The following is a 144,179-nucleotide window of genomic DNA, read 5'->3' as shown; positions in this document are numbered from 1 at the left end:
GCATATTACACTGTCCATATATCATTTATGTATGCATATAAAAAGATCCTAAGGAATTATACACTATATATCCTAAATTAAAGCTTATTATAATAATAAAATCTCTATGTTGCCTAATGTATCAATTAACTATGCCAAAATTATGCTAATTAAATTAATATAAGGCATATTATTTCTAAATATTAATGATGTAAGTGCCTATTTTGATCAAATAAATGTTCATACTTTATACAAATTTAATTTTGCAAACTAATATCCTAAATGCACTAACCAAACATAATAGCTAAGTAATAATATAGCTACTAATGTAGTAGCAGGTAAAATCACCTGCTGTTAATATTTTCAGTGTCATTTTGTAAATCCAAATTTTCACTTTTGGAGTGAATGCATGTAAACATACAACTACATAGCTATAATCATACTGTGAAATCATCGTAAAAATGAACTAAATCCTTAGATATGGTGGATTGAGTCAAAATTTTGTGCCTGCCACATTAAAAAGTTTTCTTTAGTATTAATATTATTACTTCACCCATTTGACAAATTGTAAATCCACGTAAAGAGGAGTAATGTGATTTGCCTATTACCTAAGGAAATATTTGGATTCAACCATCACTAGTAGTGCTGAAGACTCCAATTGCTGGGATTAATTTCAATTCTGATAAGTGAAATAAGAATGCTAATTTCTGACCTCACATTTACATAAAAAGTGAACAATGTAGAAGGTGAATAAAAGAGACATTGTAACAGACATGTACATATATGAGTCAAGATTTCTGATACAAGTATGTCCTGAAGCACCTACAGAGTCAATCAAAATAATTTACTCAAGGGTATTGGCCATTCTGATTCTGTGGATAAGAATGGACTGCTTACACAGTAGGCACCAATCACCTCTTTGAACCAAACAAGGATGTAAGTCATCAAGCAAAGGAAAGTTTTCAAAGTATTCCAAACAGAACTTCAGCACCCAACAAAGCTGTAACAAGCAAAAACATTACATGGATCAGCCTGCTGTTTCGCAAACAGAGGAGGTAGCTTTGTTCAACGCAGGCTCTGAGCTGACCTGGGGCTTAATAGGCAGTCACAGCACCAAGCCCTGCAAGCCGCAACACCGGCCACAACACAGGCTCCTCCAGCATCCGTGTCTTTTCACAGAGCTGAACTCACAGGCTATTAAAAAAGACGGTGTCTTACAGGTAAGAATGACACATCATCTAGACATATGTGCATGTAAATATTTATGTAATTTTCCAAAAAATGATAATATACATATTCATATTAAATAATTTTCAATTTATATACTGTGTTTTTTGTTATTTGAACTTTTTAAAATAAATATGAATTTTATTAAAAAGAACAGTTTTATTAAAAAGAACCTGGACTATTTCTCAAGACAATAGCATCCCATTTTTAAAATTCAAAAGCAATATTTCAAAGTAATTGAGACTGACATAATGGCATTACATGTATACATAGAACATGGATTTGAAGTCAGTTTACTAACTTAATCACCATCTACATTGATTTTGGAGGCCAATGAGGTAAAATCTGTCAGCATTACCAATTTTTCCCCTTCTATTGGCCATGAAGAGATGGGACTGGATGCCATGATCTTAGATTTTTGAATATTCAACTTTAAGCCAGCTTTTTTTTATTTTTTACTATCCTCTTCTACCCTCAACAAGAGCTTCTTTAGTTACAATTCACTCTCTGCCATTAGAGTGGTATCATCTGCCTATATAAGGTTATTGACATCTCTCCTGGCAATCTTGATTCCAGCTTGTGTTTCATCCAGCCTGGCATTTCACATGATGTACTCTGCATATAAAGTAAACAAAGAGGCTGACAATACAGTCTTGTCGTACTCCTTTTCCAATTTGTAACCAGTCAGTTATTCCATGACCAGTTCTAATTGTTGCTTCTTGACCTGCATACAGGTTTCTCAGGAGACAGATAAGGTGGTTTGTTATTCCCATCTCTTTACGAATTTTCCAGTTTGTTGTCATTCATACAACCAAAAGCTTTTGCATAGTCAATGAAGCAGACGTAGATTTTTTTTTTTTTTCTGGAATTCCCTTGCTTTATCTATGATCCAACGAATGTTGGAAATTTCATCTCTGGTTCCTCTGTCTTTTCTAAATCCAGCTTGTATATCTGGAATTTCTTGGTTCACGTACTGTTGAAGCCTAGCATGAAGGATTTTGAGCATTATCTTACTAGCATGTGAAATGAGTGCAACTGTGTGGTAGTTTGAACATTCTTTAGCATTGCCTTTCTTCGGGATTGGGATGAAAACTAACATTTTCAAGTCCTGTGGCCACTGTTGAGTTTTCCAAATTTGCTGGCAAATTGAGTGCAACACTTTAACAGCATCATCTTTTAGGATTTTAAATAGCTCAGCTGGAATTCTATCACTTCTACTAGCTTTGTTTCTAGTAATGCTTCCTAAGGGCTACTTGACTTCATACTTCAGAATGCCTGGCTTTAGGTGAATGATGACACCATAGTAGTTATCTGGATCACTAATACGTTTCTTGTATAGTTCTTCTGTACATTCTTGCCACCTCTTCTTAATCTCTTCTGACTCATTCCCTTGATGTCTCCAGTTTTTTTGAAGAGATCTCTAGCTTTCCCATTCTATCGTTTTTGTCTATTTCTTTCATTTTTCACTTAAGAAGGCCTTCTTATCTCTCCTTGCTATTCTCTGGAACTCTGCATTCAGTTGGGTATATCTTTGCCTTTCTCCCTTTCTCTTCACTTGTCTTTTTCCTCAGCTATTAGTAAAGTCTCCTCAGACAATTTTGACTTTGCGTTTCTTTTTCTTGTGGATGGTTTTGGTCACTGCCTCCTGCACAATGGTATGAACCTCCATTCATAGTTCTTCAGGCATTCTGTCTACCAGATCTAATCCTTTGAATCTATTCATTACCTCCACTGTATAATCACAAAGGATTTGATTTAGGTCATACCTGAATGATCTAGTGATTTTTTTCTGCTTTTTCAATTTAAGCCTGAATTTCATCATAAGGAGCAAATGATAAGCAAAAGTCATCTCCATGTCTTGTTTTTGCTGACTGTATGTAATGTCTCCATCTTTGGCGGCAGAGAATATAATCACATTTCAGTTTTGACCACTTGGTGATTTCCATGTGTAGAGTCATCTATTGTATTGTTGGATTAGGGTGTTTGCTATGACCAGTGTGTTTTCTTGACAAAACTCTGTTAGACTTTGCCCTGTTGCAATTTGTACGCCAAGGTCACACTTGCCTGTTACTCCAAGTATCTGTTGTCTTCCTCCTTTTGCATTCCAATTCACTTTGATGAAAAGGTCATTGTTTTTTGGGGGTGTTAATTCTAGAAGGTCTTGCAGTTCTTCATGTGTACACATGCTCAGTCGCCTTAGTCATGTCTGACTCTTTGGGCCCCTATGGACTATAACTTGCCAGCCTCCTTAGTCCATTGAATTCTCCAGGCAAGAATACTGGAGTGGGTTGCCATACCCTCCTCCAGGAGATCTTCCCAACCCAGGGTTCAAACCTGCTTATCCTGTGTCAAGGCTTCCCTGGTAGCTCAGCTGGTAAAGAATCTGCCTGCAATGTGGGAGGCCTGGGTTCTATCCTGTGTCTCCTGTAGGTCTTCATAGGACTTGTCAACTTCAGCTTCTTTGCCATCAGTGGTTGGGGCACAGACTTGGATTACTGTGATGTTGAATCATTTGCCTTGGTAACGAACCAAGATCAGTCTGTTGTTTTTGAGATTGCACCCAAGTACTTCATTTTTATTTATTTATTTATTTTTGCTATGTGTGCTCCTCCACTTCTTCTAAAGGATTCTTGCCCACAATTGTAGATATAATGTTCATCTGATTTAACTTCTCTTATTTCCATCCATTTTAGTTCACTGATTCCTATGATGTCAATTTTCACTCTTGCCATCTCCTGCTTGACCATGTCCAGTTTACCTTAATTCATGGACTTAATCTTCCAGGTTCCTATGCAGTATTGTTCTCCACAGCATTGCATTTTACATTCACCACAAGACTCATGCACAACTGAGCACCATTTATGCTTTGGCCAAGTTGCTTCATTCTTTCTGTAGCTATTAGTAATCGCAGCATAATGGACACCTCCTAACCTGGAGGACTCATCTGCTGGTATCATATCTTTTTACCTTTTTATGCAGTTCATGGGATTCTCAGGGCAACTTTACTGGAGCAGTTTGCCAATCCCTTTTCCAGGGGACCACTGGAGTTTTGTCAGAACTCCCCACCATGACCCAGTCATCTCGGGTGGCTCTGCATAGCATGGCTCACGGCTGCACTGAGTTACACAGTCCCTTTACTACAAACAAGGCTGTGACCCATGAAAGGGAGTATATGTAAACATGTATTAACAAGACTGAAGATACAGGTAAAAGGAGGAGGAGTCAATTTGAGTTCTTACTAAAGTTTGTGACAAAGTTTCTGGTTTTGAAACTAAAGGCAATCATAGGAAAGAGAAATTCACATATCAGAATTTGATTTTACAACAATATAAGATGGTATTAACATTGAATCACAAGAATGGAAATCTATTTTCCTTATGTTTTACAAGCCACATTTCTACTTTATTAGAAAAATTTCTGCCTCACCAGTATTTAAATTGATATTGTTTTTGATTATAGTCTTCCTGCTGAAACCGTCAATTAAACTGCCAGATAAAAACTTATTCTAGTTTGGCATATTTACAATTTTGATTACTAAAGTAACATTATACTACATTTATCCTGAAGGGTCACTGCATCAAAATAAATAAATAATAGACTATAATGCAGATGTAGTATTGTTAAAAGTTTCTAAATATAAAAAAAAATATTAATGATTTATTAAATTGTGAATACAGGTTGAGATGGTAGACCAAAAAACTAATTATTTTAATTTTTGAAGATATTATTTGGAACTTTAATGTATGAAAGATAATCCTCACTCAGAGTGATGACTAGGATGTTTGTGAGATAATGTTAGATGAACTGGCTTCAAATTTGCTCTCTCTATATTCATGCAATGCTATTATGTGAATCACGATTACTTTGAAATAGTTCTTCCAAGTTCTAAAAGTGAGTTATTGTTGCCTTGAGAAATATTCAGTCTCCAACATTCTTTTTCAAAAATTCACATTTATTTCAAGTGTTTAAAATAGCAATGTATCAAATTATATGTTTGTAATTGTTTAAATGAATTGATTGCTGTAAAAGTTGGAACGATGCCATAATCAAAGTGTTCTGTCTGGTAGATAAAATCAGAATTCCAGTCCTAGCAATAGCTATCTGTGACCTTTTTAAAGACATTATTTACTCTCTCTGTGACTCAGAATACGAAATAATCACATTCTACTCAGCAATATCTAAAATATCTAAAATTTGCCTGTGCCATTGTTTAAAATGTATTTACTAGAAGCAAAAAATTTTCACCCACTGGAACTGATTATATTAAACAATAAAAACCTGTACTAAAGAGCTACATGGGTTGATTTATCTCACAATAAGAATACAGAGGTCATTTTTTTCAAGTAAAATTGGCAGTTGGCCTTTTGAAAACCTCTAGAGAATAGGAAATACCGGCTCATTTATGAGAAAAGATTTTCTTTACTTACCCAAATGTAGCAGAGAAAGTATCTTTAAATGGCTTTGTTTATGCATTTTACTGAGTGCTGAAATACTATTTTGTGATACTCAGAAACAGTATTACCTAAAGGTATGACATTTTTTAGTATATACCAAGAGATTGTGACTTTAGTTTCATGAAAAAAGGATATCATGTGCTTAATTCTCATTACTGCTGATAGTAGAAAAGACAACTCCTTTTAAATAAAACTGTATTTAAATATTTCTTCTCACTTTGTGAATAAAACATTTCTTTGTGTGAAATTTAATGATAGAATTGATGAAAAATGGGAAATATTTACGATATAGAGAAAAATTAGTACCCACGTGAAAGTCAGCTATTTGATTTGACTATCTGTGCCAGAAAAACTAATTCAAAAGTAGATTAAAAATTTATATGAGGAAAGCATAATGCTAAGCAATTTATAAAAGCAGATTGGAATATCTTCAGGAAGTCATGTTAGCATGCTATTTCTTAGCAAGACAAAAAACATAAAGCACAAAGTTGCTGTTCAGTTGCTAAGTTACATCTGATTCTTTACAACCCCATGAACTGCAGGACTTTCCCTGCCCTTCACTATCTCTCACACTTTGCTCTAACTCATGTCTATTGAGTCGGTGATGCCATCCAACCGTCTCATCTTCTGTCATCCCCTTCTCCTGCTCTCAGTCTTTCCCAGCATCAGGGTCATTTCCAATGAGTCAATTCTTCACATCTGGTGGCCAAAGTATTGGGGCTTCAGCTTCAGCATCAGGCATTCTAATGAATATTCAGGACTGATTTCTTTTAGAATTGACTGTCTTGATCTCCTTGCTGTCCAAAGGACTCTCCAGAGTCTTCCCCAAAACCACAATTGTAAAAGCATCAATTCTTCAGTGCTCAGGTTTCTTTACAGTCCAACTCTCACATCCATAGATGACTACTGAAAACACCGTAGCTTTGACTATATGAACTTTGATTATACAGACCTTTCAGAAAAACCTCTATTTCTGCTTTATTGACTACAGTAAAGTCTTTGTGTGGATCACAACAAACTGTGGAAAATTCTAAAGGGATGGGAATATCAGACCACCTTACCTGCCTCCTGAGAAACCTGTATACAGTTAGAATGGGACATGGAACAACTGACTGGTTCAAAATTGGGAAAGGTATACATCATGGCTGTAAATTGTAATCCTGTTTATTTAATTTATATGCAGAGTACATCATGTGAAATGCCAGTCTAAATGAATCACAAGCTGGAACCAAGGTTGCCAGGAGAAATATCAGCAACCTTAGATATGTAGATGATACCATTCTAACAGCAAAAAGTAAAGAGGAACTAAGAAGCCTGTTGATGAGGGTGAAAGAAAGTGAAAAGTTTGGCTTAAAACTCAGCATTCAAAATACTAACATTATGGCATCTGATCCCATCACTTCATAACAAATTATTTCAGTCGCTCAGTTGTGTCCAACTCTTTGCAAGCTCGTGGACTGCAGCACACCAGCCCTCCCTGTCCATCACCAATTCCCAGAGTTTACTCAAACTCATGTCCATTGAGTTGGTAATGCCATTCAACCGTCTCATTCTCTGTCGTCCCCTTCTCCTCCCACCTTCTTTCCCAGCATCAGGGTCTTTTCAAATGAGTCAGTTCTTCACATCAGGTGGCCAAAGTATTGGAGTTTCAGCTTCAGCATCAGTCTCTCCAATGAATATTCAGGACAGATTTCCTTTAGGAAATATTTATGGAAAATAGATGGGGAAAAATGTAAAAAGTGACAGATTTTATTTTCTTGGGGTCTCAAATCACTGTGGATGACGACTGCAGCCATGAAATTAAAAGAGATTTGCTCTTTGAAAGGAAAGCTATGACAAACATAGACAGCATATTAAAAAGCAGAGATATCACTTTGCTGAGAAAGGTTCTTATAGTGAAAGCTGTGTTTTTTTTCCAGTTTGATCACACTAAAATAAATAATTTTATAAGAGTTTAAACAAAGTTTAAAGACAAGTCACACTGTGGGGGGAAAAAAGGCATTTATAACCCATATAACTGACAAAAATATATGGAACTCTTAAAGTTTGTAAGTAACTCTTAAATATTACAAGCCATAAAAAAGATGCAGAACTTCTCTAATCAGGAAAATGTGAATTAAAAATAATTTGATGAAATTGCTCACCTAATATTTTTGCAAACATTTAAAATTTGAAAATATTTTCAATCTTACTGGTTTTTTAAAAACATATTTTTTTAAAAACTCCAGTAAGATCTGAAAGAGATGCGTGCACCCCAATGTTCATCGCAGCACTATTTATAATAGCCAGGACATGGAAGCAACTTAGATGCCCATCAGCAGACAAATGGATAAGGAAGCTGTGGTACATATACACAATGGAATATTACTCAGCCATTAAAAAGAATTCATTTGAATCAGTTCTAATGAGATGGATGAAACTGGAGCCCATTATACAGAGTGAAGTAAGCCAGAAAGATAAAGACCAATACAGTATACTAACGCATATATATGGAATTTAGAAAGATGGTAACAATAATCCTATATGCAAAACAGAAAAAGAGACACAGATGTACAGAACAGAATTTTGGACTCTGTGGGAGAAGGCGAGGGTGGGATGTTTCAAGAGAACAGCATCGAAACATGTTTATTATCTAGGGTGAAACAGATCACCAGCCCAGGCTGGATGCATGAGACAAGTGCTCGGGCCTGGAGCACTGGGAAGACCCAGAGGAATCGGGTAGAGAGGGAGGTGGGGGGGGATCAGGATGGGGAATACATGTAAATCCATGGCTGATTCATGTCAATGTATGACAAAATCCACTACAATATTGTAAAGTAATTAGCCTCCAACTAATAAAAATAAATTGAAAAAAAATAAAGAAAAATAAAAACATATTTTGCAAGGCAATGATATAATTTTGCTTATACCTAACTGCATAACCATTTGTACAGATGGCATTTATTTATAATCATTATTTTGATTTTATATAGTAATCATACTTATATCATATCCCTTGCTCTCACTCACTCATACACACATGCATGCACACATGCACAGACATGCACTTACACACAAATATCTTTTTAGATTTTCTAATCCATTGGTACTTTGTTGCTATTCTCTCAGCTTTATCATGTGTCCATTTTGCATTATTTTGGTGAAATTTTTTATTTCTCCCAGGGCCAGCTTCATAACCTTCAAAATTTTTCAAAATTTTACACTTGCAAAAGAGTACTATAACCAAATTGCTGAGATTAGTGAATGGATGATCCTATGGGAATTGTGATGAAAACTGCATGGACATTGTTTCAGCATTTTCCTCATTGTCTACAGCCTCATTAAGCTATAACTTATCTACCTCATAAATAAATAAAAGCACATCAATATCAGAGTTCCTTTAGCAGTTAAGCTAATTCTATTTCTTTACAAGAAAATCTTTGAAAGAGAAGTCCATAAATATTTTTTGTATTTTGTTCTTTTTCTCTCTGAAATCACTCTAATAAGTTATTTGTACAAAGAAGTCCATTAAATGAGATCTTATCAAAGGTAACAATCACTTGGAAATTATTACAACTCATAGTTAACTCTTGCCCCCTGTATAATTTCACCTATGAGTAGTATCTTATGAAGTATTTAATCATTCTTTCCTTTCTGAACTATATGTTTTTTCCTAGTTTCCAGGACATTATGTGTATTTTTCTACCCCATTGGTTACTTCTGTTTCCTTCACTAGGTTCTCCTTGTATTGATAACCTCACGATATTAAAGTATCTTTGAGCACAGTTCCAGGATGTCTCCTTTTTCTATCTTATCCAATCTCAAGGCTTTAAACACCATTCATAAATTTACCAATTCTTCACTTTATATTTTCACTAAATTTTTCCTTTGAACAAAAGACTCATTTATCAAAGTGCTGACTAGAATCTGCATTTGGATATCTACTAAGCATCTCAGCTTAAATCCCTTTAAATTCTGATACAATGCTAGCCTGTGCCAAACAGCTTCTCCTTCAATTTTATTCAACTCATTAATGGCAAATTAATATTTCTAGCTGCACACATCTAGTTTATTTCTCTTCACCTCAACTGCAGAGAGTAACATTGAAAAGTTCATTTTTATGGTCACTTGGTTTGTATCAGATAGTAGAAGATACCAATATCTGAAGTAGTGGAAGTCAGGAAATCTGATTATCTTTATATATGTTGTTTTTTGTTGAAGATTCTCATATCTCCAAGCATCTGGAACAGTAGAGAATTATTTTATATTTTTACCAATTATTTAAAATAACCAGCACTTTTTATCTTATACTTTGCATTCAGTTTTGTTGATCTTTTCCACCTGATGTTCTAAATTAAAATTTTTAAAAATCTGCTTATAAGAGGAAAGTACTTAGCCCTATTTATAGCTTTCTTTTGTATCTATGGAAACAATTTTTAAACATAAGGAGTTTATTGGACATGGACATTTACCATTTGTGTGCACTATGGAAATATAAAGTATAAACCAATACTGATATTGGAGTAATCACAAAGAACTCTAATTGCTTTTTACAATGATTGTATGGTAGGCATAAATGCTGACATGTGGATGCAGGTAGGATGGGAAGTGATGGTTTCTGGCTTGCCTGTAGCTTTGCTGTTCAGTGGCTCAGTTGTGTCCAACTTTTTACAACCCTATGGGCTATATCCCACCACGCTCCTCTGTGCATGGGATTCTCCTGGCAAGAATCCTGGGGTGGGTTGCCATTTCCTGTTCCAGGGGATCTTCTGGACCCAGGGATTGAGAGAGTCAGTTCCTAGGCAGGTTGATAAGAAGTCTAGGGGTCCCCAAGGAGAGAGAGATATGGAATATTCAAGGAGGAAGAAAGGACAAACATTTTTACTTTTTTTCCTCTATATTCCTTAGGATTATATAACAATAATGTATCCTGCCTGAGGACAGTCTCTGGCTAATTCTGTTATCTTAAAAGATAAATTATGGGAGTAGGTCTGGTCTTTACAAGGATGTATCCTGCCTGAGGACAATCTTTGGATTAAACCTTCTAGCCAACTCTGTTATCTTAAAATGTAAATATGGGAGTGGGTCTGGTGAGGTCTTTGCAACCTCCAGACATTCTTTGGATTCATTGGAGAGTATATAACTCCATTGCTAACACTAGCAAAAGGGGGTACTCTTTTGCCCCCTTCTGATGCCTATGTCAGAAGCTTTCTCTATCTTCTTTATACTTTAATAAAACATTACACAAAAGCTCTGAGCGATCCAGCCTCGTCTCTGGCCCCGGATTGAATTCGTCTCCTCCGGAGGCCAAGAATCCCGCGTCTAATCGTTCAGCAACAACCTTTCAGGATCAAACTCACAACTCCTGAGTCTCTTGCACTGGCAGCTGAAGTCTTTACAACTGACTCACCGGAGAAGACCTATCTGTAGCTTTATGCCTCCATAAGATCCTGACATGAGTTCTGAGAAGTGAAGTTTTTCCTTGCTCTTCAGAAAATATCAGGGAATTTTCATAAAATGTACACAAAGGAGAGCAAATCTATAGTGAAGAAGATCTTCATATGTTGACCACAGGTGATAATAAATGTTAAAGTCAATCCTAATGCAACCCACAATAACTCTGAACTCTGTTTAGAGTTTAGAGTAAATAACTGTTTTCCCATGTATTGAGAAGACATCACATAATGAAGTAGGGAAAACTCATTTATAAGCTATTATAAGATTGCTTTGGTTGTTTGAAAGTTTAGTATTTTCTCTATTGTCTGAATACAAAATATTTGCAAATAAACACTTTAGTTATATTTTTGCTAATTTCTTGAGGGGGAAAAAAGTGATTTATATAATAAAGTCTCTGAAATTTAAAAGATCTATTTGCTTACAAAGAACTCAAATAAATCTAAATAAGGGAATTCAAAAGTTCCCTACAATAAATAAAGTTAGCTGTACAATAAATAAAGTTAGCTATAAACAAGTTATTACTTTAAAAAGTTTTAGACATCTGAGCTGTAACCCTGAAAACATATTTTTAAAATTTTAGCAATGAGATAAAAATCACTATAATTTATAAAATAAAAAACAAAGAAAGTCAGATAGAAAGCTGGCAAGGAGTTGAGAAAATATAAAATGATTCTAGTATGTTTATGTTATTTTTGAAGATTTTTAAATCATACTAATTTGCACATAAATACAAATAAACCATGCATTAAGTTCAAGAAATATTTCTAATCAAGGCACGTCTTTGAGTAACGTTAATTTTTAATAATTTTTGTTTAAAAACAATTTTCTCTCTGGTATCATCTCAATATAAAAATTAAAGGATTGCATAAGCCTGGGTCTACTGCTTCACTCTATTATAATGATCCATTTCTTTTTATTCTTATGCAAGTACTTCCTTGTCTTGATTATCATAACTTTATAATCAGGTACTGATGATGCAACTTTGTTCTTTATCGAGTTGCATTGAATAATCTAGATCTTTTTCATTTCTTTATAAAGTTTATAATTTCTTTATCAATTTCCACAACAAAGCCAACAAATAAAATTATAATACATTTCAGCTCAATCTATAGAACAAACTTGGAGAGCTGTCATCTTAAGAGTTTACTCATTCATATTTAATTTCTTTTTTTATTTAAATCTTTTAAAATTTTGCTTAGCAAAATTCTATAGATTTCAGTATACCATTATACATATATATATATATATATATATATACATATATATCTCCTGTTGTATTTATTCTTATTACATTTTGACATTGTGGATGAACATAATTAAGTGATGCCCGGAAAACAACTTTTGGCTGAACTGTTAAGTATCTGTCAGGCTAATAACAGCCAATATATGCTCCGCTGCACTCCCGGAGCAGGGCCCAGCACAGCCCTTACACTATATATACTTTTCCTGCTGGCCTCAAGCTGGCCTCATCACCTCCCTCTGAGGCTGTAAGAGCCTTTTCGCTCACGAATCACACCTCTTTCTCAGGAATGACCTTGCTTTGCTTACGCCTGAGTGAAAAGTAAGCATGTACCTTTTTTTGTTGTTTTAATAAATGCTGCTGTGATGTGGTGTGTCTTGACATCTGGCCTTATAAAGGGGAGGAGGTGGCACTCTAAGCCACAGTCCCAGCAAAGGGCTGGGTGATACTGTAACAGACATTGCTGCAAATAAAATTTTTCTTTTAAATTTAATTTCTATGTATTTATCAAATGTATATAAAAATTGGAATTAGCTTTTGTGTGGAACCCCTTAAATTTACTAAATTCATATAATGTTCTAGTTGTTTTGTAGACCCCTTAGGATTTTCTCTGTAAATAGTCATGTCTCTTGGGAATAAATACAGCTTTATTCTCTCCTTTTCAAATGGCTTCCCTGGTGGCTCAGATGGTAAAGAATCTGCCTGCAATGCAAGCGACTTGGGTTCTATCCCTGGGTCAGGAAGATCCCTTGGAGAAGGGAATGGTACTCACTCTAGTATTCTTGCCTGGAGAATTTCAAGGACAGAGGAACCGGATGGGTTAAGTCCATGGAGTCAAAATGGATCTGACATGACTGAGTGATTAACATATTCATTCACTTTTCACTTTCACTTTCAAATGTTTATATATATATATATATATATATATATATATATAGAGAGAGAGAGAGAGAGAGAGAGAGAGAATGTATTTCCTTCTTAAATCTGCATTTTTTGTTTGTTTGGTTTTTGTTTTTTGCCATGTCGCATGGCAAGTGAGATCTTAGTCCCCCAACCAGAGATCTAACCAGAGCCCCCTGTATTGGAAGGTATCTAATACTGTGTAGAAATGGTAACAGCAGAAATCCGGGTGTTATTCTTAATTCTAAGGGTAAATCTTTCAATATTTTTACTACTAATTAAGTATGTTATTAGCTGTAGACTTTTATTTTCTGTTTTCTTCTCTTCCTCCCTCTTTTTTTTTTTTTTTCATACATTTCTGTTAGAGGAAACTGTTTTCTATTGCAAAATTTGCTGAGAGTTTTTGTCATAATATTGAATGCTGAGCTTTTTCATTTTTCTTTGCATCCATGAAAATAATTATTTGGTTGGGAAAAGAGTTCATTTTGTTTTTTCCGTAACATCTTATGAAAACCCCAACAAACTTTTTGGCCAATCACACACATTTTTTCTCTTTCATTCTATGAATTATGTAGATAAATTTTTCAAGTGTTAAATCACCCTTGAATTTTTGGAATAGAACCATATTGGTCATTATTTTATGTATTAATTTTATGTCATCACTGATATTCATTTAGTTTATTGCTATATTATATTTACTAATATTTTGTTAAGTTTTGTTCTTATATATTATTTCATAATTTTGCTTAGGTTTTTAACAGCAATTTTATAAAGTAATCTTTATAACTCACTGAATTTATAAATTTTTAAATTCTGAACTCATGAAGGAGCTTAGGAATATTTTCCTCTTCTATGTTGTAAAAGTAAGATTGTTATTATTTCTTCTTTAACTGAGTGATTGACATTAGAATTTACCAATAAAATCGTTAGTATCTTGAATTCCCTTGTGGGAAGATTTTGAGAATAAATTCAGTGTATTTTACAGATATAAGCCTCTTTAGATTTGTATTAATCATGTATTAGTTTTGGTCAGTTTTAATTTTCAAGAAATTTATCCATGATCATATAAACTAACTTACTGTCACAACGCTATTCAGAATATTCTTGTGATATTTTCTTTCTCTATCTGAAGAATCTATAGAAAATCTTTTTTCCTTCCATGCCTGGTTTTGATATGCATATTCTCTCTGTTTCCTTGATTACTCTAAAACTTTTCATTGTTTGGAACATTCCGAAAGCCAGCATTTGGATTACTAAATTTTCTCTACCATTTGTTTCCTAGAACTGATGTTTCGATATTTTATTTTTTCCTTCTTTTTATTTGCTTTGATTTATTTTGCTATTTCCCCCTATCTTTCTAATTTAAAACTTACATCTTTGATTTCAGATTTTTCTTTCTAACAAAAGCATTTTTTAAAGTTGCAAATTTTCCACTGAGTGCCTTTTGATCTATGTTCAACAGATTTTGATGTCTTATTTTCCTCATATATCTGCTCAGAATATTTTTTAACATTCCTTAAAATTTTCTCTGTGATCTACCATTTATTTAGAAGTATGTTGCTAATTTACAGTGGTTATTATTTTTAGTATGTCTGACAATTTTGGTGATATCTAGTTTTCCCAGTTTAGAAATGGGATTAATTTTTGCTTTTTCTGCTCAGGACTTGCACTTCTTCAATTTGCCTTTCATCAATTTGAAAAAGTCTCAAAAGTAATTTTTATGATTTTTTTAATTCTCTCTTTTAGAATTTCTGTTAAATTTTGGAAAATGTGCTATAAACTTGTGTTAGTTTTCTGGGGCTGCCATATCAAATTACCACAAACTCAGTGGCTTAAGAAACAGAAATTCCTGAATAAATTTATTCTTTCACAGTTTTGGAGTCCAGAAGTCTGATCAAGGTGTGGGCAGGACTATACTCTCAGGAAAAGAATTATAATATAAAATCCTAAATCACTGGAGTCTGAGAAGAATGAAAATGTCTAGAAAACACATCTAGTCTACCTGTTTTGGGATTGTCTGTCCTAGATTCTGTAGGGGAGAATCTACTTCATGCGGTAAACACCACCTTGGCCTTAGACCTTATACTTTACACTCCAAGCCTTTACATAAGACAGAATATAATAGTTTAGTCACTAAACAAAGAGAAGGGGATTTTTAGTTATTCCTCAAGGTCCATAAGTAATATACTGAGCCATGTCCTGTAAGCTATTTTACCGATACTGAAGTCCCCAGCAGGTAGAAGAATATGATTACATGATGATCAAATTGAAGCCATGACATAAGCTGCTCCACTTCACACAATTCCAAGAACTGGCCTCCAAGAAACTGGAGCAAACTCTGGAACTCAAGATTAAGTGTATTTAAAAGTGCCAAGATGACGCTGGTCAGACCACCACGTTACTGATTTTGAAATGACGGTCAGAGCTGACTGTGCCATCTTGCTCCCTCCGTCTGCCTATACAACTCTGAAACTCCCCTTTAAAAGTTTCTCCCCGCTGAGTAGCAATTGGGAGTTGATTCTCAGACAGAAGTCCACCTTCTCCTCCAGTTTCCTACCTCTGAAGTAAAGCAATCTTTCCTTTACTATCAACACTGGTCTCTCACAAATTGCCTTTCAAGCAGTGAGCATCTGGACTTGGGTTTGGTAGCAAAGCATATAGGCTTCCCTGGTGGTTCACTGGTAAAGAATCCACCAGTGCTTGCCAATGCAGGAGATGCAGGTTCAATATCTGGGTTGGGAAGATCCCCTGGAGAAGAAAATGGCAAGCCACCCCAGTATTCCTGCCTGGAGAGTCCCATGGACAGAGGAGCCTGCTGGGCCACTGTCCCTAGGGTCACAAAACGCAGGACACTCTTAGCAAAGAAACAACGGCATTGCATACAGCTTCTGGTGATAACTGACCTTCTTTAACTTAAGGCCACATCACTCCAATTTTGCTTTCATCTTTACATCAATGTCTTTTCTTTTATCTGTCAAGGCTCTCCCTGTCTTATTCTTATAGACTTGTCACTGGGTTGGGCCCTCTTAGTAATCTAGGATGACTTCAGTTAGAGGCTTTACATAATTAAATTGGAAAAAAAAAACTTCTGAAACCTTTTTCCCAAATAATATAATGGTGACAGGTTCTGTGAGTTGGAATGTGGACATAACTTCTGGAGATAACATTCAACCCACTATAATCCTTTTCCATGTCCCAGTTCATGGGGTCACAAAGAGCTGGACATGACTTAGTGACTGAACAACAATAATCCTTTTCATTGCTTAAAATTATAACAAGTACATGATATTTGTATTATTCGGGGTTCTCTAAAGATATAGGAGTAGAAAAATTGATATAGGAGAAGATACAGGCAGAGAGAAAGTTGATTATACAATTATAGGAACTGGCAAGAGTGCAATCTGCAGGGCAGGAACACACAGAGAAGAACTTACACTGTGCTATTCAAGTTCAAAGACAGTCTGGAGGCATCATTCAGGAGATCTCAAGATTTTCTTCAAAGGCCTTCAATCAGCATTACTCAAAGTCTACTAATTTAAACATTAATCTAAAATATACATTCACAGGCAATCTAGATGGTTGATTGACCAAATATCTGGTTACTGTGGTCTAGCCAAGTTGACACATATATTAACCATCAAAATTTATTTCCATTATTTTGCTTTTGTTCTTGCTTAAAAATCTTTCTACTCTCTTTGCTTAGTCCTTACATCTGTTACTTCCTTCTCTTTATAATATTTTATAGATTTTCTGGATTCTCAGTGCTCAAAAATTCTGTGTAGCTTTTTAAATTTTATCATCTAGGACTACCTAATTTACATTATTTCCTTATAGTTTTTTTCTTTTAATTGTGCTCTTGACATTAGCCATAAATGCTTCCTTTCTGTGAGAATTTCACTTGCTTGCCGACAACTTTACCTAGTGGTTTTACACTTTGCTGAGATTCTTGTACCATAGAAGGTACTATAAATCTGAGCTTCATATCCTCTAGCATAGATTTCCCATTTTTTTTTTCTTTTTTAATAGGAGGTAGGAGCAGTCCTTGCTCAAGGACAGTCAGTCCTTTATTAGAATTTTTGATAATCTGAAATGGAAAGTTCTTGCTCATCAGACACCTTGCTTCTTAAAACCAGTCTTCCATTAGAGAAGTAACTTGCTCCTTCTCATTCATCTTTCTGAACCAATCTCTTCTACTCAATTTTTAAGGAAAAATTATTATCCTGCTTGACATTTTTGGAAAATCCATATAAAGGGCTTACCTTTGTAGTTTTCTTTAAATCTTTGTGTGTGTGTGTGTGTGTTTGTTTCATTCAGACTGGAAAGAGAAAAATAATCCTTTGGCATACATCCTAGGAAAGATAGGAATGGAAGTATATTGAAAACAATCAAATTAGCATTTCATGATATATCCCTGCTTACACAGACATGCAAAGATTTGCAACCTTTAACTTAGAGCAGGGATAGAAAAATAACCCAATGGCCAAATTAATTTTATAGCCTATTTTTTAAGGTTTGGGAATGAATGCTCATTTGTCTATGTATTTATTTCAAGCTACCAATGTGAAGTAGTGAAAGCAAAGACAAGTTAAAATATTTACAATCTGGCCTTTAACAATGACAAAAATAAAATGGCCAGCCCTACTTAAAAGGCCTACTGCAGAAGGGATTGAGGTGTCATTGAAGGGAGAAGAGGAAACGATCTTATTTTTTCAGCCTAGGAATTGATCTCTAAAAATGGCTTTCCTTGCTCACCACTGTTCTCACATAGAGTGTCCCAGGAGCTGCTAGTGACTGAGGTGGTGCTACGTTCTAAGACTTTCTTTCTTCCAGGCTACCATCCCTAGACAGAATCTTGACACAACTTATGTCTTATTTATTTACATTTTTATTTAGCTAAGTGGGATAAAATTCAAATGCATCAAAGTCTGAGGAGAATGTATATGTCTGGTATGTCATATCTAGTCTAGTTATCTTGTCAGAATAAATTCTACAAATCAGTGTCTCTTGGCCAAAATATTTGAGCATCCCTACATAGATATTTCATCTCGTAGTCTTTGGCACAGTATTCCAGGTGACTCTTTAATTTCCCTTGTTTCTATTGGCAAACAGTTAATACTAGCATTTCTAAAGCATGTTAGATTTCAGTCCCACAGAAAAACTCTAATTCCTCAGAGGAGAGGGCCCTTTGGTAGACTACTGTAAAACATGGAATAATTTCAATTTCAAATATCCAGAAAGACCTCAAATTTCTTAATATAGGAGATGTTTACGGAAGTTGGCCTAAAAGTAAATTTACAGATTACAAGTTCATTCTCATTTGTGTTCTACTTTATGACTTTAGTAGACTTTCCTGGAAATATCAAAATTTCATTCTCATTGCAGCATATCCATCACACATATCAGATTCTCTCCAAAATCACAATTGTGCTTTACTACTTTCCCATAATTTTAGTGCATAAGTCTGATCAATAACAGCCTTGTAAGCAAGATATTTACTAATTGTAGCGCAGTCAGATAGGGAGAGGATTTCAAGTTAGGGTAACACTAACTCGAAGTTAGGTTAGTTTGTTCCAAAGTGCACCTGGCAATGTATTGTACTTCAAGCAAAAATACCAAAAAGCCTCAAAATGCATTCTATAAAAATTGGACTTCCCTAGAACAGTATTACAGTAAGAAAAAAGTCACATCTGGTGCTAAATATTCTTTTCAATCAGAAAGTTTTGCGTTTATGGTTGAATGAACAAATCTGTAAGATTCCTCTCAAAATATTTCATTTTGCCCCTTTCACGCAATGCTGCTGATAAAAAACATCTCATCTGTTGCCTAGTTTTCCATCTTCCTCCACTGTTACCTTTTTCTCTTTCTCTCCCTCCTACTTCCTCATTCTGCCCTTCCTCCATTCATCATTATTAGAGGTATTTTCCAAACACTAACACTCATCACTGTTGCACATTCTTACTACAAACAGCCCCTTGGGAATTACCATTTTTCTCTTTTCTAACTTTTCTTTTTTTGTTCAAGGTGGCTCCTACTGGAATTTTAGTAATTACGTCATTCATTATCTTTCATAAATAAATACCACAATCCTTGTTTTTGATTCTTTTTTTTTTTTTTGCCAATAGTATGGCTTCATGCATGCTGCATAAAGTTTTTCGTTCCATAAGCCATCATTAGAAGTCTCCTCGCTATTTAAGAAAATGTCGTGCATCAAGCAAGTTTCCAAGGAATAGTAGCAGGTGATTTATAAATATGTAAGCATGATAAAAGTTACAGGGGGTCTACAGTGCTTGCATGCTTCATAGTGACTTTTTTTCCATTTATTTTTATTTGTTGGAGGCTAATTACTTTACAATATTGTAGTGGTTTTTGCCATACATTGATATGAATCAGCCATGGATTTACATGTGTTCCCCAACTTGATCCCCCCTCCCACCTCCCTCCCCATCCCATCTCTCTGGGTCTTCCCAGTGCACCAGCCCCGAGCACTTGTCTCATGCATCCAACCTGGGCTGGTGATCTGTTACATCCTTGATAGTATACTTGTTTCAATGCTGTTCTCTCAAAACATCCCATCCTTGGCTTCTCCCACAGAGTCCCAAAGTCTGTTGTGTACACCTGTGTCTCTTTTTCTGTTTTGCATATAGGGTTATCGTTACCATCTTTTTAAATTCCACATATATGCGTTAGTATACTGTATTGATCTTTATCTTTCTGGCTTACTTCACTCTGTATAATGGGCTCCAGTTTCATCCATCTCATTAGAACTGATTCAAATGAATTTTTAATGGCTGAGTAATATTCCATTGTGTATATGTACCATAGCTTCCTTATGCATTCATCTGCTGATGGGCATCTAGGTTGCTTCCATGATTTTAACTGGTGAATGGGAATACAACATTGTTTGCTCAAGATGCTACATTCATTCTGTGATTTATAGCAATGATTTTATAGATTTTTTAATTTGCTTTAAAATTTTTAGAGTATTTTTAAGTTTACAGCAAAATTGAGGAGCAGGTATGGAGATTTCCCTTATAATTCTTACCCCACACATGCATAGCTTCCTCTCTTATCAGTATCCATCACTACAGTGGTATTGATGTATTTGCTATAATCAGTGAACCTACATAAACACAACATAAGCATCCAAAGGCCATAACTTTAATTAGGGTTCACTCTTGGTGTTGTATATTCTATTGATTTGGACAAATGTATTCACCATTATGGGCTTTCCTGGTGGCTCAGTGGTAAACAATCCACTTGCCAATGCAGGAGACGCAGATTCAATCTCTGGGTTGGGAAGACTCCCTGGAGAAGGAAATGACAATCCACTCCAGCATTCTTGCCTGGGAAATCCAATGGACAGAAGAGCCTGGTGGGCTACAGTCCATGGGATCATAAAGGAGTCAGACACAGCTGAACAACTAAACATAACACCATTATGGTATCATATACAGTATTGTTATTGCCATAAACATTCTACATACACTAGCTATTTATCTCCCACACTTCATTCAATTCTTTGCAACTCTTGATGTTTATACTGTCTCCATTTTCCTTTTTCAGAATAAGCAGGCTTCTCAGATTGGCTTCCATCAATTAGTAATAAGCATTTAAATTTGTGTATGTCTTTTCATTGCTTGATATCTCCCTTTCTTGCAGTCCTGAATAATATTCTATTGTCTGGATGTATCATACTTTATTCAGTTTATTTATCCATTCAATAACTGAAGGACATGTGGTAGAATTTTTGTATTCATATATATTTTTAAACACAGTCACTACTTAAAATGTTTCCAGCTTACAGATCTGTGTTTACAACTGAAGGACATTTCCAAAATGTATAAATCTTTTATTTTTAGAGAAATTGGACCATTAAAGATGTTATGAAACCTAATGACACTATGGTTTTATTTATAATATTTACTATTCTTTTCAATGTAAAATGTCAAAAGTAATGTTTTGAAATAATTTTCTTTTTAGAATAGTCAAATTTTAACTGTGCAATTAAACAACTATATAATGTCATGATATATATTTGTATTCTATCATTGACAGTTAATTTTTTCACATTTGTTGTCTTCCTACAGACTCTTTTATGATTATTCCAAATATGAGTTACATTAGAATCTTCTGAAAACTTACTTCAAAAAATATACTAAAAAGTTACGCCACTGTGTTCCCTTACATTTTAGATCTGCTGAGGGAAGAACACTTAAGCTTTAGAAACAGCACTTTTTTTCACAAATGAGTATTACTGTGTTTTGATTTATCTCTAGTAAGAGTAAAAACTATAGACAAACATTTCACATATAGCTTGCTTACATAATATTATTATTACTAACATCAAAATTGTCTACAAAGACACTATTCTGAGAAGTATACACAATGAAAAGTTTAGATTTCCTCACTAAAACTTTGTTGCAGCTACATAAAAAATACTGTGCCAAGTTCACAGTTAACATTTTATTGTAGTTATTTTGCACCTTGTTGATCTGGAAACTGATATTTCAGCATTCTAGAGCAGTGTTACTGTACAGTTAATAACACAATCTAATACTTATCACATTATATAACTACATCATTTCTTTTTCTACAAAAACAGTGTTTATTACTGAATAGTAAAGCTTTTCAAGTGTAGAGAATATCATGAGATTTGCTGGATAAATTAACTGCCTTGCAAATGGTGTAAGAAATGTCACATTTTATGAATCAGAGATAACAAGATCTAAAAAATGGTATGCCACAATTTTCACAGTGCGTTACTAGAATATTCTATCTGAATATATTGCAGACATTTATGATTAAATTTCAAAGCATCAGCAAAGAATCTTTCCCTAGCAAGTTTTAGAAGTAATTTCAACAAGATTACTGTAAATATTATAAATATGCAATAGATTTCTATATAATATACACAAGGGCATACTGAGAAAATATAGAGGTATGCATTTTGTCTGGAGTTTACCAATTTCTTAATTTTTAAAACTTTGTTATCTTTCATTTCCCAATGAGGTATTTATTGTACATTGCTATTTATTCTAAAAGGCAGTGACAATTGCCTGGCATGTTTCAAATATACTTCTGTATATGGAAAATTTTATGCATTTTCAATATTCCTTCCATAAACATGAGGCAAATAAAACCTATTAGGATTCGGCTTATACAAATTAACTTTTTAAAGAATGTTTTTACATTGTTTTTGATTATCTTATTTTTGAAAGACCATGTTGGAATGTAAAAAGGTATCACTCAGTCTCAACACAAAATCATTTTTCTTTAATTTTAATTTATTCAATTAAAGGAAATTAATAGGGACAGAATGTGAATTGTATGCAGTTATTCCCTACATGATAAAAGTTAGTTTATATTAGAACTTAAGTAACAGTTATATAAAAATATGGACCAAAACCCATAAATGATAATATTTTTTACAAAACTATCAATATTTTTAGAAGAGAAGGTAATAGAAGAAAGCAGCTAATAATATAAATTAATCTCAAGGAGCTTAAGGAAAGTATAGTTTATGAAGCTAATACTTACCTTAGCTAATTAATTTGCTTTTTTCTGTCTCTGTAACTACTATAGTTACTTTATAATGTATCCTAGATTACTGAGATCATCATACTCCATTTTTGCTAAAGACAGAACAAGTTAATCAAATCTATGCTTGGTAGCTAATAATTTGTCACAATGATAAAAGTGCTACACTGATAAAAATAATAAAAGGAAATAATTATGATGATTATAACATCCCATACACATGCAAAAAACTATATTTCTCTTTACATTTTAAAATTATGACCTGCTTCATTATAATTTATTAAAAATCTCCTTAGAAATGGAAATGCATTGTCTCATTATTGAAGCTAAACATAACTCATCTGTAATAGGTTAGCAAGTTGTAATTCAGTCCATGGGGTCACAAAAAGTCAGTCATGACTGGGTAACTAATACTTTTACTTTTTAAAGTTGTAATAAATCTTTATTCAAAATGGAAATCATTAAAGATTATTGCTCTGATTTTACATGCTACCAGATAATGGTTATACATATTCACTAAGAAATCATATACACTGGTTAAATAATCCAAACTACTAGATGCCTATTCACAGTTCCCTACATGCATAATTTAGGAAGCATTGTGAATACTGCTTTTAACAGCAACAAAAAGCATTCCTATCTGTGTTATTTGTTTTAAGATCTCTCTTAATGTTTGCAATTTAGCTTCACCCACGCCTCTTCCTAGTACAGGGTGGAGAGTATAAACATTAATACAATTGCCAAAATTTTCTAGATCTTATAGGACAGATGACAGAACAATCACGACTCTACAAAATCTTACTGAGTAAGGTCTGGGGTCTTTTGTGGAGTGTCTCATGTTCTGTGATCCACATCTCTTTCTTTAGCTGAACTCATCTCTGCCGTGTGCCATGTCACTGTTTACAAATATGTCACCAAGACTGGTGAACACCTTGATACGGATGTTGATAACTAAACGGTATTGTTGCTTCAAAACTTAGAATTGCATATTGTGACTTAGTGAGATGAAAGCCCATATTTCCCATCACTAAACACCCTCTACCATGATAAAAGTAGATTTCTGGCTTATGCTGTAGAATAAATTAGAGTATCAGGAAATACCCTAATAATTAGCAGCTCTCATTATTTCCTTTTCTCAACTTTCCTCTCTCCTGTCTTTCTCTCCTTCTCTCCCTTTCCCTTTTTTTCCTTCCATCCTTTCTTCCTTTCTTTATTTTTATTTTTATATATTGCTGGTTCTCTATATGCTGGGATCAGAAAGTCATGCTCCCCCTGGCTTCAACCCTTCTCAATTTTCGATCCTAAACTGAACAGATTTTCCCCAAAAGGCATATTTTGAATTACATAGTTTATGATGTCACATTTTAGTAACACCAAAGGATAGAATGTTGTCATGAAAACCATATCCATTTATGTTAAGCTGTGCTTACTCGCTCAGTCATGTCCAGCTCTTTGCAACCCTATAGACTGTAGCCTGCCAGGCTCCCCTGTCCATGGGGATTCTCCAGGCAAGAATACTGGAGCGGGTTGCCATGCCTCCTCCTAGGGACCGTTCCAACCCAGGAATTGAACTGGGGTCTCCTGAATTGCAGGTGGATTTTTTTACCAGCTGAGCTGAGAATACAAGTCAAATTAGGAAAAAAAAAAAAAAATCGCTGAAAAAAAAATTGGTAATCTAGTGTTCAGGTAAAATGAAGGCTAAGAATTGACTTTTGAGTTTAGCCATGTTCAGATTATTATCAACACTCTGTGTGTGTGTGTGTGTGTGTGTGTGTGTGTGAGAGAGAGAGAGAGAGAGAGAGAGTTTTAACATAAAAGAAATAACTTCAGAAGGGGAGAAAGAGAAAGACTGATTTTGCAATTGAATTCCCAGAGTGATATGAGCAGACAAAGAATATGGGTTACGTCAATATGATAGAATGACATTAGTAAAAAGAGAGATGATTTATCTTTAATTATAAGAAAGAGAAAGTGATTAATGATGCTGACAGATTAGTGGGTTATTTTTTCTAAATAAAAAAGAGAATGTTAGTCAGTAAAAGATAAAATGTGAGCACCTAAAGCAGTAAAGAATGTGGGAGGCATTTAACTAACTTGGGGAGAGAAGAGATGGTATACATTTTCTAGAAGAATCGAGTAATAAATAGACTATGAGACAGCAATATATTCTCAGGGAAGCATTTAGGGCCTACTTGATATGAGTGGGATGGATCTGAAGAGAGACCAGTTAATCATTTTATATCTTCTATACTTATTCACAGACATCCTGTAAAGTAAATTATTTGTAGTAAATGTAAAGGGCACTGGAGAATAACAACTAGGTTTTTCTGTGCAGAACAGAAGAGACAGGAAGACTACACATTACCTTTGAGGATGTGTGTCTAAAACTCATATAATTTCTCTAGTTGACACATTTAAGAAAGAAGACACAAAAGAAAAACTATAAAAATAGCCATCCTTAGGTTCTTTTTGTGCTTATAGAGGTCAAACCAGTCTTCTTGCCTATGGAGTTAAAGAATATTTCAGGTGTCCTTGAGCTCATAGACAGTCAGTGTATGTAATGATTATCTAGATTTTTGCCTCCATGAAATGAGAAAATATGTTCTGTGATAGTTGTTTTTTTGGTGATTTTTTTTTTTTTTTGTGAAAGTTCTACCTTACTAGCAACATTTTTATATGTGTACGATATAGGTGGCTCAAAAAACCCAAGGCTTAAAATGTACATACTTTTATTTAACTATAAACTATTCTATTTTTTATATTCTCCTGTTTCACATTTGAGACTGTCATCTTTTCTGCCCTCTGCTGATGGGATTTGCTTACATAAGTTTCAAAGCCTGCTCTATTTTGGGAACCAGTTAAGTTAGGAAATGATTTTAGTTTACATTAAAGCTAAATCATGTGACTTTTTCATTTATCCCTAATTAGTTTTTAATATAAAATTGAGATTAGAGAATCACAATTATAAGGAAAACCATAATTGGGTTAAGTATATTTTCTGATTTTCTCTTATATATCAAAATCACTATGAATGAGTTTACACTGATGTTTCCAAACTATTTTCATCATTTTGTTATCAGACATATGATTTAAAATCAGGATACAATAATAAACAGAAAAAAATAGATTAAAGGGACAGTGTGGTTCTTGTCATGTGGCTGAATAAATTATAACCTATTTGTCTTTTACATTCCTAACCTTGCACTGAGTAAAGAAGCAAAGTGAAAAACGAAGAATGACGTATGCATTCTGTTTTTCCAAAGAACAGACACCTTCAGTGATTTGTACAACAGGAGGTGTTTTATGTACTTTATGTTTGCTCTTTTGTTTTCAGTTATTTTTCAGTTCTATATCTTATTTAGTTCTCTCTTTTTTTTTTTTAGGAAACTTACTAGAATATTATTTTTTTTCTATAAAAAAGTAAAAAAAAAAAACACTTTCACTCTGTAAAAATAAATCAGTTTTCTACCAAGATAATGCCTCTGGAAATAAAATAAGTATATTTTGAAACTAAAAAATTGTAATGCTGAGAAGTCTTTGTTTCACTATGCTCAAATGTTTTAAGTGACATAAATTTTTTTCTAAAGCTGAAAATAAACTAAATGTATACTAAATTCTTATCAAGGTACAGTATTGTCCTTTAACTAACAGATATGGTTTTAAATCCCAGTTCTACAAGTATATAAGTCTTTATTCTTTAGCAAGTTATTTTTCTTTTCAGTCCCTCAATGTTCTCGATGATAAAACAGAGGTGATATTGTCTACCCCAGCAAGTTAACATAAAGATTAAACTAAATAATATAGGTAAATTATGTGATAGATTTTGATGCATAATGAGTATTTCAGATATGCAGATGATACTACCCTTATAAGAAGAACTAAAGAGACTTGATGAAAGTGAAAGAGGGAGTGAAAAAGTTGGCTTAAAACTCAACATTCAGAAAACAAAGATCATGGCATCTGGTCCCTTTCACTTCATGACAAACTGATGAGGAGACAGTGGAAACAGTCACAGACTATATTTTGGGGGGCTCCAAAATCACTGCAGATGGTGACTGCAGCCAAGAAATTAAAAGACGCTTACTCCTTGGAAGAAAACTTATGACCGACCTAGACAGCATATTAAAAAGCAGAGACATTACTTTGCCAACAAAGGTCCATCTAGTCAAGACTATGGTTTTTCCAGTAATCATGTATGGATGTGAGAGTTGGACTATAAAGAGAGCTGAGCGCTGAAGAATTGATGCTTTTACATTGTGGTGTTGGAGAAGACTCTTGAGAGTCCCTTGGACTGCAAGGAGATAAAACCAGTCAATCCTAAAGGAAATCAGTCCTTAATATTCATTGGAAGGACTGATGCTGAAGATGAAACTCCAATACTTTGGCCACCTGATGTGAAGAACTGACTCAATTGAAAAGACTCTGATACTGAAAAGATTGAAGGTAGGAGGAGAAGGGGATGACAGAGGATGAGATGGTTGGATGGCATCAATGCCCTAACTCAATGGACATGAGTTTGAGTAAACTCTGGGAGTTGGTGATAGACAGGGAGGACTGGCGTGCTGCAATCCTTGAGGCCACAAAGAGTCAGACACAACTGAGAGACTGAACTGAACTGAGTATTTTAAAAATATATTCACTGTAATAACAAAAAATAAATGCTAAACTAGATAATCTTAAAAAAGCAACACATAATTATACATACAACATATGGCTGAAAATTTATACACATATTGTAGTTGCTGTTCATTTGCCCAATTGTGTCTGAGTCTTTGTGACCCTGTGGACTACAGCACGCCAGGCCTTCCTGTTCTTCATCATCTCCCAAAGTTTGCCCGGTTCATCTCCATTGCATCAGTGATGCCATCCAACCATCTCATCTACTGTCATCCTCTTCTCCTCCTGCCTTCAATCTTTCCCATTAAAAGGGCCTTTTCTAATAAGTCAGCTCTTCGCATTAGGTGGCCAAAGTATTGGAGCTTCAGCTTCAGCATCAGTCCTCAAAATGCAGGGTTTATTTCCATTAAGATTGACTGGTTTGATCTCCTTGCTGTCCACGAGACTCTCAGAAGTCTTCTCTAGCACCACAGTTGGAAGGCATGAATTCTTTGGTGTTCTGCTTTCTTTACAGTCCAGCTCTCACAATCATTCGTAACCACTGGGAAGACCACAGCCTTGACTATATGGACCTTTGTCGGCAGAGTAATGTCTCTGCTTTTCAACACACTATCTAGGTTTGTCATAGTTTTCCTGCCAAGAAGCAAATGTCTTCTGATTTCATGGCTGCAGTCACAATCTGCAGTGATTTTAGAGCCCAAGGAGAGGAAATTTGTCACTACTTCCACATTTCCCACCTCTATTTGCCATGAAGTAATGGGACCAGATGCAATGATCTTTTATTTTTCCTTTTAATATTTAGTTTTAAGCCAGATCTTTCACTCTCCTTCTTCACCTTCATCAAGAGGCTCTTTAGTTCCTCTTTGCTTTCTGTGGTTACAGTGGTATCATCCACATATCTGAGGTTGTTGAAGTTTCTTCTGCCTACCTTGATTCCAGCTTGTAACTCATCCAGCCCTGCCTTTCTAATGATGTGTGCAGCATATAGATTAAACAAGCAGGGTGATAGCAGATATCCCTGCCTTACCCCCGTCTCAATCTTGAACCAATCAGTTGTTCCAAACAGGGTTCTAACAGTTGCTCCTTGACCTGCATACAGGTTTCTCAGGAGACAGGTAAGATTGTCTGGTATTCCCATCACTTTAAGTGCTTTCAACAGCTATTTTGATCCACACAATCAATGGATTTGGCATAGTCAATGAAACAGAGGTAGATGTTTTTTCTGGAATTCCCTAGCTTTTTCTATGATCCAGTGAATGTTGGCATTTATCTCTGGTTCCTCTTCCTTCTCTAAACCCCAGCTTGGACATCTGGAAGTTTTTGGTTCACATAATGCTCAACCCTAGCATGCACGGTTTTAAGCATGACCTTACTAGCATGGGAAATGAGTGCAATTGTCCGATGATTAGCACATTCTTCGGTACTACCCTTCTTGGGAATTGGGATGAGGATTGACCTTTTCCAGTCCTCTGGCCACTGCTGGGTCTTCCAGATTTGCTGACATATTCAATGCAACATCTTGATAGCATCATCCTTTAAAGAAAGAAAGTGAAGTCACTCAGTCGTGTCCGGCTCTTTGCGACCCCAAGGACAATAGCCTGCACCAGGCTCCTCTGTCCATGGGATTTTCTAGGCAAGAGTACTGGAGTGGCTTGCCATTTCCTTCTCCAGGGGATCTTCCTGACCCAGGGATCGAACCCAGGTCTCCCACATTGTAGACAGACGCTTTACCATCTGAGCCACCTGGGAAGTCCATCATCCTTTAGGGTTTGAATAGTTCTGCTGGAATTCCATCTCATCTACTAGCTTTATTAACAGCAGTGCTTCCTAAGACACACTTGACTTAGCTTTCCAGAATGTCTGGCTCTGGATGGCTTACCACATCTTCATAGTAATCAGATCATTTAGATCTTTTTTATACAGTTCTTCCATGTATTCTTTCCATATCTTCTTGATCTCTCCAGTCTACTAGGTCTCTACAGTTTCCATCCTTTATTGTGCCTATCTTTGGGCAAAATGTTCCCTTGATATCTCCAGTTTTCCTGAAGATATCTCTAATCTTTTCCCTTAAACATAAGGGGAAACATGTTGTTTTCTTCTAGTTTTATGCACTGTTCATTGAAGAAGGCCTTCTTGTCTCTCTATTGTGTTCTTTGGAAATCTGAGTTTAATTGGATATACCTTTCTCTTTCTCCCTTGCTTCATACACATATATCCTTACTGCCAATTCAGTTATTCTGAATGGATTTATATCTTGAATTAATGTTTAGGAGGCTATAACAAAAATTATATCACACAGAATATTATCTTAACAAAATATTCAGCAAGTTCAGGATTAACCATTCCTTGAGCAGAAAGGTTGACTTTACAGGCCATCTAACTGAGAGAGATTATTTTATAATGACATAGAAAATACAAAACACCACAAATTTGTTTACTTAACAGATAATTCAAAAACTTTGTGTTAAGCATGATGTTATACAGTTGATATATACCAGTCAATAAAACAGAGATAGGCTGTCCACTTATAAGTTTACTTTGATAGAACTCAAGATGGAAAGACAAATAAAAATAGATAAGTCAACAGAATGAAAGTTATTAAAGCTGCTATAATTGCTTTGATTAAAAATGACAAATTCTGAAATAGAGATTAATAAGATGAGCGAGAGTAAGGCTTATTAATGTAGTTAAACTAGACACAGATCAAGGAAAAACAGTATACTAAAATGGGAATCAAATAATGAGGCAAAGCCAGATCTGTATAGAAAAATAGGAATAGTAAAAGCAAAAAGTCTAAAATGGATGAGGTGCCTTGGGAATTGACTGTAAACCAATTTTCTGAAGCATATAAAAAGAGTAATTTGAAGTGATGTTGGAAAAAATGAGAGGAAATCAAGATGGGTGTTACAGATAATGTTAAGGAATCTGTATTTTATTTTCAGGGTTATGGAAAGTCATTGATTAGTTTGAATCAACAATTAATAAAATCAGATTTATAATTAACAAGGATCACTTTGTTATATGGAGCACTTTTAAGTTTTGTAATATGCTTTGAAAATGCTTTGATATTGACAAACTGGTTTGTGAGTGAGTGTGTGTGTGTATGTGCATATGTGTGTGTGTGAGAGAGAGAGAGAGAGAGCTAACACTGTATTACAAACATGGGAACGGTATGTTTAAAGCCTATAGTGCCTAAATCCAAGATTTCCACTCCTAGGGGGCAAATTAAGAATCCAGGGATAAAAAGAAGCCATAAAGATATCAAGTTAAACATTGTGACCTTTAAACTGATTGGCTAGAAACGACATATATGTTAAAAGTAAGAACCAATCATAAGTGTACAGTCAATACTAATAAGGCTATAAGCTGCTCTAAGTCCCACGTTTTCAGGCACTTAACCCCCCTCAGTGTCTATGCCAAGAGCTTTGTACTTTATTTCTCTCTGAAATAAATCCTGTGAGCTTGCTACCATGAATGTTTGTGTGTTTGCGAAGTTCATTCTTCGCAAGAACGAAGAACTTCGCATTCTTCTGAGAACAAGAACTCGGATTCCTGTTTCAACACCCTACTAGACATAATGCTTTGCATTAAGTTGCACCAGCCTTACCCAACTCTTTGTGATCCTATGGACTGTAGCCCTCCAGGCTCCTCTGTCCATAGGATTCTTCAGGCAAGAATACTAGAGTGAGTTGTCATGCCCTCCTCCAGGGGATCTTCCTGACCCAGGCATCAAGCTTGTATCTCTTATGCCTCCTCCATTGGCAGGTATGTTCTTCACAACTAGAACCACCGGGAAGCCCAATTAGAATTAATAGCCCCACTTATTCCCTTTCTTCATTTGTTGACTACAAACTGGCACTTGCCAAGAGCTTTTGCCAGTGACTGATCAACAACAAAGGCATTTGCCTTCTGTCTCTGTGGAGACTGAGCCTTATGCTGCTGCAGCTACTGACCTTCCAAACACCACCTAAGAGGAAATCAGGGTGGAGAGTGAGGCACTCTGCCCCAGGAAAACTGGTGAACAGGTCTTTAGATAGTCAGGTATTTTCAAGAAATGATTTCATGACCCCAGTCTTTGCATCTCTTCATATCTAGAGAACCACTAAAACTATTAGGGGAAGCACAATGACTGAAACTGCCCACCCTAGTCAGGCACTGTAGTAACCACTTGTGTGAGTTATTTTACAACAGGAAGTCCTAGTAAGGAACATGGAACTTATAAGCCACCGCCAACCAGAAAAGTTTGGGAAAGGTTCAAAGGAGACATCACATGTCAGACCACTTCCCAGAATCTTCTCACTGGTACCCATCTTGGCTGAGCAATGGGTGTGCCACCAAGAAGGACTCTGAGTCAGAATGATTGGCTAAAGGCAATCCAGAAACTAATCCTATCACCATAAAATCCGAGACTTCAAGCCACATGACAAGGCAGTTCTCCTGGGTTCCCTTACCTTCTATTCTCCACCCAGGTGCCCCTTCCCAGTAAAATCTCTTGCTTTGTCAGTATCTGTGTCTCCTTGTCAATTCATTTTTGAGTGTTAGACAAAAGCCCACTTTTTGGCCCTGGAAAGGGTCCCCCTTCCTGCAACAAATTCCTTCATGGTGACTAGGAGAAAACCTTTGTAAAGCATGCTTGATTGCACTGAACTCCTCCTTAACCAAAATCTTATATATTGACCTTCCTCCAGTGCATCTTTGGAGCAGTCTCTTAGAGCTATTAGTGGTGCTGAATCCCAGGCTGCAGTCCACATTTTGCCCCAAATAAAACTTAACTCACACCTCTCACATTATGCATCCTTTTAGTCGACAAAACAGTGGCAGACTTTATTTTCTTGGGTTCCAAGATCACTGCAGACAGTGACTGCAGCCATGAAATTAAAACATGTTTGCTCCTTGGTAGAAAAGCTATGACAAACCTAGAGGGCATATTAACAAGCAAAGACATCACTTTGCTGACAAAGCTCCATATAGTCAAAGCTATGGCTTTTTTAGTAGTCATGTACAGAGTGAGAATTGGACCATAAAGAAGGCTGAGTGCCAAAGAGTTGATACTTTTGAACTATGGTACTGGAGAAGACTCTTGAGAGTCCCTTGGACTACAGGGAGATCAAACCAGTCAGTTCTAAAGGGAATCAACTCTGAATATTCATTGGAAGGACTGGTGTTGAAGATGAAGCTCCAATACTTTGACCACCTGATGCAAAGACTCAACTCACTGGAAAAGACCATGATGCTGGAAAGTTTAAGGGTAGGAGGAGAAAGGGGTGACAGAGAATGAGATGGTAGTATGGCATCATAGACTCAATGGACATGAGTTTGAGCAAACTCAGGGAGATAGTGAAGCCAGGGAAGTATGACATGCCACAGTCCATGAGGCTGCAAAGACTCAGACATGACTGAGAGACTTAACAACAACCACAATGGTTCATTAGGCATTGTACTAGGCACTGAGAGAAGAGCACTAAACACAATTCTCAGAGAAATTAAGTTCCAGTGAGTAAAGAGAAAATGATAAAACGCACAACCTAAATACAGAATGAAATGCCAGCTTTCGAAAGAGTTATAAACCAAGTTAAGAACTATTCTGACGTTGTGGTTTGTCTTAGAGAGTGCTGTTTTGACTTTCAGGACTTTCAGATAAGACATTTGAAAAGAGATCCAAATGAAACAAAGTCATAAATGAAAGGCATGAGATCCTAAATAAAGCATTTTAAGCAGTGGGACTAGATTTCTCTGAAATGGGAACATGTTTAAAACACTGGCGCAAAAGTTGGGAGTTCAGAGTAGTTCAGTATTGGTTGGAAGTGAAGAATAATGATAAGGTGTCAGATCAGCCAGGCTGCTTGTGGGCAAAGTATATGTTATTGGTGTAGGATGAGATCTTATTTTCCACTCCCAATGTCTTCTCTTAAAAAAGACCCTCGTTCCCTACTGCCTTCTCTCTTCCATGTCTCCTGAGCCATAGAGGACTTAGAAAGAGTGTTCTTATTTGTTTAGAAGATGAGTCTGAGTTATATTCTCTCTCTGTCCTTTTCTTTCTTGGAAAAGAGTCTGTCTTCAGTCAGCCTGATTTTTCCATTTCTTTGTTCCACGAAGAAAGAAAGGGCGGTGGGGGAGGTTTCTGCTCAAGTAGATTTTGAATGTCTGAGAGAGTGAGCTCAAATATCAGTGATAAGATTCTGATTACCTTTTAATCATATATATGATGAGAAATAAATGCAGGTTTCAGTTTTAAATAATCAGCTAAACCAAAATTATTGGAAGTCTAAAAAAAACAAAAGAAATCCAAGAAAGGAAATCAGTGTGCTGGGGTGAAAAGCTCCAAATGTGAAAAGATGGCTATTCTTTGATTTGGCTACCACACAATATCTTGTCAAAGGATTAGAAAGGTACTTTTTTGAGATGAGGCTATTACTACCTTTCTACCAATGGGTTGGAGTGTTTCACAGTAACTCGGCTAAAGCAAATGTAAGTAGTGACTTTCTCTTTTTTAGAGCTATAGAGCAAGAGATCTCTTTAGAGAAAGATATAAAAAATTCAGAGGCATAAAATACCCTCTTCAGGCTATATAAGAGCCTATCTCTTTGAGTTACTTAAAAGAAAAGATATTGAACACAGATCCAAACTGTGAAGGAGTTTATTATCACATGAACTTGACTCTGTGTAGTTTCACCACTTATCCATTTCAGTCAACATTCTAAGCAAGGGGAAGAGCTGTCTCTTGTCTATTATGTTTTCAACAATGAGTCCGGAACCTAGTACAATGTCTGGAATATTTAACACACTGTCACTAGATGAATCAATATTATTGTGTGTTTGTGTGAACAGAAAATCTGGTCTAGCATCTGCTTCATTGTCCTAGTCTGTACACGTATAATGATCTGCATATGGAAATGAGTGGCTATTGTGCTTTGCTTCCTGAGTTTTATGTCTAAATTGTAAATTTATATATAATATTAATATTTTTATATATTTTAGAGGGATCTATGGGCATATTAATTTTAGACAAACAGCAATCTCCAAACATATTTAGAACATAAATTTCAGAAGAATGGCTCCCTTAGTGCTGCCTGAAAACATCTCACTTGTTGGCAATAAAAAGCTATTTCCCAAAGCACCTTTAACCCAGACCCCCAATCTAAAAACACAAAAGCACAGTAATTCACAAAAAGTCAATTAAGCTGTTTCAGAAGAACAAGGAAATGAAATGCCTTAGCAATAAAAAAAAATATGTAAATCAGGTTTGAAAGCAACAGACCATGTTGCAAATTGTAGTCTATTTCAGTCTATTTCAGACTTTTTGTAGTAGCAAATTCAACACACTAACATTATCCAATACTTTCAACTTTAGTTTCTACATGTTATCCTTAGTTTATCAACACATAAAGCCTCCTTTTCAAGACCTAGAAGAAATGTAACTTCTTTCCTGCTGTTTTCCTGCTTCCCCATTTCTTCATATCATTTTTATGCTCCTTGCTTCTATATATTTGTTCATGCTTTGATTATTACATACTTTAAAAATTTAACCCACAATATAATGAATCATTTTTCTCCTTAAACTCTCCCATTTCCATATCATACTCTAAGCTTGCACAATAATTGTCAGTCCTACTCACATTGCTATTCTATTTATCTTTCATAAGCCCAGAATTTTACAGAAGTCAAAAGAAGCTGACTGTATTTAATGATCTGTGAAAAAGAGAAAGCAAGAAAAAATTAGACAATGCCAATACTGATGTTAATAAAAATAACAACTAAACACTTACATGACTATTAAGAGTTGCAATCAGATTTGTAACTTGAATCAGCTTCCCTGCTGGCTTGTGTAAAGAATCTGCCTGCAGTTCAGAGGACCTGGGTTTGATCCCTGCATCGGGAAGATCCCGTGGGGGAGGGAACAGCAACCAGCTCCAGTCTTCTCGCAGGGAGAATTTCATGGACAGAGGAACCTGGAGGACTACAGTCCATGAGGTCACAGAGACTGGACTGACCCACTAACACCCTCATTTTTTTGTAATGTTAACAAATTCAAAATAATTAAATTTTTATGTGTTAGCCATAATACTGCACATTTACATAATTATTTTAGATCCAGATACTCAGTATAAATCTACCAGGGATTTAGTCACATCACAATGTTTATACTGGCTAGGCAAAAGACCACTTTCAATGCACTTTACTGCCATGATTTTGGTTCAGGTTCTGACACTATTATACAATTCTCTTTGTCTTGTTTTCTTTTTCTATTGCCTCCTTTCATGTATTCTCTTTGCTTTTTCCTCTTTCCAAACCCTATCACTGAAAAAAATCTCAGGAAGTCAAATTACTGACTCTTAATTTCATAGTAAAATAAGAAGCCTACATTTTAATGCTTAAAGCATATGTTAAGGTGTAAAACTGACTAATAAATATAATCTGTGACCAAAACTTGTTAATGATGACTGATCAGACAAAAAATTGAAATCCATTACATTTGTTTTTTCTAATAGAAGAGTTCATAATATATGACTTAATCACTGAATACCTCAAAATATTCACAAAATTATATTTTGAGAATATTAAAACCATAAGAATTATTTAATCCTGACATTTTGTTAAAGAAGAAAGAGATACTAGAGATATCTTTGGGTTTTCAATTTATAGATTTTCAGAATTTTAAACATTATTTAGCATTTCAATATAGTCCTTTTACTCCATAGAGAAGGAAACTGGATTCTGGATGCATTAAACACTTCATGCATTTTTTGCAAGTAATGAATGTGCTGTCTTAGAATCTTCAGTCTGTTCTTCTGGCTTCTGGCTCCTGGCTCTTCTTATTACAATGGAATTGTTTTGAGAACAATTCTTTTATTGTATTTTTTAAAAAGACAAATACATGTTATAATTTTTTTTTCAAAATCAGAAAATAAGTATGTAGAATTTTTGAAAACTTTCTATTCATATATTAGTCTATGCTTAAGGTTCTTTCCAGCGGTATTTTGTTTTGATAAGATAAACTACACTTTTCTGTCACTTGGGAAAGACAACTTTTTGAAACTTGCATCAGATTGGGTCCATGAAGTACAAGAATCTTTCTATATCGACTTATTTGAATGTAGAATTCACATCTTGCTCTGTTTTACCCTGAATTTATGTTGCCACATCTGTCCATTCTCAGGCTGGCAGTAATGAAGATTTTCAGGATGTAGAGTATTTGAAAATGGTTGGTACGAAGCCATTAATTTAACTAGGAAAAGAGCACTATTTGTGTTATTATTAGGTTGATACAAAAGTAATTGCCATTTTGTATTGTTGAAATTTGCCATTTGATATTGGAATGCTACTTGAACAAACATGGTTATTTCACACATCATTTTAATGCACATTTCTTGCTTTTGTTTTGTTTGCTAATAACTTGTTGCTTGCTGTGTATATTTATGCTATTCTAGGGAAATAATGTTAGAAAAAAAGCAAATTCAGAGGATTTTATCATTCGAGTTCAAAATGGGTCATAAAGCAGAGGAGACAACTCATATCAGCAACACATTTGGCCCAAGAACTGGTAACAAACATACAGCGCAGTGGTGGTTCAAGAAGTATTGTAAATGAGATGAGAGCCTTGAAGATGAGGAGTGCAGTGGCTGGCCATTGGAAGTTGACTATGATCTGTTAAGAGGATCATTGAAGCTTATCCTCTTACAGGTATAGTAGAAGTTGCTGAAATACTCAACATCAACCATTCTACAATCATTCATATTTGAAGCAAATTGGAAAGTTGAAAAAGCTTGATAAGTGGGTGCCTCATGAGCTCATTGCAGATCAAAAAAAAAAAAAAATCATCATCTTAAAGTGTTGTCTTCTCTTATTCTATGCAACAGCAATGAACTATTTCTTGATCGGATTGTGACATGACAAAAAGTGGATTTTACATGACAACTGGAGATGACCAGCTCAGTGGTTGTATTCAGAAGCTCCAAATTCTTCCCAAAGCCAAACTTACACCCAAAAAATGTCATGATCACTGTTTGGTGGTCTGCTACTGCTCTGATCCACTACTGCTTTCTGAATCCCAGTGAAACCATCACAGATGTATGCTCAGCAAATCTATGAAATTCACTACAAACTGCAAGTCCTACAGCTAGCACTGATCAACAGAAAGGGTCCAGTTCTTCTCCATGACAACACCCAACCACACGTTGCACAACCAATGATTCAAAAGTTGAACAAACTGGGCTGTGAGTTGGCTTCATGTGCGCTATTCTCTTGACCTCTTGTCAATGAACTACCATTTCTTCAAGCATCTTGACAAATTTTTGCAGGGAAAATGTTTCCATAACCAGCAGGAGGAAGAAAATGCTTTCCAAGAGTTTATTGAATTCTGAAGCATGGATTTTTATCTTACAGGAATAAACAAACTTATTTCTCCTTGGCAAAAATGTGCTGATTGTAATGGTTCCTATTTGATTAATGAAGATGTGTTTGAGCCCAGTTATAATGATTTAAAATTCATGGTCCCAAACCGCAATTACATTTGCACCAACCTAATGTAAGGAAATAAAATATAACACTTTATTTTATGAGAGGTTGATGTAAGTAGTTCCAAAACAAATGATTTTTTTTTTAAACAACCTAGCTAACATCAGTAAAAGTAGTATGTGTGCTAAGGTGGTAGTTTTCAAAAAGTATTTATGTGTACTTATTTTGGGAATATTAAAAACTTTAAAAAACTTCAAGAAAGAATAAGGATCAGACATAAAGGCAAACATTCAAAAGGCTGCTCATATTTATAGCAATACTGACATATGATCAATGTTATACCGCACAAACATGATGACATAAATTATTTGGAGGTAATGACATAAGCATAGTAAATCATGCTATAAATCACCAATTTCCACATTGCATTTGAAACGTTGTTACTGTGGAGGAAAATTCATGATGTATCTTATCTCATGATTGATATCTAATGAATAAAGGAATGATTTAAAATGCTTAATCTTAAGAGTCTCTAAAATCAACACTTAATTTACTCATAAAAAGTTAAATCTTGTATCATCAACTAAAAACTTCAAAAGTTCCTGAAGTGTTTACTTAGTTAAAATGAATGAATCTCTAATCCCCCATCTGAGAATATGGTATGCTATGCTATGATTTTTTGGATAATCCCACACACTCTTAACAAGTAAATCTAATTTAAGGGAGATTGACTCACTTAAATTTTTGGAACACCCACCTCAACAAGAAATTACTCTATGGCCAAAATAGTACTGGAGAACATCATAGGCTGTCTTTCCTGCCTTCTTTGGACTTTACAACAGAGAAGGTTGTCTCAGTAATATCTTAAACACTACCAACCTAGACCTTCCCCAAAATGCTTCTTTTAATTAAATCTTCTATCTTTCTATAGTGTGATTATCTAAGCAGTTGAACTTGACATATTCCTACTATTAAATTTATTAACATCTTTGTGACATTTATTATTGTTCTTTGCATATCTCTAGGGAAATTTCTAAAATTCTGGTAGGCAGAGAGTCAATAAATTCCAAAATTTTTTACACAAGGTGATTTATAATAAAGGGGAGTTTTTAGTCCTTTGCAATAACAAAATAGAATACTGTTGCCACTTCTGGAAATGAAGAAGCCAAACAACTACTAGGGTTTCTGTAGCATAGGGAAAAGAAAGGAATAGCAGAAGGATCACATTAAACCAAGGTGACATATAGCCTCTTACATATGGGGCCCAGAAGACCTGTTTCTATAAGATAAAGGGAAAGACTTTATGGACCCAGATAGTATCAATATTTAAATCCAGATACAGAGATGAACATTTGTAATTGTCAAAAAGTTAGGAAAAATATCAATTTTTTTAGCCTAGTTAAAGAAATATCAATGCAATAAACTAACATATATCAGTATGGTCTATAATTCTAAGGTATTTGTGTGTTAGACACTTAGTTGAGTCTGACTCTTTGTGACCCCATAGTCTGTAGCACACCAGGCTCCTCGCTCTATCCATGGGATTCTTCAGACAAGAATACCAGAGTGGGTTGCCATTTCCTTCTCCAAGGAAATAATGCTAAGATTTATGGCATTAATAGAGTTGAAAGATACTAATGTGGATAGTTGAGATTTGATGGGAAAATGTTTTAGATACAAGAAAAGCTGGCAATAACAAAGCATATCTTCGGGGTTTTTTTTATTTTTTATTTTTTCTTAATAAAAGGAAAACCTTTAACCCATAATCTCAAGTCACTTCAAGGGACCATAGGTAATGTCGGCCATCATGACCAAAGGCCTCTGCATTCACTCTGTACCAGTTTGCTGCGAAGTTACTAAAATAAATAGATCCATGAGAAAGGAAACAAGTTTGCATTTATTAACACAAATAGTTATTTTTATGCTACTGGAGAGGACATTAGGGTCATTTTTTTTTAAGTATTCTGAAAGAAATTGCTTATTAAAATGTTTAAATAAAAAGTTAAAGAAGCTTTCCTTCTTTTTCTTTCTCATTGTTTTTATTTTCTTCTGGGAAGAGGATCCCAGAGCCCATTGAAGGAAACTCAGAGAAAAGACCAGACAGCACTGTTTCTCATATTCACACATATCAACAAGATAATTTTCTTATTAGATTACAAAGTAAATACTAGGTAACATATATAGTATTTTGGGAAAATATTCTATGGCTTGAAATACACAAAACAGAGCCACAAAATTTGAAACTGCTATAGCATAATAATCAAAATTAATGATTATAGAATAAATACTGCTTCAATCTGATTCAGTTAGGAAATATAAAGGAATAGGTTAGCATTTTGTTAATGGGTAATTTTAATCATAGGATAGGATAATTAACTTGGTGAATTTTAATCATATACTTTTTGTTATTTCAATTTTTAGTAATTAACCATAATAGCAATGGATATATTGTATAATTTAGATTTTTCTTCCTTCTAAAATGATAGAAATTTATGACACAAAGATCTTATGGTCAAGTTTCCCAATGGAACTATCAGACAAAATAAAGGACACTCAGTTAAATTTGAAATTCGGATAAACAACAGTGACATTTTTTAGTACAAGTGTGTCCTAAATATCACATGGAATACTTAAATAAAAAATCTGTTTGACATTCATTTCAAAATTAAATTTAATTGTGCACCCTGTGTTTTCATTGACTATGCCCTGGCATCCTAATCTCATAAATTCTATGACCTTATTTTATATTTCAAATGAATGTTTTTCTATTTACTGCAAGCTGAAATAAATAAACAGGTTCAGAACTTATAAAAATGCCTTCATAGCTGAATTTTTCACTATCCCTAAATGCCAAATTAGAAATAAGAGAAGAAGGAAATGGAGATTTTATCCTTAACATGCAAAAGTGGGTGAAACTGTGCCCAAGATGTACTGGGAAGAGTGGCAGCATAAACAATATAGTGAAGCATCATCAGATAAAGAAATAAATGATGCGGTATTGCTTTATACATAGACCCTATGACATCTTTTCTGCAATCTTAATCAACATAAAAATATTTCCTACACCCAGTCATTTTCTCTTAAATAATCACAAATTCTTTACAACGAAATCACATTGGCCCCAAGTTCTAAAGCAGGAAAATGAAAATGCCATCAATGTGGCTATTAAGTAAAGGATTTTCCCCTCAGTGGAATTCATTTTGTTTTGTTTGTTTGTTTGTTTATGAATGAACAAATAGGCCTTTGTGAACTGAATTGGCACAGAGATTACCGCTAAACCTTTTTTTGTGTGTTTGCAGTATGTCCATTGTGAAGACTGGAAGCTACAATTTGTTTGCATGTCTTTTTCAGTTTGACTTTTTCCCCCTCTTTTCAGGTTACTTTACCACTAACAAGAACAATAATGCCAGAGGAAAAGATAGCTTGAATGAGACTGTATGATTGCTTTTCCAACTAAAATGAGTAGAAAATGAAAACACTTTAAATGAAGTGTCTCAAATAAACATTTAATTTAGGATAAGACAGCAACCACATACATACCACCATATCAAATATTGAAAGAGCATTTATTGAAGAGTTGAAAGACTCATTTGTGGGAAAATAAATGTAGCTCTAAAAGTGAGCTGCTGAGAGTAAATATGTAAAACCACATTTAAGCAGCATGCAATTAACGTGAATATACTAAAAAAAAAATGAAGACCATGATGAGATTTTGGGGAATTACATATTTGAACAAGAAACTGTTTTCTTTTTCATCAAGCATGAGTCTCGCTGTGCACTGGATGCTCTTTAACAAGCTGTAGATTTCAAATAAACTAGAAGGTTTTCCATTCAAACATTAGGAAAAGTGGATGCACTGTTTTCTCAGATACCTCTTTCTTTAAATGTCTTTTCCTTATCTCCTCTACATGTTTAAATATCAGTGTCTCCAACCCTCATGAATTTATCCTTCTTAATTCTCTTTTCTTAATAATTTTGGCTTTTGATTCTTTCTTCCCCCTAAGTCCTCATGTTTTCTGGCATTAATATTTGCTCTGTTCCTTGTTCTTTATAACAGTCTCACCTCGCTCCATCCCTTTCTTTATTTCTAGCCACATAAGTTACCTTTACATATATCTAGGCATTATAAATATTTGTGTAGTTACTAAAACTATAATCCTAACAGGGAGATAGAAAATTACATGTTTTTAATACATACAGAATTGGTATTGTTATTAGAGTACTTTGTAAACCATAAAGTACTTAATAAAATTATAATAGTTGCTTTTATTACAAGTATTATTGGAAATGTTGAGTTCATATCACACATGACTAGAATAATCATCTAATGGTTATACTATATAATGAACTATATTTATAAAACCATATATAACTGTATGTAAAATTATTTTAATCATACAAGCATAGGTCAATCAAATTAAAATATATTCCAGTTCAAAACAGAGTAAGTAGCAAATGCACTGATAAATGATTAGAATGTCAGAACATTAGGCAAGTTCTTCTCTTAATATTACCACTTTTGTCAAATAGGGAGGTAGGGATTGTCAATGAATATACTTTTAGAATAAAAGTAGATGCTGTTCTGATTGCTTTTACAGCCAAAGACATTAACAAAGTAGAATTTCCAAAAGGTTTGCATCCACCATCAAATGTTTTCCTGGCCAAATCAGTTATATTATTTTCTGCTAGTTCAGCATTCAAAACATCAATTAAATTTAAAGAAATGGAATTAAAAATGATAAAGTGGTTTTAGTTTTCTTATCCAATGTTAAAAAGAGAGACTTTAGCTACTTTATGCCTAGTTTAATCCTCAGTCAGGATATGGTTTATTTCATTCTTGCATTTTCATACACTAATTTTAAATATTTTACACCTATATATGATCACAGTTTTTAAATCTTTTATATTGTCTTTAGACTTATGGTCTTTTTTTCTAAGGGTTTTCAGTGGAATGCAAATTTCTCATTCAAATTTTTTTATTCCTAATGATAAAATACAAATAAAACTCTAATTATAAAGCCTAGATGAAATGACAATTCTGTCACTTAACTCCCTGATTTTGTTTTCATTCTTCCTGAACTTTAATCAGCTCTATGTCAAAAAATAAAAGTATAAACAAGTCTGATGGCCTGGAAGATATAATGGTAATGGTAAGAATTATCAAAATACCATATTGCACTTTAAACTGCACCTCATTTCAAACCATTATGTGATCTTTCAGCTCTATTTACACAATTTTTACATGATAAATTTTGTTATTGAATTGGAACAAATTTTATTTCATTTAAATTCATTAAAAAAAAACTGATTCATATAAAACTCCTGTTAGTGGACAGAACATCATTTTCCTCATTACAAATGTTTGGAAGCTGTGTTGGGTTCCTTATATATTTCCTTGTATTCTGTTTGGACTTGTTTTAACATGCATGCACAGTTGCTGAGTTGTGTCCAACTCTCCATGACCCCATGGACAGTAGCCTGCTGGCTCCTCTGTCCATGGGATTTTCCTGGTGAGAATACTGGAGTGGGTTATCATTTCTTCCTCCAGGATATCTTTCCAACCCAGGGATTGAACCCACATCTCCTGCTTTGCAGGCAGATGCTTTACCACTGAGCTACTGAAGAAGAACCTTGTTTTCCCTTAAAATTGAAGCAGTCAGATGTTAGACAGTGCTTGTTTTAACAGCACATTTAAATATATAACCACATTAGTTTAAACAAAAAGATTTTCTTTGAAAGGTAATTTTACACATTCAAGTTGTGCCCCCTGACTACATTATTAACAAACCAATGTGATCTTCAACAAATAATGTTTAGTTGCCATGAAGGGGAAAATGCATACTCTATATTAGGAATATTATGCCACTGACTTCTAAAGTTGAAGTAAATCTATGTCAGAGATACTTATAGTCATTTGTTATTTGATTTGAAGATATTAGTATGGAGAGATGAAGACTCGAAGATATTCTTCAGATCAGTCCTTAGTCTATTCAGATCTTCCATCTTTATCTAACAGCATCAATAATCATATTTTAGGATTGTGATTATTCTGGCCTGAATGTTTGTGACCCCCCAAAATTCCTATGTTGAAATTCTAACTCCCAAAGATGATGGCATTAGGAAGCAAGGTCTTTGGGGAGTGATTAGGTCATGAGGACAGAGCCCTCATGAATAAGATTAGTCTTCTTAAATGGTACAAAAGAACCTATTTACAAAACCGAAGTTGAGTCACAGATGTAGAAGACAAACCTACGGTTACCGGGAAGAAAGAAGATTGGGATTGGGAGATTGCAACTGACAACACACATTACTATATATATATATAGAATAGATAACTAATAGGATCCTATGCTGTATAGCACAGGAAACTGTATTCAGTACTCTACAGTGACCTATATGGGAATAGAATCTAAAAAAACAGTGGATATATGTGCATGTATAACTGAATTTTTCTGTACAGCAGAAACTAACACAATACTGTAAATCAATTCTACTCCAAGAACAATTCATTAAAAATGTATCAGTCTTCTTATAAAAGAGACTCAGAGATCGTTCACCACTTCCACCTTGTGAGGCACAGTGAGAAGACCCTGGTTATGACCTAGCAAGAAGCCTCTTACCAGAATGTGACCATGCTGGCACCTTGATTTTGGACTTCAAGCCTCCAGAACTTTGAGAAATAAATAACTGGGTTTGTAAGCTACTCAGTCTGGTATATTGTCACAGCAGCCAAATGGACAAAAAATGATCAAGTCACAGTCTTCATTTTGAAAATTACTGCTCTGAAATAGAAAATTTGAACACGCTCAGTTCTCAGGGTGTGTATATACACTCCATTGCTTTATCCTTCCTTGTTCTTTATGCATTTCCTAATACAGATACAGAAGATAAAATATCTGACCTCATCACTGATATAAATTGAAAAATAGCACTTTACAACATAAAATGGCAGATATGCATCTAGCCTTGTGTCTTATTTTTCCAACCAGTATCATCTACGCCAGGGTCTCTGGCCAGTTGGGAGACCTGCCCCCTATGTACACATCCTCCCTGCTCCACTCCTGTGATCAGTGATCAGTCTATATGTCTCTATCAGTCTCTATCTAAGCCTTTTGATACTTCCTGTGGTATTGGTCCTCTCAATAGCACTTTCATTACCCATGACACTGACAGCAGATCTGATCTAAATCAAGCTTTTCTGCTTGAAGGCAGGTAAGAGCTCAGGTGAAGTCTTGGAACATAGTAATCTATAAATTGAAGCAGAGGAATTTTAGAGTCACATTCTAAGTTCTGTCCTCGGAGCTGTCTTGTTAAAAGATATTCCTAAGCCTGTGTTTCCGTTATGGATCAAGTTTACAGAAATAAACAGCTGGGACCCAAGGCCACTGCATGGCAGGACAAAGCTTTTGTCTTTCTCACAGCAGAGAGTTTCCAGACCCCAGTCAGGCTGGCACAGTTCTATAGACCAGAGAAGAGACTTTCCTTATTCATTTACTCACAGAAATCATGCTTTGATATTTTATATATATCTTCATACAAAAAAACCCCACAAAATTACCCCTACATTTTTATACCTGAAAACAAAATATGCAGTAGATTTTATTTTAGGATACAAGTATTATACTGCATTTGTCATAGATAATAACTAGAAACAAGATCTAAAACCTCATATGCTGGTAAATATGGGCCAACAGAATTAGCCTGCATCACTTTAGGGTGGTGTATTATACCTTCAATGAAAACCAAATATCAGAACTAGAGGTTGAACTTCCAAAAGCTTCTAGAAGGTAAAATCTGTATTTCTCAGTGACCTCATAGCTCTTAGGCTGTTAATGTCTAACCTGGGAAGTATACAGACATTCCTTGAACATAATGGCAAATTTCACCAAAGTCAACCTCAAAATATAAGCATAGAAATCGATTAGAAACCAAGAGCATATAAAAGTAGACTCTAGTGAGTAGACTCTTACGGTTGCTGTAGTACCATCCTCAAACATGATTTTGGCCAAAAGTGAGACTCTATCCAGGATTAACATTCTCCAGGTATGCCTTCAGAGGGACTCTTGAGCCCAAATAACCAATGGACCTTGATAGCTCTCATTTTAAGGCACTTTGCCAACACAACTATATAATTGTAAGGGATTCCATTTAGGTCATACATGATTGGTCTAGTGGTTTCCCTACTTTATTCAAATTAAGTCTGAATTTGGCAATAAGGAGTTCATGGTCTAAGCCACAGTCAGCTCCCAATCTTGTTTTTGATGACTGTACAGAGCTTCTCCATCTTTGGCTGCAAAGAATATAATCAATCTGATTTCAGTGTCCACTATCTGGTGAGGTCCATGTGTAGAGTCTTATATTGTGTTGTTGGAAGAGAGTGTTTGCTATGACCAGTGTGTTCTCTTGGCAAAACTGTAATAGCCTTTGCCCTGCTTCATTCTGTACTCCAAGGCCATATTTACCTGTTACTCCAGGTATTTCTTGACTTTCTATTTTTGCATTCCAGTCACATATAATAAAAATGACATCTTTTTGGGGTGTTAGTTCTAGGAGGTTTGTAGGTCTTCATAGCACCATTCAACTTCAGCTTCTTCAGCATTATTGGTCAGGGCATAGACTTAGATTACTGTGACAAATAGATTCAAGGGATTAGGCCTGATAGATAGAATGCCTGAAGAACTATGGATGGATGTTCATGACATTGTACAGTAGGCAGGGATCAAGACCATCCCCAAGGAAAAGAAATACAAAAAGACCAAAGGATTGTCTGAGGAGGACTTACAAATAGCAGTGAATAGAAAAGAAGTGAAAGACAAAGGAGAAAAGGAAAGACATACCCATTTGAATGTAGGGTTCCAGAGAACAGCAAGGAGAGATAAGGAAGCCTTCCTCAGTGATCAATGAAAACCATGGAATGGGAACAGATAGAGATCTCTTCAAGAAAATTTGGGATACCAAAGGAACACTTCATGCGAACAAGGGCACAATAAAGGACAGAATGGTATGGATCTAAAGAAGCAGAAGATATTAAGAAGAGGTGGCAAGAACACACTGAAGAACTATACAAAAAAGATCTTCACGACCCAGACAATCACAATGGTGTGATCACTCACCTAGAGCCAGACATCCTGGAATGTAAAGTCAAGTGGGCCTTAGGAAGCATCACTATGAACAAAGGTAGTGGAGGTGATAGAATTCCAGTTGAGCTACTTCAAATCCTGAAAGATGATGCTGTGAAAGTGCTACACTCAATATGCCAGCAAATTTGGAAAACTCAGCAGTGGCCACAGGACTGGAAACAGTCAATTTTCATTCCAATCTCGAAGAAATGCAATGCAAAGAATGCTTAAACTACTGCACAATTGCACTCATCTCACATGCTAGTAAAGCAATGCTCAAAATTCTCCAAGCCAGGCTTCAACAGTACATGAGCCATGAACTTCCAGATGTTCAAACTGGATTTAGAAAAGGCAGATGAACCAGAGATCAAATTGCCAACATCCTTTGGATCATCAAAAAAGCAGAGTTCCCAAAAACATCTACTTCTGCTTTGCTGACTATGTCAAAGCCTTTGACTGTGTGGACCACAACAAACTCTGGAAAATTCTTAAAGAGATGGGAGTACCAGACCACCTGACCTGCCTCTTGAGAAATCTGTATTCAGGTCAGGAAGCAACAGTTAGAACTGGACATGGAACAACAGACTGGTTCCAAATAGGAAAAGGTGCACATCAAGGCTGTATATTGTCACCCTGCTTATTTAACTTATATGCAGAGTACATCATGAGAAACGCTGGGCTGGAGGAAACACAAGCTGTAATCAAGATTGTCGGGGAGAATATCAATAACCTCAGATATGCAGATGACACCACCCTTATGGCAGAAAGTGAAGAAGAACTAAAGAGCCTCTTTTTGAAAGTGAAAGAGGAGAGTGAAAAAGTTGGCTTAAACCTCAACATTCAGAAAACGAAGATCATGGCATCTGGTCCCATCACTTCATGGAAAATAGATGGGGAAACTGTGGAAACAGTGAAAGCTTAAAATTTTATTTTTGGGGGCTCCAAAATCACTGCAGATGGTGACTGCAACCACGATATTAAAATATGCTTTCCCCTTGGAAGAAAATTTATGACCAACCTAGACAGCATATTAAAAATCAGAGACATTACTTTGCCAACAAAGGCATATCTAGTCAAAGCTATGGTTTTTCCAAGAGTCATGTATAGATGTGAGAGTTGGACTATAAAGAAAGCTGAGTGCCGAAGAATTGATGGTTTTGAACTGTGGTGTTGCAGAAGACTCTTGAGAGTCCCTTGGACTGCAAGGAGATCAAACCAGTCAATCCTAAAGGAAATCAGTCCTGAATATTCATTGGAAGGACTGATGCTGAAGCTAAACCTCCAATACTTTGGCCACCTGATGTGAAGAACTGACTTATTTTATTTTATTTTAGAACTGACTTATTTTAAAAGACCCTGATGCTGGGAAAGATTGAAGGCAGGAGGAGAAGGGGATGACAGAGGATGAGATGGTTGGATGGCATTACCAACTCAATGGACATGAGTTTGAGTAAACTTCAGAAGTTGATGAACAGGGAGGCCTGATGTGCTGCAGTTCATAAAGTTGTGAAGAGTTGGACACAGTTGAGCGACTGAACTAAACTGAACTGCCAAAAGAACACATCATGCTACTGTCTACAGACGACTGAATGTATTTCAAAACTAAGCTGTCAGTTCATCTTAGGAAGTATAGAGCTAAATATATAAACTACCTACAAGACGAATAACCAGGCATCTGGCCTACTTTAAAGTTATATTTCCACTAGAGCACCAAGGGAGTCTAACACATGAGATACAGTGAGCTAGTCTATGCTGGATTTACCCCAGTTTACTTCATAGAAACATTTTTATTTTCCAGAATATTTGGCTTTATAACTAGGTTTGTGACCTGCTGAAAGTTCTATTGCTTTTTGCAGCAGGAGATAGTGATCATAATATAATAAACTTAAATCAACTGTGTGTTTGAGTGCTAAATTACCTGCACACAAACCATCAGCAATTCTTTTTGAACACTACCTTCAAAATATGTTCAGGATCCCAGTATTTACTACAACTTCTAGTGCTGCCAGCCTCATCAGAAACACAATTGCCTCTTGCCTATATGACTCTAAGAGCCACTCAGCGGGTTTCTGGTTCCACTTTTGCCATCCTTCCTCTTTAGTTCTCAACACAGCAACAGCATTAATTCTTGTAAATCTTAAACCAGATTTCAAATGCTCCAATGATTCTCATTTTCACTCACAGTTTAAACCAAGAAGTTTACAACTAATTGCCTATGCAATTTTATGCAAGTTAGGTTGGACTCATTTCCACTTCTTTCAATCTTTATTTTTTCTGCTTTAGCCACACTGTCTTCTTACTGTTTTAAATATTCTCTCCTTCAACAAGTTGATCTCACAGTTCCTTTGCCTGGAATCTTCTTCTCTCAGATAGTTGTATGATTAATTGCCTAATATCCTTTGAATTTTCCCCCAATACTACTTTTTCTATGAGACATGCTGATCCTCCATTGTTATCCCTATTAAATTTCTCTATTCTTTCCACAGAAGACTTCAATTTCTAACACGTTGTATAATTCCCTTTTCATTTTGTTTGTTTATTATTTATTGTCAATATTCACCTATTATTATGTAAGCTACAACCAGGCAGAAATTTTCACATCTTCTCTGATTAATTTTAAGAACTTGAAACAATGTTTCATATGTACTAGGCTTTTAAATAACTATTTGCCAAAATAATGAATAAATGTATGGCATCAGGTTGTATATTATTTAAAGACAAAAGAATAAATGCCACAAGAAACTTTTTGATCTACAACTTCAATAATAGAGAAATTTCTCTCCAATGTGTGTGGCTTCATCTGTGTGTGAGATATACATTGCTAGGTCTGAATTGCATACTGCTCCATCCCCCACTGCCATCCATATGTTGAAACCCTAACCCCCAATGTGTTTGCATCTGGAGATACAGCTTTTAGGAGGCAATTAAAATTAAATAAGGGACAAGAGTAGGCCCTAATCTGATAGGATTGGTGACCATATAAGAAGAGGAAGATAAAAAGATACCTCTCCACCTTGTGAGATCGCAGAAAGATGGCAGCCATCTGCAAGCTATGATGAGAGCTCTCACTAGAAACTGAACTCTGTTAGATCTTGACCTTACATTTTCCAGCTTTCAGCACTGGGATAAAATAATTTTCTATTTTTTAAACCATGCAATATGTGTTATTTTGCTATGGCAGTCTGAATCATTTACACATATATGCATATTATGTGTCTGTGTGTGTTTGCCAATTTTGAGATACTATTATCACCTTATCTTAATTTGGTAGCATTTTTGGTCTAGTATTTAATGTTTCCTAAGAGCATTGCTTGAGGACTTCTATTTGAGGTAGTGGAGTGTACCAAATTTAGTCTATCACAAATTAATATTACATCATCATTTTAATTAGACTGTTCTCAGTCTGAAAACATCCATTATACTATTCAATGCAAACTCAAAAACTCTCCAAAGAAACTCATACAAATGAAAATAACACATTATGGAGAATAGAATAGCTGCCTTGAGGAAAGAAGAGATGGAAAATATGATACTAAAAGGAAACAGATACATAAAATAAGAAATGCATCTGCACATACCAATAACAGTAATATGCCATGAAAACTTGCTTTGAATATGTCAGTCTTCTTCACCTGAGGTTAAACAATATATTTACAGTCAGCATGTTATTAAATTTAAAGGGTTTGAATCAATTTAAAAAAATTTTAAAATGACTTATGGGTGTTACCATAAGCAGTCATCTTGAGCAATACTGTGAGAATGGCTTAATTCATATGCATTTCTTTACTTAAGGGACCAATACTATGTATTTCTCCCTCCTTACTTACTGAGGCTGACTGTCGTAGAAATATCCTTTAATTGACTCTTCTTGGGACTCACTCACACCTGCCACTTTAATTCTGGTAGGTAACTGTGGAATCAAAAATAGAAGAAGGAAGACATAAAGAGAAAACTCATGTTATTACTAGTTTTCATTGCATGCCTCATCCACCCTCCCCTCCTACTCCAGCCTCTCATGCTAAACATTGAAAACATATGCAAAAATGAAAAGAAGAGAGAGTTCTGTTTTTATTTCTCTTTTCTTAATGCTTTACACCTATCTTGTTCTCTGTTGTGATCCTATCAAGCTTTTCTGAGCACCAGTTTTTAAAGAGGGCAGAATGTAGAAAAACTGTGAAATGTAAGAAGAGCAAAGAGCAGAGCAGAGTAGGTTTTCTCCAGTCCCGCCCATCAGTCAACTCAAATCACATTCTCCTTGACCCCTATATTGGCTTGAGCAATGTAGGACTGGCAATAAATGACTCAAAAATCTCAGTGGCTTAATCCAATAAAAGTTTATTTCTCACCCATACAAAGTTTATTTCAAATGTTTTTCATTGGGGAACTTGTGGCTTTACTCCAAAGAGTGACTCAGGAATCCAGACTCCTTCCAACTTGTGATATCACCCTCTTTGACATGTGAACTCCAGTGACACGAAGGGAAGGAAGAGACTGCAAGGGAGGTATACTGTGACCCACATCATAAACAAACTGGTCTCACTCAGATGTAAAAACACACTGTCTATCGACACTCCACGGGCAAGTCCACAAGTCTTAGGTGTCCCACAAATTATCTATTTCTGCCACACACCTCATCAGTGATGAGGATTTCACTTTATTTCAAGTGCCTATTTGTCCACTGTGTTCCCAGTGTCTTTCATCAACCTAGAATTTATGCATAAGCTAATAGCTCCATGTAAAGCAGTCCGTGATCTTGAATGTTTGAATAGCATTGAAGAGATATATTAGTAGGGTTCTATGTTAGGCTCTGGACACACTTCTTCAAAGAATTATTGGTGAGTAAAATGGTTTGCTTTTATGTTTTTATGAGGACAATAAAATACATCAGGGACATTATGGGCCAAATAGGATTTTGTGGAATGGAATTAGAACTAAATCTCTCATGTAACAATTATTATGGTATTATGAAAATTTATATTTAATATTAAATTAAGTATATAAATTGATGCCTGCACATAATAATATTTTGGAGGAGGATCTAAATGGAAATATGTAGGGACATGATGATTTTTTATTACAGAAGCAGAGTGATGTCTGTGAGAGCACAGAACTGCTGCATATACATATATTCTTTCATAGGGTAATTTTTAAAGATAACTTTGTTTATTAATTTCCTTTGGGAAGACAGCATTAGATTTTTTTCCCCTACAGATAAGAGACTATTTTATCTTGATGATCTCAGGTGATAGCACAGTGTTTAGCTTATCTGTGTAGTCCAAACACTTGCTAATTTGAATGTAACTCTTGGAAAGGATTTTATTTGGGTTCCTATGTGACACTGGGGGTAAAGAACACACATGCCAATGGCAGAGATTTAAGAGACCTGGGTTCGATCCCTGGGTCAGGAAGATCACCTGGAGGAGGGCATGGCAACCCATTCCAGTATTCTTGCCTGGCAAATCCCATGAAAAGAGGAGACTGGTGGGCTACAGTCCATGAGGTCACAGAGTCAGACAGGACTGAAGCAACTTAACACACACTTACGTGGAGAACAACTAAGAGCTACTGAAGAAAGCTCATTGATTTTCATAGGTATAACACAGGAAGACATTCTGAAGCCATTTCTCTGATAATGCAAACAACACATGAAACTAACTCTGCATCCAGTAAAACAACAACAAAGATTATTTTAAAGACATTCTCTAAGGAAGCAAAGATAAATATGATGGAGTCATTTGTTTAAGGGGCAAAGAGTCGGATATGACTGAGCAACTGAACGACAACAACAAATCTATGAACTCTATGGCTTCTCTGGTAGCTCAGACGGTAAAGAATCTGCCTTCAATGCAGAAGACACTGAGAGCTTGGGTTCGACCCCTGGGTTGGGAAGATTCCCAAGAAGAGGCAAAGGCAACCCAGTCTAGTACTCTGCCAGGAGAATCCCATGGACAGAAGAGCCTGGCAGGCTCCATGGGGTCACAAAGAGTCAGACACGACTGAGTGACTAAGCACAATCACATGCTGTTTTTCATTTTTTAAAATATATTATGGCTCTGGTATTTTTATGCTTTTTTAAATGTTTTCTGATTATTCAATGATAATTGTATTCTGTTTGCTCTTTTTAAGGAGTATGTTGGATTTCATGGTAATCCATACTTTGAAAGAATTCACTGTATTCATTATTATTCTCGACTTGCTTCTGTTATACTGCTAATTTTTTACAGCTTGTTCTGTGCCAAGCATTGTAGGCTGAAATGAAAATGTACATGATTCCCTGGCCTCCAGAATGTAGGAATCCATGACAAGAGAAGAACAACAAAATTCACTATGATAAGGGCTTGATTATACATACAATAGTAGAATGCATGTTATACTCAATATGACAAAGATAGTTAATGCTTGAAAGTGGGAGTGGAAGATGTTATAAATGGTGAAAAACACTTGAAAAGAGACTACATCACAATGTAGCTAACTGTGTCACATGGTACCTTTTTATCATTGGTTTATTTTTTATGTTTAGACAACTGAATTAATTAGGGGGTCAAAAGTGGGACTTACCCATTTACAAAACCCTAGTGCAACAGTGTCTGACTTTGACTCATATTAGTTGATCTAAAGGATTATGTTTCTGTTGAACTGGCAAAAAGAAATTACCTGATCTATTATGATGTACCCCGTGATCTTCTGATGGAAGTTTTCAGGGCTATTGTGCATCGTGGTGATAACAAATATTATAGAGATGTCATATTTCTCTTTTTGAATTTATAGTTGGTGAGGGCTTAATCATGAACCTAGTTTAATGCTTTTATAATCTTATTTAAATTTATAGCCTGTGCATTGAGGCAGATGCTATTGCTACCTAATTTTCATAGATGAAACACTGAAACTTAAAGAAATTAAATGACTGACTTAAGGTGATGCACATTGAATTGAGGCATAAAAAAGATATCAGGCACTCTATCCTGATCTCTTAACTACAACATTTCTACCCTTTACTTTTTTCCCATTCTAAAATCAGTTTTAATAGTGGTAGCATTTTGTTAAGGTTTTACTGTACCAGACTTAATTGTTCTCTCAATTTGTTCCAATAATTACTTCTCTGTTAGTAAGCATTGCACATCTAATGACTCAAACTTATTATATGACCTCAAAAGTTTCTTCAATTGTTGCACAAACTAAAGTACATCTTAAAAGGTGTTTTTTACAAATATATCCTTTGTATTATGCCCGAGACATGTATATATTCATTAATAGTATATCTATTAAGGAAATGGTAGAAAGCTAGTTGTGACCTGTGTAATGGTAAAGTCAGAAAATAATGTAAAGTAGTTTTAGAAAAAAATTAAAGGTATCACTTACGGTGATATTTACTTTATAATGGGACCCATGATATTAAAAGATGCTTGCTCTTTGGAAAAAAGCAATGACCAACCTAGACAGCATATTAAGCAGAGACATTACTTTGCCAACAAAGGTCTATCTAGTCAAGGCTATGGTTTTTCCAGTAGTCATGTATGGATGTAAGTGTTGGACTATAAAGGAAGCTGAGTGCCAAAGAATTGATACTTTTGAACTGTGGTGTTGGAGAAGACTCTTGTGAGTCCCTTGGACTGCAAGGGGATCCAAACCAGTCCATCCTAAAGGAGATCAGTCCTGGGTATTCATTGGAAGGACTGATGTTGAAGCTGAAACTCCAATATTTGGCCACCTGATGTGAAGTGCTAACTCATTTGAAAGACCCTGATGCTGGGAAAGACTGAGGGCAGGAGGATGAGGGGACAACAGAGGATGAGATGGTTGGATGGCATCACCAACTCAATGGACATGGGTTTGGGTGGACTCCGGGAGTTGGTGATGGACAGGGAGGCCTGGTGTGCTGCAGTCCATGGGGTCACAAAGAATCAGACATGACTGAGCGACTGAACTGAACTGAATGAGTGTGAATACAGTAAGGAATGTGAAAGAGATTAAGAATGAGAATTACAGAACTGGGTGGACAAAAATACGGATATATCTACTGCTACATTCCTATCTATATACACACTTTTCATGAAAGTTTGGGGGGGATTTTCCTAAATCTTCTCTCCAATAGACTAGTTTTTTCTTCTTTTATATTCTTTCATGGGAAAAATTCACCATTTATGTATTTAAGAGTTTATACCACTTACAGAGCTTAATTTGCTTTCTGGTAATCCCATTTCAAACTCTCAAATTTGATATCCTCCTGATTAGGTCATATGTAATTTCCAAGAACTTTCAGTCATCCAGTCATTATGGAATAAAGGTCATGCAATGCAAATATTGCTGCTTAGGAAACAGCAATAGGAAACAGCTTAGGAAATCTATGTGACTGGATCCTATTGTGGTTTAGTCATTACTGTGAAACCACATGGACTATATACTGCCTATATACTATAGGCTCTTCTGCCTATACGCTATGCCAGGCAAGAATATTGGAATGGGGTTGCCATTTCCTTCCCAACCCAGGGATTGAACCCAAGTCTCCTGTGGCTCCTGCATAGGCAGGTGGGTTCTTCACCACTGAGCCACTAGGGAAGCAGCTCTCAGGAAAACAGAACCTACTCATAAGATAGGTTTTCATGATATTACATCCCTTGAATTCTGGGTGAACACAACTTTTTTTATCTAAATATGCATCTCCACTGATAAAACATTTTATTAAGATATAATTATCTTCAGTAAAATCTCAAGAGCACCTCCACTTTAACAAGGCATCTCAAAATCTAACCATTCTATTGCATTCACAAACTATGACAAGAAGTCACTCTTCTCTAGGCCCATGACACCTAGGTGACTTCCATATTTCTATTAGTGTACTCTCATTTTTATACAAGTATTATGTTTTTTTTCTGCAGAATATGGATATTTCCAATACTCCTAACATAATCATTAACATTATTAAAGTGTAAGTTCCATTTAGAATCAAAAACTTGCAAAGAAATAAATTTCATATTGTAAATTGGCCAATGGTCTAAAATATTAATATGTCCTGTTTTAGATGGAAAACAGTGTGAATGATAACCTCAAGTATCAAGACCATCTATCAAACTTCCCTGGATGTCATTCTGGCTGCCATAATCTATTTCCGTGGCCCAGGGGTTTTGAGGACCACCTGTGAGGAAAAAATTGGGGGTGTGTATGTGTATGTGCGTGTGTGTGTAGGGTGTATTGAGTCTGATACAATTGTTGTATTTTCCTTTGAATCTGCAAATCATGTGTCTGAATGCTTTGATTTTTTTTTGCTTTGACAGTGATTTGTTTTCATTACCTTTTTTGTTTGTTCAGTTGCTTTTCCCCATTCTTGGCTAACTAAAATTGTGTTTAACTACAGGGCCAGTTTTATGTAGATGAAGGGAGTAAATTGTTAGAAGCCAATAAAATTTGTACAAATAAAGACTACCATTAATGCACTCAAATTTGAAGATGCTAGAGAACAGACTCTGACTGGCTTAACTCTGGTCAGATGCCCATCATTTTTCTTTTCTATCAGCTATTGTCAGGAAGACAGGTTAGGCATCAAGCTTGTGATTGCTAAGGACCTACCCTATGAACAAGCTGGATACTTACCATTGACGTATGGATGGGAAGAAATTCAATATGTAAATTCACTCAAAATTCCAATACTCTATCCACTAAGACTGTATAACTATTGATTAAATATGCAAGTAAAAGAGGCCGCCCTGTGAATTTCCAATGAAGAAATTAGCAGAAAACCTCCTCATTTGATGTTACCATTTACCACTTTTTCTTGACAATAACAATAATTGCTGGGAAGTTATTGGGCAATCTTAGATATTACTGATAGTCTGATAGGAACTTTCAATATTCTTTGTGGAACTGAAGTACTAATGGAGGAACCAAACTGATGGAGATGCTAACACTAGGACTGAATTAGAAAGAAATCATGGCTGTTTTGAGGTACCACAGGAGAAAACGCATGGTAGAAGATTCTGAGAAAACTATCAAAAATAACAATGTGATGTATTCTGTGTCCTTAGGACTTTTAAAGTTCAATCCTTGAAGTAAGCAAAACAATTTATCTTCTTTCTCACTATTTTATCTATTATCTTCTTTCCTCTATATTTTTTCTCTTGTCAAAAAAGAAGTATTTTTCTTTATTGATGGTATAGAATTTAAACTACCTGGACCCAAAGTGTCCATTGTGGAAAGCTTTATACCTGACAGCTATATTTTAGCCAATGAAAGAACAATAAAATACTGGCTTCACTCCTCCTTTGTTCCTACTTTCAAGGCAGTGCACACTACAGTTTGAACAGTAACCCAGCACACTTGCTATCAGTCTGAGCTGTTACTTTGAGCCGTCTTTCACTATCCTTTGGCTATCTTTCCATTTATATATTGGGAAAATAATGTTAATTATATGTAATCCCTACCTAGTAAATTATAGTGGAATGATATAATGGAATGGTATAGGATTAGTAAAAATAATGAGAGAGTTCTAGAGACACTAACAAAAAAAAATATTCAGGTTATAATGTCCATTGTGGAAAAAAGGTGCTATAATTTTTATATACATACATTTATAGCAAACTGTGCAAATTAATCAACAGTTAGAACTGGACATGGAACAATAGACTGGTTCCAAATACGAAAAGGAGTACGTCAAGGCTGTATATTGTCACCCGGCTTATTTAACTTATATGCAGAGTACATCACGAGAAACGCTGGGCTGGAAGAAGCACAAGTTGGAATCAAGATTGCCGGGAGAAATATCAATAACCTCAGATATGCAGATAACACAACCCTTATGGCAGAAAATGAAGAGGAACTAAAAAGCCCTTTGATGAAAGTGAAGGAGGAGAGTGAAAAAGTTGGCTTAAAGCTCAACATTCAGAAAACTAAGATCATGGCATCCGGTCCCATCACTTTATGGCAAATAGATGGGGAAACAGTGGAAACAGTGTCAGACTTTATTTTTTGGGGCTCCAAAATCACCCCAGATGGTGCCTGCTGCCATGAAATTAAAAGATGTTTACTCCTTGGAAGGAAAGTTATGACCAACCTAGATAGCATATTTAAAAGCAGAGACATTGCTTTGCCAATAACGGTCAGTCTAGTAAAGGCTGCAGTTTTTCCAGTAGTCATGTATGGATGTGAGAGTTGGACGGTGAAGAAAGTTGAGCGCCAAAGAATTGGTACTTTTGAAGTGTGGTGTTGGAGAAGACTCTTGAGAGTCCCTTGGACTGCAATGAGATCCAACCAGTTCATCCTAAAGGAGATCAGTCCTGGGTGTTCATTGGGAGGACTGATGTTGAAGCTGAAACTCTAATACTTTGGCCACCTGATAGGAATAGCTGACTCATTGGAAAAGACCCTAATGCTGGGAAGGATTGGGGGCAGGAGGAGAAGGGGACGACAGAGGATGAGATGGCTGGATGGCATCACTGATTCGATGGACATGGGTTTTGGTAGACTCAGGGAGTTGGTGATGGACAGGGAGGCCTGGCGTGCTGCAATTCATGGGGTCGCAAAGAGTTGGACACAACTGAGCGACTGAACTGAACTGTGCATATTAATATGCAAAAGCATAGATCATATTTAAACACTATGTCTCTGGGTGATAAGTTGTCATGACACTTTCATAGATCTGTGCTATAAGTGATCCTCTCTGTGTACCTATATGTAAATGAAGGCTTATAGTGTAGTCATTTTACTATGAGTGGGTTATACTTTTTGAATCCATAAAGTCATTTTTAACAACCTAATTGGCTATAGCTTTTGTAACAGTTGTTCAACCTTTTCTACAAAATACATTGATAGCAATACAGAGTGATGTTCTTATGTACGGACAAGGAAAAAATATAAATAAATGCAGATTTATTTTTTACTGATTTGAAATTTTTATTATATTTTTATTCTCAAAGTTTAATATTATAGAATCACATATAACTGAGTTTGAATGAAATTCTTAAGAACATAGATACACAATTAATTTACCACCATATGCTGAATTGCAACATAAAATGTTTTAAAGATATTATGATAAAACACAACTGTGTGAAATAATCATAAAAGCCTTCTCTATGTGAATTGTGCTGCACTAATATTCTGATTCACCTTTCCAGAATAATAAACACTTTAGGCTGTCTATTTAGCTATTTCTCATTTTTCTTATTGACAACTCTATAACTTTACCTATTACCTTGCGACTTGGGAATATAGGCTGTGTCATTTGGAATAACACTGGTGATTTATCTAGTCTGGCATTCTCTGTTCTAAAAATAAATTTTGAAGATCATTCTCCCCTCTGTGCTTAAGAAGACAACATGGTTTAGAATTTACAAAAAAAGAGTAGAGATTAATCTTAGGCAAGAGTATGCCAATTGCATGTGACATTTATCCTTCCAGCCAGATGGCAGTGGGATGGAATTTGGGTCTTTCTTTTTCCTTTATGTATTATTCACAAGCTAATTCAATGTTCAAATGATAAAACCAACAGCAAGCCTGAGTAATTTCATTGTGTAATCAGCCAGATCTTCCACTGAAAAGAAGGAAAGTTTCTAGTCCATATATTATTAGTAAAGTACATTTTGTTTAATAGTTTTAATAGCATTAATAACCAGAATAATATATATATATATATATATATATATATATATACATATATATATATATAATGTTCACTAGCAAACATTCCATGAGCTGTTATATAAAATTAATGTTGTTTGCTAAGGAACTTTGAATCTGCTGGTCAGTTCTGCTACCTTCTTCCCTATCTAAAAGAAAAAATAACCTTTGTTTTCTAAATGTTTAGAAGTGTTCCAATAATGATGGAACTAATAGTAGAGGCTGTCTGACCTGGTAGTAATATCACTGAGAATGGAGAAACACAGATACAGTAAAGAAGGTGGCATCTTTATAAGTGAATTTGGCCCAGAATATATTAAAACAAGTGTGAGATAAGTTGTCAGTACAACTTTCCTGAGAAATGTATATTTTTGCTGTAATTATTTAGACAACTCAAAAGATTAGTAGCTGCAAAATATGTACTCAGGAAAACAAAAATGAAAAACATTTCAAATTCTTCTTTTAAAAAATGGACATTTAGTAAAAATATAACACTTAAGAATAATGATAAATATGTGTGGAGTTGTTAATATTGAAAGGAATATATTAAATGTTTCAATCTTCAGTAACGTCATGAAATAAATGCTGGATTTATCTTCCCATTTTAAAGGAGAGTTTAAAAAGCTTCTTCAGAGACGCATAAGTAGTTATCTGAAGAGTCAGGTTTAAATCAAACATTCTTGGTCTAGGGCCTGTGCTCTCACCAGTTTTCTTATCTAGCTTTTCAATGAAGACTGAGTATTCTTTTAAAGGAAAATAACATTTCCAGAGGTGAAGGCATTATCATTAATCCATTGGACTTTTGAGGGAATAAGAGGACACGTGAGGGCTAAATGGATTCTTGGATGCTAACGAAAAAGCATTCTGTTGTTTATACTAAATCAAGTTCTGAGGATGCTGACAGGTAGCATTGAGTCTGTTTATACTAAATCAAGTTCTGAGGATGCTGATAGGTAGCATCGAGTCTATTGTGATATCTGGAATGAGGGAGCCACTTCATGACAAGTACATTCTAGAAAATTAGACAGATATGTTGGGGAAAGAGGAACAGAGATAAATGAAGGTGAACATGATCTAATTTACTGTATTAGGAGGGTCTCGGCTAAATTAGAGAATCTTCTACTGGTGATTCTCTGCCTATAGATAGCTCAGCATTTTATATTGGATATTTTGAAGAGGTCTTATTCCTTTGAGGAAGTAAGTAAACTGTTGGTATACCATGGAAAAAGAAATTCCACTCAGACTCCTTGCAAGTAGCAGTTAAGGCTTTGAATAGTGTGCTCTTTTCACGTGACTGAATACATTTTGCCAAGATAGGCTGTGGCCAGGTCAGACACAGCCCCAGAGAAACCAGGTGTACACCTGTACTGGTCTTCCCAGGTAGCGCTAGTGGTAAAGAACCTTCCTGCCAATGCAAGAGATGTCAGAGAGGTGGGATCAATGCCTGGGTTGAGAAGATCCCCTGGAGAAGGGCGTGGCAACCCACTCCAGTATTCTTGCCAGGAGAATCCCATGGAGACAGGAGCCTGGTGGGCTACAGTCCATGGGGTTGCACAGGGTGGGACTGGACTGAAGCGATTTAGCATGCTTGCCTATACGAAACTCATCATTTCATGTTACGGGAAGTATACTTTTCCCTCCCTCATTCTTCACCCTACATAAAATCTGCTCCCAATCCTTCTAATTGTTTCCCTTAATTTCATTTTCCCAACAGCATCAGCCTCCTAGATTGAGCAACTGTGTGTGTGCTTAACCGCCTAGTCGTGTCCGAGTCTTCGCAACTCCCTGGACCATAGCTAGCCAGGCTCCTCCATCCATGGGATTTCCCAAACAAGAATTTTGGAGTGGGTTGCCATTTCCAACTCCAGGGAATCTTCCCTACAAATCTCTTGCATCTTCTGCGCCACAGGTGGATTCTTTACCCCTGGGGCAACTAGGAAGTCCAAGAGCAACCTGAGTTTGTCTCAATTCTAAAATAGCTTCCTCCATGCCTTGGCACCCATTCCTAAAGATTGAGGAAACTATTAATAAGAAAAACCTCTTCAGTTTCATTAGTTAGTTGTTACATTATGTTATGTCAGCCTTTCCCACATAATTTGTTTGTATACCTTTGAAGGGGCTTCCCAGGTGATTCAGATATAAGGAAACTGCCTGCCAAGCAGGAGATGTGGGTTCGATCCCTGGGTCAGGAAAATCCTCCAGAGAAGAAATGGCAAACTCTCCAGTATTCTTGGCTGGAGAATTCCATGGACAGAGGAACCTGGCCGGCTATAGTCCACGGAATGGCAAAGAGTCAGGCAGTATTTAGAGACTAAAAAACAACAACAATCCCTTGGAAGTCCTAAAAGCTCCTAGGTTAATGACACACTATATTGATGTCTTGTTTAAAGGTAATGAAAAAATCCAGGGAATATAGTAGGATAAACATTAAAGAATGTCTTTAATTTTAAATGTATCAAGATTGTGTTGCTTATGATACATCTGTGTAGAGGGTGTCTTATAAGTACTTAGAGAAATGCAGTTAGAGCCCAGAAGAGACAATGGCAAGAAAAATATAAATCAGAATCATCAGCCTAAAGATTCTGACTCAAATTAGAGGATGCACATGATTATCTAAAGCTCACATTTGTATCTCTTCTTTTTTTTTGAGTCCAGTAAATAGCACTCATTGTCTCTATTCAAGTTACAGATAAATTGAGAAATAGACAGCAGATGCAGCAATAGACAAAGACCAAGAGAAATCATTTTTATGATTTATAAAGCTAGATTGGAAGACACACACTTGATTTAAGTATTAGTAGACTTGAGATCTCCCTAATTATACCAGAAACTACTCAGAATATCCCATTCAAGCAGAAATCAGGGTCTGCAAATTATATCTCTATTTTTTTCTGCTGATTTAGTTTGACTAAGAAGAAAGGAATGGACTGAATTTTCTGTGTCTAGGTATGTTCCTAAATTAATGGTGGTTAACTCCTTTACATTAATATTAGCTGGGAAAATGAATGGAGTAATGAAGAAAGGAGGGATACAGACACTTGAGATAGACTGTATATATTTTATAACCAGGAATCTCTCTAATGTATCAGAGGTGTGACCTAATTAATGAAATCTACTCAAAAATTCACACATTACTCAAGATTGAACATTTCTCAAATTATCTGCAAAACTACCCCATGTCCAAGGTTGGGGTGGCAGCCGAGAGGAGCTGTCCCATGTCCAAGGAAAGGGGCAGTGACTGCACTTTGCTGGAGTAGCCGTAAAGAGATACCCCAGGTCCAAGGTAAGAGAAACCCAGTAAGAATGTAGGCACTGAGAAGGCATCAGAGGGCAGACAGATGGAAACCACAACCACAGACAACTAGCCAATCTGCTCACATGGACCACATCCTTGTTTAACTCAATGAAACTAAGCCATGCCATGAGGGGCCACCTAAGACAGACGGGGCATGGTGGAGAGGGCTGACAGAAGGTGGTCCACTGGAGAAGGGAATGGCAAACCACTTCAGTATTCTTGCCTTGAGAACACCATGAACAGCATGAAAAGGCAAAAATACAGGGCACTGAAAGATAACTCTCCAGGTTGGTAGGTGCCCAATATGCTACTGGTGATTAGTGGAGAAATAACTCCAGAAAGAATGAAGGGATGGAGCCAAAGCAAAAACAACACCCAGTTGTGGATGGGACTGGTGATAGAAGCAAGGTCCGATGCTGTAAAGAGCAATATTGCATAGGAACCTGGAATGTTAGGTCCATGAATCAAGACAAATTGGAAGTGGTCAAACAGGAGATGGCAAGAGTGAACACTGACATTCTAGGAATCAGCGAACTAAGATGGACTGGAATGAGTGAATTAACTCAGACGACCATTATATCTTCTACTGTAAGTAGAAGTTCCTTAGAAGAAATGGAGTAGCCATTATGGTCAACTAGAGAGTTCAAAATGCAGTACTTGGATGCAGTCTCTAAAACGACAAAATGATCTGGTTCCAAGGCAAACCATTCAATATCACAGTATCCAAGTCTATGCCCTGACCAGTAATGCTGAAGAAGCTGTAACAGTTCTATAAAGACCTACAAGACCTTCTAGAACTAACACCCAAAATAGATTTCATTATAGCATACTGGAATGCAAAAGTAGGCAGTCAAGAAACACCTGGAGTAACAGGCAAATTTGGCCTTGGAGTACAGAATGAAGCAGGGCAAAGGCTAACAGAGTTTTGCCAACAGAATGCACTGGTCATAGCAAACGCCGTCTTCCAACAACACAAGGGAAGAGTCTATCCATGGACATCACCAGATGGTCAACAACAAAATCAGGCTGACTATATTCTTTGCAGCCAAAGATGGAGAAGCTCTATACAGTCAGCGAAAACAAGACCGGGAGCTGACTGTAGCTCAGATCATGAACTCCTTATTGCCAAATTCAGACTGAAATTGAAGAAAGTGGAGAAAACCACTAGACCATTCAGGTATGACCTAAATCAAATCCCTTATAACTATACAGTAGAAGTGAGAAATAGATTTCAGGGACAAGATCTGACAGACAGAGTGCCTGATTAACTATGGATGGGGGTTCATGACATTGTACAGGAGACAGGAATCAAGACCATCTCCAAGGAAAATAAATGCAAAAAAGCAAAATGGCTGCCTGAGGAGGCCTTATAAATACCTGTGAAAAGAAGGGAAGTGAAAAGCAAAGGAGAAAAGGAAAGATATACCCATTTGAAAGCAGAGTTCCAAAGAATAGCAAGGAGAGTTAAGAAAGCCTTCCTCAGTGATCAATGCAAAGAAATAGAGGAAAACAACAGAATGGGAAAGACTAGAGATCTCTTCAAGAAAATTAGAGACACCAAGGGAACATTTCATGCAAAGATGGGCTTAATAAAGGACAGAAATGGTATGGAACTAACAGAAGCAGATATATTAAGAAGAGGGGGCAAGAACACACAGAACTGTACAAGAAAGATCTTCATGACCCAGAATATCATGATGCTGTGATCACTCACCTAGAGCAAGACATCCTGGAATATGACGTCAGGTTGGCCTTAGGAAGCATCACTACGAACAAACCTAGTGGAGGTGATGGAATTCCTGTTGAGTTATTTCAAATCCTGGAACACGATGCTGTGAAAGTGCTGCATTCAATATGCCAGCAAATTTGGAAAACTCACCAGTGGCCACAGGACTGGAAAATGTTCAGTTTTCATTCCAATCCCAAAGAAAGGCAATGCCAAAGAATGTTCAAACTACCTCACAATTGCACTCATCTCACACGCTTGTAAAGCAATACTCAAAATTCTCCATGCCAGGCTTCAGAAATACATGAACCGTTAACTTCCAGATGTTCAAGCTGGTTTTAGAAAAGGCAGAGGAACCAGAGATCAAATTGCCAACATCTACTGGATCATCGAAAAAGCAAGAGAGTTCCAGAAAAACATCTATTTTTGCTTTATCGACTATGCCAAAGCCTTTGACTGTGTGGATCACAATAAACTGTGGAAAATTCTTCAAGAGATGGGAATACCAGACCACCTGACCTGCCTCTTGAGAATCTGTATGCAGGTCAGGAAGCAACAGTTAGAACTGGACATGGAACACAGACTGGTTCCAAATAGGAAAAGGGGTACGTCAAGGCTGTATACTGTCACCTGGCTTATTTAACTTATTGCAGAGTACGTCATGAAAAACGCTGGATTGGAGGAAGCACAAGCTGAACTCAAGTTTGCCAGGAGAATTATCAATAACCTCAGATATGCAGATGACACCACCCTTATGGCAGAAAGTGAAGAACTAAAAATCCTCTTGATGAAAGTGAAAGAGGAGAGTGAAAAAGTTGGCTTAAAGCTCAACATTCAGAAAACTAAGATCATGGCATCTGGTCCCATCACTTCATGGCAAATAGATGTGGAAACAGTGGAAACAGTGTCAGACTTTATTTTTGGGGGCTCCAAAATCACCCCAGATGGTGACTGCCGCCATGAAATTAAAAGATGCTTACTCCTTGGAAGGAAAGTTATGACCAACCTAGATAGCATATTTAAAAGCAGAGACATTGCTTTGCCAATAACGGTCCGTGTAGTCAAGGCTATAGTTTTTCCAGTAGTCATGTATGGATGTGAGAGTTGGACGGTGAAGAAAGTTGAGTACCAAAGAATTGATGCTTTTGAACTGTGGTGTTGGAGAAGAGTCTTGAGAGTCCCTTGGACTGCAAGAAGATCCAACCAGTTCATCCTAAAGGAGATCAGTCCTGGGTGTTCACTGGAAGGACTGATGCTGAGGCTGCAACTCCAATACTTTGGCCACCTGATGGCAAGAGCTGACTCATCTGAAAAGACCCCGATGTTGGGAAAGATTGAAGGCAGGAGGAGAAAGGGACAACAGAGGATATGATGGTTGGATGGCATCACCGACTCAATGGACATGGGTTTGGGTGGACTCCATGAGTTGGTGATGGACAGGGAGGCCTGGCTTGCTGCAGTTCATGGGGTCGCAAAGAGTCGGACACGACTGAGTGACTGAACTGAACTGAACTGTCCAATATGGCCTATTATAAAGTCTTCAATGAAATCAAATGTCATTATGAGAAGTAGTGAACTAAAAAAAAAAAAAATGTCTTTTTCATAGTCATGCTATATATTAAGAAATTTCCTGGAGTAAAAGTAAATATCCAAAACCAAAACTGTTTTGTAGGTTAAAGCTCAAAAATACTAAATGACAAGTATTTAAACCTGACCTAAACCTATGTTGCATTTTCTGTCAAAAATCCAGAAATTTGAAATCATCCCAATTCCTTATACAGATTAGTTTTAGTTGAAAGGATTTTCAGATTTAGGCAGAGTAGGAGAATCATTTAATAGCTTTAGCCTTCGTGTTTTTCAGAGATCAAAGTGTTTATAGAACATACAAGATTTTGTCCAGTGCTAGCTACTCTAAATGATTTAAATCAACCCCTAAATCATTTGCATTCTTACTAAGTCACTTCAGTCATGTCAGACTCTTTGTGACCCTATGGACTGTAGCCCACCACGATCCTCTGTGGAATTTTCCAGGCAATAATACTGGTGTGGGTTGCCAGTTCCTCCTCCAGGGGATCTTCCCAACCCTGGGATCAAAGCCATATCTCTTATGTCTCCTGCATTGGCAAGTGGGTTCTTTACCACCAGTGCCACCTAGGAAGCCCAAGTCATTTTCTCCAGGCAAAATTACATCCTCTGAACATGGTGTTAGAAAAGACCTATTTCATTTTGTTTCTAACTGTAAACTGACCAGTTCTTGCCTGAGTCCATCTGTGTAACTGGTGAAAAACAGTCAACACACAACATTAGGTTTCAGTTTTCTAACCACTTCCCCCAGAGCTTCTGGTCAAGCAGATAGGTAATACACATTTTCAGTTACTACGAGTGACAGTTTTACCAAAAATTTTGCCTCCTACTGCCAACTCCTCTTATTTTAGGCTTTTGTTATGACTGAAACCTGCTTTCAGTTGTTATCCCTATTAATTTCCCTGCAAGTTTGTTATTTCTATACCTTCCTGCTCAATTGAAAGTTTTAAAAGGGAAATAGTGACTATCTCCAGTAATATCATTTTAAAGATTATTTTATTTATTATTAAATTACCTGTATCAATTTCCCTTTGGTTTGTATCAGTATTTTCATCATATAACTATTTTCTTTGTTCTTTTACTGGTCAGCTCTATGTGTTCTTATAATGTAAATAGCTTTGCTATAGAAAAAATATAACTTTGGTTTTGAATTCAACTGATATCATCTTTCAAGAATTGACTACATTTATATTGATTTACAACTCTGTGATTTTATTTTGTGTTTTCTATTTGTCCATATTGTTCTATGTGTCTTTTCTCATGGTAGACCCAAATAACAAGCTTTAAGGGGAGTTAATCTTATTCTTAAACTGAAACTAAAAAGGGCAGGCACTGAGAAAAAAAGGCATCAGCATCTGCCTGTTTTCAAGAGAGAAATGAGAAGCTAAAATGTTCTCTTCTTCAACATAATCAATTTCAGAGAACAATGACCTTCTATAAAGTCACTGTGATTACGATGGCATAAGACAAAAGACGACTTTATAATAATGTCTGAGCACACACAGAACTGAAAAGAATTCCTAACAGCAAGGTTTTTGTTTCTTCATGACTTAGAAAATACTTGGCAAAATCTCTTCTCTATGTCTTTAAAGATGTAGTTTTTTAGATTCCACATGTAAGTGGTACAAGGGACAGGGAGGTGGAGGGACATGTTGGTTGCTGTTCAAGGGAACAAAATTGCAAAAAGTAGTAAAACAAGTTACAGACCTCATGCACAGAATAGCAAGTACAGATAACAGCACTGTATTACAATAATCAAATTTTCTAAGAGGATAGAACTTTATTCCAACAATGAAAATAACTAATAATCATTTTACATGCTAGAGATCCTAATTATTGCTATGAAAATTATATTAAATATACAAACATATCAAATTAATATGTTGTACAGCTTAAATTTGGCAAAAAGGACTATGCCAAGGCTGTATATTGTCACCCTGCTTATTTAACTCATATGCAGAGAACATCATGAGAAATGCTGAGCTAGAAGAACAAGCTGGAATCAAGATTGCTGGGAGAAATATCAATAACCTCAGATATGCAGATGATACCACCCTTATGGCAGAAAGTGAAGAAGAACTAAAGAGCCTCTTGATGAAAGTGAAGGAGGAGAGTGAAAAAGTTGGCTTAAAACTCAACATTCAGAAAACTAAGATCATGGAATCTCGTCCATTCACTTCATGGGAAATAGAGGGGGAGACAGTGGAAACAGTGTCAGACTTTAGTTTTTTGGGCTCCAAAATCACTGCAGATCGTGATTGCAGCCATGAAATTAAAAGATGCTTACTCCTTGGAAGGAAGGTTATGACCAACCTAGACAGCATATTAAAAAGCAGAGACATTTTTTTTTTAAATTTTTATTAGTTGGAGGCTAATTACTTTACATCATTACAGTAGTTTTTGTTATACATTGATAAAAAAATAAAAAAAAAAAAAAAAAAAAAAGCAGAGACATTACTTTGCCAACAAAGGTCTGTCTGGTCAAGGCTATGGTTTTTCCAGTGGTCATGTATGGATGTGAGAGTTGGACTGTGAAGAAAGCTGAGTGCTGAAAAATTGATGCTTTTGAAGATCAGTCCTGGGTGTTCATTGGAAGGACTGATGCTGAAGCTGAAACTCCAGTACTTTGGACACCTCATGTGAAGTGCTGATTCATTGAAAAAGACCCTGATGCTGGGAGGGATTGGGGGGAGTTGAAGAAGGGGATGACAGAGGATGAGATGGCTGGATGGCATCACCAACGAGATAGACATGAGTTTGAATAAACTCCGGGAATTGGTGATGGACAGGGAGGCCTGGTGTTCTGCGGTTCATGGGGTCGCAGAGTCGGACACGACTGAACTGAACTGAACTGACAGCTTAAATTTACACACAAAAAAAATCTCTGTTGTTCAATGAATCACTGGCTTTAGATGGAAGCCTCTTGGCTACTTTGTTAGCTCACTTTTGACATTACTTCTTTTTCTTTTCCTGTCATCTTTTGATTAATTTGGAATTTATGTTTCTACCCTGTTAACAACTCTGCCAGAAATTTGGATACATTTGTGTTTAAAAGTCTAATTTGATGCATTATTTTCTTACAATTAGCATTTTATTAAAAATGTACTTCATAAACAGTGTTCAGCATATTAGGGCTAATTCATTTTAATCTTATTTGTACATTTGCTGTAACAGCTTATGTATTCAATAGATATACATATTAGGGCAATTTTCTTTGTGTATTTATTACATCACAGAACTTCATTTGAAATTATATTCCTTCTCTGTGGATCATAACTTTATGCTTTAATACGTAGCTTTAGATAGCAAAGTCAGGTTTTATTAATTTCAAAATATCTTACTTTTACCAGTATTAAGCTGTAGGTGAAAGTGATTTTATCAGCACAGATTTGTATGAAATGTCTTCTAGCTTCCTCTTTTTTTAAAAAATATTTTTACCTTTTAATTTAATTGATATTTCCTTCTTGGTAATCTGTTCTTTCTTTCTGAGGGTTTATATGATCTCCTAATCATATAGGTGTTAGGTGTTCAACAGGTTTACATAAATATGTCTAGGAGTTGATTTATTTTTATGGATTCTGCCTGTTATTTTTTGTTCTTTATGAATATGAAGATGGGTCTTGTTTACCATTTGAGGAAAATTCTCAGATACTATCTCTTTATATTATATCCTCTCTCTCATCCATTTTCTATATTAGTTTATTCTGGAATGCCAGCTAAACACACATTGAAATTTTCACTTTACCCACCTTGGCCCTTACTCTGCTAATTAAATATCTTTGCTTTTTTAATTTAATGATCTATCTTCTACTTAATATTCTCCTCAGCAGTGTCTATTTTGCTTTTAATAATTCGCTATGCTGTTCATTTATAGTATCAATACTTTTCAGTTCTTTATTAGTCAATTTTGGTAATCTCTTATTATTTTGTCAAAATTTCAAACTCCATTGACAGGGCTGATAAACCTTTTTGCTTGCCATTAATTTCGGACTGGCTTGACTAGCTGACACCAGAACCTCATATAAACTTCCTGCACTGTTAGCCCTGTCGATCCATCTCATGCCCAGTCCTCAGTCCTACCGACCAGTCACACCCTTTCCTGTCACTGCAATATCTGATGCAGTTTGTTGCTTAATGAATCTCCCTGTGGCTTTCACTGTCCCCCTACCATCCTCTCCCAATTCTATCAACCAATACTTTCCCAAGGTCTCATCTAATAAAATCTTTGCTTACAAGACACAGGCATGATTAATGATGGATATTTTTTTCCTTAAGTATTTAGTAACTTTTAACAGAGAATATTATTTTCCTTACAGGGCTTCCCAGGGAAAGAAAAGTGGTAAAGAAAAGTGAAAGTGAAGTCGCTCAGTCGTGTCCGACTCTTTGCGACCGCATGGACTGTAGCCTACTAGGCTCCTCCGTCCAATGGATTTTCCAGGCAAGAGTACTGGAGTGGGTTGCCATTTCCTTCTCCAGAGGATCTTCCTGACCCAGGGATCAAACCCGGGTGTCCTACATTGTAGGCAGATGCTTTACTGTCTGAGTCACCAGCGAAATCAGTGGTAAAGAACCCGCCTGCAAATGCATGAGATATATGAGAGGCGGGTTCCATCCCTGGGTTGGGAGGATCCCCTGGAGAAGGGCATGGCAACCCACTCCAGTATTCTTGCTTGGAGAATCCCATGGAGAGAGGAGCCTGGCAGCCTATAGTCCATGGGGTCGCACAGTCTGACAAGACTGAAGTGATTTAGCACATTATTTTCCTTGTAACATTCTTTTAAGAATAATTTGATATATGTTGTATGAAAGTGAATTATGTTAGAAGGTTTTGGTTCTAGGTTACTTATGCCTGGGCTCTGTGTGATCCAGACTTTTTTTTAATTGAAATTTCTCATGCAACACATTTTCTCAGAAAATGTGAATTTTGGGTTCTATCCTTTCAATAAATGATGACTTCTGGTTATTTTCCAGAACATTAGCACACGTTCTCATAAGTTCTGCCCCATACAGAGTACAAATTTAAACATACCAGTCTCTTTTTCTGCAATTCTGCAGGACTTTTAAAAATTCCCTCCCTTTGAGAATATGGCCAAATGGAGACCCAGATTTTCGGTCTGAGTGACCACACAACTCTTCCCATTGCCCCTGTCACTCAAGTGAATTATGTTACCTAGCTTCCAAGTCTTCAAAGATTGACCATTACCATGTTGTAGGGTGTGGCTATTCTGCAACCTGTCTTACTCCATTAAAAGAGCAAGCATGTTGTAAAATAATGTTTTAAAATCTCTCTATCAGCATTTTTAGAGAAAGATTGCTAAAGAAGTTTTCTCTGTTTTCACACAGAAGCACAAGTCTAGTGTTGACTGAAATGAGGAAGCTATTTTCCATATGTCTGATGCTGTCATCCTTTTACATCTATTACTAATTTCATATACTTAATTAGATGCTAGAATTTTCAGTGACTAATGGCTTTAGTTAGATATTTTTCAGAGAAGGAAAATTTATCAAAATATCTCTTTTAATAATAAAATTTCTAAAAATACCTCTCTTACTTTGCATTTCAGTATGCTGAGATACACTAAGATTAAAATTATTTTAAAGATATCTTCTGTATGGAATGTTTTTTAAAAATCACAAGGTATAAAAACTGATAAGCAAAATTTTAGTTATCTGCTATAGTACAGGTTTATCTTTTTGAACTTAAATTAGTGGAGCTACAATATAAGATATATAATAATCTAGTTTAGATATGTTGGATTTTCTGCACTGAATTATTTTTATAATATTATATATTCTTTTCATGACTTTCCAGGTGGCACCAGTGGTAAAGATTCTGCCTGCCAATGCAGGTGATGCAAGAGATATGGGTTCAATCCCTGGGAGGGGAAGATCCCCTGGAGTAGGAAATGGTAACCAACTCCAATTTTCTCACTAGGGAAATTCCATGGACAGAGGAATCTGGCAGGCTACAGTCCATGGGGTTGCAGAGAGTCAGACATGACTGAGCATGTATATACATCTTTCTCTTCATGAGAGGCTTTCAAATTGCAATACCCTCTATTACACTAAAGTTCTGCTAATTTATCAAGTTAAATAGAATTGTTTAATCACTTCCAAACTCATGATCATGTATGTGAGACGACATATGTGTGCAAATGTGCTAATTCGCTTCAGTTGTATCTGACTCCTTGTGACCCCATGGACTGTAGCCTGCCAGAATACTCTGTCCATGGATTTTTTCCAGGCAAGAATACTAGAGTGGGTTTCCATACTCACCTCCAGGAGATCTTACTGACCCAGGGATTGAACCCTCCTTCCTTATGTCTCCTGCATTGGCAGATGGGTTCTTCTTTATCACTAACACCACCTGGGAAGCCCAAGACTATATATATATATATCACAAATGCATGTATATGAACACATAAAGGCAATGCTTTTATGCCATTACACTACTTATATTTTACCAAGATCCTAATGCCTTTAAGCTGGTCAGAATGCTCATAGATAATTCATAAATGCAGATTATATTGCATAGAGCATTTCCTATTTCATTTTAACTTCAAGTCTCTAAATAATTAATTGAGGAAAATGTGTTCAGTAGATATTTTAAATTAAGTGTTATCGCTTCTATTAATAAAGATTTCATACTAATTGACAAAATAAATACTAATTGTATCATTTCTGAGAAAAACAAAAAAAATCACATATCAAGTAAGTATAAGAGCAATGTTAATATTAATGTGAACAAAAAAGAGGCAAAATATGAAATGTGAAAAAAATTGAGAATATTCACCTATCAAATTTTGGTCATTTTTAATGAAAAACTTCAGGGATAACCAGGAAAACACTGTCTTATATTTCAGAAAAAGATATAAATTGCTGCAACATTTAAAAAGTAAGTTAGGTAATTTCTATTCAGAACTATTAAAGACTGTGTTACCAAATCAGGTTTCCTTGCCTACAATTAGCAAGCCAAACGCAGACACGCTGAGTTTTGTAGCACAGGAAAGGTTTATTCACAAGGCAACCAACAGAGGACAGCAAGAATAAGTCACAATCTTATCTTCTTGAAGGTGAGGTACTCTGAATGCTTACAAGTAAAGAATATAGCATGGCTGGAGCTGCAGTGGAAGGTAAAATGCCTCTTCATGGATACATGTCTAGAAAATGGTGGCCTAAGTATGATCTGAGGGTAAAGTTTTGGCCTCAAATGACAAAAGGTCATCTTTCAGGCAAGCAAGTCTATTCTGCACAGACTCCAGTAAACCACATCATTGTTGTTTGGTTGCTAAGGAGTGTCTGACTCTTTAGGACCCCATGGACTGCAGTAGGCCAGGCTTCCCATCTCCCCGAGTTTGCTCAAGTTCATGTCCATTGACTTGGTGATTACTATCTAACCACCTCATCCTCTGCTGCCCTCTTCTTTTGCCTTCTATCTTTCCCAGCATCAGCGTCTTTTTAAATGAATCAGCTTTTCACATCAGTTGGCCAAATTATTGGAGCTTCGGCTTCAGTATCAGTCCTTCCAGTGAACATTCAGGCTTGATTTCCTTTAGGATTGACTGGCTTGATCTCCTTGCAGCCCAAGAGACTCTTGAGAGTCTTCTCCAGCACCACAGTTCGAAAGCATCAATTCTTTGGCCCTCAGCTTTTTATATGGTCCAACTCTCTTTAAAAATTAAACCACATTAGTTCCACCCAGTTTCAACCATTTTGCTGTACTACAAGGGAGTGTTTTTAACTAGCTCTTCTCTTATCTGTTATTCCATACGACAAGCTCCAGAATTTCTGTTAATCATCGGTTTCTCTTAACATTATGAAGTGTCATTTCAGGATTTTTTTTTAACCTTATGGGGTATGGTTTCAATGTCATATATGCTGACATAACTGAAGGTTTATATAATATTTTTTACAATGGTTATTTTAAATTAAAAAAAATTTTAAACCATTTACATATCCAATAACATAGTAAAACTTAAATAAACCCATATATACACCTTTATTGAGATATTATTGTTCTATGTCCTCAGTCACACATGATTACTGAGTAGCAGTACTACCTTTAAAAATTCACGGGAGATAGTATTAAATGAATAAGTTGGAATAAAAATATATATGTTACATGAGTTAATTATATAATTATTACACGCATACCCATACAATAGGTAAGGCTAGGAGAAAATACAGTATTATATTCCATTATAGCTCAGTTGGTAAAGATTCCGCCTGCAATGCAGGAGACCCTGATTTGATTCCTGGGTTGGAAAGATTCCATGGAGAAGGAAATGGCTACCCACTCCAGTATTCTGGCTGGATAATTCCATGGACTGTATATCCCATGGGGTGGCAAAGAGTCAGACAGAACGGAGTGACTTTCACTTCACTATGGCTATTTTTAGGTGAAGTGTTGAAAGGTGCTCTTTTATTTGCTTTTGTAATTTTCTTTTTTTTTTTTTCCACTCTTTTTTTTTTCCATTTATTTTTATTAGTTGGAGGCTAATTACTTTATATCATTACAGTAGTTTTTGTCATACATTGAAATGAATTAGCCATGGATTTACATGTATTCCCCATCCCAGTCCCCCCTCCCACCTCCCTCTCCACCCGATCCCTCTGGGTCTTCCCAGTGCACCAGGTCCGAGCACTTGTCTCATGTACCCTATCTAGAATGTGCTGAAACATGGAATGAAGTAAATAAAACACTTCTTGTCTTGTCATGTACAATGATGCTAGAATATTACCTTTTTTCCTACCATTCTGATAAAGTCCTTAAATTGTTAGGAAACACATTTAATTCATGGACTAAGATAGGTATTGATTACAAAATAACTATGGAATCTTAAAAATGAATGCCTTTGTATGTAATATAATATGATATCAACAAACTCAAACTAAGGCATAGTAAAAGAAAAATAACTTATTTTAGTAAGATAAATATTTATATATATCTCATTTAATATGACACTGAATTGGGGCTATCAAGAATACAAAGTCGTAGTCATTCCAGATATAACTGAGATTGCTCAAGCACAGAAATAAGCATCCCACATGAATTAATAGCTTGTATTCATAAAAGGGCAAAGGTTAATATAGGCATTCGAGTGAGAGATGCTATGTTGCAGTGGCAAAATATAGATGGGACACATTAATAATCACTTTAAACAATTTTCAAACAATTTATTACTTCCTGTAATATTTTAAAACAAGTAGAGAAAAATTAAAAGTTGTCCAAATATGACTAATGAATGCTCCTACTGGTAGAGTTATGATTGAACATTGATAGTAGGATTTTTTACTTCTAAAATCACTGCATATAACTTTATATCATTAAATAGCTGTTTTTAAATCAACTTATGCCTAGTTAGGTCTTCCCCAGTGGCTTGGCGGTAAAGAATTTGCATGCAGTAGAGAAGACACAGAGGATGTGTGTTCAGTCCATGGTGGGGAAGACATCCTGGAGGAGGGAATGGCAACCCACTCCAGTATTCTTGCCTGAAGAATCCAATGGACAGAAAAACATGGGGGCTACAGTCCATAGATTTGCAAAGAATTGGACATGACTGAAGTGACCAACCATGAATGCATGCCTAGTTTACCAACTAATTTAAAATTTTCTCTTCTGCTCTGCTTCTACTTCTTATTCTGCTGTTCAGAGGTACTTTTAATTCATTCCTCTCTTTTATCTAGTCTTCAATTTTTTTTACATTTTATTTATATGTCTCCTGTTACAACTATTCATTGATATCTGTTACAATTCACATCACATTTTTTGACTAACAGCATGGGAATAAGTGATTTAACATTTTAAAAACCTACCCCTTCAACATCCATTCAAATATACCTGATATAATTTTGATATTGTGAGACAGATGAGCAATTAAGGCTTACTATATTTGGAGTATAAAAATATAATCAGTAGTTGAGCCATACTTGACTGATTTTTTTTCTTTGATAAACTCTTGCATATATTTATGTGAGCTTATATATATTTATATATGTATAATTTTTAATGTGCTTGGTTTCTTTGTGCTTATCAGTATTTTTTCATTCAACTCTGCTAGAAGTGATATTAACTACTGAAATATTTTAATGCCTTAAGTAAGTAAAAGTTACACATCGTGTGTGTGTGTGTGTGTGTGTGTGTGTGTGTGTGTGTGTATCTCTTCCTTTGGCTATGCCTCACCCAGTTCCACAGTGGTCGGATATTTAGGCAGAGCTGATATTCTGAGATGTACCTTGAAATTTCCTCTGCCTCTGCCCTCACCTGTGTTTCATCTTCACATTCTCAGTCTTGTTTAATTCCTTCATTGTAGTAGAACTTATATCCAGTGGGGCTTTCTGATAAAATGGCCCAAATAAGAACAAATTTTTTGATTCTCAAATGTCTGAAAAAGTCTTCCTTCTTCCCTCCGACTCTCCTTCATATCTATTTTATACTTTATTTTCTCCTTAAATTGCCCTAACCTTACTCTCAGATGATGATAATCTTGATCCATACATCACTAAGAGGACTGAAACAATCAGAAGAAACCTTCAGTCTATCAGCTTCTATCTATCAGCTTGAATCTCAGCTGACAAACTGTTTCATCTCTCCTGTTACTAATGATGCATTTTCCTTATTCCAAGCAAATGTAAGCTCTCCATAATTGCCTGGTATGTCTTATACCCAATTTCATCTCAAATTCATAAACATATTGCTCCATCAATTTTCCCATATTTTTATCAGCATCATCATTTCTCTCTCTCTTTTCTGGGTCATTTTCATCAGCATACAACCATGCTATTATTTCTCCCAGAAAGAAAAATTGTCCTGATCTCTCTTTTCTTTCAACTACTATCTCATTTTTCTTCTCTTCTATGGAACAAAACTTTATATGTTTTTAAAACATATCATACCTTGTTTATGTCAGCCTGTTCTCTCTTAAACTGACTACAGTTAGATTTCTGCCCCATCACTTCAAAATTACCAAATAAACTTCCTTTATCAAATTAGCAATGATTTCTTGTTGTGAAATACAATGAACTTACTTCAGTCTTCCTTTGTTGAAAATCAGTGGCATTTGACACTATCGATTAACACTTGTTCTGAAATACCTTCTTCACTTGGTTTCTGTGATATTCTTTTAATCTAATTTTCCTCTTACCTTTCTGGTTATTTCTTTAGCTGGTCAGTCCTTTGAACTGGTTTATCTCACCAATGAAAAAATGTGCTTCTAGGCTTGGTTCTTTATTTTCTCTCCTTGCTCACTCCCTAGGCAATCTTAATGTACTTCCCTTATCTTCAGCTACCATGTACATGATGGTGGGAAAACTGATGGAGTGATACTTTTAATAAATGAAATGGAATGTGATACAAAACATACCAGGCAATCATGCAGAGTTTACCTTTTTCTTGGAATAAGGACAAACCATTTTTTCTATGCTCACTACCTATGCAATCATATGCATTTTTCTTGTCTTTAACTACCATGTACATTATGATGACTATAATCAGAACTTCTCTTCTGTCTTTCCATATCTACATTTATAATGACCTTCTTGACATAGCCTCTTCAATGATAATCAGGCATTTCACATATACTTTTTCTAAATGGAGATAATGATGGCTCAACAAACATGTGCATACTGTGATCGTGTCTATTCCACTAAAAGGCAACTCTATTATTTCAATTGTTCAAATTAAATATCTTGACATTCTTTTTAACAGCTTTCTTGTTTTCATACTCTAGATCTAGTCCATCAGCAAATTCTAAGAGCTTAAGCTTCAAAATCTGGCTTTCTTCGAAAATAGCCAAGATTCACCCATGTTTCCTCACTCCCATTGCCGCAACTCAGTCTAAGCCACCTTTGTCCCTGCCTGAACCCTTATAGTACCCTTTTAACTAATGTCCTTCATTCTGTCCTGGCATCATGTTTGTGCTAAAATTTATGTCTAAAATGTTCAAACTCTTTTCCAGTTTTCCATTTCACTCAAGAGTTTACCTGAAGTCTTTAATATGATCTTCAATATTTAACATATAACCCCAATTCTACCCCTAGTTTGCTGATCTCTTGTCTTGATCCTCTTTTCTCTCATAGCTTAAAGCATACTAACTTCTTCCTATAATTTGGATATGCTCTATCTCATGTACAGTTCAAGTTCAAGCCTTTTGTTCCCTGTAGAAGTCTTTGGAATACAATTATCCAAATTCTATTACTAGATTACTTCTTTTGTTTACTCAAAAACCCATTTTCAATGAAGACTTTATTTGTTGTACTCGGTGCTTATCAAGACCTAAAATTCTCTATTTTTACCTATTTATTTTGCCTTTACTCTTAAAACATAAAATACACTAAAGGATTTTAGAACATATTTTTCTCATTAGTACCTATAACAATGACTGAGGATAATTTTGTTATTGTTGTTCAGTCACTAAGTTGTGTCTGACTCTTTGAAACCCCATGGACTGAGGCACACCAGGCTCCTCTGTCCTCCACTATCTCAATGACTGAAGCACTACAGGTACTCAAAGATGCCTGGATAATAGAATAAGTACATGAGTAAATTGGGTTGCTAGTCTATATAATCAGTTAAAGATTGGGCATTTGACGGATCAAAATTTTGAAGAAAGTGCTTCACTATCGTCTAATTTATGGTATTGATGTGATGAAATAAATGTGTCTTTTCTCCCCCTAGTCTTAGATGATTTAAGGGCTTTCCTCTAAAATTTGAATGACTTTAGGGCTTTAATCCTAATATTCTAATGTTTATATCAGTGTGGGCTGTTCTTTGTTTATCCATACCCACCGCTTAGTGCTCGTGGTCGGCAATTTTAATCAAGAAACAATGAAAATATCTTCTCTGACATTCCCTGTACTCCTGTTTGGGGACCTTTTCATAACATGGAACAGTTTCAGCACTGATTCTCTAATTTTCTTATCTCTTCTTTGCTATTTTCAATTTCTTGGTAGCTCTGTTCTCTAATACGACTTTTTTTTTTCAATTTTATATCCTGATACTTATCTTGATTATTTTCATTACTGTCTATACATATATATATGTCTATATATATATTATATATAATTATATATATAATTACCAAAGTTTTATTTACATGTACTTGGAATATTTTACTTATACAGACTTTAGAGTAGATGGATAGAATACCATTGAGATATATATATATATATATATATATATATATATATATATATAAGGATATCAAGTATAGATTTTTTTTTAATCTTTTCTACTCCATATATTGTCAGTTTCTACAGCAGTCCTTCATTGTGTTAGTATTCTTTCATATTGGAAGATTTCCTCGGTTGTCTAGTGATTCCTGCTTCTTTGTCCATAACTGATAGTTAAGAACTCTAAAATCTACCAGAACCTCTGTTTGGGTAACAGGGCTTTGGATGGGAACATTTCTGTCCTTTCTGTACTCAAGGATGCAAGCTTCTATTGTTTTCTCTACTTGTCAGCATGTGTTATCACCATCAGCTCCATTTGATTCTTCCAACATGATGCCTGTTGAAACTCTTGAGAGGGTAAATCTCTAGCCTGGATGCACCACACAAAGAAATTTTAGCTCCAGAGATATCTGTACTTTCAAGAGTACCAGTGTGAAAATTCCTATGGATTTCTGGGATACTGTCCTGAAAATGAGTTTGTTCCTAGGCACTTTTTTCCTGCCAGCTTATGTCTCAGTTTTTTCTTATCTGATAGATCAGTTGTCACTAGTGCACTTATCACCAGCTTTCAGCATTTTGTTTATGTTGCTCTTTCTCCTGTACGTTTGACCTTGTGAATTTGGTCCCTATCCCCCTCCACCTCTGCTTTTTAGCCTTCTTTTTCTTACATTATTGGAATTTCAGGAGGCAATAGATAAAATCTATGTATTTACTGGCTACATTTTACCAAGTTTGAATCACTTACAATCAGGAAACAAAATGCTTATTTCCTGCCCCCATACCCAAAAGAAATCAATGGTCATACACAAGAAAATTAGAGAAGCTGAAAATCATATTTTAAGTCTGAGTTGAAAGAGTTAAAATTTCATACTAACATATAATATTTATAGCTGAACAAGTGACCCTGTCCTCTTTTTCAGGTATTGTGATAAATTTGCATAAATTTTTATACTATATTTAGTCAAGATAAAACAACAGTAATACATAAGACATATAAAAAAACAAAAACCAATAATGTAGGTTAGTGTTGATAATATATTATGAAAATTTAAAAAAAAACAGATGATAGTTATAAAAAAGAACTCTAGAAAATAATCTTTTTATTTGTTGCCCAAATAGTAAACATGGGCCTTTAACAAGTGACCATCTCCCCCCCCCTAAAGAGACTGAAATAAAAGCCCACTTCATAGCATACTGTTATGGTATTACCTTAGATAGTGTGACTTTTTGTAAACTGACCTTGATTTTGGGAATCTATCCCATTAATACATTAATGACTAGGCAGAATTCAAAATGTTAATTCAGTGCCAAATGTTCTGACTGTGTTAAATCTATGGCAAATTACTTTCTTTATAAAGTGGGAACAATTTCTAAAATTAAATATGAAGGTCCTTTGGTAACCATGAAAGTGTTCTTACCCTAAACAAAATTTGAATATTGTTACCAATTGTAAGAAGTTGCTTTTCAATGGCATCATCAGAAAACATTATGTTCTTTTACTTCAATATCATGTAAGTACCAAATTGAATTTTCTGATCTAACAATACAACTTAATATATGTGGCTTTATGCCACATTTTCCTCCTTAGATCCTCTTCATTACTGCCATTCTAGGGTAGCTTAAAACATAAGGTGAAAATAGTTTCCCACTGGTCTAGTGAAATTTATTTGAATTCCTTTTTATTTTTTTTAATACCTATGGTAACAGTGACATACCCAGGCTCCAATAGAGGCTGCTGCCCTTGGGTCAGTCATATCTTTTGATGTGGAAACAGCCTCTTTAGGATCAAAAGGAAGCAGCACAGCCTTGGGTTCTGATTTCTGTGCATTTCTCCTATTGAGAAGTCCCTTTACGAAATACCTATGGTTCAGAAGGGATTTGGAGGAAATACAGAACATTTGTTTTAGCGCAAGTGCTTAGCCTGCCACACTAGACTAGCTCTGAGGGACTGAAGAGTCACTAAATGGAGGAGCTTCACAATGGGAATTATTTAGGGCAGCTTAGAAATGAACACAGAAGACAGAACCCATTTGGGCTTCCTGTTTAGTCCAAAATACCTTCTATCATCTGCGTGAAAAATATTTCAGAGTGAGTCAAGGAGAGGATAGTCAATAAACAAACACAGTAAAAGGCTCAGGAAAGCATACGCAAGATAGTCTACGAAAGAAAACCCAATCTGGGGGCCAACGTGGCCCTCTGAGTCTCAGGGAAAGGATGCTTAACTTAGGTCAGCAATTCCATCGGTGCTTTCTTTTTTTAACTGGCCACAGGCTACCTGACATAGATACAGTGGAGTCCATCAAACATTTCTAGAGAGGTAAAACTTCAAAAGAGAACTGACAAAATTTTATGCAACGTCCTTTTGCAGGTGGATTTTAAAGGCTGAACTGGGTAGAGGTAATCCTCCCAGGCTGTATCAGAAAACTTGAACAGATGAAGTAAAAACACATCAATTTGAGATTAAAAAGAAATCAATACTACTGTCTTGATTATTTAATATTTTCTCCAATAAAAATCATTTGAATCAATTCACATTTGCTTACTCCTGAAATTCACTGTTTTGGAACATAAAAGACAGAGAGTATCCACTGGCTTTCCATTACTTCTGTCACTTTTTTGTTATTGTTATTTTTGGCATCCCTCATATATATGATATGTGAAATTGTGAATTTTCAGTTTTCCAAAACTGCTGATTCCCCCACTATTTTTAAATTAATGATAAAAATTATTGATGCCAATATTTTTGCACTAAGTTGATCAAAACAATTACCTTAAATTTCTATTTAATTTATTTAAATGAAGGACTGAAATCAAGAATCAATTAAAACAGCCCTCATTCCTATTTTTAAAGGCTAAAACACAAAAGTTTCTATTATAAGTATCTGCAACACTGTAAACAATAACAAAATTAGACACATATAAAATTCTGATTTATTCATGTAGCAAAATTACAACACTCCTTACATTCTTGTTAAGGTAATACAGTTTATATTTTCAGTTCAGTTCAGTCAATCAGTCAAGTCCCACTCTTTGCGACCCCATGGACTGCAGCATGCCAGGCTTCCCTGTCCACCACCAATTCCCAGAGCTTGTTCAAACTCATATCTATCGAGTTGGTGATGTCATCTAACCATTTCATCCTCTGTCATCCCCTTCTCCTCCTCTGTTCAGTCTTTCCCAGCATTGAGGTCTTTTCCAGTGAGTCAGTTCTTCACATCAGATGGCCAAAGTATTGGAGTTTCAGCTTCAGAATGAGTTCTTCCAATGAATATTCAGGACTGATTTCCTTTAGGATGGACTGGTTGGATCTCCTTGCAGTCCAAAGGACTTTCAAGAGTCTTCTTCAACACCACAGTTCAAAAGCATCAATTCGTCGGCATTCAGCTTTCTTTATAATCCAACTCTCACATCTACGAAAAACCATAGCTTTGACTAGATTGACCTTTGTTGGCAAAGTAATGTCTCTTCTTTTTAATATGCTGTCTAGGTTGGTCATAGCTTTTCTTTCAAGGAGCAAGTGTCTTTTAATTTCATGGCTGCAGTCACCACCTGCAGTGATTTTGGAACCCCCAAAAATAAAGTTGATCACTGTTTCCTTTGTTTCCCATCTATTCGCCATGAACTAGATGCCATGATCTTGGTTTTCTGAATGTTGAGTTTCAAGCAAACTTATTTACTGTCCTCTTTCACTTTCATCTAGAAGCTCTTGAGTTTTTTTCACTTTCTGCCATTTAAGAGTGGTGCCATCTGCTTATCTGAGGTTATTGATACTTCTCCCAGCAATCTTGATTCCAGCTTGTGCTTCTTCCAGCCCAGCATTTCACATGATGTACTCTGCATATAAATTAAATAAGCAGGGTGACAATATACAGCCTTGATGTACTCCTTTTCCTATTTGGAACCTGTCTGTTGTTCCATGTCCAGTTCTAATTGTTGCTTCCTGACCTGCATACAGATTTCTCAGGAGACAGGTCTGATGGTCTGGTATTCTCATCTCTTTAAGAATTTTCCACAGTTTGTTGTGATCCACACAGTCAAAGGCCTTGGCATACTCAAAAAGCAGATGTTTTTCTGGAACTCTCTTGCTTTTTCTATGATCCAACGAATGTTGGCAATCTGACATCTGGTTCCTCAGCCTTTTCTAAATCCAGCTTGAACATCTGGTACTTCACAGTTCACGTACCTTTGAAGCCTGGCTTGGAGAAGTTTGAGCATTACTGTGCTAGTATGTGAGATAAGTGCACTTGTGTGATTTGCTAGCATGTGAGATAACTGCTTATATTTTCAAAACCTCTTAAATTAGGGGAGTATCTGTTCCAGATGATTAAAATATGATAGGCTAGAATTATTGTAAATGCCACTTCCACTTCCTTTTGAGAGATTAGAAAATGACATTCACCATTTTTAATCAATCAGTCACCACTTATCCTCTGCTAACATGTGTCTATTTTATAAGGTGTTACAATGTTTTTAAAAGGCTCATTTCAAATATTATTATCAGGAAAAACTCAGAATCACTTTAAGTCTCATAGTTCTTTGGTTATCATTAGATAAAAGGGAAAAAACTACCATCTATTGACTTGGCTTTTTCTTTTCTGTTGCTGCTATTTTATGTGTGTGTGTGTGGCTTTAGGCATAGTGAACTTTATTAATTTCAAGAAGTAGTCCTTGGTGAGTTAGGTGGCTCAAATGAAGTAAGTCAAGAAAGTGAAAAATGTTCATGTTGTGTTTGATGCTTTTGAAATTTTCTGTGTCAAGATGGCTTGCCTACGGACATATTTTCCCACTTTCTCTAAGTTGTTTTGCCATACCTGACAACTAATTCCTTAGACACATTTCTCTTTATGGTGCTTTTTCAAAAATGCATTGCTTAGTTCAGTTGAAACTTGTAAAACCTCTTACATTTTTTTTAAAGAAATTGCCCTTTAACTTTATTTTGTTTTAAAGTAAAAAACTGATATATCACTTCATGTATTTCACATGTTATCAAGCAAAGTTTTGTACTTCCCTCATGACCATATGAGCTCGGTCATCTAATCACTGCATTTGGAAAAACAAGTGGCTATCATGGGATTTTTAATTCTTCCTTTATTCTTTTTTTGTTTTTTAATTTACCCTTAAGAGATATAAGTTAATTACCTTTTGTGTTTTTAACCTTCAGCAAAGTATACTTCTTTTTCTGTGGTGAGACAGCATTTTCTGTACTGTGCTTTTCATAGATATCATACATTTTACTGTATAGGGGAAAGTACAGCATTTATTTACTGCCTACTCTGTGGCAAGCACCATGAATGATTTGAAATGTATATTATCATTAAATACTAAGTGCATTATATATTAACTTATTTTAGAATTAGAAATCTAAGGTACTGAATATGTAAAGCAATTTTCCAAAGTCATAGAATTAGTAATTGTCAGGCATAAATCCTTAAGTTAACATAATTGCCAAAAGTGTATCATTTTTCTTGACTTTATATTATTACTGATGTGGTTCAACCTGTATAATACTAAGTATGAAGTGACTATGTAAGAATATTTCCTGAGTTCCAAGACCCAAAGTGTGATACACAGAAGTGATGTGCTTTAGTGAAACAGCCCTCAGCTTAGACAAAAACAAGAAACTAATTCTTCTCATTAAAATCTCATTTAAGCATATATTTCTTATGTCAAATCACCAAAAAGAAGACACACATAAACATCAAGAAAGCACAGAAAAGAAAGCACTGAATGGAGCAGAATTCAATTTTTAAGTAAACTGTCATTCTAAGTGAAATAAGTAAAACCAAGTACAGCGGATCCTCATCGTTCATCTATTCTATGTTTGAGCATTTCTCTTTTCACTAAAGCTTCTGTATGACCCTCCAAGAACAATACTCATGGGATTAACATACACAAACGACTATACATAAAGTAAATAACCAAAAGGACCTACTGTATGGCACAGGGAGCCATACACAATTTATGTAATACCTATGAAAGCTTACTCCTTGGAAGGAAAGTTATGACCAACCTAGGTAGCATATTAAAAAGCAGAGACATTACTTTGCCAACAAAGGTCCGTCTAGTCATGGCTATGGTTTTTCCAGTGGTCATTTATGGATGTGAGAGTTGGACTGTGAAGAAGGCTGAGCGCCGAAGAATTGATGCTTTTGAACTGTGGTGTTGGAGAAGACTCTTAAGAGTCCCTTGGACTGCAAGGAGATCCAACCAGTCCATCCTAAAGGAGATCAGTCCTGGGTGTTCATTGGAAGGACTGATGTTTGAAGCTGAAACTCCAATACTTTGGCTACATCATGAGAAGAGTTGACTCACTGGAAAAGACCCTGATGCCGGGAGGGATTGGGGGCAGGAGGAGAAGGGGACAACAGAGGATGAGATGGCTGGATGGCATCACCGACTCAATAGACATGAGTTTGAGTAAACTCCTGGGGGTGGTGATGGACAGGGATGCCTGGCGTGCTGCAATTCATGGGGTCGCAAAGAGTCGGACACGACTGAGCAACTGAACTGAATGAAAGTGCAAGTGAAGTCGCTCAGTCATGTTTGACTCTGTGACCCTGTGAACTGTATCCTACCAGGTTCCTCCCTCCATGGGATTCTCGAGGCAAGAATACTGGAGTGGGTTGCCATTTCCTTCTCCAGGGGATCTTCCTGACTCAGGGATTGAACCCAGGTCTCCCTCATTGCAGGCAGATGCTTTAACCTCTGAGCCACCAGGGACGCCCTATGTAATACCTATAAGGGAAAATAATTAGAAAATGAATTTTATATATATATATATATATATGCACACACATATATACAAAATACACTTATAGGTATTGTATAAATTATGTGTGTGTATATATATATGTGTGTGTGTGTATAACTAAACCACTGTGTTGTATACCTAGTACAATATTGTAAATCAGATATACTGCAATTAAAAAAAAAAAAAAGTAAAACAGAAACAACCACAAAACACAGTGGTGTTTTCTGGTCATTTGGGCAAATACACAAAATGACAAAAGTTCCAATTACTCAACACATATTTGCAGCTGATGTCAAATAAGATGACAGCTTACCTTGTTTCAGTTTTCTTTTTTTTTTTCCCATTTATTTTTATTAGTTGGAGGCTAATTACTTTACAACATTGCAGTGGTTTTTGTCATACATTGAAATGAATTAGCCATGGATTTACATGTATTCCCCATCCCGGTCCCCCCTCCCACCTCCCTCTCCACCCCATCCCTCTGGGTCTTCCCAGTGCACCAGGCCCGAGCACTTGTCTCATGCATCCAACCTGGGCTGGTGATCTGTTCAGTTTTCATACTATAAACAATTGTTCTTTTTGTAGTCTATTTCAGGGTCACAGTTCTTCTGTTTTTTGTGCTTTTTTGTTGATTATTTCACTTTTCTAAATTGTCCTCAAGGGTAGTATCAAAGTGCTATTCATCTATTAAAGTGCAGGAAAGCTCTGATGTACCATCTAAAGAGAATACATATGTTAGATAAGCTACATTCAGGCATTAATTATGGTGCTGTGGGCTTTGCATGTGCGCGTGCTTGGTCGAGCAGTCATGTCTGACTCTTTGTAACCCTGTGGACTATAGCCTGCCAGGCTCCTCTGTCCATGGGATTCTCCAGGCAAGAATACTGGAGTGGGTTGCCATTTCCTCCTCCAGGGGATTGAACTGGTGTCTCCTGTGTCTCCTTCAGTGGCAGGCAGATTCTTTACCACTGAGCCACCTGAGAAGGCCGCTGACTGTGAGTTCAATGTTAATAAAGCAACGTTGTATTAAATAAGGTGTCTTTAAAATAAGCATATAATAAACAAAGCTATGTTTTGATTTGTTGACAAAAATGTTAGGACTAGAAGCTTGCAGGAAACTAATTATGTATTTCTCATAGAAACAATGGTTTGTGCTAAGACGCTTCAGTTGTGTCCGACTCTGAGACCCCATGGACTGAAGCCCGCCAGGCTCCTCTGTCCATGGGATTCTCCAGGCAAGAATACTACAGTGGGTGGCCATTTTCTCCTACAGGGGATCTTCCCAACCCAGGGATCAAACCGATGTCTCTTACATCTCCTGTATTGGCAGGTGGGTTCTTTACCACTAGCACCACCTGAGAAGGCCCCAGAAAAAATGGTTCAGTATTCACTGAATAGTGAATGATTCAGTTTTTACAGAGACTTTATGGAACATAATTACAGGGAATAACAAAAATTGAATATAGTTAGCATTCTTCCAAAACATCAGAGTGGGTAAATCTAGGTTTGCAAGATAGTTTAAAATCATCAGCACTTTATACTCTTTATAAATGCTAGACTATAATACTTCAGTCAGTGTCAAGAAACATTATCACAATACAATATTATCTCTCATTTACTAAAAACAAAGTCATCCTGAATTTCCAATTGTACTTAATGCTAACATCTAAAATCATTTCCTAAATATTTAACAATTGCTTATCTAAAGGCAGTAGTATATTACTGTACTAAAAAATGAATTTTTATTCAGTCACTCCTCTTTGGAAGATTTTCTTATACTAGAAAAAGCAAGCAATCCTAAATATAATTTGCTGTGAATGCATAATAAGGTAGGTGATAATCTTTAAGTACCTTTGAAATTTTTCTTCAAATTTATCTATTAATTATTTCTCACTTATGTGACGTTGCTGTGTGAAATCATTTTATATATACTTTTATGATAATAAAACTTTAAAAACAATAATAAATTAATGTAAGCACTGATACATAAAAAGGTAATTCTCATTCTGTGCATCCTTGAGAGAAACTATTGATGATTTTTTGCAGATTGTAGTTGAATAAGATAATAAAAATTAATAACACATTTCCCTCTAGTTTTACTGGTGAAACAAAGTAAGACAAATCTACTGTGATGCATTAAATGCACAGTGATGGTGCTATTTTAGTTAAGTTAGTCTAGATCTATTTTGGCAATTATTTTAAAATAACCATCTATTTATTCTCAGTTCTTTTCATAGCATTACACATAATTGACTAAAGAGAAGACTAGTGCACAGCTTGCAGATAAACTATTGTTTGGAAGAAACTTGAATCATGAAAGGAAACATATTTGGACAAGCAATAAATGTGTTATGGATTATTACAATATTTATGTACATGATTAATTTATATAATAATTCAATACACACTTTTTTATTCATAAAAATTCCAAGCCAATACATTTTGAAGTAAAGCCTTTGAATAGTCACAAATAGTTGTTTCAAATTCTATATGTTTAAGCCCTGAGGAAAATATAGGAAGATATATATTTTTCCCTTTTAAGATGGAAATTCTCTGGTTGAGTTAAGGCATAGTATAACAATTATTAGCAATTTTTTTAAAGTTAGGAAGATCTATAAAGAGTCAAGTTTTGGGAAAATCATATCACTTCTCTGAATTTTTGTTTTCTCATCTATAAAATGGGGATAATAACTATAACCATTATGTTTATTGGTTATGGGAAGCTAATATGGGAAGCTACGGGAAGCTAGTTGATAATCATTATGACTAGCATTTAATAATTGCTTAAAGACTGTTTTATACTATAAGCCATTGTTGTTGTCAACACTGGATGCTCTGCAATAAAAAATGAATTTAAATTTAATATAACAATGCGATTTTTCTAAAAGAGACAGAGAAGATGGCTACCAAATGAAACTTTTGAAGAAATGAAACATTTTAAGATATTATTCTCTTTATTCATTATGGCTCCTTGACAATACTGTATATATTTTCATATTTGAGGATATAAACAAAAGAAAAAAGGCTGAAAAGGTACTGAGTAAAGATGATTGTTCTCATATTCTTTTTGTTGAAGAGTCACTAAGTCATATCCGACTCTTACACTCTAAGTGTAATAATTACACTAAGTCCATAAGTCGGGTATGACTTATGGACTGCAGCATGTCAGGCTTCCCCAGCCTTCACTATCTCCTGGAGTTTGTTCAACTTCATGTCCACTGAGTCAGTGATGCCATCAAAATCTCTCATCCTCTGCTGCCTTCTTCTTTTGCCTTCAATCTTTCCCAGAATCAAGGTCTTTTCTAATGTTTCACCCTTCACATCAGGTGACTAAAGTATTGGAGCTTCAGCATCAGCATCAGTCCTTCCAATAAATATCCAGGGTTGATTTCCTTTAGGATTAACTGGTTTGATCTCCTTGCAGTCCAAGGAACTCTCTTGAAGAGTCTTTTCCAGAACCACAATTCAAAAGCATCAATTCTTTGGCTCTCAGTCTTCTTTATAGTCCAATTCTCACATCCATACATGACTACTGGAAAACCACAGCGTTGACTATATGGACCTTTATCAGCAAAGGGATGACTTTGCTTTTTGTAAATATGCTGTCTAGGTTTATCATAGCTCTCCTTACAAGGAACAAGCATCTTTTAATTTAATGGCTGCAGTCACCAACAACAGTGATTTTGGAACCCAACAAAGGAAATTTGTCACTATTCCAACTTTTACCCACCTATTGGCCATGAAGTGATGGGACCAGATGCCATGATCTTAGTTTTTTTAATGCTGAGTTTTAGGCAAGTTTTTCACTCTCCTCTTTCACCTTTATCAAGAGGCTCTTTAGTTCCTCTTCACTTTCTGCCATAGAGTGGCACCATCTTCATATCTGAGGTTGTTGATATTTCTTACTGCAATCTTGATTCCAGTTTGGATTCATCCAGCCCGGCATTTCACATGATGTACTCTGCATATAAGTTAAATAAATGAGCAACAATACACAACCTTGTCATACTCCTTTCCCAATTTTGAATCAGTCAGTTGTTCCATGTCCTGTTCTAACTGTTGTCTCTTGACCCCTATACAGATTTTCTGAGAAGACAGGCAAGGTGTTCCGGTATTCCCATCTCTTTAAGAATTTTCCATAGTTTGCCGTGATCCACACAGTCAAATGCTTTAGTGTAGTCAACTAAGCAGAAACAGTTGTTTTTCTGGAATTCCCTTGTTTTTTCTATGATCCTGTGAATGTTGGCAATTTAATCTCTGGTTCCTCTGCCTTTTCTAAACCCAGATTGTACATTTGGAAGCTCTAGTCTCACATATTGCTGAAGCCTATTTGGAGAAGGAAATGACAACTGACTCCAGTATTCTTGCCTGGAGCATCCCAGGGATGCAGGAGCCTGGTGCACTGCTGTCTATGGGGTTGCACAGAGGCAGACACGACTGAAATGACTTAGCAGCAGCAGCAGTTAAAGGATTTTGTGCATTACCTCACTAGCATATGAAATAAGCATAACTGTATGGTTTGAACACTCTGGCACTGCCCTTCTTTGAGATTGGAATGAAAACTGACCTTTTCCATCCTGTGGCTACTGCTGAGTTTTCCAAATTTGCTGACATATTGAGTGCCACTTTAAACAACATCATCTTTTGGGATTTTAAATAACTCAGCTGGAATCCCATCACCTCTAGTAGCTTTGCTTGTAGTTAACACTTCCTATGGCCCACTTGAATTCATGTTCCAGGATATCTGGCTCTAGGTGAGTGACCACACCATTGTTGACACACACACACACACACACACACACACACACACATATATATGTATGTGTATATATATATACTGAAACCACCGTTTCAGAAAGAAACAGACTGATACACAGAGATATAAGTTATATATATTCAATGATTTTTCATTTCAGGAAAATCAGTAGTTAAATGAATGACTTCTTTTGCTCTCTGTATGGAAAGGAATTTTTCAACTTGTCTAATTGATTAACATACTGCATATAATGGAACTACATAAGTTACAACTTTCTATTTCTGTAGAAAAGTTGGTTAAAGCTACTCTGGTATAAACATTTTTGCCTGACAGGTTATTGCACTCCACGGGTCCTTTGAAATAATGAAATGATGACAAAGATGTAATTAATAGAATAGGTCATTTAGTTTGTGAACCTACATAAATTACATAAACAGCAATGCTTCTCAAAACTTGTATGTATAAATCAACTGCAGACGTTGCTAAACTGAAGTGGGTATGGTTTGGGACCTGAGAAGTGTGCATTTGTTACAAGTTCCCAGTTGGTGTGGATGCTTCAGTTCTGTGAACTAATATTTTGATCAACAAAAGCTTAGAAAATATCATAAAGTAGTAGAATCAGATTGGTCTGAGCCCAGTTTGAGCTCTAGTATCCTTTTCATGTTCAATAACTTAGAATAAATAATTGTTGTTGTTGTTCAGTCACCCATTCATGTCCAGTTCTTTGCAACTCCATTACTGCAGCATGTCAGGTTTCCCTGACCTTCACTATCTCCTAGAGTTTGCTCAAATTTATATGCATTGAGTCGATTGTGCCATCCAACAATCTAATCCTGTCACCCCTTTCTCTTTCTGCCTTCAATCTTTCTGAGCATTATGTTCTTTTCCAATGAGTCAGCTCTTTGCATCAGGTGGCCAAAATATTGGAGCTCCTGCAACAGTCCTTCCAAAGATTATTCAGGGTTGATTTCCTTTAGCATTGACTGGTTTGCTCTCCTTGTTGTCTAAGGGACTCACAAGAGAAAAAAATACATGCTTACTGTATTTTCATATTCTCTTCCTTAATAATTTATACGATTTTTAGTATTTTAAAAATTTAATTTTTTTGGGTTGTGCTGAGTCTTTGTTACTGCATATGGGCTTTTTCTATTTGCGGGGGGGTGGGGGCTACTCTCTAGTTGTGGTGCATGGGCTTCTCACTGCAGTTCAGTTCAGTCACTCAGTCATGTCCAACTCTTTGCGATCCATAGACCATAGCACGCCAGGCCTCCCTGTCCATCACCAACTCCCGGAGTTTACTCAAACTCATGTCCATCGAGTTGGTGATGCCATCCAACCATCTCATCCTCTGTCATCCCCTTCACCTCCTACCTTCAATATTTCCCAGCATCAGGGTCTTTTCCAGTGAGTCAGTTCTTTGCATCAGGTGGCCAAAGTATTGGAGCTTCAGCTTCAGCATCAGCCTTTCCAATGAATATTCAGGACTGATTTCCTTTAGGATTGACTGGTTTGATCTCCTTGCAGTCCAAGAGACTCTCAAGAGTCTTATCCAACATGATAGTTCAAAAGCATCAGTTTTATATTGTCAGCTTTCTTTTTAGTCCAACTTGTGACTCGGCTGATAAAGAATCTGCCTGCAATGCAGGAGACCTGGGTTTGATCCCTGAGTTGGGAAGATCCCCTGGGAAAAGGAAAAGCTAATCACTCCAGCATGCTGGCCTGGAGAATTCCATGGACTTGATAGTCCATGGGATCACAAGGAGTTGGACACGACTAAGTGTTCTTCTCACATCCATACGTGACAACTGGAAAAACCATAGCTTTGACTAGACAGAACTTTGTCGGCAAAGTGATGTCTCTGCTTTTTAATACACTGTCTAGGTTGGTCATAGCTTTTCTTCCAAGGAACAAGTGTCTTTTAATTCCATGGCTGCAGTCATCATCTGCAGTGATTTTGGAGCCCAAGAAAATAAAGTCTCTCACTGTTTCCATTGCTTCCCCATTTATTTGCCATGAAGTGATGGGACAGTATGCCAGGATCTTAGTTTTTTGAATGTTGAGTTTTAAGCAGTGGCTCCTCTTATTGCAGAGTACAGACTCCAGTGTTCACAGGCTTCATTACCGCAGCCCTTAGGCTCAGTAGTTATGGCTCCTATGCTCTAGAACACAGATTCAATAGTTGTGGCGCATGGGCTAGCTTCTCTGCAGCTTGTGGGATCCTCCCAGACAAGGGATCAAACTGGTGTCTTCTACATTGCCACGTGGATTCTTTGCCAAGGAAGCATCTTTTTTAGTTTTTATATTGATTGGTTAAAACAAAATAACAACAACAACAACAAAAACCTGTAGCCTAAATTTGGTAATTTCTTGGGTTGCTAAAGATAATGGTAAGTGATCCAAGTTACAAAACACATTAACCAGGTGTATTTTAGAGTAAATGATATATGTATCTGCCTCAAATACATTTTGGAATATGTAAAACATTATGTAATAAATAGTTACTTGCTGCATTTTAAAATAATTCAAATATATGTTTCTACTATATTCTAAGAAAATCTGAGGTGTGTTTTAAATCCTACTAATTGACAGAATTTGGAACAATGCTACAGCTGAGCTGGAATTTGAGGAAGGACCATAAAAATAAGCAGTCATATCCCTGAAGAAACTAGAGCTAATCTATAAAATGAATGCTTGGTCATGTTCTCCAGACATTTCAATTCTAGGTCGTCAGCCAAATAAGCAGCTGATGATAGAATTGTTTAGGTGCTATGTTTTATTATTTAAGGACAAGAGATGCCTAGGCTTAAGTAGATTAAATCATTTGTCCAAATTCTAAAATCTAGCAAGAACAAAGTTAGGATTCAAATCCAGGTTGTCTAAATCCAAGTTCCTCATTATTTTGACAAATATCCTTGTGGTTATTAGAAAGACTTCTGATACATTGATGCATTGAATTTGGAATTGGTAGCTTCCAATTTGATATCTGTGAAGAATTTGGGGCCAAGGTTTGTTCTTGTTTTAGATATCATTCTTAAAATTTTATTTTCTGAAACAGTTCTTTATTTCTCTTAATTTATGACCATTTGAATAATATAATTTATTTTTTAACAAAGAGCTTTAATTTTATAGCCCTTTTATTGCATCCAACACCAAATCTCAGTAAATTTAACATTGGTAAGTGAATATTTGTTTTAAATTTTGTCTTCATAAGCGATTATAATAATACATTTCCCTGAATTCTTGATCTCCTACTATCTCCATAACAGATCAGTATTGACAAAGTAACTTTAAGCTGCGAAGTAAGAATTTAAAATAAGTTCATTTTATGTTTCATAATGCACTAGAACATTTTTGGAGTATTTAAAGAAAATAGCAATTCTAAGAATATTTCTCCCCCTTATGGGTTTTGTATGGATTTCCCATATCCCAAAGTAACATAACAGTTTACCATCTCCTTTTATCCCATGGACAGAGTAACTGTAGTTGAATCAGAAATATGAACAACTAAAATTCTACCCATCTTCCAGTGTTAACAGTGATGGATTTTCCCTTCCTCTCACAATGTGAGACTCAGTGAAAAAGAAGCTTTGCTGCAGTGCAACAGAGCTCCACATTTTTTTTTTATTTGTTCAGAAGGGATTTTATTCAAAGATCTCTTTCTTTACTGTGGAAGGGAGAAGGGAAGAATATGAATATAATAGTTATTTCCCACATATCTGACCCAGAGAATTAAAAAGTTGATCTTTAGTGTGCAGTCAGGAAAAGGAAAAAAAAAAAAAATCTGTGGTCTTCAGCAAAGGAAAACCATTCAGAATTCATGCGTTTTTATACTGTAATTGGAGCCATGACCTTAGCATAGAGTAAGAGATAAATACATTGACTTTCATCCATGGAAAAGTTGGTTTCTAATGCAGAATATTTCTAAGTACTGGCTATATTCAGATGCCTGCCTTTCTCTAGCAGCGGCATTAACCCTGCTAAAGTGTTCCTTAATGCAGTCTAACTGGCAGCCTGAATGTGAGGCCTGCCACCTCATCGCCCCTTCTGCTCACCATACGGGGCCTTGTTCCTGGACAGAGAATAGTTGATGGCTTCAATTATGCTGGGGTCATAAGATCATTGACTGGTTACTTTGCAAATGATCACGATAACGTTTCCAAAAGTTCAGCCCAAAGGTATCACTTTATATGGGAAGCAATCACTTACATAGTAAAGCAAGACAAATATGAACTTAGTCTTTTCATGAAGCTAAAAATAGAGAAATTAAGAATTTGATGAACTTACATCTGAGAAAATAATCACATAAGTTATCGTTGTCTATTTGTGGAAGTCCCTAATTATATTTGATTAGGAAAGCATATTTTAATAGTAGTACTTTCATTTTTATTGTATCCACTGTATTTGTATATCTCCTTGTAAATTAAAAAAAAAAGTTTTGAAGAAGCTAGGCAGCTTTTTAAACAGTACGTCATCTCTTTTTACAGAAATAAAGATACTTTATCTCTGTATTACTGGATATATACATATAAATTAAGCCTTAAAATTAACAATTAAAAATAAGGTTTGAAAAATTTATGAGAGACATTTAAAAGTTACCTGCATATCCTCTTTTTAGTTTAGTCTTTCATCATATACTTTGGAATTGTAAAACTGTTTTAATGAAGTACTGTAGGTTTTCTTAGTCATCACCAATAAGTAGTAGAGGAAATCTCAACTTTGTTTATAGGGAGGAAGGTAGGTCATTTGTTTATTTCATATGATGAATTCTTCTCTATAAACCACAAGTAATGTACTTCTAGTTGAAAAAAATCATTTATCACAGTCTAAATTTAGAGTGCCATCTAGTGATGTATAAGAGTTACATCAGGTATAGAATTCAGGAAATATTACTGCTTCTATAAGTAGAGATTTATGCTTTAATCTGGGCAATATGACTTACATTCAATATTAATCTAGTGTACAAAATAATTTAATAAACTAAATTTTAAGATATTTTTAACTTGAAAAATATTTAAAACTCAATGAAAATGTTTACCCTTAGCAACACAGAAATTATTTTCATGTAGATTGAGAATCAAATAGATTGCACTGGTCTTTACATTTAAACATTTGCATTTAATTAACACTAAATGACCATATTCAGGGTTACAAACACTCCCCAGCAAATCTTTGTTGATGGATTAAATCAGAGAACACATAAAGAATACATGTTTTAAAATATATTGTTTCAAATGTCAATACAAAGCAGTAACAGCAGCAGTTTTTGAAATAAAACTCCTATTTTAAAAAATTTTGTCAGTTTTGAGTATTTTTCTCTTATAGGTGTTTGATTTTTTTCTAGATTATTAAACTATACATTGTCTTTAAAATTAAACATAATAATTCATGAAGAGAAACCCAAGGAACATAAAGTTTGGCAAAGGAAAGGAAGAAAGGGGAAATGAGAATAAAATAAAGATCAAGGAAGAGAAAACAGGAAAAGACAGGGAAGAGAAGACAGCTTTATTGAAGATCTCTGTGCCAGCTCCTGTAACAGATGCTAAAACACAGGTAACTTCATTTCTTTCTACCCCATTTTAGTAGGAGGGCAACCAAGACTTGGTTAGGCCAAGTAACCTACTCAAGTTATTTTTTATACTAATTTAATTGTTTTTTGCAAGTGTTAAATATTGTTTATCATAAAAATATATATCATAAATGTGTCAATGAAGCAGTTGTAACAATGATAAATAAGTTAATAAACAAGAACAATAAAACTAAATAGGTATAACTTATTTAGAAGTCTAGATTACATGCCAAAGATCTACATTCAGATCAAAAATTTATTACCTATTTACTTTTCATGGGATCTTGGAAATTTACTAAAGCATTTGGGAAAAATAGCAAAGGTGACAATGTTCCATCATGTGTCTATTTCAGATCTAGTTTATCATATTAAATTAGTATTTAAGCTCATTCATGGTGGTCTAGTTATCCTCATGTTGCTTATGATATTTGTCCACAAACAAAATGATTCTTCTGCTATAGATTAAAATCAATGAACCAACCAAAGAAACAAAAAAATTAAAAGCACATAAATCATTCTGAAAGAGTTAGAATGGTTCCCCTTTAAGTATGGGATCCTCCAATAACTAGTGTCTTCCCTTTATAATCACTCAAGTTACTATGGGGAAAGGGCAGAGGTTTCAGGGGATTTCTATGGATCTAAGAGACAACTGAAGTGACTCAGCAGCAGCAGCAGGAGCATGAGACTCTGCGGCCCCTTGATCCTGCTTGACACAGTAGCTGTATTCTAAATCAGTATTCTGTCATAATCACTGATTTTAACTCTCTATTTGTATCCATTCGTGGATTCAGTGTAGAAGGCATTTTTCTTAACCAAAGTCACATGCTTTTAATAAATGACAGGGATTCACATTATGTCCTAAAATAAAGAATACACTTCTCTTTTATTTTTAGAGTTCCTATATCTGACCAAGTTTCTGAAAGAACAGCATAGTTAATGCTATCAGGGAGTTTCTTGAAGGGTACTGATATGAGATCTATTATATGCCAGAAACATGGCTTCAAATCCTATCAAGCCAAATAGCATTGTTCTAATTTAGTATCAACTTCAATGTGATGATGTTTCTGTGGAGATTTGCCAATTACCTGCTGTCATCATAGGAAGTGACTTTGGCTCAGGTATTTAGTCAGGGAGCAAGTCACAGGGGACACTCCAAAATAAGCAAGGCAATCTCTGTCATCAAGGATATGGAGAATTTTCTGTAGACTATGAGTTTGTGTGTTTCACCTTGAGAAAAAGCAGGTCATACTAAACATGTCTTGCCTTAGAATGCACTGTTTTCAGTAAATGAATATGGGATAACTTGTAAGTGAAAATTGGCCTTGAGCAAATTTTATTTCCTAACATTAGTTGTTATTTGCTTTTTTACAGCTCTCATTTCTAACTCCAATTTCATTTTGGAGAATCACTGCACCTCAGTTTGTGTAACCTTGGTAAGGGTTGTAAATCTCAGTGCCTATTCTCACAGTGGAGAATCCTAGGGGAGTCCCCAGAAGGTCCCTCTATTGGATCAACCCTTTTCCCAATGCTTTCCTCCACTTCCAGGTGATAATTAGCCCTTAGTCAATCAGATGCTCTAGCTGAGGATCTTAAATGTTTACCCCATAACCATGAACACAAAAAAATAAATGGCTTTGAATTCATTATTTGCAAATAAGAAACTCTTGACCGAGCTTCCCTTCTCAATTGCATGAACATGACTCCTTCCTGATTACACAGTTTTAATATAAGCATTGAGACTTGGGAATGAATTATTTAATCAGAAAATGACTGACTAGAGTCCACAGAACCTCACTTTGAATACTTTGTAGAGTTCCTGGAAATAGGTAATACACCTTCTAAGGGACAAGAATGGATATTAACAAGAAAGTTATTTTCAGAGAGTTAGTTTTAACAATTGTGTGCCAAATAGTTCTGACTTAGAGACTCCAGAAATATGATATGGTTATACTATTTGGCCCCTCTAGAGTTGATCGGGCCTCATGAGTAAGTGTGGAGAAGGCAATGGCACCCCACTCCGGTACTCTTGCCTGGAAAATCCCATGGACGGAGGAGCCTGGTGGGCTGCAGTCCACAGGGTCACTAAGAATCGGACACGACTGAGCGACTTCACTTTCACTTTTCACTTTCATGCATTGGAGAAGGAAATGGCAACCCACTCGTATTCTTTCCTGGAGAATCCCAGGGACAGGGGAGCCTGGCGGGCTGCCATCTACAGGGTCGCACAGAGTCGGACACGACTGAAGTGACTCAGCATCAGCAGCATGAGTAAGTGTGAGCTAGTGTGGTCAGAAGAGATAAGTGCCATGTCTAGGTCACAGTTTTTAATTGCTAATGCAAGATCCTCCAGGATGTACTCTGCCTGTCACTTAATAACCAGTAAAGCTAAAATAGTAGCTCTTCTGTCAATTCAGGTCCCTCAGGGACTGTGTTGAGCAATAATCTGATGCCCCATTAAGGATGTGTCAACTGGGTGGGGAGTAATCTTCTGTTGCTTTGGCTACTTAGATTTAGGGGCTGATATTTCAATATAAAACATCATAACACAGCATATCCTGACAAAAACAATCAGCTATCTTCACTAATAACATATGCCAGGGGCTCAGCTGAGTTAGAGAGAAAGACCTGAGTGGTCAGCTGTCAGTGAAAACAAGAAGCCAAACTGACAGTAACAGTCAAGTCTTTAATCACTAACCATGATAGTTTAAGCTGGAGGTTAAACCACAGAAAACAAGTACACCTCCTCTTCCAGTTTCACCCTATTGAAGATCCATTGGATCAGTCCAGTTATGGGCATGATATCACTGAAGAAGGGCCCTGGAACAAAAGTTCCCTATAGTTTTATGAACTCAGGTGTCAAGGGCAAGGGAAAGGGAATATCTAGGAGTGGGAAAGTACTGAGAATTGAGCCAGCGTCGAGAAAAGTGTCTTCAAGTTTTCCCTCCTCTCTCCCCTGTCAGAAGGCCTCAGCAGAAGCACCTGAGGAAGGTCTTTGCCAAAGGCCCCAGATAAAAAGGCTTCTGAGTAAAGAAACTGGGTTAGGAATTGCAGGTGCAGACCAGAGTATAGACAGCAAGGAGGTCTGAGTTCTTGACTGCAACTCCCTTCAGAGAATGCAGTGGATTGTTTCTGTGCTAAGCCAGTGTGGGGAGGGCAGCTTTCTTCTATGATGCTACTGGTAAAGACTTGAAATTATCTATAATCAGGTCTGAAAAATCACTCCTTGGATTTTTGGCCAGGAGTCAAACTTCTGAATATATACTTACAAGACCAGAAATGTATGTGCTTTGACACTAGAAGTAGCAAATGGATCATCATTTTTAATGACCAGAATTTTTTAGCCAATTAACTTATTTAAGTTATCTAAGGCTTTGTAGGTCTTCCCCATAAATGGTGGCTCAGATGATAAAGAATCTGCCTGCAGTGCAGGAAACCTGGGTTTAATTCCTGGATAGGGAAGATCCGCTGGAGAAGGGAATGGCCACCCACTCCAGTATTCTTGCCTGGAGAATTCCATGGAGAGAGGATACTGGTAGGCTATAGTCTATGGGGCCACAAAGGACTGGACATGACTTAGCAACTAACATACAGTTGGCTGTGTATCAAAGAGCTCCAAATCTTAGTGGAATAAACAGTCATTTTAATTTGCTCACAGTTTGAGGGTAACGAATTTGGAAAGGACTAACCTGAATAGTTTATCTGTGATCCTTTTGGTATCAGCTGGGGTAGTAGTGTCTGAATGATGACCTTCTTAGATATCCTCTCCATTCACATATCTGTTGCCATGGTGTTTGTTAGTCTCTCTCTCTCTCTGCAAATTAAATATAGTTATGATGGCTTATCTTCCAGGGTCTTCCATGTGCTGCAATTTCTATGATTTTGCACAACTTGGTGATTCCATGGTAGTTAGATTTTGTTTATGGTGGCTGGCTTCCAAGAGGGAGAAAGAGAAGCTAACAGGAGGACATCTAGAACTAACACAGAAACATGTCTGCCCTTTATTTATTTATATTTCCTTATCAATGTACTCACAAAGCCCACTCAGTTTTAAACTGGTTAGAAAATTAAACTCTGCCTTTGGCTGGAGGAATAGCAAATCCCCTTGCAGCAGCACATATGGAACGGGAGGCATTGCTGTGGTTACCTTTGGAAAACAAATCTGCTGCACATTCCATGTTGGTGAATTTAGGAGGATTGGAATACTAACTAGTTCAAAGAACATCTGTAGCAAAGCATTTATATGTCCTAAGAGCAAAAATATATACAAATTACCATAATCAACATACACATATAATATGTTGTGGAGGAAGAAATAGGACGAAATGTTTAAGATGTAATGCTTATTTCGAAGGGAGGCTTTAGTTTTTTACTGCTTCTATAAAATTTCCCAGAGACTCAGGGCCAATGGCATCTTCTATTTTGTATCTCACAGGTCTATGGCTCACAGGTCTTAGCTGGTTTCTCTGCTCTAAGTCTAATAAGGCCAAAATCAAATTAACCACAGGTCTAGGTTTCCTACTGGAGATTGAGGAAGGATGCATTTCTCAGCTCATTCAAGTTGTTGACTGAATTCATTTTTTTTTTTTTGGTACTTATCAGATTAAAGTCCCTGTTGTACTGCCGGCTATTAGTTCAGACCAGTTCCTTATACTTTCTCCTGGACCCCTCCAGCAACAAAGACCTGAGTCACTGCAGGGCTTTCAATCCCACTACCTTATTCATGGGCCACCTCTCTTCAAGTGCAGGTGAAGATGTGCTTGTCTTTTAAGAGCTCATGTGATTGTAGTGCACCTACCCAAGTAATCCACAATCATCTCACTATTTTAAGGTCTGTAAATGTTAAGTACGTTTGAGAAATCCTTTTGTCATGTCACATAACACATTCTTAGGTTATAAGTATTAGGGCATAGATATAATTATGGGGATATTCTATCACAGAAACAACAAAAACACATTTACCGGGTCTAGACAGATGAAAAGGATACTTTAGTGCTACAGAAGTTGAAGATGTGACAGAAGGTGAATTTATGCAGAGAATTCTGAACTAAATCTGGGTTGGCTAGAGTTATATGAATGTCATTAGAGCAGAAAATAATATGATCTTCTTTGTATTTTTAACAGTTAAATTTACTGCAGACGTGGAAGAGTATTTAATTAGAGGAAACTGACTCAAGGTTTAAATATCAGAAAGAAATAATAATGTTATATATTGTGGCTTAATCAGAAGCTTGAAAATAGAAAACAATTTCAAGGGAGTAGGAATGAAAGTATTTGGTGATCAACTTTTTTTTTAGTTATGAAAGGATCTCAGTTGACATACACTTTGTAAGTGTATCTAAAAAGATGAGAAGGTCATGGAAAAATAATACTTTTGGCTAAAAGCATTGATAATGATTTTGAGATGTGGTTAGGCTATCCTTAAAAGAGATATCATTTAGATAACCAGATTTATTAATAGATCATGGGTTCAAGAAAGACATAAAGTATGCAGATTTATTTATGGCTTTATATTGCCTTTAGATAACAGCAATTATTGTATTTAGAATACATTTTAAATAGTATATTTATTCTTATATATATATTCTTATATTTAGAATACCCATGCCTGCTAAAAGTCTACAAGGACACTTTGGAAAGTATTTTCCATCTTGTCTTAGTCCATTTGTGTTTCTATATAGAAATACCACAGACTGGGTAGCTTATAAACAACAGGAATTATTTTTTCACAGTTGTAGAGGCCAGAAAATCCAAGATCAAGGTAGCAGCCTGGCAGGGCAAGGGCCCTCTTCCTGACTCATGCCGGCAGCTTCCCACTGTGTCCTCACAAGGAAGGAAGAGGCAAGAGAAATCTGTAGGATCTTTTTATTTAAAGCACTAGTCCCATTTATGAGGGCGCCACCATCATGAGCTAAGAGCTTCCCAAAGACCTCATCTCCCACTAACATCAGCTTTGGGGCTTCACTGTATGATTTCATTGTATGAATTCTGAGGAACCATGAATATTCAGACCATAGCACTCCTTTTCACAGAACATTTCCTCAACGACATATTACATACTTTTCCTTACTAAAATAATTGTGTTTTCTTCTAATTGGCTTGTTTTAATACTGTTTGAGCAAAAGCATGTCTTCAGGTTTTTATAATTTATCTTTTTAGCATTTAAATCTCCTTCTTAATTGCTAACTATGATTTTAGTTACAAAATCAGTGGTGTCTCTAGAAGTTTTATTTTGCAACATAAATGGAACTTGTCTATTGGAATTTACGCAAAAATGGAAATAGCACTGTCAAGTGGGATTAGGCTAGACATGAAATAAAGTTTATATCTATACATAGGAACATACACACACACATATACCTCATGAGTTTAAAATTGTGAAGAGGTAATAAAAAGAAGTTACAGAATTCAAACAGACTTCAAAAAAGCCAGACAGACTTATGTGGTCAATAGAATTTTGTAGTGGGAAATTATTTTAACCTTTTTAGCCTATTCAAACTGTCCTCAGATGAGGGTTATTCTGACATAGACGCTCAAAAGAAAGGTCTTAAGGACGGCTGTTGCACTTTAATAACTAACACCACTGTGTTCATATCCCATTATTTTGCTTGCCTGTCTCCACATTTGTAGAGCAGTTATTTTAGGACTTCATTAAACTTTTCCACAAGACTTTCTTTTTGAAGAGTACACTGAATAGAAAAATGGTCTATGTTGTAAGATCTGATATGTATGTATGTATATATACATATATATCAAAATATATATAAAGACTTGAGCTGTTATTGGACAGTTTTGTCTTAGATAAAATGAGTTATTATGGGAACTATTTTATAGTGGGTGCATCTGATTTCTTTTTATCCTTGTTTAGTTCTGGTGAATTATAGTTTTATTTGGATTTGTTTTCTTGCTGATTTCTGTATTTTTTTTTTTTTTTGGAGAATTACTATTTTACAATGTGAAGAATTTCAGAAAGATCACTATGAAGTTTATAAAAAACAATAAATAACTTGAATTAATATTCAACTTAATACAATAATTTAAAATTTGAACTTAACAGGTAAGGTCTTCAATGGCCAAGAAAACAACAACGAGGGTATCACTTACTGACAAACTCATTATTGTTGACTTTGCCATTTGCTACATGTCTCCAAGTCCTAGGAATACATCAAGCAGACCCTGGCCTTGGCACACACTCAGGTATTTGCATGAGGACTATTGTAAAATGCTTATATCAATTAATAACAATTATTTAACATAAAATAATATCAATTTTGGACACATTGCCTGCCCACCTATGTTTGGTTTTCACATAATGCCGTCTAATTTTGATTGCAGATTTGTAATTATTGATCAAATGTTGACTGATTCTATATCTACTTTCAAAATTTTCTTACATTTTATTCTATAATAGTGGGATTCATTTTTGCATTTTTGCTCCCATTTTCTAAATTATAAAATGGTGCCTTATTTCTTCTACTCGGGTAATTCTGCTTCACATTCTCATTCTTTGAATGGACTCCATTTATTTACTGAAGTAGTTTCTTAATCTCCTGCAAAAAAGAGAACAGAGATAGAACTTGATTTGGACTATATTGATATAGTATTGTCACACTTGACATATGACAGTTTATTTGGTTTACAAATGGATACAAACAATAACATCAAAATGCAGGGCAAAAAAATATTGGCTATATTGTCTATTAGTTATACTGAACAACAGTTTTATTTCTAAGTTAGGAAGAAATCAATATATTACTTGAAATTCAGTAGAATAAATAAATCTTTTTGCTTATTTTGGCAATAAAAGTAAATTGCAGAATAAAGAAAAAAAAAGCTCTGCAGTCAAACACTAATCCACTTTCTATCTAAACTTATACATATGTATTTACACAGCCACACAAATCAGTCACATATGTAAGATATCTAATGATTTTCTGTTGCTTAAAATCTAGAAACCTATTTAATTCATAGAACATTAGAGCTGGGGGAACCTTAAACATTACATCATCTGAGCCTGTCTTTTCATTGCCAAGGTCATAGAATGAAAATGATTTAAAGTGGAGTCAATTCATCTTCCAAGCTCAGCTTCCATTTTACTAGAACAGTTTGTCCCATCTATATAGAAGACTCAAAAACAATATAATAAAAGCACATTTCTAAAATCCTAAGATCATTTTAAGGGATAATGTTTTCTCCCATGTTCCGGAAACTTGTTATCTGACTTTTGATCCTCAACATATTAGAGGCTTTGCTAACATTTCTTCTGGTGCTAAATCTTCCAACATAAGCAAGTTTTTCCCCTTAGTGTGTGAAGTATATAGAATGAGTTCAGAAAATTAAATGCATTTGGTGAAAGTTATACTTATTTAATATTTATAATATAGACATGTCTGTGTGTGTGTGTGTGTGTGTGTGTGTGTGTGTGTAATATCCACATTTAATTTAGAGGAATATGATTAGAAGAAAAACATCTTTATTCTATCTATACTCATAGAATGGAAATCACCAGTATAAGTTGCTGAATCATGAAATACTATAGGAAAACAAATGTTGAATGAACTGAGGCTCCATTTAAGAGTATTATACTTAAAACAAGTCTCAGTCCATAGGACTTTAAAATTCATTTATATTTTGAAGGTTAAGAAACTTTGTCAGATGAGCTCTATTTTCATTATACAAATTATTCCTTTATTAGTTTATTGAATATTTCTTTAGTGCATTCTATGTTCTTGACACTTTTATAAGTTATTTTATTGGACAAAACAACTAAACTCTCTCCCGTTGAGAATTCTGTTCCTATGTCTTAGAAACTCAAACCTATAGTCTTTTTAAATTGAGCAAGAGCTAGGTAAATCTGCAAATAAAATATCTTTTTAGTCAATTTACTTTTTTTTTCCAAAAGAGTATTCCATCTGGTGTAGACAGGGTGTTAAATAACTGTGATTTACAAGTCAATGCATAGTTGACAGGATTCACCATGAAGCAATCAGAAATGAAGACTCTAGAGCCAGTCGACTTGGGTCCAGATTTGACGACTGCCAAAGGAAATAAACCCTGAATATTCATTGGAAGGGCTGATGCTGAAGTTTCAGTACTTTGACCATCTGATGTGAAGAGCCAACTCATTAGAAAAGACCCAGATGCTGGGAAAGATTGAAGGTAAAAGGAGAAGGGAGTGGCAGAGGATAAGATGGTTAGATAGCATCACTGACTCAGTGGACATGGATTTGAGCAAACTATGGGAGATGGTGAAAGATAGGCAAGCTTGGTGTGCTTCAGCCAGTGTGGTCACAGTCAGAATGGCTTACCAACTGAACAACAACAGTATCAAAATTCCACCTGTGGGAAGAGATGATGCTGGGCATGAAGAAGCTAGATGAGTCAGTGTGGAATCATAAGCTTATCAGACTATTAGACAAATGAAGAACTTTAATTCATAGCTTTTAGAAGAGAACATGCTTTAGGCAGATAAAACTGGTCAGGAGTTTGTAATAGCCTAAGATAAAATTTAGGTAATGTTATCTTCTCCTTTTACCTATCAGTGGGCTTCCCTGATAGCTCAGTTGGTAAAGAATCTGTCTGCAATGCAGGAGACCCCAGTTCAACTCCTGGGTTGAAAAGATCTGCTGGGGAATGGATCTTCCTCAGCTTTCCACTGGAAGGCTACCCACTCCAGTATTCTTGGGCTTCCCTTGTGCCTCAACTGGTAAAGAATCCGCCTGCAATGCAGGAGACCTGGTTTCGATCCCTGCTGGGAAGACCCCCTGGAGAAGGGAACGGCTACCTAATCCAGTATTCTTGCCTAGAGAATTCCATGGACTGTAGGCCATAGGGTCACAGAGAGTTGGGCACGACTGAACATTCAGATTTAAAGATAAAATTTACAAGACTTTGAATAGAAATCTTAAAAATTTTTACTGAAAAACACTAACAACTTTTAAGACACTTTTACTAAAAACTTTTATGTATAGAGTCACTGAATCTATCCTATGAGGTGTGAATTATTATTATTCTCCACTGTAAAAGGACAAAGTGCAGTTTGGAGGCTATATTAGTCAAGGGTCACCAGAGAAACAGAATGAATGGAGGATTGTCTATATCTGTCTATCTATCACCTATTTTATTATCATATACCTAGCGACCTATCTTGCTATCTAGCTAAAGGGTTTAGGGAATTAGCATATGTGATTATGGAGGCTGACAAGTCCCAAGATCTTCAGGAGGTTGAAGACCCAGAACAGATGATGTAGTTCCAGTGTGAAAGCCAGTAGGCTTAAAGCTCATCAAGAGCCAATGATTCAGTTAAAGTTCAAAGGCAAGAAAAAAAAATAGTGTCTTCACTCAAAGCCAGTGAAGCAGAAGAAATTCTCTCTTGATGTTTTTGTTCTGTTTAGGCTTTCAACTATTTGGACTTCAACTTCAAATAGAAAATGCTTTGCTCCAAAACACATTCATTTTACAGAATAATATTTGTAAAATGAATTTCTTTCTTTTTTTTAGTGCAGCATCTCTTGTGCTTTGACTGACATTTTGGGCTCACATATGTATAACGGTTCTTCAGCAATATTGAAAGCTTTTGGAAAATTAGGAATTCAGTAATAGCTACTTGAAATAATAGTTTCTGCAGTACAAAAATATTTACAAAAATTTTTACTAGTTCTGCTGAAGCTCTTTAAATAAACACTTCTGGATGTTCATATAACTTTTAGGCAGGGGGAAAGAAATTTTTACTTTGATACCTTAAGCTACAGTTAGATTTGGGATATGATATAATCATAACAGAATTACTATAAGAAAAAAAAACACAGGCAAAAATTTTTGATTTGGACCTGAAGGTATGTGTCACAGGCACACATCTGAGAGAATCAAGGCCATGATGATCTTAGCACATTTACTGAGCATTTCCTTCTCCAGGGATCTTCCTGACCCAGGAATTGAACCTATATCTTCTATATTGGCAGACAAGATTCTTTACCCTTAAGCCACCAGTGAATTTCTTGAATCTCCTAAAGCTAGCTACCCACATGTGTGTGTGTGTGTGTTCAGTCACTCAGTCAGATTCAACTCTTTGCAACTCCAGGGACTATATCCCACCAAGCTCCTCTGTCCATGGGATTTTCCAGGCAAGAATGGAGTGTGTTGCCTTTTCCTACTCCAGGGGATCTTCTCAACCAAGGGAACGAAACTGCATCTCTTGCAGCTTCTTCACTGGCAGGCAAATTCTTTACCACTGTGCCACCCAGGAAGCCCAGCTAACCACACACCCTGTAGATTAATTCATTTTACCTATATTTTGGAAATACAGAAATGGAGATAAGGATAAGCTTATAATTTCTTCATGTCAAAGTCACTGAGATAATAAATGTTGGAAACTGGATTAAAATCCAATTTCCAATGTACATATGCTGCAGTGGTTGCCTTTTAATAGGAATGTGAGGACCAGACATAGATGCAGTATTGACTAGGTTGAAGATGATACTATCTTCTTTGTATTTCTTTTCCCAGTCCCTACTTCCTGTTTTTATCCTGTTTCTCCCATTCACTTTGGGTAGATCAGCAACTAAAAAACAGTGTAGGGACTGCATTTTCAGAGTTCTGTTTTCACAGTACCTAGAATTGTGAAAGTTACAATTCCAGTGAATACTTTGGTAGACGTCAGATGAAAAGAAATGAAAAACAGAAGTTCTGTAAAGATATGGATTTCTTCCAATGAACATAAACTGTGACAGGAAATAACAGGACATTCCCATTCTCTATACTGTCAATATCTAAATGGGAAGGGGTGTTTAAAAACAAAGCCAGTCATCAGATGTTCAATGTGGCAAACTGCCAGTACTTTTAGGATCTTAAAGTTCAGACATTTAACAACCTGCTCTCCATTTAGGTAATTTAGTTCTTGTGAAAGGAAGATTGTCAGGAAGAAAAGAAGTAAAACACTCTGTTTAACGGAAGAAAAATAGATCCTGGTCCCTAAGTGCACAATCTTCTATCATGTTATCCTGACAAGACACTTTTCTTTACACATGGGAAGAATCATTTACAGGAGAAAGGGTAATTGAGATATTGACCTTAACCAGTTCTGGATGTTAGAAACCTGTCCACTTGCTATGTAGTGCTCATGACAGCTCTACCCACTTTATTATCCTTACAAAAAGAAGTCCCCTCCGATTGTCAAAGATGGAGTGTCTACACAGTATGAAAATCACAAATACATACTTAAGATAGATTCTGAACTAGTGATGACAGGCATTTAACACCTTTAGTAAGTGTTAGAAATAAAGGAAAAGCAACATGGAGTTGCTGCTTGTGAAGAAGTTACTTAAATCATTATCAGCTGATCACTTACCAATCCTTTTACTCGTGTTTTTGATCATAAGTAAAAAATCAAGTGCAATTCTAGTCTTATGTGCTTAAGAATAAGTTAAACATTGTGGGCCACTATAAAACCATATAACATTTCATTTTCAACCCTGAGTTGAGGAAGAAATAGTCTACAGTATTTAAAATGGCTCTCTTCACAGCATCGAAACATGTATATCTAGGGTGAAACAGATCACCAGCCCAGGTTGGATGCATGAGACAAGTGCTCGGGCCTGGTGCACTGGGAAGCCCCAGAGGGATGGGGTGGAGAGGGAGGTGGGAGGGGGGACCGGGATGGGGAATACATGTAAATCCATGGCTAATTCATTTCAATGTATGACAAAAATCACTGCAATGTTGTAAAGTAATTAGCCTCCAACTAATAAAAATAAATGGAAAAGAAAAAAAAACTAAAAAAAAATAAAAAAAATAAAGTGGCTCTCTTCATTGTTAAGTATCCATTAAGTTAGAAGAAAATATATGTGTTTATTCTCAAAATATTAGACAGCATGTACCTTGCTAAAAGAGACATGGATTTAAGTGTGACATAATAGCTTGAAAGTTTTATTTTAAAAAGTCAGAAGAGAAAGCTTTTTATAGCAAAGACAGAAATCAGAGACCTTAATTATTTGTATAATATTTTTAAAAGATTAAATGATGTGTGCATGTGCATGCTTGGGTGGGACTGGAACAAATGGCTAATATATATGTGGCTGTGTTTAATATAAATACAATGGCAATTGAAAACCTGATTGAGATTTTATATCACGTGCTAAGAACTTGAATGGAATTTTGCATAGATTTTTCTCATTAAATCCTCACAGAAGACCTTTGGTATACTGTGTATTACCTGATTTTTATTAATGAGAGAAAAGGAGCCTGAATGATTAAATGTATTTTTACACATCACAGTTCACTGAAATTCAGAACAAGAGTCTCTCACTTTAAAGCCTGTATTTTTTCTCTAGATCATGTATTATTATCTGTATCATGTATCTTTCATACCACTGCTTCAGTCATATCCCTACACCATTGTTTAGCGAGTGAAAATCTTTGAAATGATATGCTAAAAAAAAAATGAAACTGTACTTTAATCTCGCCATTTTTCCTATTGTAAATTGGAAGTAATTATCCACATCCTGTCAACATTATGCCTCTTTATACAGCAATTATGATAATAGTGTGAAAAAATATAAGCATTTTACAGATTCTAAGAAGATGGGAAGTGAAAGATGTTGTCATACTTAAATTATTTGTTTCCCTTTGTTGTCATATTTGGAATTGTTTCTATTCCTTAACAGAATTATACAAATGATGTCTGACCTGTGTTCCTGCTAAGATTCATGAAAGTCTTCTTTGGGTAAGATATTTCCCACAACACAATAATCATAACAAATAAGGCAACAAAGGAGAAATGGTTTTCTGGTATCATCAGCATTTTAAATATTTTATTTGGAATATATATTTTTAACTTGGGCTTTCCAGGTGGTTCAGTGGTAAGGGGACTGCCTACAATGCAGGAGAAGCAGGTTCAATCCCTGGGTTGGGAAGATGCCCTGGAGAAGGAAATGGCAGCCCACTCCAGTATTCTTGCCTGGAGAATCCCACGGACAGAGGAGCCTGGAGGGCTACAGTCCACGGGGTTGCAAAAGAGTCAGACACGACTTAGTGACTAAACACAACACTTGTCTTTAATTTACACTCCTACATGTCATAATGAGGCTACAGGTGATGACTTTTTCTGCCTTTTCAAGGTTTATTCCATAGCTTCTATTTTTGTTGGTATTGTTTTATTATTAGCTTAGCTGTTGCTTGCTTAGACTAGCCACTATTGGTTGACATTTAGGAAACAGTATTTCATACATCACTGGTGAAAAGATAATGTGGAACAAGCTTTGTCAGTTTGGGAATTTGACAGTATGTACTGATTAATGGGGTCGCAAAGAGTTGGACACAACTGAGCGACTGAACTGAACTGAACTGAACCAAAAGCTCAAATTATTTGCCAGGAGATATACTCTCCATGGGAACAGAGACTTTAGCAGTATCTGCCAGGGAACTGAGATGGATACCAGCTACTATACACTTGGCCCTCCATATCCGCGGGACACACTTCTGAAGATCTATTGAACCATGGGTTGAATTTATTTTTTAAAATTCCAGAAAGTTAGAAAAAAAGCAAAACTTGATTTGCTGCATACTGGTAACCATTTACATAGCATTTTTATTGTATTGGCAACTGTATTTATAGCATTTACAGTGTATTAAGCATTATAAGTAATCTGTCTGCCTGCCAAGTTGCTTCAGTCACATCTGACTCTTTGCAACCCTATGTACTATAGCCCACCACTCTCCTCTGTCCATGGGATTCTCCAGGCAAGAATACTGGAGTGGGTTGCCATGCCTTCCTCCAGGGGATCTTTCTGACTCAGAGATCGAAGATCAAACTCACGTCTCATGTATCCTGCATTGGCAGCAGGGCAGGGGGCCGGGAGAGGGTGGTGTTCTTTAACACTAACACGGCCTGGGCTAATCTAGAGATGACAAAATACATGGAAAGAATACAAAGGTTATACTCACTATTTTACATAAGGGACTTCAATATGCACGGATATTGGTATCTGAGAAGGTCCTAGAATCAATCCACCTCACGGCTTTGAGGGATGACTGTACACACAAGCACTAAACAAATGTTCTTTGAATAAATGAGTTTGAATATCCCCAGTTCTAGTAATCCCAATAGTAGAAAAGCATTTTAAGAAATAAAACTGCCTTGCATAAATTATGTGTGTTAAATTTGGCCTTTCCAAAACTAAGAATGGAAACAACATATATATTCCAAAATATCTATTGATTAGATTATATTTTCTTCATACAATGGGGACAGTATTTACTGAAAACAGTGATATTGAGAAATATAGGAAATGATCATGCTAGAAGAAACAGCAGTTTTCAAATATTATACCTAATATGAGTTTAATGTGGTAAAAACACTCTATTTTATATTGCTAATATAAAGTCAATGCCTACTGAGCATTAAATAGTACTCTGAGGTTAATTTCATCCTCACAACCGATTAACTAATTTAATTTTAGACAACTTCAAGCTTATGAGGTCACTATTACTAATAAAGTTTTAATCAATTATTTTAAAGCTCACACCAGCCCTATGAGGTCAGAACTATCTGATTCCCCTGGAGGCTGAATCAGAGAAAACTTAATTACCTTGCTTTAAAATACACATTAAAGGCTGGCAGAGACAGGGTTTGAACCCAAGGAATCAAGCTCCAGATCCATTCATTTTAAACTTTCTGCTCTATGCTGAATTTACATGTGTTATAATCTATTTGGGTTTCACCTTGTATGTTGAACTACAGTAATATTTATTTTTAATGAACATCCATTACTTTCATAATAAGAAAAGCAGAGCAATATTTTTAGAGAGTTCTAGATAAATGTTTGCTTAAACAAATAGGAGGTGAAAAAGAAAAAAAAAAGGTTTAAGGTAATACAGAGACCTTTGGTTTCAAAGGTGAATAGTTTGCAAAACAGATTACAACTGTTGAGGAATCACCATGGTTAGTAACACTATTATAGTCTGAGGTTAACAGTGGTATAATATCTGGGGGTATTATGTCAAGGAACAGAAGTGAGAGGAAGCATTGCTACTTTTATGAGCTCTTTATTCAAGCTGTAGCTGACACTTTGTGTTCTCTCCTCCCCATGTCTAATAAATGCCAACCAACATATGAACAGGAATGTAAGGTAACAGGATCAAACTTAATATATTAGTTTTATTTTAATATAACTTTTAAAGTAAAGAGCATAAATCATTCATGGGTAAAAATATGAAAAGTCACAGAGCACCTGATTTCAGCTCCATGCGTCATACAGCAAATCCACTGGCTATCTAATTTTACATATGGTAAGGTATATGTTTCAATGCTATCCTCTCAATCCATCCCACCCTCTCCTGTAGTCCATACTACTAAGATCAGCCAGTATACTACTTTGAAAATAAAATAATTTTTCTGCTCAAAAAAAAGAAAATAAAAGAAAGAAAAATGCCTTCCTGATTTTAAAAAAAATGGATTAAAAGTGGAGAAACACATCAGCTAAATTTTAATTAGAAATGGAGTTACTAGAATGCAAAAACCACACAATTGAGCATCCTTAACACCCATTACATTCAATAAAAAGTCAGATTAAATGTTCTTTATATTTCCTTCCAACATTCAGGTCTCATTATATTGTGCTAAACTTTAAGTTTATAAAGATGTATCTATACAAATAATAGGAAAATGTTCTATAAAACATTCCATAGTCAAGTATTAGAAACATTTTTCAAAATTAGTGTTAATAAATTTATTTCAGCACTGGTCTTTTTTAGTGAGTCACTTTATAACCCAAATATCAGTGACTTGCTAATGTTTATATACTTATTTAGAAATTGAATTACAACAAAAATATATTGTATTCGGAGGTAAAATGCAACAGAATCATTGGTTTTGAAATTAGGATACTATTTATTTTTATTTACTTTAATTGGCACACAGTTATTTCATTAGAGGCTGTTTCCAACTGCCATGTGTAGAACTATCTTTATTTTATAATAATCAAAGTGATTGTAAAAAGCAAAATTTTCTTCTATCTGTAGCTTAAATAATGTGCCAGAGATAACACAGGGTGTAACACAGAGACAAGATATTCCAGCAACTGAGAGACATTCTCAGATTTCACTTGATTGTTGATATTTCTATATATATTTTAGGGGGTTTACATATTTATATACATAAATATATACATAATTTAAATATATATAAAATCTTTCAGATATATATATATATATATATATATATATGAATAATGGAGTGTGACCTGAATCATATCTTGATACACATTCTTTAAAGTCCCTGAAAATGTTATAATTACTTCTACTCCACCAGTGTAATGAAAAGTAAGAAAAGCTGTTCTCAGCTATTCAGTTCAGTTCACTCGCTCAGTCATGTCCAACTCTGCGCCCCATGAACCACAGCACGCCAGGCCTCCCTGTCCATCACCAACTCCCGGAGCATACTCAAACTCCTGTCCATTGAGTCGGTGATGCCATCCAACCATCTCATTCTCTGTCGTCCCCTTCTCCTCCTGCCTTCAATCTTTCCCAGCATCAGGGTCTTTTCAAACGAGTCAGCTCTTCCCATCAGGTGGCCAAAGTATTCGAGTTACAACTTCAGCATCAGTCCCTCCAATGAACACCCAGAACTGATTTCCTTTAGGATGGACTGGTTGGATATCCTTGCAGTCCAAGGGACTCTCAAGAGTCTTCTCCAACACCACAGTTCAAAAGCTTCAATTCTTCGGCGCTCAGCTTTCTTTATAGTCCAACTCTCACATCCATGCATGACCACTGGAAAAACCATAGCCTCGACTAGACGGACCTTTGTTGACAAAGTAATGTCTCTGCTTTTTAATATGCTGTCTAGGTTGGTCATAACCTTCCTTCCAAGGAGTAAGCATCTTTTAATTTCATGGCTGCAGTCACCATCTGGGGTGATTTTGGAGCCCAGAAAAATAAAGTCAGCCACTGTTTCCACTGTTTCCACTGTTTCCCCATCTATTTGCCATGAAGTGATGGGACCAGATGGCATGATCTTAGTTTTCTGAATGTTGAGGTTTAAGTCAACTTTTTCACTCTCCTCTTTCACTTTCATCAAGAGGGTCTTTAGTTCCTCTTCACTTCTTGCCATAAGGGTGGTATCATCTGCATATCTGAGGTTATTGATATTTCTCCCAGCATTCTTGATTCCAGCTTGTGCTTCCTTCAGCCCTGCATTTCTCATGATGTACTCTGCATATAAGTTAAATAAGCAGAGTGACAATACACAACCTTGACATACTCCTTTTCCTATTTGGAACCAGTCTGCTCCATGTCCAGTCCTAACTGTTGCTTTCTGACCTGCATACAGGTTTCTCAAGAGGCAGGTCAAGTGGTCTGGTATTCCCATCTCTTTCAGAATTTTCCACAGTTTATTGTGATCCACACAGTCAAAGGCTTTGGCATAGTCAATAATGCAGAAGATGTTTTTTCTGGAACTCTCTTGCTTTATCGATGATCCAGCAAATGTTGGCAATTTGATCTCTGGTCCTCTGCCTTTTCTAAAACCAGCTTGAACATCTGGACATTCACAGTTCATGTATTGCTGAAGCCTGGCTTGGAGAATTTTGAGTACTGCTTTACTAGTGTGTGAGATGAGTGCAATTGTGCAGTAGTTTGACCATTCTTTGGCATTACCTTGCTTTGGGATTGGAATGAAAACACCTTTTCCATTCCTGTGGCCACTGCTGAGTTTTCCAAATTTGCTGGTATATTGAGTGCAGTGCTTTTCAGCATCATGTTTCAGGATTTGAAATAGCTCAACTGGAATTCCATCACCTCCACTAGCTTTGTTCATTGTGATGCTTCCTAAGGCCGACTTGACTTCACATTCCAGGATGTCTGGCTCTAGGTGAGTGATCACACCATCGTGATTATCTGGGTGGTGAAGATCTTTTTTTGTACAGTTCTTCTGTGTATTCTTGTTACCTCTTCTTAATATCTTCTGCTTCTGTTAGGTCCATAGCATTTCTTCCTTTATTGTGCCCATCTTTGCAATGAAATGTTCTTTTGGTATCTCTAATTTTCTTGAAGAGATCTCTAGTCTCTCCCATTCTATTGTTTTCCTCTATTTCTTTGCATTGATCACTGAGGAAGGCTTTCTTATCTGTCCATGCTATTCTTTGGAACTCTGCATTCAAATGGGTATATCTTTCCTTTTCTCCTTTGCTCGTTGCTTCCCTTCTTTTCACGGCTATTTGTAAGGCCTTATCAGACAGCTAACTGCAAAGAGTGCTTTGCCCAAATCTCAGCAGGGGAGTGTGAAATTCTGTAATACCTAGATTTTCAACAGCAGAGATCTATCAAATATTGACAACAGTAACTAAGAACATAATACAGGGTGTCTTTGAACTCTAAAATTTATCACCTTCAAACAGAAAGATGGAAAGTTAAAGGGAGAATTTTCATTCTTATGAGGAGACGAAGCATAACGTAGAACAACTGAAACAGAAGGCTTCCCAGGTGATGCTAGTGGAAAAGAACCCAACTGCCAAAGAGGAGATATAAGAGATGTGGGTTTGATCTCTGGGTCAGGACAATCCCCTGGCAGAGGGCATGATAATCCACTCCAGCATTCTTGCCTGGAGAATCCCATGGACAGAGAAGCCTGGTGGGCTACAATCCACAGGGTGCCAAAGAGTCAGACAAGATGGAAGCAACTTAGCAAGCACATATGAACTCTAACAGAAATGAGCAGACCTTTAGAAGAAAAAAACAAACAAACAAAAAACATGGACCTCCTTCCTGCACCCATATAGAGCTACATTTTTTATGAAAAGGTAATGTTAGAGGATTTGCATTGTGAATCATCAGATTTTCTTAAATTTAAATTTTGCTAAAAATTAAGATATTTCAAGATCCTTGCTTACTAATATTCTTAAAATAATTATAATCCTTGCCCATTATGCCAATACATTTTATTGAAAATTACACATTATTTGAAATATTTAGTGATAAGAATACCATTGTTTTATACCTTACTAGAAAAGAGCTGGATTCTCATTTTCATTCCTGCATTCACTCTACTAATATAAGCTTTTTCATTTTTTTCTGCTTGAAGATTACAAAAAAAAGCTAGAAATAATGTAGAAAAAATGAGAAGTATTTTCATAGCCTTTTTCAGATAATTGTGGCTATTTTTGATTCTATACTCCAGCTTGACAAGAGGTAGTTTTTTAAAGATTAGTGATTCAGATTTAAAATCTGTAAAGATTTTAAAGATTCAGTGATTTAGATTCAGTAGAAATCTGAAACCATATCGATAAATCTTTCATACTTTAGTAAAAGTCATTACTATCTTTGAATGTGTCTTTTACCCATATATGAATTTGTACCATCATATATTGTTCATTTGGAAAATATTTCTTCCATGAATTATATAAATTGTCCTAATATTTACATAATTTACTATTCATATTAAAATAATAAATTATATGTATTAATATATCCATTAACTTATAAACAAAACCCTAAATTACTGAGAGGATATAAACTCATGGAGATGGACACAGGTTTCTACACTTCCAATTCTTGATTGAAGTATCATTTATTTTTTTAACTGTAAGTTTGTTGTGGTGAAGAAAAGTGACTATTGCCATAATTTGGTGTCCCTACCTTGACTTGTACTGACACAAAAAGTTTCACTCACTATTATCTCTGCACTAAAAATGCAAATGTCAGTAAAATTATTGTAGGATAAAAAGGGACCATTCAAAGGGTTATTTAGAACTTTGTATATTTCAGCATTACTTGTGTTTATTGCCAAGCATTTCATACATTTTCTTCTATGATGCCTAGCTTACACTTATTTTGTAACCTAGATAGCATATTAAAAAGCAGACATTACTTTGCCAACAAAGGTCCGTCTAGTCTAGTCAAGTCACTGTCTTTCCAGTGGTCATGTTTGGATGTGAGAGTTGAACTAGGAAGAAAGCTGAGCGCCAAAGAATTAATGCTTTTGAACTGTGGTGTTGGTCTTGAGAGTTCCTTGGACTGCAAGGAGATCCAACCAGTCAATTCTAAAGGAAATTAGTTCTAAATATTCATTGGAAAGACTGATGTTGAAGCTAAAAACTCCAATTCTTTGGCCACCTGATGCGAAGAACTCATTGGAAAAGACCCTGATGCTGGGCAAGATTGAAGGCAGGAGTAAACAGGGATGACAGACATGAGATGGTTGGATGGCGTCATCAACTCCATGGACATGAGCTTGAGTAAGCTCCGGGAGATGTTGATGAACAGGGAAGCCTGGAGTGCTGCAGTCCATAGGGTCGCAAAAAGTCAGACACAACTGAGCGACTGAGCTGAACTGAACTTACACTTATTGTGGACCAGTGCAAACAAACAAGTACCGCCACATCTGTATTAGTCAATATGTAAGTCAAAAGTACAATCTGAAAGACAAAATGCTGACTTCATCTTCATGTTTTCAGCTAAATTATTAATTTGAAGATCCACTCATTGAAAAGTACATGGACATGATTTTTTTTTATTTTTAATTGGAGGAAAATTGTTTTACACCATTGTGTTGGTTTCTGTCATACAACAATGCAAATCAGTCATAATCATGCATATATCACCTCCCTCACCTCCCTCTTGAGTCTCCCTCCCTTCCCCCACCCCACTCCTCTAGGTCATCACAAAGCCTCAGGCTGGGCTCCCTGTGTTATACAGCAACTTCTCACCAGCTATGTATTTTACATATGGTAGTGTATGTATATCAATGCTACTTTCTGCATTTGTCCCACTCTCTCCTTCACTACTAACTTTTCAACAGACAGGCATTTACCAGTGTCAACTGTTCAAGACTTTTTCAGTCTCTCAGCCTTCATGTACATTTATCCAACCAGTGAATTATGAAAATTTGCCCCGTAAGAAACTGTATGACTTTTTCAAATGACTTTGATCTTTCAGTTCAGTTCAGTTGCTCAGTCATGTCTGACTCTCTGCGACCCCATGAACTGCAGCACACCAGGCCTCCCTGTCTATCACCGACTCCCAGAGTTTACTCAAACTCATGTCCATTGAGTCAGTGATGCCATCGAACCATCTCATCCTCTGTTGTCCCCTTCTCCTCCTGCCTTCAATTGTTCCCAGCGTCAGGGTCTTTTCAAATAAGTCAGCTCTTTAAAAGAGCTCAAAAAACATTCAAGTTTTTTTTTGAACTTAGAATGATCGGTTTACCTGACACATAATACTATTCAAAAAAAAAAAAAAATCTGTGCTATAAGACAAGAGTCATATGATAAAGCTGAGAGAAAGATGGTCTTTGTCATATTTTCTTTTCTTAGTTACAGTTGGCCCAGTTTATTTGGACTAGTTTCCTTTTCCAATGAGTCAGAATACTCACTGAAATGTCAAATTCATCTTTTTCAGTACCTGCAATCATAAATGGTGAAGCTGTAGGTTGATAAAACAGGCTGTTCAATCTCCTTTTTGGGGGGTCAATCTTCCAGCATTAACTATAAGAAAAATACATCATAAGTAAACTTTATTTTGGAGACAAAATGTTTTTATTCTAAAATATCTATTTCAGATGAAATCTAAGCATTTGGAAAAGTTCTGGAGTAACATTTTCAAAGAGGTAAAATACAAAGCAAGAATCCATATTATACTTAGTTATGTTTCCACATATTTATATTTACTAGTGATTGTTCAAATATTTGGAGGACTTTCTAGCATCTTACTATTTATATTCTCTGTCTTATCCTTTTTCTGATTCTGTTTTACCCCTTCCACATTGCCTTTTTTTGAATGAGATATTTTTTTGTTTTATCTTCTCTCTCTCGATCAGCTTATTATTAACTCAGATGCTGCAAACATTTTAAAAGACTTGACTTCACAGAATACACTCATATTAGGCTTTCTTTTTTTTCATTTATTTTTATTAGTTGGAGGCTAATTACTTTATAATATTGTAGTGGTTTTTGTCATACATTGACATGAATCAGCCATGGATTTATTTTTAAGGCAAAGTGGCCATTGTGGCAAGAGGAATACAATGCAGGCAAGCATTGGTAGACCAAGTCCAGAAGATGCTGAGGCTCCTAGGGAAGTCTAAGACCCTTGGCCATTTACCACTAGGCTTATTAAATCAGTCAGGCCAGGACGAAACCAGCAATAACAAAACTGATCACCAGTGGATGTTTGGACCTTAAACAACACATCATAGATTTATGATCCTTATCTTGACCAACAGTTAAGAAAAGGACATTCAGATATTCTCAGAGATGAAGGCAGAACATCAGTTCATTTGCCAGTCACCTCTTATCCCTCCCATCTAATTTAATAATATCTAAACTTAATATTTGGAGAAGGCAATGGCAACCCACTCCAGTACTCTTGCCTGGAAAATCCCATGGACGGAGGAGCCTGGTAGGCTGCAGTCCATGGGGTCGCTAAGAGTCGGACACGACTAAGCGACTTCACTTTCATTTTCACTTTCATGCTTTGGAGAAGGAAATGGCAACCCAGTCCAGTATTCTTGCCTGGAGAATCCCAGGGATGGGGGAGCCTGGTGGACTGCCGTCTATGGGGTCGCACAGAGTCAGACATGACTGAAGTGACTTAGCAGCAGCAAACTTGATATTATTCTCTTCTTGACTTCAGTGAAAATAAATAAATTTTTAAAATATTATTCTCTTCTTCTTGAAAAAATATTTTCTTTATATTTTAGCCTCTTTCCCTGACTCCAATGGATAAGTCACTATTACTGTTCTTTTAATTGGTCACAATCATTATACTTTTATTTAATCTTAGTTACATATTTTTACAGTGCATCTTCTATTTTATATTATGAAGTTAACAGTTTTCAATAAATCATTCTTATTGAAATTAATTATGCTTTTAACTAAAAATATTCTTTAGAAAATGCTAAAAGTAGAACCTAAATAAGATCCCACTCTTAAAGTTGAATTCAAGTTACTTTTACTATAAGAATAACACAATTTTAGAAATATTCCTGGAGCAGGATGGCTGAATGAGATGTTTTTACACTACCATAGCATATATTACATATTATCTTTATTAAAGTATGGATATTAAAAACTCTAAGTGCCCTCTGACATTTCTTCTATGAGCATGTGTTGTTGACTCTGATTTGTAAGGAAAACTGTTCACTTTTTGCTTGATGTCAATGAATATCATTAAACTAGCATTTAAAAACTGATGTTACTTTCTATTTTTCCTATTTATTAAACATCTACATTTATGTGTAAGCTTTTAAAATTCCAATTATTTTCCAAAGTTATTGACTTTCATTATGCTAATTCAGATTAATGTATTGCATCTTAATATAAAAGTCTTTGATTCAATTATTCACACATGCATCATTCATGCACCAAACTTGATTATTTTTGTTTACCTTAGTCAACTGGTTACTGCTTATGACTTCATATTGGTTATTTATTTTTCAGGTGATGGTATAATTAAAACCACTTAGAAATCTGCACCTGAAATCTTGTTTATCATATAAAGATAATAATTCAAAATCCTATGATTTTTCAAGACAAGTCTTAGACATAGCAAAACCGTCAAATGCCACAAATATGTGTTATTTGTGAAGTGCAAAAGAATGTTTATTTTTCTCTATATTATAATCAGACATTAATAAACCATGGATCATGACATTACAATGGCATCACCAACTCAATGGATGTGAGTTTGAGAAACTCCAGGAGATAGTGAAAGATAGGGAAGCCTGGTGTGCAGCAGTTCATAGGGTCTTGCTCTTATCTCTTTTGTATGGCAAACGTATTCATCTTGGCATCCTTCAAAGTTTAATTTTTGGTTCTTTAAAATAGAAGACCCTTGATAATGAAAAGCCTTTCAGTTTGAGGTTATTGTCCCTGCTTTAAATATAAAAAAAATCTAATTTGAAACACAAAGCAACTTGTTCATTCTGTTCTTTCTGAATTCATTTTGGACCTCTCTTTAACAGCATCTTCTTCAAAGCAATGAATGTTTCTGATCCAACTGCAGGAAGATGGAAGATGAAGTGAAAGAAATAGTTATGTAAGTAAAACCTTGGCTTATAGGTCTAAATTTTATTACAACATACATCTATTTGTGCAAATTTTCTTTTTTTTTCCAACTTGAGCATAACATATATGCAGAGATTTTTGCATATTTTAAGTGTCATAAACCACCCAAGTTAGGAAAGGGAACATATGTCAGAGCCGCCTGTGTGCCAGAAGTCAACAACTATAATGACTTCTAACATTAATTCACATTATGGTTTTGACTATGCTTAAAATTTATATAAATTAACTGTATACAGTTTTTCAGGTTTTGCCTCTTTTGCTCAAAATTAGGCATGTGAGATTCATGCAGATCACTGACTGAGGCTCTAGCTATGCCACTGTAATTTTTGTACATTATTCTGTTGAGTAGATATATTTAAATTGATAATTTGGGATTGATACTTCAGTTTTCCAGTCCGGAATTTTATACATCATTTTACCATCAATATTGTTGTGTGTATCCTTTGTTAAGCATGTGCATACAATTTGCTTTGAAAGTTGTTTGTTTCCAGCATCACTAGATGATTCCAAAGAATTTTCCAAGGTTATAAAAATTCATTCCTCCTCAAGAAATGTGTGAGCACTACATCCTTGCCAAAATTTAGAATGGTCAGATATTTTATTTGGTTTTATTTTTTTTTAAGTCATTCTTAGAAGAAAGTTGGGCTTCCCTCATAGCTCAGTTGGTAAAGAATCTGCCTGCAATGCAGGAGACCTTCATTCAATTCCTAGGTCAGGAAGATCCACTGGAGAAAGGATAGGCTACCCACTCCAGTAATCCTGTGCTTCCCTTGTGGCTCAGCTGGTAAAGAATCTACCTTCAATGCTGGAGACCTGGGTTTGATGCCTGGGAAGGAAAAAGCTACCCACTCCAGTATTCTGATCTGGAGAATTTCATGGACTGTATAACCCATGGGGTCACAAAGAGTCGGACATGACTGAGTGACTTTCACTTCACTTCATTAGAAGAAAATGTCTTAAAACTGATAAAAGGCAACTGTGAAAGTCTCACAGCTAACATTATTTTCCACTTAAAATCAGGGAATAGGGAAGGATGATGATTTAACTATTTCTCTTCAAAATTTTACTGAAAAATTTAGCCAGAATAATAAGTAAATAAATGAAATAAAAGTCATTACAATCTACTGGGAAGAAGTACATCTATTTCATTTGCAAACAAAGTGATTTTCTATCTTATCTTAGAATATGCTACAAAATATACATAAAAGCTACCTGAATAAATGAGTTTAGCAAGTTTTTAGGAAACTCACTGAGTGCATGCTAAGTTGCTTCAGTTGTTTCCAACTCTGTTCTGTCCATGAGACCTTCCAGGCAAGAATACTGGATTGGGTACTATGCCCTCCTCCAGTCGATATTTCCAATCCAAGGATCGAACCCATGTCTCTTAAATCTCCTGCACTGGCAGGCAGGCAGATTCTTTACCACTAGCACCATCTGGGAAGTCCACAGAAAACATGGCCAATATACAAAAATGCCTAGATGCTAACTTTCATTAAGAGAAATTTTACAAGAGTATACAATTCTACACTGACACAGTTTTCAGCACTAATTTTAAACAGTGGGGAGAATACAGATAATCGACCAAGGCAAGAAGGTATATCTTACCAATAACAATGTTTAGAAATTCCAGTGCTTTATGATATAATGAGCAGAGTGGTTTCTATTCAGATTTACTATATATTTAAATGTGTTACAGACAGTGAACATACTTACTGCCTGCACATCATCCTGGTATTGTTGTTGTTCAGTTGCTAAATCTTGTCTGACTCTTTGAGACCCTGTGGACTACAGCATGTCAGGCCTCTCTGTCCTTCACTGTCCTGGAGTTTGTTCAGACTTGTGTCCATTGTGTCGGTGATGCCATCCAACCATCTAATCCTTCTTCTCTTGCTCTCAATCTTTCCAAGCATCAGGGTCTTTTCCAATGAGTCAGCTCTTCAGACAAAGTGGCCAAAGTACTGGTGCTTCAGCTTCAGCATCAGTCTTTGCAGTGAATATTCAGGACTAATTTCCTTTAGGATTGACAGGTTTGATCTCCTTGCAGTTCAAGGGACTCTCAAGAGTCTTCTCCAGCACCACAGTATTCCATTAGTATCAAGGTGTCATTCAATGACATCCAGATTCCAAAAGTTTTGCTTAAAAGCAGCTGCTATTTTTAACTATAAATGTAGGTAAAATACTCCCCTTTCCCATCTTATTGGTGCTTTATAGATATCTCATTGTGTTTGGTTTTAGTATGTGTGCATTTCATTTTATATTTGTATTTTTCCTCAAGTATTTGTTACAGCAGCACTTTAATCATTTTAGTAAAATCTGTATTTGTCTCTTAGGGCTGTTACTAAGTGACTGGCTTTAAAAAACAAAAATGAATTCTCTTATAGTTTAGAAGGCCAAAAGCCTGCTATAACAAATACCTAAGAAAATGTTAAAGTGGGTTTGGAATTGGGTAATGGGTAGAGGTTGGAAATTTTTTGAAACTCTCAATAGAAAAAGCTAGATTGCCTTGAAGAGATTGTTGATAGAAATATGGCCATCAAAGAAAATTCTGAGAAAGAATAAGAAAGAGGTAAGAGGAGTGCATACAAAGCTGCTATTTCTTAGACAACACATATATTGTCATGAAGGATGCTACTAGAGATATGAACCTTAAGGGTACTTCTGGTGATGTCTCAGATGGAAATGAGGAATATCTTACTGGAACATGCAGGAAAGGTGATACTTATTTAAAAAAAAAACTGGCAGAGAACTTAATGGAATCATGCTGCACTATTTTGTGGAAAGTAGAACTTGTAAGTGATGATCATGGATTTTAACTGAGAATAACTTGCAATAAAGTGTGAAATGTGTGACCTGGCTTCTCTTGCTGCTTGTAATAAAATGCAAAAGGTAAGAGATAAGTTGAGGAATGAACTCTTACACAAAAAGAAAGCAGCAGGTGATGATTTGGAAAATTCAAATCCAATCCAGACAGTACACTCTGGAAACAGGCCTAAGAATGTGGCTGGACAAACACTTGCTAATGAGACAGGTTATGTAAATTGTGGTTCTAGTCAACTCTCAGAAGACCTGAGAACATAGATGTCAATAATCAGGAATGATATACTGAGTATCCTTCTGTTTGATGGTTTGGACTCACACGAATTGTTCAGGAGACTGAAAAGATTTCGAGAATTATGCAAGAAGAAACACTGCCAGCCTGGCTTGAGAGGGTCGGAGACAGGATGCAATAAAGGACTCTGAGGGTAGAACCACGGGTGAAGCAGCCAGAGATGACAGTATTCCCCAGGGCAGAGAGGATAAGGCTGCACTCCAGTGGGCCAGGAGAGCTGACAGAACAGGGAACTGAGCCACATGATATTATTCTCAAGCCCTGATAGCTAATGGAATCTGCCCTGCTTGTTTTCAAACTTACTTGGAACCTGAGACCTTTTCCCTCCAATCTCTACCTAATGGAATGAAAATGTCTATCCAATAAGTGCCCCCAATATTGTATTTTAAAACATATAACTTGTTTTGTAATTTCACAAGTCTATCGATGACAAGAAATATTTTCTCTAGATGGACCATACCCAGTGCCTCTCATGTAACTAATTTAAGTGAATTTGAGCTAATTGTATTTATGTGAATTTTGGACATTGAGTTAAACGAATGGGCTGAAACTTTGGGAATGTTGAGATGGAGTGAATATATTTCACTCATGGGAAAGACATGAATTTCAGAGAGGGTAAAGAGTGGACCCTTATCGTTTGAATTGTGTTTCCCCAAAAAGATATGTTGACGTTCTCAGATTAAAATATACTCAAGTATAAGCCAGGGGCTTCCCAGGTGGCACTAGTGCTAAAGGACCTGCCTGCGAATGCAGGGGACACAGGAGACAGAGGTTCAATCCCAGGATTGAGAAGGTTCCCTGGAGGAGGGCATGGCAGCCCACTCCCGTATTCTTGACTGGAGAATCCCTTGGACAGAGGAGCCTGGTGGGCTACAGTCTGCAGACTCACAGTCACACATGACTGAAGAGACTGAGCACATACATACACATGTACAAGCAGAGAGGCACGCATAACAGCTATCTACAAGATGACTTCTGTTCTAAAATTCAATGTGCATGACCATCAGTACAATCAATAGCAATCAATTTGGTTTTTAATGTAAATAAAATTGCTACAGAGGCTTGTCCATCTCCATACAATTCATAATATATTCTCATTCCCAGGATAAATTGTATTATAGTAATCTATTAACATAATCAATTAAATAACATAATTTATTAACATAACTATTCAGTTTGATCACTGTAGCAAAGATAAATTGCCTGGCAGCTTAAAATCGCTATAGCTAAGAATAATTTTACTTGCAACTTTTAGGATGTTTCAGGCACACACCCACCTGCCAAATTTATAATCCAGGACAACCTGGAAGCAATAATCAAGAACCAAGCCTCAAAGTTTATTTTGAAATTTAAAAATGGTATTTTGCAATTGCTTCCCTCAAACTGATATGAATATATTTTTAATAAGTATTTTCAAGATGGCCATAAGATTTTATCTGCCAAAGGCAATTGCATTAACAACTAGAAAACAAAGAAGGTAAAAACAAATGAACAATAACAATCAGCCTCCTAGACTTTGTTTTCAACTTGATCCATTATGAACCATTTTATTCAGAGAGAGAGGAAATTATTTCACAATAACTGTATATGATACCTTTCAGTATTCAGAAACTCCATTGTCTTTATCATGCTCTATCAGTAGTGAAAGACAAAAGAACAAATAATGCTTGGAAAATTATCTGAAGCATTCACTGCCATGACCTAAGGTATCATCCTTAACTTCCTTGACTATCAAAAATTCACTGACTGGAAATTATAGGTCATCATTCTCTTAACTCTAACCCGGTGAGGTTAGCAATTACATATCCAATAACTGGCTGTCATTTTTAAAGGTTTATTGCAACATACAAAAATTTATCACCAACAGATCTAGGTAGCTTTACTAAAGGAAAACCTCAGGAACAATGTAAAAATACTCTTGAGCCTCTCTGGAAAAGATCATACCTGGTCTTACTAACCCAGCAATTATCTTTGAAAGCCTTGGATTTACATTTCCAAACTCACAATGCATCATACTCCCATGACCCAGCTATCCTCAATGCTTGGAAATGTAAAACTAACACTCTTCGGGGATTCTCTAAAAGCAGATAGCATCATAAAGAATTCAGTTTTTCCAAAAAGTATGAGTCACATTTCTGACTCCGACGATTTTCAGACACAGATTCTGAATATATGAGGATCCTAATTGCTCTCTGTTTCTCCTTTGTTTAAAAAAAATAATTATACTTCATCATCAAAAAGTCTACAAACAATAAATGCTGGAGAGGGTGTGGAGAAAAGAGAAGGCTCTTGCACTGTTGATGGGAATGTAAACTAATACAGCCACTATGGAACATGGTATGGTGATTCCTTAAAAAACTAGGAATAAAACCACCATAAGACCAGCAATCCCACTCCTAGGCATATACCCTGAGGAAACCAAAATTGAAAAAGACACATGTATCCCACTGTTCATTGCAGCACTATTTACAACAGCTAGAACATGGAAGCAATCTAGATGTCCATCAACAGATGAATGGATAAAGAAGTCATGGTACATATGCACAATGGAATATTATTCAGCCATACAAAGGAACACATTTGAATCAGTTCTAATGAGGCGGATGAATCTAGAGCCTATTATACAGAGTGAAATAAGTCAGAAAGAGAAAGATAAATATTGTATTCTAACACATGTATACAGAATCTAGAAAAAATGGTACTGAAGAATTTATTTACAGGGCAGCAATGGAGAAACAGACATAAATAATAGACTTATGGACATGGGGAGAGGGGAAGAGACAGTGAGATTTATGGAAAGAGTAACATGGAAACATACATTACCACATATAAAATAGACAGCCAATGGGAATTTGTTGTATGTCTCAGGAAACTCAAACAGGGGCTCTGTAGCAACCTAGAGGGGTTGGGTGGGGAGGGAGACAGGAGAGAGGTTCAAAAGGGAGGGGATATATGTATATTTATGGCTGATTCACATTGAGGTTTGACAGAAAACAGCAAAATTCTGTAAAGCTATTATCTTTCAATTAAAAATAAATAATTTTTTAAAAAGCTAAAGAAATAATTATCTTTAAACCATCTGTTGTGGTTTAAAATTATAAATTTTAGTAAGTATCAAGGATGAAAAATTTAAGATTTTTCTATTTATAAAACTTTGTTTACTTGCTAAATGCTTGGCATTTGACATTTGATGGACAGAATAAAGAACTAAAGAGAAAGAAATGAAACCTCGGAAATCTGGCCACTGTGCCACTTTCTAAACTGGGGAATTTGGGGTTTAGGATATTTCTGGAGGGTGGGAAGCATTAAGAAAAGTTAGTATTTCTAAAGGAATCACTTCAAGGTGTATTGATGATCCACTTCTTGTATTCCTTAGCATTACAATCTGCATTGTATCTTACCCAGAACCGTGAGTGTTTTTATCTGAGAACTAGCCAGTATCTGATGAGTGAATTCACTGGGGAAAAAAAAAAATTACACTTGAAACTCAAACATTTCTTATGCTCATGGGCTTCACTTGTTCTTCAGACTTGGATACCTAGTTAGAGGTGAGAAACTGAACTCTGACATTCAGCATAAAACTGTTTTTCCTGAAGTTGGTAAAGAAGAATAACTGCAAAAGTCTCTAAAAGACTAAAACTGTTGCACTATGACCCCTGAAAAACTTGTCTCCAACTATTCCTTCCCATCAAAATTTTGCTAAATTCAAGGTGATCTAAATTCAATAGCTGATAAATTGCAACCACAGCTTTGCTTCTCTTCCCTGCTGTCCTATAATTAATGATACTTAATTTTCACAAATATTGAGTATTTCCATAGTGCACTTAGAACAAAACTAACTTTTGACTTATCTCCTTCTCTCTTGTCATACAAAATATTTAAGCATCTTGCTTACCTCCCTCACATTCATAACAAAGTTGATCTCATTTAGCAATATTTAATATAAATTTGACCTAATGATTTGGCTTGTTTTTCTCCTTTCACAATAGATAATGGCCATTTGTGTTGATCACCAGGAAGAACAGCAGAAAAATGAACAAGAAACAAAGAATTTCTGTTATACAGCAAGGCAAAATATTCCATTACCAATTCTCCAAATTAGATAGCCTAAAGAAAGTTCAGAAATTACATTCTAAACAGAAATCCAGTGTACACTGCGTGGTTTTGGGTTTACCATAGCTAACAGGCTAGGACATTGGGACCGTGTTTGCCTTGATGCAGGGTTGTAGATCAAAACAAGGAGAGAATGTACTGGTGGATGAAATTTTTATTGTAGATTTCTGTAGAGCTATTCTTATAAGAAATTGAAAACACCAAGCTATTTACAGCGATAAAATTTAACTAACTTCTGTTATACAGATGATTTTGGAAACAGTGAATGGTGGCTTGAAAATATACTGGAAGAAGACAGTGTAGGGGAAGATGATGTTCACATGCTCATGGTGGTGTTTCAATGAACTGACACCTTCCTATACTCTAAATTAGAGAGCTAGCAAAGATCAGTTAAAAAAAATAAATAACCCAGAATCATGTCTGGGGATGATCTGTTCTCTTTGCAAAGGGGCTGAAGCTTTTTTGAGGAACAACAATTATATCAAGGGAAACTAGTCCTCATATTTCAGATAAGTGTTTGTTGGCATTCTGTGGTAAGCTGCAAATCCAGCCTTCATCCTCATACCACACTGAGTGTGGGGAACTTCTACACATTTGCTTCATTTTTTCAAGTTCAATGGCCTTAGGCAATGCCTCTTTAGCCAACATCTGTTGTGTAGAGCTGTTTCAATTCCTTTTTTTCCCCTTGAAAATAAATCCTGCTTGCTAACTTATTTAATAAGTTATCATATTTTAAGGCATCATATATTATTTAAGGCAGTATATCATTTATCCAGGAAAATAATTTGACTTGTTAATGTACTCACTTTTAGAAAACAGTCGGCCCTTATATCAAACCAGTACTTCTTGACCATGTCTAAATTATATAACAATCCACCTGAGACTTTATTGTAAGATTGCATGCACTAGTTTCAGGATCACAATCAGTGACTGGATAATTTATCATCATTTATAACATGGGAATAATTTGATATGCAGGTATGCATATATATAGGTTTCCCAGGTGGCTCAGTGGTAAGGAATCTGCCTGCCAATTCATGAGACTCAAGAAACACAGGTTCAATCTTTGGGTCGGGAAGATTCCCTTGAGTAGGAAATAGCAATTGACTCCAGTATTCTTGCCTGGAATATTCCATGGACAGAGGAGCCTGGAAGGCTACAGTCCTTGTGATCAAAAAAAATAGGATACAACTATCACATGAGCACACATGTACATATATTTATATACATAGCTGTTTATAAAACTCTTTTTGGTAATTAATGCTAAAGAAACGTTTAAATGGTTTATAAAAAAATATCATGGTAATGGGTGCTAAAGAAACACTTACAAGGTTTACCGAAAAAATATTTTTTTGCATATGTTTTTTAACTGCAACAAGCTTTTGCAAACTAAATAGAAAAATATCGTGGTCTCTAAGCTGAGAAAAATCCATATGTTCAGCTTTAAGGGTATTCCATTATATACTACAACTAGAATTATGAATAACCAGTTGTTCATATTTATAAAAAATAATTCTGTATATATATTTGCTCAAACTATTCCTGAAATATAAACCTAAAATTTCATTTGTGTTTGTAGGGTTTTTTTGCTAATTTACAATATGTTTTACCTTTATATGCACAATTTTTAACAGTATCACTTGTGTACATATGTATTCAAATCTCTATTTTTCTCAGTTCTTAAAATATTACCGACATATGTCTCAAAGTCACTATCTTCATGACTACTTGGGAATTTAGATCATGCTGCTTCTTTCTGCCACTGGGTGTTATTTTATACACAAAATTTTCACTGAAAAAAATTGGTTTCAGTGCTCTCTAAAGGGACTGTAAAAACTTCATGTTGTGATAATCTTTCAAAATTATAGGTAAAACACTTATTAAAGACCCTGAATGTAATGACACATTTACTTAGTTGAGATGTATCAGTAATTAAAGAGAATAGGAAGAGTAATGGAAAGAAAATATTTACTTGGATCATATTTAATAATGTTTAATACACATAATAAAATAATGAATTATACTGTTTAATGAATAAATCATAAACACCGCCCTGAGTCAAGAAATAAAATATCAACAGCAACTCACAGTCCTCTTCCTTCACCTCATGACTTTCTCCAAGCACAAACTTAGCTACTCTTAGAAGTTACCATTACATTGACTCTCCTGACACTCATTTCCTTACTTGCCTCTATGGTTTTCCTGTGTATTTATCCTTAAAACTTTAGAGTTTAATATTGTCTATTATTGAACATTTTACATATAGATTCTATACTCTAGGCAGTCATTTTTCTTTGTCTTTTCAACTGACAATATGTTTTTAAAACTCTTTCAATTGTTTTATGTAACGAGTTTATTTTCACTGAAATGCGGCCTTGTTTTGTTTTTAATTATCTTGATATTTATGAATTAATAACAACTTATATGTTCATTCTATTTACAAAGTTCTCCCTATTTGAGAATCCTCCTCTAAATATTCTTGTACATCCATCCTGGTGCTTTAAATTCTGCTAACTTATTATGCTGCTGCTGCTGCAGTTTAATCGCTAAATCGTGTCCAACACCTCGCTACTCCGTGGAATGTAGCCCATCAGACTGCTCTGTCCATGGGGATTTCCAGGCAATAATACTGGAGTGGGCTGCCATTTCTTTCTCCAAAGTTTATTTTGAGGAGAGGAATAGCTTGGTTTTAGGGAACTCACATGTTCACCATTCCTATATAAAGCCAACCCGTTTCCAATTTAAGTTTCTACTATTAGTGCATACATGTTAAAATATTTCTGCTTCCTACCAGTCTTGGGCTTGTCAGTATTTTTAAATCATTAGCACATCAACATATATGAAAAGGAATCTTAACAGTTTTTATCACAGGAATTGCATTTAATATCCTAAAGCTATAAAATTCTAATTTGAATTTATACCTGCTTGACTTCAATCATATATAAAACTCTGCCTCTTCATTACTCTTCACACTTCACTTTCAGTCACCAATGCTACATCCTGGATCATTTTCCTTTTTTCCCCCTTAGTATTAACCAACCAGTGATAAATGTCTCTTTTCTTAAAAAATAATTGTGTGTAGCATAGATGTCCAATTTAGGAATGATTTTCTTTCAATATACTAAATATATTATTCCATTCTCTTTTCTTCCTCTTTTACTGTGGAGAAATCAATGTAGCTGGTACTTCTAAAATTTTTTTTTTTTTTTAATTCTTTGGCTTTAAGATTTATTTTCTCTTCTCTTTTGGGGTTTTCAGACCACTTGCACTCTGGAAATAGTATGCAATTTATTGGAAAAGTCATTCAACAATGAGCTTATAGTTAAGCTGCTGCTGCTGCTAAGTCGCTTCACCCTTGTCCAACTCTGTGTGACCCCATAGACGGCAACCCACCAGGCTCCACCATCCCTGGGATTCTCCAAACAACAATACTGTGGGTTGCCATTGCCTTCTCCATATAGTCAAGCTATTTGATGGAAATTCCAAGCTTCCCATTATCTGCAGGCATCTGCTACTGTTAAGTGTTGGAACAGTTTCCTTACCAATTAGTTTAAACAGATTTCTACTTCACCTCTTCTTAATTTACCTTATTAAAGTAACTTGGTCATTGAATCCAGCTCTTTTTAGAAAGTGGCCATCCCATCTCAGTTAGAGACACATGAGTGGATTCTATCCCACCCATTTCATTCCTGGAGATGATACATCTTTCTACTATCACCAACCTCAGACCAGCCTGGTTGGCACACTGTTCATATGAAAATATAGTCAAAAGAAGGCAAATGGACACAAAATTACTTCCAATTATGCTTTATGAATGTTTTCTTCAATCTGACTCTTTTTTGTTAAAAGTTTAGCTATGAGCAATTTATTGGAGAAAAAATTAGTTATAGATACTGAAATGTGACACATGGATACTACCTAGTACCTGTCTTAGATAAAGAGGACAGATTGCACTCAATGCCCTCAGGCAGTCCCTCCAAATACAAGAACTTAGTTCAGTTACACAAACTGAGTAACTGGTTGTTACAAAGTTTACCAATTGACTGGGAGGCTATGTTGACCACACTATCAACCTGTGACCTGCAGGTGATTAAATCCCAACAAAATAAACATGTTCTTCACAGAGTACCATATGCACCTTTCGAATCATATTTCTTTTGGGGAAACTAATCATTAATCACCTTTCTTCCCTAAACACAATTATTTCCACCTTAGAGATGACCTTCAGTTCACTTCACTTCAGTTCAGTCACTCAGTCGTGTCCAACTCTTTGCAACCCCATGAATCGCAGCACACCAGGCCTCCCTGGTCTATCACCACCTCCCGGAGTTTACTCAAACTCATGTCCATCGAGTCAGTGATGCCATCTAGCCATCTCATCCTCAGTCATCCCCTTCTCCTCCTGCCCCCAATCCCTCCCAGCATCAGGGTCTTTTGCAATGAGTCAACTCTTCGCATGAGGTGGCCAAAGTATTGGACTTATATCTAATAAATTCCCCCATGTAGATCAATTACTCCTCAGTTGGCTGGGAAAATCTGTAGAGAATATGATTTTGTTTGTTTACTTGGGCAAAATTCCTAGAAGGATAACAGATTAATAATTTTTGTACCCACTATGGCCAATATTCTTTACAGTGGTGGTGGTTTAGTCATTAAGTCGTGTCCAACTCTTGCAACCCCATGGACTGTAGCCTGCCATGCTCCTCTGCCCAGGGGATTCTCAGGGCAAGAATACTGGAGTGGGTTGCCATTTCCTTCTCCAATTCTCTACAGCAGAGTCATCCTATCAGACAAGATGGTATAAAATCTATCCTTTACTATAGCTTAACAAGAGTTGGGTCATTGAAGGCATTCAGGTCAACTTCAAATCATTGGCTAGGATTCTGATGAGTGATAGAATTGTGCTATACTTCCTCCTCAGAAGCCAAAGTAGAGTTTGCACCATTACAAACATGTTTTACTGCATCTTGAGAAATGGCCCAGGCCAAGTGGAAAGATCAATACAGAACTTCAAGGAAAAAGATACCTGAATTTCCAAAGTAGATGCTGATGATTTATGGTCGTTCAGCTGGCTGTGAGTTGTTATGCCTTTTTCTAATATCATATATCTGGAAAATCCTTAGTTACTGTCTTTTCTAATATAGTCTCCGTCCCCTGTCTTTTTTGCCTATAGCTCCCATTAAACAATATAGACTTCATTCTGTCCTGCACATTTTCATTACTGCTATCCCATACTTTTATTGTTTTGAGTCTGAATGCTCCATCTATATGATTTATTTTGCCCTAATGTCCAATATTTTTTTTTAGTCTGCTAAAATACTTTTTCTTTTTTTTGGCTGTACTGCACAGAATGCAGGATCTTACTTCCCTGACCAGGGATTGAACCCCGGCCCCTTGCAGAAGCAGCACAGATTCTTAACCACTTAATATCCAGGGAAATTCCAGTCTGCTGTCAAAATTAATCACTGAGTTTTAATTTGGTCATATATATTTTAAAAATACTTCTACAAGTTTTACTTGAATATTTTTCAAATCATCTAATTCTTGTTCTCTGCAGATATGGCCAAGGTTTGTCTTTTTAGCATCATAAAAATTATTTTTTTTACAATCTGTGTCTGATAGTTCCAGTAGGCACAAAGATGAATTAGATACCTCCTTGACCAGATTTAATATCTGATTTCCCAGAATGTGTCCTTAGGGTGTTAAATAATATGGAAGTCTGTATCTGTCTTTAAGCTTCTGAGGCTTGGGATGGGGTATATTTATTTCTGGTTCAAGTTTACCCTAGGAGTGCAACCTTAATTTAGAGAATTTGCACTTGGATTAGTAACCTTACAAGGCTTTATGCTTATACTTCAATCTCCCTTGCCCTATTAGATTCTCAAAAGCTCAATTACTGCAAGATTGGCATAAGAGCTCAGGCTATATGTACTACTTAGGAGTGAATTATTGCTTTCTGTTATATTTTGCCTGATAATTTCTTATTATTTTATCAGTCTTTGATTTCTCAGTAAGATTTGTAAAGGTATTTTAATTCAACATCTTTAGCTGTTTTCAATGGATAAATTGGTCTGAATAATGCTGAATGCCATTTTGCTAAAACAGTTGCTAGAAAATGATTTACTTTAATATTGTTTGATTATCGGTTTTAGTTTACCAATAACTGGGCACTTATCACACACCAGACATTGTGCAAAGCAGGTTTCTATTCTTAATTGTTGCAAAAATTCTATGGTACAAAATTTAAAAATGAGCCTTTGCCCAATGTCAGTATATGCATAAAGAAAAAACCTACAAAGAAAAAACACATATGAAGTATGAAAACATGCTTTGTTTAGATTTTTCAGTTACTCAATTATCAAAAGGATACATATATATGTATGCATATATTCAGTTCAATCACACAGTCATGTCTGACTCTTGTCCATGAACTGCAGCACAACAGCCTTCTCTGTCCATCACCAACACCCAGACCTTACTCAAACTCATATCCATCGAGTCAGTGATGCCATCAAACCATCTCATTCACTGTGGTCCTCTTCTCCTCCTGCCTTCAATATTTCCCAGCATCAGGGTCTTTTCCAATGAGTCAACTCTTCACATGAGGTGGCCAAAGTATTGGAGTTTCAGCTTCAGTAACAGTCTTTTGGATGAATATTCCAGACTGATTTCGTTTAGGATTGATGAGTTTGATCTCCTTGCAGTCCAAGAGACTCTCAAGAGTCTTCTCCAACACCACAGTTCAAAAGCATCAATTTTTTGGCGCTCAGTCCTCTTCATAGTCCAACTCTCACATCTATTCATTACTACTGGAGAAACCATCACTTTGTCTAGACAGACCTTTGTTGGCAAAGTAATGTTTCTGTTTTTTAATATGCTGTCTAGGTTGTCATTGCTTTTCTTCCAGGGAGCAAATGTCTTTTAATTTCATGGCTGCAGTTACCATCGGCAATGATTCTGGAGCCCAAGAAAATAAAGTTCCTCATTGTTTCCACTGTTTGCTCATCTAATTGCCATGAAGTGATGGAACCAGATGCCATGATCTTAGTTTTCTGAATTTTGAGTTTTAAGCCAACTGTTTCACTCTCCTCTTTCACTTTCATCGAGAGCCTCTTTAGTTCCTCTACATTTTCTGCCATAAGGGTGATGTCATCTGCATATCTGAGGTTATTGATATTTATCCTGGCAATCTTGATTCCTGCTTGTGCTTCATCCAGCCCAGCATTTCTCATGATATACTCTGCATATAAGGCAAACAATCAGGGTGACAATATACAGCCTTGGTGTACTTTTTTCCCGATTTGTAACCAGTCTGTTGTTCCATGTCCAGTTCTAACAGTTGCTTCTTGACCTGCATAAAGATTTCTCAGGAGGCAAGTAATGTGGTCTGGGATTCTCATCTCGTGAAGAATTTTCCACAGTTTTGAGACCCACACAGTCAAAGGCTTTGGCATAGTCAATAGGGCAGAAGTAGAAGATTTTCTGGAACTCTCTTGCTTTTTTGACTATTAAGTGGATGTTGGCAATTTGATCTCTGGTTCCTCTTCCTTTTCTAAGTCCAGCTTGAACATCTAAAGTTCATGGTTCATTTACTGTTGAAGCCTGGATTGGAGAATTTTGAGCATTACTTCATTAGCATGTGAAATGATGGCAATTATGCAGTTGTTTGAACATTCTTTGCATTGCCTTTCTTTGGGATTGGAATGAAAACTGACCTTTTCCAGTCCTGTGGCCACTGCTGAGTTTTCCAAATTTGCTGGCATATTGAGAGAAGCATCACTTTCACAGTATCATCATTTAGGATTTGAAATAGCTCAACTGGAATTCCATCACCTCCACTAGCTTTGTCTATAGTGATGTTTCCTAAGGCCCACTTGACTTTGCATTCCAAGCTGTCTGGCTCTAGGTGACTGATCACACCATTGGGGTTATCTGGTTCATAAAGATCTTTTTTGTATAGTTCTTCTGTTTATTCTTGTATATATGTATCCATATATATCCATATATACCTATATATAGATATCCATATATATCCATATATGTATGAATATACATACATATTGGAGAAGGCAATGGAACCCCACTCCAGTACTCTTTCCTGGAAAATCTCATAGATGGAGGAGCCTAGTAGGCTGCAGTCCATGGGGTCGCTATGAGTTGGACACGACTGAGCAACTTCACTTTCACTTTTCACTTTCATGCATTGGAGAAGGAAATGGCAACACACTCCAGTGTTCTTGCCTGGAGAATCCCAGGGATGGTGGAGCCTGGTGGGCTGCCATCTATGGGGTCGCACAGAGTTGGACACAACTGAAGAAACTTAGCAGCAGCAGCACCATACATATACATATATATATTCTTATATATAAAAGAATACTATATAGGGTACACCGTTATGATGAGTCCTTTCATTGGTCTGAAAAAACTAATATTTGAAACTTTACCTATTAAAACAAATAAAAGATATTAAAACATATTCAAGATATTAAAAATATATTAAAACATACTGACATGACAGTGGCAATAAGTAACAGCAAAGTGCAATATACAAACAGAGCATGTAATTAGGAGACCCATCATACTAAATTGAATACTTAGTTATGGAGCTTCATTCAAGTTACATAACCTATGTGTATCCACTTTTTGCCAATTGTAATATTAGTTTTAGGCATTATTATATAGATAAAATATCCATATGGTAAACATCAACATAAAACAGATTTTGCCATACTATAGTCAAAAGTCTAGTTATTAATATTTTTACAGTGCTTTATTATTTATTAAATACAAATGAGTTCAGATTCATTTGTTCCAGATAATGTTTTGGTTTATAATGACTCTTTCTGAAGTGGTGTCAGCCAGGGAACTCTCTTAACTGATTGCCATTGACTTACTACTATTAAAAAATTCTTAAAAACTGTGATACTCACACTGAGTCAATCATAAACCAGCAAAAAGTATAATTTACATAAACTGAAGGTGGGGGACCTGTATGAACAAGCATAAAAAATAGCTTCTGTTGAAATGAAACTAATGGAAACATCCTGAAATTACGATAATTATCAAATGGATGAAATTCAAACCCCAAACCACTTTGTACAACTGAAGAAACATGATTTCATTAAAAATATATAGATAATTTGAAAGAGAATGGTTCCTACTATGAAATGAATTAGTGTTCAAGAAAAAACAAGAGGAAGAAACAGATGTCAAATAATTAAACAAATTAAGAACAACCACACAATCCTGAAGGATGAGATCAAAGAAATGGAAATCATGAGAAAAACAAAACTTACGTAAAATGTAGATCCAAGAGATAAATCATATGTATAAAAGGAATTTCACAAGACAGGTAGGTATAATTGGAATGATACTCTACAGAAAGGCTTAAATCCAGTAACTGAATGGATAAACCAAGTCTCTAGCAAAACTAATGACAATAAAATAGAGATACATACTCATTTCCTTTTAAACTCCTAAATATAGAGGTAAAAGTAAGAAAAGAAAAAAAAAAGCATCTCCTACGTTTTTAAAAATCTTGGTACAGAAAAAAAATCAGTCTTTTATTCAGAATTCACACTGGTAATCAGAGAAAAGGGAAATCAATGAAACAGTGTTTTGAAGATAAAGCTACCTGATTTTCAAGTTATTATTTTTCATGTTTAATGATACAATAAAATCTTGACAAAAATGCAAGATTTCATAGCACAGCTTAAGACTTGTTTGTCTAATCTGTGAATTGTCTTTGGGATGTTGTGATACACAAAGATCTTGAAGAGCAAACACTTTAAGAAAGAGAGGATAAAAACTCCCTGGAGCAGGAAATAATCATGAGTACTGACTGTAGGTCATTGTTTAAATGAATGAAAACATACACACGCATACAAATGAGTTGACACAGAGAAACATTAAAAAAAAAAAAAAAAAAACTTTTTATTGTCCTAAAATTAAGGCTTAAATACCATGACAGCATGAGTTAGGGTATGAATAGGGGTCAGAGTTGGAAAGTAAAATGCATTCTAGACTCTCTAACCTAGCAACAGACTCATAGAAGATGCCAAATAAATTACAGCTATTAAAAAAAAAAAGCAATTGTAACAGCAAGTTTCTGTGTGGCAGTAAGAGAGATATCATTTCCTGGGTAAAGCAGACGATTGGACAATACATTTTCTCTTGTTTTATGAGCAGTGGTATCTACTGCTACATACTTGATGTTTGCCATGGAGAACGTCTGACCTTTAGCTCATTTTGACAGGGCTCCTAAAGTTCCTTTTAATATCAGCATTGATTTTGATGACATCAAGTTCAAACATCCATCAAGGTCAACAAGAGATGTATCAGTAGAAATTAAGAGTCTGGATTGCAAATATTCAATTTCAAGTTGTTTTTGTGTGAATTCACCAAGATGTTTTAGTAAGCCAAAGCTAGCTAAACATTGCATTGACCAAACCCATGCCATATATTATTTGTAAATTTTGTAAGGTACATTTTTATGTTTGCACACACATGTCAGTTTTACCACAGACACACAAACATATATATGTATATTTTACATACAATGTATAAATGATTAATCTAAATATATGTGTGTGTATATATAGACCTTAAATATATATTCAATTATACTAAACAACTTTCATTTTACTTCCTCAGTTAAGAGTTCAGTTACTCTAACCTTAATTTTTTTCTATATTTTACACTTGAAATTTAGAAGACTCCTGTAAAATACATCTGTATGTACATCATATAGACCCAGGTCAAGATTATTAGGTAAACAAATACCATCCCAAATAATAACTTATTCCCACTGGGTGTTACATTTTTCAAAGGATAATGTCAACAAAAAAACATTACAGAGTAAGTACGGGTGTGTGCATGCTAAGTTGCTTCAGTCATGTCCAACTCAATGCGACCCTATGGACTATAGTCTGATAGGCTCCTCTGTCCGTGGAAGGCAAGGATACTGGGTTGCCATTTCCTCCTCCACGGGATGTTCCCGACCCAGGGATCAAACCCATGTACCTTATGTCTCCTGAACTGGCAGATAGGTTCTTTACCACTACTCCACCTGGGAAGTCCCACATAATAAGAACAACGCAGAAGAAAAAGGCAGAAAACAAAGCCAATTTTTGTATGATTCAACTGAGAGACAGAAATTCAACAAAAAATACTAAAAGTTATTCCCATATAGCTACAATTCAAATACATTGCCACTAAATATAATTCAGCCCCATCTTTATATTCTCATATCTAGAATTAAAGTCTCATTTCCCCCTGTAGCCACTTTAGAGAAAGACAGGACTCTAGTAACATCAGGATTTCCTGAAAAGTCAGGATGTTTAATTAGCTGATTTAATTTTTCTGTAGGATAACTCTGAATCCGTGTTAACTTATTTGAATACAAAGAAATTATGGTAGAAAAAGGATTCAGCTTCACTCCAAATAGAAGTCTTATATTACTGGGGGAACAGCTGGAGTTGTTAATTAAAGATAGTATTGAAAAGTGTGCTTTAAATGATCTTGGAAGGCAACATGAATAATCATTGTATTTACTTCCAATGACCATAAGAGAAGAACCCAAAAGATTCGCAGGGTAGCAGTTTTGAAGACCTGTATCAATTGACAGAAGTTGTCCATGAGATTAAACCTATTCACCATCCTGATTAAAGGTGTTAATGCTTCCTTGATTTGGCAAAAATTTTAAATCAATGCCACTGGTTTTCATTTTTCTTTGCCTTTAAATTTTAGTAGTAAGGGTTTGAAAATAAATGCAAGTATGTATTTAAATGTCCCAAATGAAACTAGTCTCAGCTCTTGTTTATTATTATATTATTACTCCTCATTTCAACATGTCATATGGCAAATACTCAATCAAGACTTACTTTTATCAATAGAATGGATTTCCTTAGGAAATCTCTATGGATCCCTACTCTGTTCTGTTACAAAGGTATTGCCTAGCCATTGAAACTGAAAAGTAACCTACACCTGTGTTCCCACAATATACCTGTACTTTCTTTCTGGGGGCATCATTTATATATATGTACACATGTATATATGTATGTATGTATGTATTTGTGACAAATGATACATCCAACCTCACAGACAAAACATTTTGAGGACAAATTTTATTAAAAAAATTACATATATCAAGAGACCCTTGATATATATCCTTCATTTATCAAGTGACCATATCACTGAAAGAAGTGTCTCCTATTGACCTACGATATATTTAGCCTCTATCTGAAAAATTCACCAACAATTCCTACCTAATGAACTTACACAGGGAAGAATATTTTAGGTTAAAGCACGTCAATTTAAACATTCAAACATTTTCTGTCAAAAAAATAGCTTTAAAATTTTGAAAAAGTTATCTCATACTAAAATCGAAACAGTTATATTAAAACTCAACCCAAAACATTAGCTATTAAAAGATTACTTAGAGTTAATAATTATTGGAGAAGGAAATGGCAACCCACTCCAGTGTTCTTGCCTGGAGAATCCCAGGGACGGGGGAGCCTGGTGGGCTGCCGTCTATGGGGTCGTGCAGAGTCGGACACGACTGAAGCGACTTAGCAGCAGCAGCAGCAGAGTCAATGATTAAAACATCTGAGCAGTTTTGGGAAGAACTAGTATTTGTTTTAAAGATTTTTTTAGATGTGGGTCATTTTTAAAGTCTTTATTAAATTTGTTATAACATTGCTTCTGTTTCACATTTTGGTTGTTTGGTCACAAGGCATGTGGGATCTTAGTTCCCTAACCAGGTACCAGACCTGCACCACCTGCACTGGAAAGTGAAGTCTTAACCACTGGAAGGCCAGGAAAGTCCCAGGGAAGAACTTATTATTGAAAAATACTTTGTATCATAGTTAAGAATAAAGAAATTGCAAGTATGTCTTCACTGCTACATGAGTATATTACCTCATTCCCTTCCTTTGTTTCTCTTTTTCTTTCTTGTGGTATGTATCTGTGATTAGGTTCCTGACAAATTTTCACATTTTTAACAAGCAAGATGATTTGCCTATGGAAATCCCATATTATGTATTTTCATTCTGTGCACAACATATACTACATTAAAAGTAAAATTATTTAGAAAGAATAGTTTCCATAATTTTTACTTCTCTTATAAATGTAAAACCTGGGTGACACCAAGAAAATTGTATTGCAAGCATTATTATACACATCCCTTATTCTTTAGCAAAAAGATATAGAGTTCTCTGGTTTCTAAATCAGTCTCATCCCATCTGACCCCATTAAAACACAGTGCAACAGATCTAAGCATAAAAAACTGAGACATTTGCATTGGTTTGGAAAGAATATATACCCACACGGGGACAGACAAGTGACGTTTTTATAGTTCCAAATACGTTTTCTTATTGAATTTGCACCTGCTTAAAGCCCAGCCAAATTGTGGTACATGGGCCAGTTCTATTTTCCATTTTCTTTGTGAATTAAAAGTAAAATAAATGTGCAATTGAGCCTAGACAGCAGATGGTCTGCAATAGGTACAAACATATTGTACCATATGTCTAAATGGTACTTTCAGAAGTACTTGGCACTGCTAGAATATTTCATTTTCAATAGACATATGAATATACATACAGTACTACAATTAAAGATAAAGTGACTGATTCACATCTTAGCATTTAGGAGAAGAGCAGTTTAGGAATAGGTTGTGTGCTCCCTCTGGGAAACAGCAGTTTCCTATGTTGATCCCTAATGGGATAGAGAAAAGCAAAGCCAACACAGGGTGGTAAGCTTGTGGAGAAATTTGTACCTTTAACAAGGCATGAACAAGTAAGTATATGCAAATGAGCCTCCCTCTGGTTTCAGAACTGTCTCTGGGGTAGCTGGATATCCTGGTGAAAAAGCTGAAGGTACCTGAAGCCCTTCTTTTTAACTCATCTGATTATCATTATCTTTGTCCCATTCCCATATACTTTCCTTTCTTCACTGCATAATGAAAAAAAAAAAAACCAGGAACTTTTAACGTGACAAAGTTCAGTTAGATACTTTTACAGAGAGTGAAAACTGAAGTTCAGAAATGTTATCTGCCTTGACTAATAGGACCTATTACGGCAGCCAAATGCTAATCCAGGTTTTTAAGCCCACATTCAGAATGTTACATATGCTGTACCTGAACTTTCTAAAGATACATAATATATACTTACCTCTATACTAAGGAATGTGTTAGTTTCTCTTCTTTTAGATGATAAGTGAATGTATAGGTATGGATTTTTCAGGGTTTTTTTTTCTTCTTCTAATTTTACCCCGGGGTGAGTTTAATCAAAGATATGGCTTCAGATATTACTTCCATGCAATCGTTACTCATTTACGATCTAGACCTAAATATATAACTAACAGTTATATATTCACTATGACTGTTCCATCAACCCATGTCACTAAACACAGGAAAATGGTGCATTTTATTACCACAGTGTCCTGGTGAGCCTTATTCAATCTAGACTCCCATGGTGTAGATTTTGGCCCTAATATGCACACAAATCATGAACAAACCTTTAGTCATCTTTGTCACTTACCTCATTTCCAGCTGCCAATTCAGTTTATGGATAGTTCTGTTACTGGCAAAGCTGACTGGTGTCCACGGGTGAAAAAATAAGACGTAATTCGGGTGATGAGGTCTAATCTCTTCTTTGGGGCTTAGTCTAGTTTCATTTGGGTTTCCCTAGTGGCTCAGTGGTCAAGAATCTGCCTGCCAATGCAGGACATGTGGGTTTGATCCCTGGGTCTGGAATATTCCCTGGAGAAGGGAATGACAACTCACTCTGATATACCTTCCTGGGAAATCCCAGGTACAGAGGAGCCTGGCGAGCTGCAATCCATGGGGGTCACAAGAGTCGGACATGACTTAGCGACGCAGCAGTAACAACAACTGGTTTTTCTTGCCAACAGTGGGTTGCGTGCAGAGGCCTTGCAAGTAACAAGTCGAGTTGGAGTTTCCACAGAGGAACTGCTGCTCATAACACACCAGCGCGGTGTGCCCGCAGGAGAAGTGCTGTTCACAATGCCTCAACTCAAGATGGCGACGGTCCTGTGAGGAGAAGCTGGGCCAGGCACCTGGGTCTGGGGTGGTAAGCAACGCGCCTGCGCCTCACAGACGAGAACTGAGCCTCACGGACTAGAACTCCGCCCCCTCCTCACTGACGGAAACCTGCAAAACAGTCCCAACCGCAGCCTCTTGAGGAGCGCGTGTCTGCTGGAACAGGAGTTCCCAACCTCCAGGCTGACTGGTTCATGCTGCCAGATCAGTGGTGGCATTAGATTAGAAATAAAGTGCACGATAAATGTAACATGCTTGATCATCTCCCACCTATCCTCGGAATCCTTGGTCGCTGGCACTGTTCTAGAGCAGAAGTTAGCACTTTTCCATTCTTTGATAAAGATCTCCTTTGCCTCTGAACTGAACTCAATCTCATTCCAAAGTCTCAAAAGACACCTGACAGAAAGACGCTTGCTGGGGGTGGAC

General features: G+C 35.9%; 1 long non-coding RNA gene across 1 annotated transcript; it reads right to left on the bottom strand.

Moving 5' to 3' along the window:
- Positions 1-50,797: 50,797 nt before the first annotated feature.
- On the bottom strand, positions 50,798-143,762 carry LOC110150055 (uncharacterized). The gene is made up of 5 exons (XR_002317636.2): positions 143,233-143,762; positions 118,811-118,893; positions 103,813-103,968; positions 100,108-100,232; positions 50,798-50,874 (listed from the first exon to the last, which is right to left on the bottom strand). It is a non-coding gene; the product is annotated as an uncharacterized lncRNA (long non-coding RNA).
- Positions 143,763-144,179: the final 417 nt, after the last annotated feature.

This window comes from Odocoileus virginianus, chromosome 8 (assembly GCF_023699985.2).
Source record: "Odocoileus virginianus isolate 20LAN1187 ecotype Illinois chromosome 8, Ovbor_1.2, whole genome shotgun sequence".
NCBI classification, from domain to species: domain Eukaryota; kingdom Metazoa; phylum Chordata; class Mammalia; order Artiodactyla; family Cervidae; genus Odocoileus; species Odocoileus virginianus.
This window is presented reverse-complemented; position numbering and strand designations above follow the sequence as displayed.